Source organism: Spodoptera frugiperda, chromosome 5 (assembly GCF_023101765.2).
Source record: "Spodoptera frugiperda isolate SF20-4 chromosome 5, AGI-APGP_CSIRO_Sfru_2.0, whole genome shotgun sequence".
In the NCBI taxonomy this organism is placed as follows: domain Eukaryota; kingdom Metazoa; phylum Arthropoda; class Insecta; order Lepidoptera; family Noctuidae; genus Spodoptera; species Spodoptera frugiperda.
Window position 1 is genome coordinate 6,660,572 of NC_064216.1, and position 116,553 is coordinate 6,777,124.

Sequence of the window (116,553 nt, forward strand, 5' to 3'; positions counted from 1 at the left end):
CGGTGCTACACACTCGTAGCACATAACATTTTTAGTGCTAACCAAAGTAAGCTTTGACTTCAGCAATAAAGTAAGATAGAAATAAATTCCACTGAAATATCAAAATGTTTCTTGCAGTTTTCCAACAATTTCATATCTGTGAACAATTTTACGCAACACCAACAATAAATGGAAGAGAATAGAAAGCAGCTGAAAATGAAAAGTTAACTCGGATGCAAAGATAAGAATCTTCTATCTTTTTCCCGTTTAAGTGCTTTCGATGGAACATTAATCTTCTAAGGCTTGTTATACACGAGCCGTAAATATTAATATAGCGTCCCGAATTCACGGCGGACAATACCTAAGTGTCGTTGCTCAAGTTTGATTAATGAACACTCAATAACCCACACAAAGCCTCCGCCCAGAATAATATACACAAGACCCAATATCATCGGGGAACTTTTTGAAAATATTTTTAATGGCAATGACGAAGGAAAGGGCTGTCGTGGGTCTTTTACGATAATCGTTAAACCTTTTTTATGAGAAAACGACGAGTAACTATTAAATTTTGCAAGGTCAGAAACAATGAGGATTTTCTAGGGATTGATTAGGTACAATAGGGCCAACTGTTATGCCCTGAGAGCGGTGAAGTCAAGTGGCTTATTTTCACGAACCGCCGAACAAAATGGATTCCTATTTATTTTATCACAAAACATTTTTCATATCCGATACTGAATAGTCTACACCGTGGCGATTATCGCCTAACATATAGGAGGGAATATACAAATATTTACAAAGGTTATTTTGCGTAACATTATCCTAACAATACAGTAGGGCTAAGCTTTAAAAAGGTGAGTAGTTTATTTTTGTTTTTCAAGTTATTTGATTCTCCGGAGATGCGGACTGTCTAGCGGGTTACTGGGGCTCTGGGCCGAAAAGCAGGAGTAGGAACGGGGTGGTTTTTATAAAAGCAGTAAGAGTCTGACACTCCCTCTCGCCTCGCCCAAGGCGGGAGAATTCTTTAGATAATTTTCCCCCATTAAAAAAGAGTCTTTGATTCTACAAGGAAAAAACTGCAACTAAAGTATTTATAGTAACTTCTAGACTGTAGGTAGATATTATTATAACGCTTTCTCTAGACTCTAGAAAAAATAATATTGTAAGAATTCCTTTCCAATTCCTTTCAAGTAACATTTATAATCAACATAAAAAAAAACATATAAAAGTATTTCTTAAAATGGTATATGTATGTATGTTGACATACTTACGTTATTGAGATCGACCTTGACATTTCCATCACCATGGCAGTATATCATAATCCTATTATATTAGGTTATTTATGTTACAAGCTTATAAAAATATTTTATTATCGTGACCGTTATTATATGTTGTCTTTTTTGGGTAAATGACAACATAATATAATGTTAGTGCATAATTATTTACAAAGTAAAGCTTTCACCATATCGCCTATTCTCCTAGACTGAGTACAATTCTAGAATCTAACAAAAACTAGTAAGTAATTTCCAATAAACTCGATCCATATCCCCAAATGTAATTAAATCAAACTGTATCTAGAAATCGTTCTTAGTGAAATTCATGAAACTAAGCTCTGGCTAACCCGAACCTAAGTCAATATACAAAGCAAACACTTGTACATACATATATAAATATAGTAGGTATGTACGTTGGCACATGTATACTTAATGGTCCCAACAATTCGGTCAGGTACGTTAGGCTCGCCATCACGGGCAGGAAGCGACGACTTGAAACGGTAAAACGGCACACCCTTTCGCCAATTCCAAGATTTAACTGCAGACCTTTCCTAATTAAGTGACCTTTTAATGTGTGTGGGCAAATTGAGGGTTTAAATCCTCTTGGAAATTCCAAACTTAACCTTTACAAGTATCCAGATATGAAGGAAAAATCTGGGTCAATCTTACCTTGGTCCTACTCGTACCCAAGGGAACGCCAGTAATAAGTTCTGCTAGTGTTACAAATCGACTTCTAGTTGCCTCCTACAGAATAAATATGTACGAAGACGATAGAAATTGTAATTTCATTAGTGAGTCCTCTCTTGTAAACTTAATTGAAAGGTTCGTCTGATGCTTTAATTAAAAACAAAACTTTGTCAGTAGTAAAACAACGGGATGTTACGTAATTTCCATTTTAACGGCACCGCTATAAAATGAAGAATGCTAATTTATTTGAGTGTACCCGACTGCAGTTAGCGCAGCTCAAAAAATTACTTTAATTCTATACTTAGCTTATCACTTTGTACCGACAAAGAATGTTAGTTTCTACTTTCATTGTAACGCCTGCACACATAATGCCTATACTTTTATAATTTGTAATTAAACTTGTACTATTAAAATTAACTGCCGCACTCAGAAACATTTATGATTAAGTAACCATTAAACGACTCTGAGTACGGCAGTAAATGTCATATTTTACGAAAGATTAATTTTCAAATGCAACACAAAGACGGTAACGTACCACAAAACAATATTACTTTATATTAAAATAAGTAAGTAGGTGCGACCTACTCGTTGCAAATTGAAAATTTCCCCGCGACTCATCGCGATCACACCTCGCTGTGTGGGGGGGGAGGAGGTGGAAGCCGACCGCCGCAGTAACGCGACACTTTTCTTTTCCATTCTCATCACAAACGAGGGCCGTCCGCAAGACACTCCTTCATACTTCCAAACCCCAGCAGATAACTTTGAATTATGACACTTTGTTGTTGTTTGACAACCCTACATAAATATAAGCGAAAACTTGAATGCTAAAACTCAATTCAATTGTCCCTTCCTGCTGTTGCTTCACAAAATGTAAGTAATTCACACTCCTCGCCTCCCATTTCGTTCCGGCTAACTTAATTAGCAAAACTTTTAAGTGATATCACCAAATACAATGTTTTTGGCTGATATTGGATGCGATATTTCAGATTTGTTAAGAAAATGCTCTCCCTCTCTATACAATCTAAAGTTCGAATAGGTAAATTAAGTTTAGTTAAGTTAGAAGTGAGCGAGTTGATCGTTAAAGTACAGATCAAATAAGAGAGTTGTTCCAAGTTGTGCTCGCAGTCGCTCCCGAGACAAATCCCCAAAGCCTCGGATCGAATGTTACAACTTGCTTCGAGAAACTTCGATTGACGCTGCACCTGCATCTTGAGATTAGTTGTACATTTATTTTCTACAGGCACTTGGGAATTTAAATCAAAACAGTTTATATTGGAAATACTTTACAACACATAAGATATGCTACATAAAGTTATTTAGGATATTTTCTAGAATATTCTACGACCTTATTTCAACTTGTTTCGTTCCATGTTGAAATATATTTGATAATTGCGTAAAATAAATATAAGACAATGATATTATCGCTTACCATCAAGGTTACTCGTCGGCTCGTTTACCACCTATTCCATAAAAACAAAAAAAAAATATTTTCTGTGCTTTGACCCATTTCTTGTGTCCCATTACCAAGCCAAACAATCAGTAACTAATCAAATGAGTAGGAAAACCTTTATCGACATCACAAAGACCAAAAATATAAATAACGCGACCAAAAAGCGAAGAACGATGATCTGATAAGGTAGTGATATGACCTCAGACTAATGTTGTTGTTAGGAAAAAAGCGGTGGGGTAACAGTTTTAGACAATCATAGTAAGTTTTGTCTCGATTTTTAGTAAGAATTAGGAGACACTTTCTTATTCTATGAAACATTTTAAGTTGATTCAGCTTGTGAATACATAGAAGCCAAAAATTTATGCATAGTTACAACACATACAATGTCACGCCTTTTTATCCGAAGATCCGAAAGACCGAAAAAAGCCCAGTAATACTTTGGCCGATCCGGGAATCGAACCCGAGACCCCTTGTCCGGCAGTCGCACTTGCGACCACTTGACCAACAAGGCAGTCATAGTATCTTTACCTTTACATAAATACATCCACGCTTTTAGACCACCAAAGAAATGAATCTGCATCTCCGAAAACAATCACAAGCTAGACTATTTAAAAGGAAAATGCAACATGGAAATCAACGAGCACTTTTTGTGCTGTCAAAGGAGATTGCAAAACAAAAGCTGGTAGTTCGTTATCTCGCTTCTTTAGCAGACCACCGCAGTACTTGTGTTGTGAACCTATGCACAGGCTGTACCTACCAACCAAGCGCTCATTTTAAGACGACTCAGGATACCAAAATGTACCCTTGAAATGATATTTTATATTCAAAAGGGACGTACATGATTTTGTACTTATTATTATTGAAAGTGAATGAATAGATCGAAATTCAAAAAGTCTGTATAGAACAAGTTTTAGTAAAACTGTTATACGTATTGGATTTATAAACCAATCTATACAAGAATGATGGATTGGTATTGATAGAACGATTTAGTATAGTGTCGTTTACAGGTTATGTAAATTTTCTCGCAACTAACAATATCCGTAGCTGCACAGCGCGCCGAGAGATTGTAAACGCTTCGGTATAAAAATGAATTTTATGAAAATCAAATTTCATTGGCGAGAAAGCATCGCGAACTTAACGTTATTTAGGGGCCCGGTATAACCGGGAGGTGTGAACGACGACGTGAAAAAAAAGTTTGAAGCTAATCAACACTGAGATCCAAACCAAGTAAATCTGGCCTAAAAGCCTTACGATGTACGGTAACCTAATTTCATAAATTTATAAAGTAATAAGTGTCATGAAATGTGACATTTTCAAGTCACTAAATGTAATACTGATTTTACAATAACATTTTAACTTAAATACTATTTTCTTTGTGAATTATAATTAATAGGGTCTTAATAAATGGAATCTGAGACGAGTAGACACTCTATTGAGTCCCAAACTAAACCAAGTGACTATGTAAATGTGATTGAGAATGTGCGTCCGAGCTATGAGGAGCACATGTCGTCTGAGAGAACCTCTAGCCAGAAAGAGTCATTTAGCCAGAAAGAGTCATTTAGCCAGAAAGAATCATTCGAAGCTGCTGGAGGCTCTGAAGCAAAGGATTGGGCTTCAGAACCCTCGAAGATCAACTATGTAATCAGACCACACGGGGTTGTTCCAGCCGGATTTACGCCGTCAAGTATGCTACGTGTTACACTACTATCATTACTTTCCTATATAAATCTGAAGAGTTCGTTTATTTGAAAATGCTAATCTCTGGAACTAGGTACAGTTTGAATAATATTTTTTGTGTTGGAGCATTTATTGAAGAAAGCTTTAGGTTATTAAACATCACACTCCCATAGATCGAGTCAAGTCGAGAATCGTAACTATAGCTAAATCAAATGTATATTCTTGTTATTAGGTTCAATAGAAATTTAAATTCATCAAAGCGTATTTTGCTCAGCAAGCAAAAACATTGCGATACAAAAATTATGTAGAATACTCAAAAACAGTTTACTTGTAAATTAATAATGAATGTCGATCGACTTCCAGTGATTCAATCATGTCTTTCATTATCATTGTTTCAGTTCATAGCGTTTTGAGACATAGAACCAAGTCCTTAGGAGATGGATCCATGACAGAACTTGCAGAAGAGTCAGTCAAGAAGGATGAAGAGTTACTCAGGGAAGAGGTACACAAACATTTCCAAAATTAAATGAAACTCATAAAAACACGTTTTTATTACATACCTACTTTCTTACAAGCAAAATTCAACGTCAAATGTACGACATAAACATTTTGTTGCCATAATTAAATAACAATTTATTTTTACAAGATGTTGTACAAGTTATATTAAAATTCTTGTAACTTTACGGCCTACAAACTCTAAGTTATTCGTTAATTTTCGATGCAAATATTTATGAATTTACTGAAGGTGAGCCTTCAGTTTACAAGCACTTTTTACACACAAGTATGTACACCTACTTGTATACTGGGCAGTTATGAAAAGGTTTGTATGGGTGTCCGGTGGCAGAATTAGGATTTAAATTTCAAACTATTGTAGAACCGTTAGCGGAGGGGCGGACGAGGTGGTCTCTTTCGATTCGTCATTGTGCGGATTCCTTAGCCACGATGTCGCAGTGGACGGGTCACGTGCGTTCGCAATCAGCTTATTTTAGCAAACGATTTCTGTGCTATTGCTCGTCGAAGATTTTGTTCGCGGTACAATATCCGACGGTTACGTGATGCGTTAAGCGAAGATTTGATTCGATTGTGGGTGCGAAGGTTCAGAGCAACCAGTTCAGCAGCAAATAATCCGCGGCCGGTACCTAGTCGAAGGTCGAGGACTGATGACAACAACTTGTCGCATGAACAGTTTTCGTGATAACCCGCGACAGTCCGTGCGTAAAAGCGGCTGCTCTAGGGCTCCAAAAATGATTGTGCACGAAATAATAAAAAGGACCTTAAAACTTCACCCCTTTAAAATTCAAATTGTGCTAGCGCAAGCCTAAATTACAATTTGCGCAAGTTTCTGCGAAAAATGTGCACGATTTCGTACGATGAACACAATCTTTTGAAGTAATTAAGCCCATTTTCATTTAAATGGAATGTAAATAAACGGAATGTCATTTTTTCACCTATAGGACAGAACCCACAATTGAAACATCAAAGCCACTTCACAGTCCCAAAGTGACGGTTTGCTGTGCATTGTCAAGCAGAGGAATAATCGGTCCCTATTTTTTTGAAAATCGTCAAGGACAAGTCATTACTGTGACCGCCGTTTCTTATCGGCGAATGCTTACCGATTTTTTTCTGCCAAAATTAAGAGAACATCCTGCCTACAGTTCAAGACATAATTCCATCAAATGGCGCCACGCCTCACACTGCAAATTACCATAGCGCTTCTTCGTGATTTGTTCCCTAACAAATTAATAAGTCGTTTTGCTGACAAAGGCCACCCATGTCGCCGGATCTTACCCCCATGGACTTTTGACTGTGGGGGTACCTCAAACAGTAAAGTTTTGAAACCGCCCCAGATATCTCAAATTAAAAGAAAATATCGTCGCGAGGTTAATGACATCCCGACGGCCCTTCTACGGGTGGCGCGGAATTGAAGCCAGATTCCAAGACTGTCCGACGTGATGGTCAACATTTAGTTAACAAATAAAATCCGCAATTCCCTTCTTTGTTATAGTCATTGAAATAAAAAAAAATATTCTGCCTTTTTTTAATTATTTAATTATAAAGTCCTAATTCTGCCACCGGACAAAGATATGTATAAAGATATACATATAGTATGAGGTAAAAGTGCTTGTGAACAAGGCTGTCGGGACCGTACAATTTAATGAATGATGGTTCCCTGGAGTAGGGTCACATTTCCTCACCTCTTTAGCAGAATATTACCCACAGGTAAAGACATTTCGACTGACCTCTGTTTTATTTTTATGTTCGCCAAAATCTCGCTGTGATTTTTCGAGGGCCAGCCTTTTTTGTGTAAAAATTCGCATTTATTTTCAACTTTTTGCGTGTCGCTCTTTCGCCTTATTGAGATGAAAAATATCGCATGAATTCATTTATCTCATATCTATAAAACAAATTTTATGAAAATCCGTCCAGTTGCTAGGTAGATAAAAAACCGGCCAAGTGCGAGTCGGACCGCCCATGAAGGGTTCCGTAACAGCAAGTAGATGACATAATATAAAAGTTATAAAATAACTTGGTTTTACATAGTGTTTGTATTTATGAACGACAAAGTTATATTTCCGGTTTTTGAATGTTTTATTTCTTAAAATTTCTATTGAAATCTACAGCATATATTTTTTTTAGTTTTCTCACTCTCTTATTTTAAAAGTTAGAGGGGGGGGACACTCATTTTTCCACTTTGGAAGCGTCTAACTTTCAAACGGCTGATTTTGACGAAAAATGGTTTTAGAAACCTCAATGTCTTTTTTAAAGACCTATCCATAGACACCCATCACGGATATGTTAGCTGAAAAAAATTTTTTTTTTTAAATTTCTATAAATGGCTGTGACATACGGACGGACGGACGGACGGACAGACAGACAGACAGACAGACAGACATGACGAATCTATAAGGGTTCCGTTTTTTGCCATTTGGCTACGGAACCCTAAAAACCAATTGCGTTTGTTGTTTTATGTTTCATATTAAATTAATATTTCAGTTTCCAAAACACGTGACGAATCTAATGAACGAAGACAACTACTGGGGCTGTTTCTACATGTATCCTGATCTGTATGCCGATGTGTTTTCGCCTGTAGTGAGGATACGTGAGCTAGAAGATGTGCCGGAGCTGACTGGTGGTGTGCTGACCAGAGACATGGTCACCGCTTGTCTGACGTACCTCCACCGCACTCCTATCTTGGGAGACCTTGTTTTTATCAAATTGGATCTTTCATCGAAGGTATAACATACATAAAATTCGCATTTTTCAAATTACTTGGTACTTAATTGGTCTTAAAGTAGAAATACGACGTCTAAGTATACATTACTGCGTTCACCACAAATCAATGCGCAAATGCCTTTGCCTGTCATACAAATATCTTGACGTACAGGTTCCAAACATTGACTACAAGCTTTGACAGAGTACACCAAAGTACACACATACACGTCACGTCAAGAAGGACACTTACTGATTTAAACAGTAACACTGCACCATAGTAACTTAAAATACAGATGCCAGCAGGTCAAGCTACTCCTTTCAATCAAATTGAATTTTTAACTTTATGGTTTTAATAGAAGGTCGAAATTCCAATAAAAAATATTGACAAATTAGTTTAGTTTGATGTGCTAGTACTTGAATACGCCCCTAGGCTAGCCAACGTCTTTATTTGAATAGTCCCTGAGAATAGCCCGCATCTAGAATAACATTCTAACATGAACCTTGATCCACAATTAGAACTGACAGCCGGCTTACTTATCTCAACTCTTGTCTTGTAAACAGATTTATAGAATACGGGTCTAAGGTATCTCAAACTGTATTTAATTTTGGTGAGATATTTTTTGAAATGAGGGCTGTTGTTTTGTTGAGATGGCGCCACTGTCGAGTTTAGTCCTATCAGTTGTAATAATGTTCGTAGCAAAAAAAATATGTTCTTGGTCAGAGGAATATTGGTGAAGGGACTTTACTCTTTTCATTCGAGCCATTGTCAAAACTGTCATTCAAAATACTTAATTAATTGGGTTTAGTTGGAATATATTACTTCACGAATTCGAACATTTCATTTGGATATATACTAACTATCTCGTAGATAGAATATTACGGCTTAAAAAAAGTATTTTCTACATCATATTTCGTTGTTTCAGCATCTAATGAACATTGATGTTCTGCAGCACTATAAATTCTTAGTCTATTTGAATTTATCATCAAACTTGCTGACAGAATTGACGGTATTGTCTTTTCTCCCGTACCTGCAGTTCTTGTCAGTGGATTTCAATAGACTCGCAACAGTTTTGGAATATACCACACGTAAGTTTTATTCAATGGTATATTGCTAAAACGGATAAAGAAAGAAAATTCTATTTAGAATATGATAACCGTATTTTTTACATTCGATGGGTCATATCGTATATCGGTATTTATTTCGGTAAGTAAAACCGATCATCGTCCGATTCGGAAGGACAGGAGAAGGATTAGAGTTGATCAAATACCACTTCATTGTCTTAGTAGCAATGTATAGATTGTACACATATCCTAACTTTTCCATTGTTACGGACATTCTAAACCGACGTCTGAGGTTTAAGATCAAAAACTTCCTTCTTTCAGTCGGGTAAAAATTAAGAATTATATCATGCAACAATCAAGAATTATCAGGTGTTTTGAACCTGCTACAAAATTTTCAGTCAACCTCACCATAATTTTATTGGCAAAACCCACCTGTAGAAATAACCAAACGCAAAATATAGAAGACAAAACCATTTTACTATACGCCCGACGAAACTACTAAGCAATGAAACAATGTAGTTACCTAAGTACACAAATATACAGTATGATCGATGTTTACACTTACCCTGTTGCTATACAGGCTGTTACACATTCCGCACAAACTTGAACTGTTTGCGGAAATGTAGACGCAAGCTCTTGGCACAAGTTTCATGTTACCCTTTTCAATTTTCAGCTCAATGGTTCCTTACAGAAGTGCACTACAAATACAATTCGGTAAAACGAATTAGAGATTTGTCTGCGTTCTGGTCGATAACTGTGTTGGACTTGTCGCATAATAATATCAAGGCTATAACGGGGCTGGAGAGTTTAAAGTACGTTTGTCTATACTATAGGTTATTAATTAATCTTTTAAACTGAAATCAACAAAACCTACGAGGTAAATGTTACGTACATCAGTTATGTTATTCGACCAAGAGACCGATTGCTATCGTGCTCAACCCAGCCATTCACTTGCTTACAACTCCTCATTGGTTGTAGTCTTGTTGTTTTTTTTTTCATATATTGTCTGGAATTTAAAAGAGACAATGATCTCTCAGAGTAGTACGTTAAGAAATTCCGAACTAATCTAGATTTTTTTTTATAATAATGTTGACGCGTAAATGTACTCTTTGTGCAGCCTATTTGCTAATTAAATTAATTTCATTTTCATTTAATGACACAAACTGACCGACAAACTGACTTTCAAATACTGTTGGTCATGAAAAAAGCAATCAACCAATTTGTTAAAAGTTTTTGAAGATTCTTTTCTTCATAGCAAAAAACATCATATCCACCGCTGAAGCAGAATTATATCTTATTATCTTTAAAATAAGTATTGATCAGAAACTATGTCTTCTTCCATCCAGATACCTTCGACGGTTGGACTTATCATTCAACCACATCCAACGTCTCGAGAACTTGAACCACCTGCGCCTGCTCTGGCTGGATGTATCTTACAATAATATATCTAGTTGCGAGTTCGGACCTAACAAAGGACTTTGGACCTTATTGCACCTAGAATATCTAAACCTGAATGAAAATAATCTGACGTCAATGAAAATGTTTTCGTATTGTACTAGGTGAGTGGTATTTTTTTAGTTTATAGCTTAGCATGGTGTCAACAAGGAGTTGTTCCTTTTTCCATTCTTTAGGCCTATTTTTCCAGTTTTTTCGTAATTCAAATGAAAATTACTCTCCAACCAGGTGTGTAGTAGACATATTAAACACAATTTTACACCATAAAAATAATCTAATACCTATCTATGAAAAATTGACAAACAACCGCAAAAACACATATGACCAATATAATATGACACATCACTGTATACTACTCTCCAATACTACATGGTCTTCTTACACTGGTTCTTCATTTTGGTAATGATGTCACCCGGCTCAACCACAATGCCCAATCTGTGCTGATTCAACCTACGTGCGCTAACGAATGAAACAAAGGATGTACATTACGTTTCAATTCTGCAGGGCGTAGGCACCAACAGTAATAAATTGCGCTATTTGCGTCATTAATTGCAGGTTGAACCACGTACTACGTAAAGTCAAATTGTTTATCAATCTGTCGGTCAGTCCTATGGAAAAGATGATATAGCGAGCGATAAAATGAGAAAATCGTTAATCCTAAGGTTGGCCAGTGGACGGGGTGGTTTTTAGTCAGTAAGAGTCTGACACTCCCTCTCTCCCAAGACGGGATGGACGTCATTGGATGATTTTCCCCCCTTAAAAAAAGGGTTGGCCAGTAGAGAATAACATAAATCCTTAAGTCATATTATTTTCTTATTTTGTGCATTAATTGAAATAAATAAAAGTTGTAATGGTTGGGTCTTGTTGCCAGGAAAATATAATGAGATTATGCTTAATCATACGTGAAATCATTAAATTACAAGCTTATTCATATTTTTCGATGTATAATGTAAGTAGGTAGAGTACATATAATTTCAAAAAGAATTACGAGAAATGATTGCCTCACTGGATAAAGAATAGTACGAATGAGCAAAATAAATGAATTTACTGTTTGATCCGTTTCACTTGTTCTGTTTCAACGCTACTGTATGTGGTTTCCATTCCCTTAATGTTTTATTTATTTCACGTACACAGCGCCTCGATGTTTCATAATATACTTACTGGGTCCTCAACAGTAGAAAATAGGGGATGAGAAAAATATCGGTCTTTTAAAACGAAAAATAAAAATGGCGTGGTATCTACTGTCTTAATTTCGTTCCCATCGGTTTAACCGTTATTAGTACTCAGAATATATTGGTAACTACATAGCTAATCTATGATGGCTATGAACTACTTAAAACATCAAACAAGAATTTATTTGGAACCCCTAAAGATCCAATGACTTTCAAATTCAATGTAAAAGACTTCTCATGATGCATAACGAGCACCGTCAATTAGCAATAGAAATCAATCGAATTACAAAAGTCTTACTTAGTTGCAAGTGTATCTTCTACCTTATCTATTAATTAATAAAGTATTTTATTCTATACAGACTTCGGGAGCTTCATCTGCGCAACAACCGGTTTAGCATTTTGCTTGAACTTGCTGTGTACATGAGTCAGTTGCGACGTCTGCTCGTGCTCGATCTTCGAGCAAACCCTATTTGCTCGATACCTTGTTATAAAAGTGTTGTAATCAACACATTTTCCATGTTACTCAGCTTAGACGCTGCGGAACTCGATCCCGTCGAACAGGTAATAAGATTACACCTATTTTGTACGGAACCCTATCTAGTTTTATACTAAATTGCTTTTTAATAGGTATTGCTATTGACTTGTAGTGCCTCAAAATTGTTTCTTTCTTAAAGGTAAGTACTTTTACAAAGGAATACCATTCCGTCAATTTATTATTTTATAACTGTTGTGTTTTACATATAACTCCTGTCAGCCATGCAGGCCTTACCTACATCACTTCTACGATAGACGTACGAAATAAAATACTAACATACATTCACAATGACAGGTGAATGATAGCTGTAGGTGCGTCGTGAATACTTTACTAAAAGCCCAAGCTATACGGACAATTCTCTCACTAAAACCCCGCTCGCAAACCGTCCCGAACACAATGTAATATGAAAGTTAGATGTTGTAAATTGCGCGGTTTCCAGTCGCGCCTTGTTATAGCAAAACCCTAATATTCAGCGTCAAACCGCAGCCGAAAACCGCTGGTTCAAACTGCGCGACCTTGGTGACCGCATAGTCGCGCTATTTGTGAATAACTTCATGTCACTAAAAATACTTACATGTTAAATGTTGATAAGACAAAATCATGATTCATAATGTCCGAAACTTAACCAATATGAGTATCTTCTAGAACCAAGTTTCTAACTCCACACGCCTCAACTCTAGTATCCCAAATTAAAATGCTGAAAAAACAGCGTTATTGAACGTTACTGGACTAATAACAAAATTCCTTGAATATTTTGAACGACATCATCTATAAAACGAGTCCCAAATGAATAATGACATAATAGCTCAACCTTTGCCCAAGCAATGACATAAATTAATATCATAGTACCTACATTAAGCTCACACGAGACAAACTATTCACGATTAGAGCAACAATTAGCTAAAACTAACTGACATGAAACTGACGAGGAGTGTAGCATCATACTACAATTAAAGGATTCTTGCTCTAAACTTTGGTTTGCAGCGCACTCTGATGATGGGTTTCAACCCTGACATAACTATGCACACCACGCGAAAGTTACTGCGGCTGCTCTACATCCAACAACTCTCGAAGGCCCGCATCTCACCTTACATCCCGCCCGCGGATACGCAGGATGTACCTATCGTTGTGCTAGTAGGACACGAGGGGGTCGGCAAAGGTAAATATAAGTTTTAATTGCTTCTAAGAACAGGTAGTTAGCGAAGAAGTCTTACTTAAACTTTGTGTATACTGTTCTATCTGTAATATGTACGTTAGAATCTAGAATTACGTTATGATAGTGTCATCTACCTATATACCTATAGTTATAAACTAAAAGTAGTTATAAACTAGGGTCAGTTACTTTTCACCATTCATGTTATAGTATCATGTTATAGGGGGTGAGCCTATTGTGTATTAGGTGTACATTATACAGGGGTATTACGAGCCGTAATGTGCACCTCTGCCTACCCCTTAGGGGAAAAATAGGCGTAGCGGTACGGTAAAGTCATAAACTATGTCTATTTTCTTTTAGTTTTTTTGTGTCCATATTTATAAAAATATGTGATAATACAAAACACATTGATACCAACCATATGTACTAATGGTGTCAACCTAATCGATTATTTATTGATTACTTATGTACCTACGACTGTTCAAAAACACATAACTACTTAATTATTTACATCGAGGAAGCAGGCTTTTCGTGTGAAGGTCTAGGCTTTTTATAGGATGGTGACTTGGTAACGCAATAGTTTATAGTAAAATAGTTTGTGAGTTAGCGTAAGAACTTTTGTTATTGAAAAAGAGTATTTCCCCGTAATCAAGCAAAGTATTATTATATATTTTAATTTTATACTTTATACTATCTCATTCGGTTATCATTGTAAGTAGGTTGGGTAAAGTACTATCACCCCTTGAACTGTTTCCTAACCCAAGTTTACACTCTATCTAGAAAAAAAACTGATCTTATGTTATGTATGTAAACATAAACCATGTCAATACTCAACATGTACTATACCGATGTTTTTACACATTGCAGGCAATCTATCACGTCGCCTAGCGAAAGAATGTAGTGCCAACATACAGCTCGCGCTCCGTCACACCACCGCCTCCTTCCACTTCGTAGACCACTACATAGAAATCACTAGAAGCAAGTTTGATGACATGCTACTGGCTGGCGACTTCCTCACGTATACTGAAATGGATGGAGAGTCTTATGGATTAAGTATAACGTTTTTATTTGTATCATTAACTTTAGCGTCACTATCGCGTGATTGTAGCAAATAACACATGTGTTGTTTCTGACTATAAATTTATCTCTATCTCTTTCATATCCATTCAGTAAATTACACGTAAAAGTCTACTAAGTCTACTCATATCAACCAGGATTTATATAAAAAATAATGTCAACCAATTCATCAACATTCGCTCGAATAACGAGTTGCCTTAGCTACGCATCAGTGCTACGGAGTGCTACGGAGCGCTACGTAGTGCTACGCCTGTCACTCGTAGCACCTGTAACAGGAAATCCACCTATCATAAACACTTCAATATTAAATTACTTCGTCAAATTGACTAATGATGTTATTAAATATTTTAGAATGGGTCTGTATATGCATGTGAAATATGTGTGAAACAAAATCCGAGCGACTACATTTAAAAATACAAAGTAAAAATTCGCAACACAATTGTTTCGTAAACCCTTTCTATTTTTGTATCTATTGGTTGTACAGTGCTTAATCTACCATTTTGTATGGGCACCTTCTTTTCAAACCAAAAAATGTTAAACCTCATTTGAATCCTAACCTCTAGGTTACAAAAAGCAACCTAAAAAAGGGTCCGCGTATAACAAAAGCTATACAAGGTTACGTATGTTTTACGTAAATATTATATTACTCCGTAGGTCGAGAGGAAGCTTTCGTAACAGAAGGAAAAGTGAAGATCGTGTGTTTGGATTTACCCGCAGCTTTGATGCTGAAATTACGTGGATACAGGCCGTATATGATCCTCGCGACGTACATGGATAGGAAATCCTTATCAACTATACAAGAGCGACGGAAAACGTAAGGAAATTGTATTATGTATTATTGTATGTATTGATTTCTGACTCGACTCGGTGGATCAGGGTGATTTCGATATGTCGTTGTATATTTATATATTTTCGTTGTATTATTTTTGAGACAACAGAAATAGAAACTACATATCATATATTGTGTTCGGCTAAATCAATTTGTTTGGAAATTTAAATGCACTACTTCCATAGTATGAACTAAATCAACGACAAGTAGAGGCTACTGTAACTTAACGCTACATAGATCCCATACTCCTTTTGGAGAACAATAAAAGTACAAACACGAAAATAAATATTTCTTATCCAACTACAGTACCTACTTAATCATAATACCAAATCAGTACCTAGCAATATAGAATTTCCGGAGCTGCGGACTACCTAGCGGGTTTACCGGAGCTCCGGCTCGAAAAGCAGGAGAAGGAACGGGGTGGTTTTTAGTCAGTAAGAGTCTGACATCTCGCCTCGCCCAAGGCGGTAGAAGTAATAGGATGATTTTCACCCATCAAAAAAAGCAATATAGAATTTGCTAACAGCAATTTCATAGGAAAATACTCGACATAATTATATAATTTCCAACGTCAGGTATCGTAAGAGTACTCGAGAACGCATGTCTCTCGAGACGCCCATGGAGCGCTCCACCCTACAAGTTCTGCTATCGGGTCGGATTATAATCACCGGGATTATAAACGAGATCATACTGGTACTATATAATTAAATATTACTTCAATCAACACAATATTAACTTGGATTTACTCACGTTATCTGTCGTAAATTCCAGTTATGTTGTTCTAATCTAATCAGTTTACTAAGTAATGTACATAGTATAAGTTGCTTTTCTACCAAAGATGTGTTATGTTACGTTGCTGTGAATGCGATTGGCTTCCACCAATCATATTCATTGGTACACATAGCGTAGCATTGGTGGAAAGAGACTCAGCTAAGCTATGTTTTTTATATGGAAAGTTACGTGCTATGGATGTCTTCTTTACTATTGATACATCGCATACTCGATCTGCGCAACTTCCTTGCACAGCTTCATAGCTTAGTATCAGTGGAAACGGTCACATAGTTTCACAGCTTAGCTATTACGTCTTCGTAGCGTAGCTACATAGTACACAGTAGAAAAGCACCATAAAACAATGTCTTTTTCGCTGTCTGTACCTATGTAAAAACTGCGCAACTGATTTTGATGCGGTTTTTATACTGATTCAAGAGGAAAATTATTGTATAATTAAAGCGTGCGTGCAAAAGCTAGCAGTAAATATAATATGTATTTTATCAATTAAAATTAAACCGCATGTTCTATATGTATTTTTCATGCAAAAATTATGCTCTGCTGTTTCAGATTTACTTTACGATTAATGTTTCAGAGTCTCCCGGATGAAAAAGAGCAGAGTGAATTTATGATAGAATCGGAATGCTCCCTGATGATGGACAGTGAAGCTCGAGCAAATAAAGAATACGCCAAAGGCTACAACATACTCGCACTTTTAAATTCAGTATGTCCTTTATTTAAAAGCCTGTAATTTTAAAATTGAGGTGTATATCTCAACATGCCTCTCAATTTTAACATTAAATGAAGAGTCCCTCTGTGACTAACTAAACAAAACTAACCTCTGTGCAAACTAGTAGAGCTTTTTGGTTAATTTAGTATGTCTCACGATAGTTATTATAAAAACAAAATAGGTATATTCTCCGAAGGTGTTCTGATTTCTAATTAAGTTTATGTTCGTCTTTTTTATGTCTGTCTAATTATTTATGGCCACCAATGGCGCACTTATGACGAGACAGTTATGGCTCATGATTTTATAGCTGCACCCAAGTCCGTAGACAAGTTTAAGTAGCTCATCAAAGTTGCTAATTGCTCTGTCGTCTAGCTCTACGGAATCGGGTAAACTATACCTGAATATACAAAGTGTAACTCAATTAGCTACATAACACCTGGATCTTGTATGCATATCGTATTATTTGCCTCTTGATTGTAGATAGTACCTATTTCAAACCGTATTTATATACAAACCTACCTATACTATGTATTGTGTACTTACATGCAATTCCGTGTATGTGATTGCCTCGTCGATCGAGTGGTCATATCATATTACTCATACCTATTATTTTGCGTTAGTACTGAGTAACTATCGATTCGGTTTGATTCCCCGTGTTGCACCAACATTCTTAGTTTTAGCACAGATTTTGGAATCTATTTTTTTTTTGTGACGTTGGGAAACCTTTAAAAGGCGTCTAGCTTTTTGGGGCTAAAATACTAGGGAGTGTGAGATTTTTACCCAACCATCCCGGCCAACCTCTACACCTGTAAGGAGCACCGAGACCTACCTACATGTCCACCTACATGAGACTCATAACATAACTGGTGAAAGTGCGTATGCTTTATTGATATTTCTTTGTTTAGAGCACTTCGTCTTTAGACGAAGTAATGAAGCAAACTCAAGAAAAAGGTAGTATGGAAGAAAGGAGTCTTTATTCCTTGTTCAAAGAGTCACAGGGCACGGCTGAATATACCAGCGATGTCAACGGGCAGAACCAAGCATCTTACCAGGAACGTGTTGCGAAAAGGTAAAAATCGAAATATGGACTTTCTATGATAGCAATTTCTAAGTCTCGATAAAAGAAATACTTGCCCCACTCCTGATTTTCCTGTACATATCGTAAATGTATTTCCAAACAATTAGTATTCATTCAGTTCCTGGGCAACAGACCCTACCTACATAAGTATTGCATTCATGGAAATCATGAACATGTCCTGTCTTATGTTATAGATCAGAATGTCGGCCGTCTCGTCTAAAACCAGTAGACAAGTACTCGAAACAATCAAGCATCTCGCATTCTCATCGTAAGAACTAAGCGCAGCTATAAAACTCTAGTTCAGTACCTCTACCATTGTAGAGGTACTATTTTGCTTCAAACTCATTAGTTTGAAGCAAAATTTTTTAGTTATTATTTTAGTATAGTTCTACAGGTGACCGGTAGAGGCGTTGTAAAATATGCCATACAAAAAAATTACGTCCCTTTTTTTGGCGTCGACGTCACTCTATAAGCAGTTGGGTACTCTGTAACCTGGCGCCCTAAGCACTTGCCTAGTTTTAACATCAACAACAGCCTATTAATTAATTGTCACTACGGACAAAGCCTCTTCTCACACGGAAAAAGTTTGAGCATTAATCTCCGCCCTTACTCAATGCGGATTGGCGATTTCAAACTTATAATCAGAAATTATAAGCCCAGGTTTCCTCGCAATGCTTTCCTTCACCGTTCGGCAGTTGTGTCTAAATAATCTTAGAAAGTACGTATAACTCGGAAAAATTCACATAGGTACTTGCCGTAGGTAGGTTGCGAACCCGCAACCTCATCTATTAGGAGCGGTGCGTCTTAAACCTCCGGGCCACCACTACACTTGCCTAGTTTAGCCTTAGCGGTAATACGGCTCTGAACTAGTTTCATCTAGGTGTCTATAAAACGGGACATAAAGGAAACGTACCTATCTTAAAATTGCTTACATTTGAAATTTCATTTTCCTATAATTTCGAGCCATTGCTGACACTGAGTGTTTAATATTGGAACGAAGTGAACTTAGAACGAGTTAGAAGTAAATTTTTGTTCTTTTTATTAAAATATGCACATAGTGTATCGCAAAAGACCACATTTTATAAGTTAGGTACGTTTTATGAATCACACAATACTAAAGGCACGATTAGTTACGAGCTTTTCGATATTAGGTACTGAGTTTTTTTGGAAAAATAATACTTAGGAAATCGAACCCGAATTAGCTCGGCAATTCACTTACAAATAGCAAAACATACCTGAGTTTATTCTCTAATCATTCCAACCTCAGGTTTAGTTATACCGGACAGCTCCAAGTCTTCAAACTCGAAATCTGTGACGTTTACCTCACAAGACGAGCACGGGGAAGTTGAACAAGACGTGGCCGGACTTATGGTGGAGCCAGCAATGGAATCTAATAGTGAGTATAATCTGAAGTCTGGTCATACACAAGTATTGATTACAAAAATGCATGCAACGGCACGCCTTTTATCCCCGAAGGGGTAGACAGACGTGCACATTACAGCATGTAATGCCGCTATACAATGTTCACCCACTTTTCACCATTTGTGTTTTAACTCCCATGTGAGGGATGTGGGGATGAGGCTATTGCCATATATCGGGCACAATTCCAGACTCCGTGCTACTACTGAGAATTTTTCGAAAAACTGAAAAAAGCCCAGTTATACTTTGCCCCACCCGGGAATCGAACCCGAGACCCCTTGTCGCCGGGCAAGGGGTCTCGCACTTGCGGCCACTCGACCAACGAGGCAGTCCTTTCCTCCTTTTTTCCACTCAAAATGCTAATGAAGACTAACACGTATCAATTCGCCGCTAGAGGCGCTAGTCAGGAGTTCTCACTAGCGCACCACTAATTCTCACTAGATCTTTTGTCGAATGTAGAATTGTTTGAGAGCATTCTGGGATAGGGGCAGCATAATATATAAGCGTCCACTCACTTTCAGACAGCGACTGGACAAACAGTACCAACACACATATTAGATTAACGCCATCTAGCGAGCAAAAAAACAGTAAATGCGCATTCTGGTACTCTACACATTCAACGCCATCGAAAATTAACTAGTTTTTTTTTTCTATTTGTCAGGCAAAGAAGGGGAAAGACAAGTACGTTCCATTAGCACACGTATCCCTTGGCAAACAGCACAGTGGCAGTCACGGCGAGAGTCGCAGGTCGCCATGGATGAGTCGGATCTATGGATAGCCTTCCTGACAGAAGCTGGATACTTGCAAGCTAGCGACATGAACGCCCAGCTATGTAAAATTTCATCTTTTATTTACTTACTACTTTTTTCTCCTACATTGATCTTGTAGTCTTTCGTTGCGGGAACCAAGACAGTCGTTCACGATCCTGGGAAGTATCAAAGTCCATTGTTTCACTGCTGTTTTGATTGACCTCCAATACTGATTATTACTGATCCTGGCTTACAGGAGTTGCAATGTGGTCCTAATGCACAGATATTGGATTAAGATATTTGTCGGCCATAATTCACGTTAGCTAATGCCATACCTAAACCTACTTGGTCTAATTACTTAATGGTCCTTTCTGCTTACAGCGGACACATACACCCCTCGGTTTTCAAAGACTGAAGATGATACAATCCTACGTCAAATAACAGATACGGTATTTAGAACATTTCATATTTCTAAATCTAAACATATACCAGTAACAAACAGTTTGGCAACTTTTGAAGTGCTAGAAATTATAGTTGTGTCCTCTTAGTGTGACTACTTTAGGTTTAGAAACACTAACTATTATACTAATCCGATATGTTCCTATTTAGCTATTGCCATGTGACACTCCCATGACGGGCTTAACAGACCCCTATGAACACGTCCATCGCAAAAACCCAGGATTGTTCTGGGACACGGTACGACACATACTTATTTTTTGTAACTTTGAGCATACAAGTTTAGTACAATAGAGTTTAATATTTACAGGTGGCAATGGATGATCCTGAACAAGCTTTTATTAAAGTACGAAGAATCATTCGCGATATTGTCAACTCTCAAAAAACACTCAAACCTATGTTTGACATTGATTTTGCACATTTCCGTGCTCATACCACAGTCCAAAAGAAGCTAACGAGAATTCGTAACGAAATAGCACCCCAGCAACTGTTCTATTAATTTGAATTATAATAAAATATTACGAAAAAGTGTTTTATTTTGTTTTAGTACATTAAGTAATAAGTAAATTATAAGTATCATACAATCAATAGATAAAACTGTGAGACTGGATTTGTTTATTACCACTTTACTATAGCCTTAACTTGTAACAGTACAAAAGTCTCACATGACGATCATTTGAACACCATGGTGTCAAGCATCGCTCCTAGACCTTGCACTATGTTGTTGGACATCAGGACATCGACTTTCTCCTCTAGATGCCTCTTGGGATCCTGTTTGCCTACATTCTTAATGGCTAGCTGTTCTGGAGTCATTTTCTCTTCATCCTCTAATGCCTTATTGTAATTTTTAGCTAACTCCAACATGTCTGTGACTGTGGTCTCGTTGATTGAACAGTGTTCCTTGTAGTCTGATAAGGTAAGTCCATCCATCCAGGACTTTTTGTGGAGGTTCAGCAACATTTTCTGCTCCAATTCATTCTTCCTGTAGTTTATGCTGATGGAGTAGTAGTGGCGGTTCAGTCCATGGATGAGGGCTTGTACTGATGGTTTCTGGAGATGACCCAAATTTGATGTGGTTTGTCTTGGCTCCTGGCCGAGCACCATCATGTTAGGGTTGATGAGGCGGAAAGCATCAATCACTACTTTACCCTTCACTGACTGGATGGGGTCAACCACAACAGCAACAGCCCTCTCTGACAGAGCTTCAAATGACTGCTGGGTGTTTATATCAACACCTGATAACCAGCAGCCAAATCCAGGGTGAGAGTGGTACCTGTAAATTAATAGTAACAAATAAGTATAATCTCAAACATATATTCATCGTCTCACCTTTTATACCTGACAGGGTAAGCAGAGGTGCACATTATAGCAGACACATGTGCACATATATGGAGTTTCTTGCTCGTTCTTCTCCACTCCAGCTTCACGGACTGATGGACAATTCAATTTGATGTTTCAATAGTGCCTAATTTAGGATTAATTGAAATAAATGCTTTGACTTTGAAAATAACATGTAATGCCACTGCATAATGGACACTCACTTTTCACAATTTAAATTGTTATAATAGGAAGTGACCCTATAATCACTAACAGACCCTGTCACATAACAATTGTGATAACCACATCTAGAAGAATGCTCATTGCATTTATGCATTGTTGATATTGATTTGTGAAATGTTATGAAATATTCATGACAGGACAATTTTCACATAGAAAAATATGAAACTAATTAAATGTCCAAGATGACTCGTTAATATTTTACAAACTGACAAGGTCTCAAGTATAACTTACTGAAATATTTTAGCTTTGTGATTATGCAAATAACATCAAATGAATAGTGATAAGGTTACACCAACACCATTATTCTGTTTAGTGCCGCCATAATTATTACGAGATTTAAATGCAATAGAATGTGTAGTGTAAACACAGTTACAAATGTAAACAGTACAATAAAAATGTTGCCAAACTATTATAAATAGAGATTATACTGTCTATACTAACCATCCAACCACCATCTCAGGTCTGCCGGTCTGCTTGAGCATGTCCAACATTTTAGCTTGAAAGACAGGGTCTACAGCCTCTACTGATACCCCAGTACCAGTCTGAGGCATTGCAAACACGTCAATCACACGCACAGTATAGTCATCCACGAATTCACCTGGAAATTTAAACAGTTTCTTGTAATATTACAAAGAATAAGGAATTGAATATATAAACAAATATCCAACCATGATGCAGCAGTTTTTACTATTTCATTTGCATTTAACTTGTTCATAGGGCATTATACCAACCTAACATGAGACCCATGACCTCCATAGGTACGCCAGCACGACCGTGTTTTAACATCTTCAGCAATGCCAGAGATGAGATGTATACTTGCTCTGCAGTATCAACAGCAGGCGCATCCGTTGGCGGCGGCGCTTGGGACAAGCCAGCCATACCTCCTCCAAGACGTAGAAGACGATCCATTTTGTACTTTTTTCTTCTACACTCTAAAAAGCAAAGTCGTCAAGTAAGCATCACACATCATGAAACATCAACATCTATTTGTTAGCAGCGTCGGTGATTGATCTATTGTAACTTTATAGAATTAAATGAGTTAAAGCAAAACAAGATTGTACTTACACAAACAAATTATTATCATTTACACTATTTCCGAAAAACTCCGGCCAAAATCCAAAATGAATAGGATTTAAAACAAGGAACGAATGATTTCAATTTATGGAAACGAAAATGACAGCACACGTCGAAACTGCAACCTCATGAACGTGTGCTTGGTGTTAAAAAATGTCATTGATCTCAATAAAATACCAACCTTTTAATTTAAGTAAAATTAGACTGAAAATATAGTAGTTAAAATAAAAACCATTTTAAACAATTTTTCAGTGCTAAGTATAAAATTAATCAAAAGTTTGTTTTTATTCCCGTTATTTCAGAAAACATTCACTACATTTCTGGCAATATTGTTTTACTCGCACTGCCTTACCTGTCAACAATGTCAACTGTCAAAATAATCGGTATCAGGCGGTGCACCACGATTATTTCAATTTCATCTCTTTGAATTTCATTATTGTCTAATTGTTATTCTTACGCAAGTTACGCAGAATTAATTTAATTCGCATATAAAAACAGAATGGCTGAAAAATCTGTTTTACCGAGTAAGCTCTCGGAAGGGCCCCATGGCTTAGGTACAAATGAATGTCTGTCAGTATGTGATAAAAAAACATTGTTTATGATACCAATTTTATTATGTATGAAAATTATTTTAGGTGATCCTGAAGATAGAAGCTTGCGCAAAGTCGAGAGAGATGTATTGATTCCGAAACTTATTAGGGACAAGGCAAAGAAAGAAAAATGTATTCAGGAAGTAGCCGACTTTGAAAGTTGTTGCAAGGATTCGTCCCTTCTGATGGTCGTGAAGTGTAGGAATCAAAATTCTGCGCTAAAAGACTGCTTGAGCGCGTGGTATCAAAATGAGGATTTCAGAAAGCTATGTACTGAAGAATACTTGGCACAAAGAAGTGAATACAGAAGAACTGGCATCAGGAAACCTATCAAAAGGGCTTAGCTTGCTGTAGTACAGATATGTTGTTAAAGGTTAAAATATTGTTATTAGAATTGTATAAATATAAATAAAAATCAATTTAGTCATCTTCATTTATTGTGATTGGCAAATTCCGACTTAATAATAGTTCTCTCACACTATACAGTTTCAAATCCTTGGGCAGTTCTACTTCAGTCTTGTTAGGTTTTACAACTTCTACAGCTATGACTTCCTGTAAAAAGCAAAAATCTCTTAAAGTATTTTTTTATTACAAATGGTATTAAGAACTATTTACATGATATAATAACCAGTCCTTAATATATAAGATGAGTAGGTACTTCATATTATAAATAGTTCTGTCTAACCTAGCTGAAGATAAACAAACACCCAAAAAATAATACCTTGACTGTAGTATTTGCGACTCGAACAAGACCAAGGGTTTGGATCCAGTTTTCGTCCTTATTCTCAGACCTAATAATGACTACATAATCAGCATGGTAGGCTGCAGGACCTTCCTTATATAATACTGAAAATAAAATAACTGAATTAGAAATCCATCAAATAAATGTAAATAATTTATGGTATATGTATGGAGCTCTTACAATAATCTCCACCAAATTTGATTCCTGGTTTTACAACATATCCCTTCGATCTATAGTAGTGGTAAACAACATATTTGGACAGGAACCTTCTATCTACAGCTGTAAAGAGGTCCCAACACTTCTCTATGTTTAGTAAAACATTGTCGAGACTGACAATTTGTAAGCAACCCATGCCATAAAGCAAGAAAAATGCTTCCTCAGGAGTCAACATAAGCTTCTCTTGTATTTTAACTTTATTTAAACAGCACTTCGGTCTCATGTTTTCAAAGTAATTTTCTCCCTCAGATTCGCTATTAGGCACTATGACTACCAAATCCTCTTTATCATGATTCTGGAATCTTTCAGTACTATGATTGGAATGTTTGTCTTCTTCGTCATCTTCTTCACTGGAGACTAAATCAATAACATCTTTTTGATTCTTCTTCTCACAGTCTCCAATTATTTTAGCCGTTAGACTATCAACATCTTTCATGAAATCATCTGATTCTGCATTTGCCAATTTATCAGAACTGCCGAATTTTTTAAACCAATAATTTCGTTTTAAAAATTGTCTTTTACGTATGATGCGCGGCGTTATGTCACTTTGATCGGCTTTGGGTTCCGATCGCGATGTTGTCCCTTTGCCAAAACATCCCATGTGATACAGTAGTGCTATCTCCTCTACTGATCTTACTTCCACATTAAAGCCATTGTAATATCCCGTAAATACAATTCGCATTGAATTATCTAATGGAAAACGCAACGATTCAACAGCCATCGGAAATGAGTCATTTAGGTCATTAGTTTGACAATCTTCTGATTGCAAAGTAGTCATGACAAAAGAACTGGCCAGTTCCCAAATTTATTTACAGCCGAATGTGTCAGTTCCAAGAGAAGACTTGAAGAACGCAAATTATGTTACTGCAATATAAAAAATCATTTTTTTATCGTTTATAGTAATTTTTTGGTATGAAAGTTATATATAAATTCATTCTTATCGTTCGGTGATTAAAAAGTTTGACCACTCACTAAATATCTAGTAAATATGGAAAAAATGACTGAAGAACCCGAGAAAGAGAGATACAATCGTGAGTAGTTTTTTTTAGATATACAGTGCGATACAAAAACATACTGTTTATAAACAATCAGTAATCTTTGAATGAGCATGAAGTACCTACACTTTCAGTTGCACTTTTCAATTACGTTTGCCGCGTTATCAAATCAGTGTAATAATCATTTATTTTAATTAATGATTTTATTTTTACCTATGTTTAAAAATAAAAATAACCTCGTTTTTCTATTTCTATCAAATTAGACGTGGGTCTCACTGAGGAAGTGATGAATGGTGTCACAATAAAATAGCGAAAACGTAATTTTGTAGTGGAACCAAGCTTTAAAATTATGCGATACTATAAAGGGACGAGCGATTTTTCGGATAATTATTCAAAATCCGTTATTATCCGTTTTTACTTGTATTTATACAAAAAGTGGATCAATACCTAGTATTTATTCAATTTGAGAATTTATACGAAAAATTACCGATTTTTATGCGATACATTTACTGCGTTATTCGCAGTTAGAGTTGGGCGATATCTAATATAACGAGTAGAAAAGGTAGTACTGATGGCTGGTTATCGAGTATTTACCCAAAGAGTGGATAAATACCCACTATTTATTTATAATATATCTCTAGTTGAAATAGTGCTTGGCGTAAGACAACGGGCTTGTTTCTTAGATAGTACTACTAGCATTAGTTATAATAATACATACACCATGTTTTCTAGATAAGTCTTTTGGAAAATCATGCAAACATTCGCATTAGTATTAAATTAGCTACTGTTACGCGCCGCGCCGAGCTTACTAACATTAGGTACGGTGAATAAAAATCGACCGCTGAATAGGTACAAGAATGGGATATTTCTTATTTTATTAGATTTTAGGATATTTTTATTCTTTGGACATTTTTCCATTTATTCACCCCTCGAATTCTAGATATTCATCCCGTTTTACGGAACGTTTTCTGACGAGATTAATATCCTCGTGTTTAAATATAGGTTTAAGGAAAATTAAAAAATAAACAGTAATTTTCTGAATTTTGCCTGCTATCAAAATTCAGTGTTGACAACCGTATTTTTAATGCTTTGTCTCTTTCTTTCTAGCCAAAAAGGTGTATAACAGAGAAGGTAAGAGCATAATTATCGTTCGAAGTAAAACTAACGTCACTCTTCATAGTCACAAGACCTCTCAGCTGAGGCTGTCTTCATTTTTCTGTTTTTCCCAAATAAAAGTTTTTCGATTCTTCTTTGGCAATAACAGACGTGATTATCAATTCTTTAGCCAAAATGGCTAACATGGGTGATGAAAATGTTAGTCAGGTAATGCCGTCGCTGGGTGATGAAAAAATCGGTAAGTAATTCACTTACGCAGTATTTCCTGAAACATCAGTAGTAAGATTTCTAAAACAATGTTCATGCAATGATTTCTAGACATGATTGCGGCCACCAGCGTCTTGCAAATCCGCGCCAGTGAAATCCGCCAGACTCAGATCAACTGGCAATCTTATCTGCAGTGAGTATTGATTCTCCTCTCACAAACCACATTCTTTGTAATTCATGTTTCATGGCCAAATCTCTAACTGTATGTATGATTAGGTCTCAGATGATCACTCAGCGTGACCATGACTTCATTGTGAACCTGGACCAGCGTGGCATGAAGGAGTTGCCCGACAGGAACCCAGAAACTTGTGCTGAAGTCTTCCTGAACTTGCTCACACATATCAGCAAGGATCATACCATCCAGTACTTGCTTGTACTGATGGATGACATCCTTTCTGTAAGTGCAAAGCTATTGTCATTGAAAACAGTTACCATTGTTAAAACTTAATCAAATATCAACAATTTCAATCAATAAGAAAACTGAACAGTTCTATTATAACATAATTTTCCAATTGGCATCTTATTAGCTTGGAATTGGAAACAAAAGTTATTCTTAGTTGCTACAAAGTCCATTTACAACTTTTTCAATTTATTGCAAGAAAAAATAATCTATTTATTTGTGGTATACCATAACTAAATGAATATGATTTACATTGCAGGAGGATAAAGGCAGAGTGAAGATCTTCCGTGAAGCTAGGATGGGTAACCCGTGGCAGCCATTCCTGAACTTGCTGAATCGCCAGGATGAGTTTGTTCAGCACATGACGGCCCGTATCATCGCTAAGCTGGCCTGCTGGCATCCAAACCTGATGGAGAAGAGTGATCTCCACTTCTACCTCTCCTGGCTTAAGGACCAACTTAAGATGAACGTAAGTCACACAAACCTCACCTAATTCCTACAAATATATTTACCATGTATGCATAGGCATTATTTGCATGAATTTGAAATATTTTATGCATGCATGATTTATTACTTATTACAAAGGAATGATGATAATTTTAATAACATTAATATTTTGATTGAATTGATTGATTACAAGGAGGCATGTATCATCAAAGCTTTGCTGGTAGTTCTCACTTCATAATAAAACATCAATTATCAATACTGTAAACATTAAGCTTGTCAAATAAAAACCTGCTAAAATAATCACTAACAATCACCTCTTGGCATGCAATTCTATACGAGTCAAATATTTAAGAAGACAATGCACTCAGGAGTTAATACATTAAATATTATTATAAAGATCACTAAATATTTTGAGTGTAAAATATACAGCAATGGAATACTATACCAAAAACATGATTTGTGTCTAAATCATGAAACCAGGAAATACAGGCTGATATTGTCACTTTATGATAACAAACCTCGAGATAGAGTGGAGACAATAATGTACAAGGTATTTATGTTGGACAATCTTCTTGAATTTCTCTGACAGAACTTCATCATTACATACTCTTACTTTTGTTACTGTGTTATGTAACTAGAAAAAAAAAATTCAAAATCAGTGATACATAACTCAAACAAACATTAGACATATCATTACACATGTTTTTCTATAAGGAATCATTAGCCATATCTTGATTGTCATTAAATAATAAAAATAAAAAAGCTATATAAACCACACCCACTTTTCAACCGTTACATGTGAATTATCGTTAATTTTGGTTTTCATCTCGAAGATTATGTTTCATTCACCTGCACTTCATTAATCACAATCACCTATAGATTACAATTAGATAACAATACAATCAACACATACCGTATTCAACAACACAATCGCTTCAAAAGACAGTTGTACATATTTCAAAACAAATTCAAGTTCACAGTTCAACAGTAGTTGTGTGGCAATGCTTAGTGCCTTATACCAAGTTGGTATAGTCATCAATGTGTCTAAACAGACTGAACCGTAACACAATGTTGTGAGTATCACGTGCAAGCATCACGCATCGTTGGGGCTTTGATGACGGGGGTCAATTGTCATTGAGAGGTTTGTTTTCTGGAAAGGCGGAGAAAATGTCTGCCGAGTTAGAGCATGCCGAGCAGGTTATGTTGCTGCACGAGAAACAGCATTTCGCCGCCGATAAACTTCAGAAACACCTGAAACATCACCACAAGGAAAAAGACAATGTCGACGCTGGCCCAGAGAAGTATTCGAGCCTTTACAGCTCTTTCGATGAGCTGAAGCCACTTGAGGATTTGCCACCTGGCCTGCATAAGGTACCCTACTACGTGTACATGTCGACACCAACCTGAGTGTTAAACAATACTATTTTAGCATAACAGTGATGACTAACTAATCTTTTGTAAATATGTAGGTGTTTGCTAACAGAATGTGAGTTTCCTTTAACTGAATGTGTTTTAATCATTGATATTATATTGCATGCTTACACTAATCTTGTTCATTACACTCACAAACTAGGAGGATGTGAAGGTATGTGCAATGTGCATGCGGCTTTAAGTATTATATTCTTTATTTGTTAAATATTGTATTTATTTATTATGTAAGATTACGTTTTTATATTTTTGTTATATTTTACATTATTTTCTCCAGTCTACAAATTGTAATTTATTTTGATTACACATATAGGATCAAAAATAATGTTATTTTATTTGTTAATATCAATTGACAACCTACCTACAGTAATTTAAAGTGGACTCTTCCAACTTTCTCTTTCTATGTTATTTAACTCACTAATTTAGTGTTTTTCAGATTCTCTGTGTATAAAATGAGAACTATTCTTTCTTTTTATTTTTTGTCAATTTTTAATCTAGTCTCTGTTGTAAAATGCTGTAATTAAAAAGCTTTGGAAATATAAACTGAATCTTGGGGCGCGATATTGCTATTTATTGAGTGAAGTATGGTGTTAAAATGTATTATGTATACAGAACAATGAATACATCCAATCTGTGGCCCGCTGCCTGCAAATGATGCTGCGCGTCGACGAGTACCGCTTCGCGTTCCTGTCTGTTGACGGCATCTCCACCTTGCTGTCTATCCTGGCTTCCAGAGTCAACTTCCAGGTAATTTCGATTTTATATTTTGTTTTTTCTATAATAAATTACGAATAAGATCTTTCTGTGAAACAAGCCTAAAGTAAATGCACACTAAAATATAAATAATAGAAAGACATAAGATGGTGTAGTATCAGCTCGCCCCCTGGATCTTGCCCCTTCCGATTAAAATGTTCCACTCGCCCCGTTTTTATTAATTTGGAGTTGTGGTTCGCCCCTTACGAAAACCCTTACGGGGCGAGTGAAAAATTTAACAATTAAATAATTATTTTGATGCATCGACTCGCCCCTTGCGGCATTCCCTTTGAAATTTAACTAAAAAAGGTATATTCAGAAAAATGTACAGTTAACAAAACTGGTAAGTAATTTAACCACACCTGAAACCTACTGTAACAAAAGGGACCTTTTATGGGTGTAGTATCAGCTCGCCCCCTGGATCTTGCCCCTTCCGATTAAAATGTTCCACTCGCCCCGTTTTTATTACACATGCAGTTTTATTTCAATTTTCACTATTAAATATTCATTTAAATATTTTATAAACTTAGAGTGCTGACAGTACTTTTAACTAACCAACAATCGGGGGCGAGTTGGAGTATCTAATAATTTAAGGGGCGAGTTGATGCACTTAGGCAATCAGGGGCGAGATCCAAGGGGCGAGCTGAGCCTACACCCATAAGATATTTGAAAAAAGATAAATATCAACAATTTTTTTCCTTTAAAATTACTTCTATATAATTATTATTTTTCTTTCCAGGTGCAATACCAGCTTGTGTTCTGCTTGTGGGTGCTGACATTCAACCCCCTGTTGGCCGAGAAGATGAACAAGTTCAATGCCATCCCCATCCTCGCCGACATCCTCAGCGACTCCGTCAAGGAGAAGGTCACGCGCATCGTGCTCGCTGTGTTCAGGAACCTGATCGAAAAACCTGAAGACCATCAGGTATGGACATCTTAATGTACCAACTTATACTTAAATAAGTTTTACTTTGTTGTACCTATTATATTTACAGACTAGTTATGGAATCCAAATCATCATCAGCTCTTTTTCTGATCTTTAACTTAGCCAATTGAAAATGACAGACACTTCTGACTTTAGGCCAATTTTCAATATACCTGTATGACTAAATAATACTTGTTATACTTTTACCAGGTTGCCAAGGAGCACTGCATCGCCATGGTACAGTGCAAGGTCCTGAAGCAATTGATGATCCTGCAGCAGAAGCGCTCTGACGATGAAGACATCATGAACGATGTGGACTTCCTGAACGAACGCCTGCAGACTTCAGTACAAGACCTCAGCTCATTCGACCAGTACGCTACTGAAGTCAAGAGCGGCCGGTATGTACATTTTAATATGGGTTCTTTGGACCTTTACCCAACATGGAATATTACAAAACAGACACAAAATAATGTTATTTATTATATTTAATGTCATCATACACTTTTTTTTCTAAAAGGTTTGTTTTTACTGTGTAAGATGGTTGTGAATTTCATACTAAGAAAAGGAAAAAATATTCTATTTCTATATTTTATTTTTAGTCTGGAATGGTCGCCCGTCCACAAATCAGCTAAGTTCTGGCGCGAGAACGCTGCTCGTCTGAACGAGCGCGGCCAGGAGTTGCTCCGTACCCTGGTGCACCTGCTGGAGAGGAGTAACGACCCCGTCGTACTCGCCGTCGCCTGCTACGACATCGGTGAATACGTCCGCCACTACCCACGAGGCAAACAGTAAGTATTTGTTTTTACTATATTAACGTTGATGTCTGAAATAAATATAGGATAAAAATACAATGAAGATGTAAATCATGTTGATCAAAAATTGTTGTGAATATAAATTGAACTTGTGAAGGTGACTTTTGATGGAATGTTGTAAACACTTCACATCCTAAGAGGCTAATCATAATAATTGAAATTTATGAGTGCATAATATACACATGTTTTCCATGATAGTAAGAGAAATAGTATTCAGGATTTATGGATCTTACAAGATAGTAACATGTAATAATATGTTATTGTTCACAGCATTATCGAGCAGCTGGGCGGTAAACAACGCGTCATGTACCTGCTGAGCCACGAAGACCCCAACGTCCGATACGAAGCTCTACTCGCCGTCCAGAAATTGATGGTCCACAACTGGTATGTTCTGAATATGATACAGTCCTCATATTTAAAATATAAGGGATAAATTAATCCCTATACATAGTGATGTAACAGTTGTTCAGAAAGAAACAATGTCTTGATGCTGTTCAATCAAGCTGTAATAAAATCTTTGAATACTACAGTAAATCCACAACCTTGATCATGAGTTTGTTAGTTATGTTACATACAAGAGAAAGTATTCAATATCTCGCCTGTTAGCTGCTAGCCTTAGCTGTTTATCACAAAAGATTACACTGATAAGTGGATCATTACATAATGTGTATGTCATCGGCTTTGTGTACACAGTGTTGATGCTAATCTGTTTACATTCTCATATAGTTAAGTACATAACACCTATAGCTTGATTTATATTATTTATTTATCTTTACAGGGAATACCTTGGCAAGCAATTGGAGAAAGAACAAATCGACAAGCAGGCGGGCACTGTTGTCGGAGCTAAAGCTTAAATTAATACCTGTTATATTTATAAATGAAATATTTAATTCCTTGTTATATTGTTGTCTTGAAGGATATCAAGCTTATTGCAGATATAGTAACTGTACTACGTATACAATGGAGGCTAGCCCCCGTTCAATAATCTGTATTATCTGTTATTATAACTCACAGAAAAATGGATTTTGAGTAAATCATGCCCATGTATATTATAAAACAATAAAAAGAACACTAAATTTTGAAAATATTTAGTGTACACATTCCTTTAAGAGTTAAACATTACAGATTTAATATGAATGTTTATTGAAAAGATATTATTATGTATTCGATTATTTGAAATTAATAGAGTTTTAGTGGTTTGTGATGTGATAACTGGCTACATCAGTATTGTGAATAAAGTTCATCGTAAATATGTTAATGTGGAGTATTATTTTAAATCTAAAATAACACCTAAGAACATCAGACATGCGCCTGCAGGGCGAGCATATAAGTTATTTTTATGGAACAAGCTGCAGGTGATCCTGATGATAAGCAGTCGCCGCCGCCCATGGGAACTTGAAACACCAGAGGAGTTACAATTGCGTTGCTGGCCTTTCAGGGGTCAGGAATGTAAGGGTTGTTAGGGCATCGGGTATTGGCAACGCACGTCGGTTTTCTGTGAGGCCGTGGAATCACTCCGGTCGAGCCGGCCCGTTCGTGCCGAAGCATGGCTCTCCCACACTTAACACACATTGCTAGTAGCTGTGCCTGTGGCGCGGCGCGGGTTCGATTCCCACATGTAACAATTGCATAGTTACATTTCTCTTACTTTTCTTCAATCTTATAATTACATTTATTAGCCGCACAAGAGATTAAATGGTGATTATTCTGCAAGTGTTCAATTCACAATATAACGCCGTTAAAAAAGTTATTGCTTTGTCTATGCTGGTTTCTGTCAGACTGCCTATCACTGTCAAAAACTTATTATTGTTGTCAGTTTGTTGTATTGTGTTGTGGTTATACAAATTGTGTGAAATAATAAATTATAAATGAAATGGAGAATGTACTAGTACTTAAAGATTACAAAACTGTGCCGGACATTGTGCACGAATACAGTCCGACGCTTAAATTTGGCCATATTCCGTTAGTTATAGATAATGGTGAGTACATATTTTGATTTGAAGTAATTTAAAATTGATGCTATAAATCATGATAAATATATGTTTAATAGTTAAATAACAGCCTTCTAACTAAATTCTAATCTTATTTAAAGGTTCCTATCAATGCAGAGTTGGTTGGTCAATTAATGATGAACCTAACCTGATATTTAAGAACTTGATAGCCAGACCTAGGAAGGACCGATGCAAGAAAGATGCTGAACCTCCTGCCACTCCACCAATACAGATTGGCAACGACATCATTAATATAGAAGCAGTAAGGTTAGTATTCTTGAAGAAGTTCAGCATTTACAATTCACTTTCAAAGAGTGTACATTTTTGAGGCAAAGTTTTGCTATTTTCAATAGGAATTATTATGAAATATGTTTCTGATAAACCTTTTATGTCCAGATTCCAGCTAAAGACTCAGTTTGATAAGAATGTAGTCACACACTTTGAGGCCCAGGAGCAAGTATTTGACTACATCTTCTCACACTTAGGCATTGACAATGATGGCAGTGTTCCTCACCCTATTGCTCTGACAGAAGCCTTCGTTACACCCAATTACTCTAGACAGTGTAAGTATTATGATATTATTAACTAAACTAAAAAATCATAGTTTACTCACATACTCAGATTCATTTAACAGTTACTTAAACTAGTCCTTAACTAATTTTTTCATGATGAACAAAATCGTTACTAAAGATTAGTTTAAGTAATCATTATATGTCTCTGAATTTAGCAGTTGGTTACATACATTAATGCAGAAAAAGCTGCACGATGTTGCTGCATCTGCATATGCTGTTTATGATGAAGAGTCCCTCTGTGACTCAAGATTGTTGTAGTTACAATTACTAATAAAACTTATTTAAACTTTCCAGTGATGTCTGAGCTGCTGTTTGAAGGCTATGGTGTTCCCGGAGTGAGCTATGGTGTGGATTCATTATTCAGTATGTACAAGAATGACATTGGCGACACAGCTCTCATTGTCAACTGTGGCTACCACACCATACATATTATACCTGTAATCAGGGGGCAGGTGATTGTGGATCATGCTAGAAGGATTAATTTAGGTAAGAATAAAAACATTTATTTTTTTCCTTGATAATAAAATTTTATTTATTGACTGCCTCATTTGTCAGGAGCGACTGGGCAAGGGGTCTCGGGTTCAATTCCCGGGTTGGGCAAAGTATTACTGGGCTTTTTTGAACTGGAAAATTTCTCAGTAGTAGCACAGACTCTGGAATTGTGCCCTGTATATGGTAATAGGCTCACCTCCTATTACCTGGGACATATTACAAAAATGGTGAAAAGTGGGTGTACAATATATAGAGGCTTTACATGCTGTAATGTACAATTCTGCCAACTACTTCAGGGATAAAAACTGTGATGATATGATACGGATAAAATTTTATTAAGTTTAAAGCTACCAGATTATCTGGAATAATATAGGCGCAGAATAAAGAGCATCTATTTAAAAGCATGCACATATAAATTATATGTATGAGATTGCAGAAGAGCCACTTTTTATATAGATATTGCTTTTCTTAAAATTTTCACTCTTTTCAGGGGGCAGTGAAATGATTTACTACTTGCACAAGCTCCTTCAACTGAAATATCCAGTACATGTGAATGCTATCACCATGTCAAGAGTAGAGGAAATACTTCAGGAGCATTGCTCCATAGCTCTTGATTATCAGGAAGAAATCAGAAAATGGGCAAACCCTGATTACTATGAGGCCAATGTGAAGAGAATACAGCTACCTTATGTGCAAGCTGCTACCTCATCTGGTTTGACAGGTGAGATAATGGACCTTTTTGTATTAATTGATATTTTTATTTATCAAATAAGTAGATAGAAACAACTTTCTCTTTCTCTGACCAAGGGAAACAGAAAACAAAACTTACAACTTATAAAATTAACTTTGTGCTTGATATAGAGAAGTGGAAGGAACCCTCCTTCCTCTCGTCTAATATTAAAGAGTGGAAGGAAGCCCTTTGTCCTACAGTGGGACAATCATGGCAGAAATCTAAATCTAATCTTAATATTACATCAACTTCTGCAGTTATTATAATCAAAATGTTTGTAATTGTGTCTTTTACACAATTAAGTTTAAGTTTTAAAGATGTGTTTGTGATTATTTCGTTATATTTTCAGCTGAACAGCAAAAGGAACGAAAGAAAGAGATGGCGCGCCGATTGCTCGAAATAAATGCAAGGAAACGCGAAGAGAGACTTGCTGAGGATGAAGAACAGCTAAATCAACTTCTTGCTATAAAGGTACAACTTACAGTAACAAAACTATGGAGTTACATTACATTATTATTAATATTTAATCATATTATTATTTAAAGTTCAAATAATCATTTGAAAAATTATTTGTGCCACTGTAATTATTTTATTTACCATTGTAATAACTACTTACAATAAAAAATAACCTTTGAATCCCTAGTCGACTTTCAAAGCTTCTACAGTATAATAACATAATATCAATGATTTTATATTACAGGATATGATAGAGGATGGCGATACCGATGAATTCAATGAAGCCATAAAAGGATTTGATATCAAAAGCTATGAAGATCTTCAGGTAACCTAACATTTATTTATATTCCAGTATTTTTTTTAATGTTCTTTATTCTTTATTATTGCCAAACATCAGATACAGTTCTACTGGAGAATTTCTTAAACGTAATAATGAATTCCTTTTCCATCGCGTAAAGGGACATTCTGTGGTACATATTTGCAAATTCTATGAATTCATTTTATAGTGATATTCATTATAATTTTTGCAGAGACAAATATCGAATATACACATGCGCATAGAGAAGAACAAACAGCGGATTGTTGCGGCTGCTACTGCCGAAGAGAACTTGGAAACTCGTCCGACTGGCCGGTTGAATCCGCCTACTGAGCCAGAGGCGTTCCAAACGTGGCTCAATGAGACGCGATCTAAGGTAAAAGATGATTTTCTCTGGAATAATATTACACACTTTATACTCACTTTAAATCCTCTTTTAAATATATACTAATTCACTATCTTATTAATTTATTATTCTAGTATCGCGAACTAGTAGCACGTCGCGAAGCTCGCCGTGCCCGTCGCGCCGCGATGGTGAAGCGACGCACGGCTGCGGCCGCTGAACGTATGCGAGTCATCTCCCGCCTTGCTGCGGCCGGAGACGACTTCGGAAACCAAGACTCTGATTGGGATGCGTATAAAAGGTAAAGTTCTTATTCCAAAGTCCAATTTAAAACTCGAAATACCTAAATAGGTAAGAGTTTTTAGAAGTGAAATACTTACCAAAAAAAACTTAAAATCTTGTAAAAAAAAATGATGGTGAAAACAAAACCATTTCATTTATCAAGGCAAAACTTGATTGTCTTCCGACAGCCGTTTTGCAGTCTGCCGCACTTTTCCCTAAAGTTCACAAGTAACTTGATCGCAGACTTAGAACATCTCTTATAAAAACATCATCATCAACAACAGCCAGAGGACATCCAATGATGAACAGAGGCCTCCCTCTTAGTGCTCCATAGCTAGTCATTATTTTAACAAGCTTTTCGTATTTTATTCCAGTATAAGTCGCGAAGCTGATTCCGATTCGGAAGCTGACGGTGAACGTCTCATGGAGTTAGAGGAAGCGCTTCGTGAATATGAACCTCCTCCAGCGAATTCCAGTCAACATCATCAACTGCACTTGGCTATAGAACCGCTAAGGTTTGTATTGAAATACTCGCCCCAATTTCTTCGCGCTTCGCGTTTACTATGCGTGCTACTTCAACACTCTTTAAAAAAATACTGTACAAAGCTGAGTTACTGTTATATTAATTTTGTTTCCTGTCATTCCAGAGCTCCAGAGCTAATGTTTCAACCTTCAATGATGGGCAACTTAGAAGCAGGGTTGGCAGAAACTATGGAGTATGTGTTCAAACACTTTAGTCCTGAAGATCAGCTGCTGTTAGCAAATAATGTGTTCCTCACAGGAGGCAGTTCTCAATTCCCAGGTAAGTTAATTTTACAAATTATGGTGCGAAGCTGTTAACGTATATGGGACAATAAAAACCTAACTTTGCAAAATCTCCAACACCTAATACTATCTTTGCCTATCGCAAGATCCCTTATAACGTAAGTGGTCATATCTATATTGAAACGCCAAACGCAGAGTTAGCAACGTTAAAAAAAGTTCTCTCTATTTATACAATAATCATATAATCGCGAGGATCGGAGGAGTAATTGCAATTTTTACTTTCCAGGACTAAAAGAAAGACTCGAAAGAGAACTTCTAGAAATGAGACCGTTTCAATCTACTCACAAGGTAGTGGTGGCCAAGAACCCCAGTCTGGACGCTTGGTACGGAGCCAGGGACTTTGCTGGTAGCAATGAGTTTGAAAATTGGTGTATTTCGAAAGAAGAGTATTATGAGATGGGTGGAGAGTATTTGAAGGAACATTACGCAAGTAACAAGTATTACAAGAGCCCAGCACCGATTGTTGATAATACTCTCGCGCCGTCCATCGATGCCAACGTCGTGAAAGAAGAAATAGTTGTGGATTGCTAGATGTAAGGTTTGCTTGATTAAAGTTACTTATTCAGTACATTCTGGTTTGTTTAATATTTTTTATACAAGTCCCTGGTGTTGTTCCAATCTAAATGTTCCAAAGAAATACGCTCAACCCAGTCAGTGTTGCTTACTGCACATTTAGGTATTTACTTGGCCTGAAATACGATATCATACCTCGCACTGACTTATGTTTATCTCATTCTCATCACTATAAATATGATTTGAAACACGCGGCTGATTTGTTCAGGGAACTTCACAAATCGCAATCAACATTATTAGATAAATTTGACACCACGCAGCACTTTTCAACATACAGTGCACACAGAATTAGTAGTACAGAAGAATCCGTTTATTATGACTCCGCCTATATTGACCAACCGGTTATTATGACGTAATTGCATGACGAAGTTTGGTTTTCATATAAAATTCTTTATAAAAAAGTCGGATATAATGACTTCCCTTACAGTGACATGCCGCTTTATATGACCCATTTTTAATAAATTATGTCCGGTTATAATGACCGGCACGATTCTTTACCTTCAATAATGTTCGTTAATTCCCGATGACGTTCGGCACGTACCTAGTTTTTGTTTTGAATCTCAGTGAGTAATTGACAGTTGAAGGTTACGCATTAAAAGCTGCAGAATTATTATCACGATTTGTCCACAGCAATATTGAAAATGATAATTTGACCCTAGCTATGTCTTCTATACACAATAGTGTGAGAGTCTGTTTTTACAATAAAATGAAGAAACAAAAGCAGACAAAAATTACAGATTACTTACAATAAAAAATACACTTGTGTATGTGTTATTATAATAATCTGCTGATTACGTGCAATTTTGATTTTAATTTAATATGGTCTTACACATATGCAAATATACTATGTTTCTGTATTAAAATACTTAATACATACATATTTACATAAAAAAGATTTTCATTTATACATAACGCTTTGTATGACGTCCGCTTATTATGACGTGTTTGTCAATTCCTTTCGATGTCATTATAAACGGACTCTACTGTAATTACTTAAAAGTAAGGGGGTTAAATAAAAATAAAAGTGGGGATTGAAAATAAACAAATAAATAGCCACAAATATCATGGCACGTTTATTTTTTTCCACTACATGGCGACTTCTAAAAGAATCGTGACTTGTTATTTTGCATTCATATAGTTTCATTTTTTTATTAGAGCTCTGCAAAATGAGCACTAAACAATAATTTTACAATGTATATTTTTTCCATAAAATTAAAATATAAACTCTGTATTTTATTTGATCTCAATATAAATCACTATGAACTGAAAAAAATTAAATGTTTTGTTAGTTCGCTAATTATAATATTGATTGATGAGACTATAATAAAGAGTACATTTAAAAAATCACATTAAAGCATATATATAATGCTGACTACATAAACGCTCTAACAGCCTCTCCCTACCGTCTACCGCTACGTCACCTCACAGATTGTATACTCAAAGTATTAACAACAAACAATATGAAAGACTTCAGCTCTACTAAACAAACCAATATAATTATAATAATAAATTTATCACAATCATTTCAGACTACAAAATAACTAAATAATCACCTGTAAAGGAGGCTGTGAGAGCTATAATCACGTGCAATGTAAATGTAATACACCACAATTAACAAATCTAACTTATTTCAAATATAAACTAGCCTAAAAATTTTAACAATAAAGAAAAAACGGTAGTAGTTAAAATATTGGTCATTAAAACTCTGAAGAGCTATAACTAAATGACCGCACAAATTATCATCATGCCATGATGTTTGTATTGAATTTTAATAAAAATTGCACTCAAAGGGATGTAAAATACTCCAAAACTTGGTAAAGTGTGGCTTTTAGCCGTTTATTTTTGTTTAGCGTATAATTAGAAATTGTATAAAATCAGTGACTTAGAAATAGCTCTCAGTATATAAAAAAAGTTAAAATCCTTAGGCTGTACTCTCGTATGATTATAATGTAAGCAACGCAATATGTTGGCAAAGCGGAAGTTCACGTAAATCTAACGATACAATAGAACTAAATATTTATGTACCTTAGACATTATGATTACACAAGGCTCACTGTTATTTCATAAAACTACCACGATCAAGTTTAGTGTAACTGGTCGGCGGCGCTCGTTGGCGCTCGGCCCCCTAGACTAGTAGTCTGCCTCGACGAGGGAAGTATACGTTATACATTCACGGGAAGGATATGTACGATTTCTTTAACCAAAATTCAATAACGGCTTACAAAGACACTGGTTGGTCCATCAACCACAACCGCTCAGATGTTAACAACAAAATAACAACAACACAATCTAACACTGCCAATATATTTCACGTGAGTATTCTTTTTAACGTTGTGAATTCCTCAGTCTTTTCTACGGTTCAAAAACAAAAAAAAAGTAGTCGAAGAAAAAATCATACCACCACTTTTGTAATTACGTAAATTCAAGGGTTTCAATATGCACTTCTTAATATAGGTTAACTAACATCGGTATGTAAAATAGTTACACAATGAAGGCACACAGGTTGCAAGTTCAACGTATACTTAGCAGCTCTTAAAAATCAAGGTGCGACCTGTGGCCTTCACTGTCATTTCGTGACCCTTATTTATTACGAAATACATTCACCGAGAAAAGATTTTCCTCTTATCAATATAAATATATGAATTATACTCTGTGTGAAAGATTAAGAAGTGAGAGCATATTTCGTAATTAACAAAGCCCGCGTTCTCCCAGCGCACCTCTTCGCTCAGCGAGGGTGAAGCAACGATAGGGCAATGTAATAAAGATAAAACAATCATAAAGACAGCGAACATATAATAATAATAATAACAAAAATATATTACTAATCCTAGAATTCAAAAAGAAACAATCACCCTCGGCAAGAGATCGGGGAGCTGAGAGACATCTATGTATATATTTATTTATATATGTATTTATGTACCTAGGTCACTATGTTGGTGTTTCTATTTCCATTCATAATATCTATGGATAATATAATAATATAAGGTATACAGCATTGAAAGGCACCTAATACGCGTTGTCCCTATCAATGCTGTTACATACAAACTATTGATAACTATGGTTTTAAAATTTCAATGGTGATCATTTTATAATGGTATCTGAAAGTTTTATACTACTCTTTAAACCCAAGTTCTAGTTTGTCTAAATAATACTGTTATCAATGGCTTGGTAAGAAACTTACTAAAGACGTTAAGATTTTATTAATATACGGAAAAGTTTAGATGTTACTCTTAAAATTTGTGGGCAACTAAATGCATCCTCATATTACTTTACTTTATACCTTAACATACGGTGTACACGTTTATTTTAAAATGATAATGAGATATTGGCCTATTTTTTTCGTGTCTCTTTCAAATACAGAACTATCAAAATATAAAAAAATATTGAGGACTATCAAACAACATTCATATGTATATATTATTATTATATGTATACTTATGTACATCTACAAGAAATTTTGATCTTTATAGTACCCAAAGTATAGTTCTGCGCTAAGTCTAACATTAATTCCAATTATATTCTCAGTTCGATATTCGGTATGACTGTAGAATGAGACATTCCTACAAATCATACGCATATTATAATTTTGAATGTTTTCTCGATATACTTGAATAAATAAACACTACCAATATTTACATTTGCTGAACCAGCACATGGACACACACATGGAAATAAAATAATGTATCAAAATAACAACACGGGAAGTTGTAAAACAATAGGTATAAATGTCGGTCTAACACTATGTATTACATATTAGAGCTCTTACAATATTTTATTTCCAGTTCTACCCTGACCTGCAGACTTAACTAAACTTACACTACCACATCATTTACATAGAAATGGCACCAATCTATCTTTGATATCAATAATGGCAAACCATAAGGAACCCCCGCAGCGGACACTTTAGCTGCACAGCTCGGTGCGCAAGAACTGTCTCAAGGTATTGGAAGACTACTGCACTATACACTATTCATTATTACTATTATTCGAAAAACAGTAATGAAATAAAGTTCTGCCTCTTGCCAAAATACGTTTGTATATATGTATGTATATTGCGATATCCTAAATGGGTAAATAATTATGTAACAATGTTTATGATGACTACACTTTATATGAATATTCAATCTCATCAGGAATATAAAATGAAGTTTATCGATGGTGTTATGATTGATATTGCCTAATGTCGCTAACCGCTAGAAGGCACACAAAGTTTAGTAAGAAGCTTCACAAATTATGCTCTCTGTTATGTACGGCCAGTCGGCCACTTGACCACTAACACCCAGCACTCACTTATTCTGTAAGACACACTAAAGCGTACTCCGGCCGATGTCCCTCACATTGAACACTGAACATAACATTATTCTGAACGTAATACGTTTAAAAAATATTGCCAATTTTATGTTGCAACAGGCACTTCTCTGGATTTCTCCAATAAACATCATATTAAAAGTTATTAATTTTGTGAAGCTTTCAATATTGCCTCTCAGGACTCTGCTAGTTTATGGAATTATTATTTGTACTTCTTATTTACTATTATTATTATTTTTTATATGAAACCTGATTTTTATTTATAGTATTCTTATGGATTAATCTTGAGGAGTATTATCTAGAGTCCCTTATATTCTTCAGCGATCAAAATACTTTACCACTCACCAGTAACAGTTCTATATAAAATTACTGAACTTCCATATACACTGACACGTTCTAAGTTAAAGCATCGCAATAAGATATTGTTACATTTCACTACGACTAATGAAGGATGGGTATGACGATGACAAGCGAATGACGAACATTAAAATTTAGAATTTTTAAGTTGGAGATTTACCATTTACGATTCCAAAATTTATCACTAAGCAAATTAGAATATGAGATCAAAAATTTTAGGCCTACAATCTATCATGATGAGACTTTTAAGTATTGATTTATAAACGCCACCACGGAAATTAATATAATCATGTGATGGTATAGATAAATCACAGTTGTAGGTATAAATCACAATGCATATATTATCATAGGCGGTACCGCTACGTGACTACTCACTACATCCTCATCTCTATTGTGATGTCCACCTGGTGTTATCGAGGGATTCCACAAGCGTAACGAAACCAACTCGATTCCTCTCTGCCACCTTCCACACGCGGATACAATCCAACAGCGCAGCCTTGCTGGCGCTCACACCACGCCCGACGAAATCAACAGTGTATAAATAAATAACTCCAAATATAATAAACAAATAAAAGTGCATGAGTCCATGCTGACGATCCTAGCGAGGAGCTGCCTGTCTCCTCTGCTCTCAATTATATCATTCTGAATGATAGCTGCTCTTGTTGATGGCTGCCAAATATATATTATTGCACTCTGGCTGCTTCCTGCTCAACCAAGAGCTGTAACAACGTACACAGTTCGTTACACTTCTATATTTTAACATAAGGAACCTTTAGTTAATCAAAGTGACCATATTGACCACATACCTAAAACGGGTGATCAATCTGCAAGATGCATTTGACCTGACATCTGGGGCTGCGGCGTTGGAGTATGCGAAGGGGGAGGTGACGCTGCAAAGATTATTATATCGATAACATTAAAGTTTACAACAAATATTAAGTAAACTATAGTGGGATACTTACAAATAGATGCAATAGACTGTGGCGACATCGCAGACATTTTGCTCGTGTCTTGCATAGAGACTTGAGTTCCTTGAGATGTCATGTAGCGATTTACCATTGGTACAAAGCTGGAAAGAAATTGCCGTCTATCAATCGCTTCTATGGATCTGATCTATAAACAACAAATTCGTTCTACGTTTGCGGTATTACCTAATAACTAATGTGCTACTATGGAAGCAGAGTAAAATAAATGATAATGCGGTGCTCAACCGTACCTGGGAACTCACTCGGAATGCAAATGGACTTAATGGTGAAATATTAATAAAGCTGTCGTTTTAATTCAGCCACATTTGTGTCACGTTCTTATTTGGTGTTGTGAGAAAATGGTTGTTAGTTAAAATACACTCCCTATATATTTGATGGATTAGTTTGTAACCATTGTAGTGTTTCAGATGTCATACCTTAAGTCACAAACGCCGGGAGAATCAAAGTTGCTGTTGTTAGAGTTGTTGGTGTTGGTAGCAACACTGTTGATGGTGCCGATGCTGTTGGCCGACACGTTGCTATGATTCTCGCGATGGACACGGTTGTGGTGTCTGTGTAGAGGAAATTAATATTGTCAGATTATGGCAGATACTCGAATGATAGATGAGAAATAAATTTCAGCGAATAAACTCAGAAGGTCCAGTAAACGGAAATTAGAACTCTTGTAACACTTTAAATTAATTATGTTTTACGTCTTAACTCAAGTAATTGTTAAACGAGGTTACTCGATTAGTTACAAGTCACGCTGGGGACCTAAAGTTACGAGCTAGATTGCATCGTAACCTAAGAAGACGCCATGTCGGACAACGTTGTCCGGCACTAGTGAATAGCCTTTAACAGTTTTTAAAGGTTTGTTGCAGGCTCAGTCAGATGAATAAGCCGCTAAACATAAATTAACGTGTTTATGAAGTGACCTTATCAGATAGCTGTCGCGCACGAAGGAGCGGCCGCAAACGCTGCACTCGTAGCAGGAGCCAGTGGAGTGCGTGCGGATGTGCAGGGCGAACTGGGACTTCGACGTGAACGACATCGAGCAGCGGTCGCAGTTCAGCGGCTTGTCGGCCACGTGCGACCATCTGGCGACAATACCAACACCACTTAAATACATTACAACATACTTATCAAGGTAACAAACATGTTTTCTATGTTTCTACTACATATAACGTGTAACAAAATACCCATATACATCAAGAAGCCCTGACGAATACAGGTTGAATAGAATCTCTACATAAAGTTTCAGCTTAAAATACGTTTAAAAAAAATTGTACCAAATACTTGGTATCGCATAGTTCTTGATTTCAAATCATACAAACGTGTCACAACACTACAGGGATCACTCGCTAATATTACGAAACATTTCTTCTGTCAATCTGATCGCCTAGTACCTGTCTACCTAATTTTGATTCGCGCACCGGCGCGATTTGAAAAATTCATAACTTGGTACCATGAAAACATGAGTTTAAAAACCCTTCCCGTATCGTTTGTTATGTTATCTAGAAACCGTGCAATTGATACATATGTCTACCCCTTTTGTTACACGTTGTATATTGATAATAACTAACAAATAAGGGGATGTAACTCACCTGTGCGCGGTTACATAGCTCTTCACAGCAAAGCGTTTCTGGCAAATATCACAAGCATACGGACGTTCACCTGAAACAGAGGATTCGCTATAAAATTAACTCAACTATCTACCTGAAAATAAATGAAAGCAATGATCTTTTAATCAATGAAAGCATTATGAAGGCACATGATGTTAGAAAGACGGCAAGATGCGATTAGAGAGTGATGCAGTCTGAAATTAATGAATGGAAGCCAAGAAATTAAATAAATAATAATAAGTATTGAAACTCGAGTGATGATGTAGCGGATGATTAGAATTATTAAAACTTACGTTGTCGGTGCCACATCATTAAGTTCAGAATGACAAAATATCTGCCTGGTAAAGCAATTTGCCGTCTTCTAAACGAACCATAGCTATCCTTCAACCTTATGTAACCCACTACGCTCTATGTATAGTAAACTACCAGACGAAAAACATTATTTGATTGTGCTAAATATGAGTACATGCTTTATATTCGTAGCCATTACAAGGCACTTGAAGTACTGTGCATGCAGTATCATCTATTTAAGCTCGTGTAGGTATATATAATTATTACTGTTTGCAATATTTTGGCATTCTCCTGTCCAACATGCAGTTGTTGGTGGTTATTTAGTTACCCGTAGTATACAGCTGCTTTATACATAGTGTGATTCCTAATAAGGTTAGTATCAAAATGTTTTTTATCTGTTAGACACACTAAGCTATGAATCACTTGGTTTACATACTACCTATGATTCATGTAGTTCAGGAATATTTTAAGGTGCTTGCACACATAACCCATGGACTTTCAGCACTGCGTACTTACAGTGTTCGTTTACTTGAAGCTATGTAGTGCAGGTGACCGATGTCTGAATGTAACACAGCACTAAGGTAGTGTGGAGCCAGTTGTGTATGCAAAACACCGAAAAATAGGGAACGCGATGTGGTCGTACCGGTATGAATTCGCTTGTGAATGTTGAGCGTGGATTTCTGCGTGAAGCGTTTGTAACAGACATCGCACTCGAACGGCCTTTCCCCCGTGTGAGTACGCATGTGTATCTCCAGGTACGGCTTGCAAGTGAACGCCGCCGGGCACTCCATGCATTGGTATGGACGCCCTTGCACTGACCACCCGCGCATTATATTAGTTTATGCTCACTTATTACAATTATGATTATTATACTCACAATAAGACTTACTATTAAACTTATGTGGCACCGACAACTTTAAATTCAAACATATGAAAAATAATATTAAGAACATGGTAAATGTTAAATACTTTGCTTGTGATCATGAATTTTTGAATAAGAAAAACAATAAGTAAGAAAAAGGCGTGCGTTGAGCGTTGTCGACTGACCTGTGTGCGTTCGTTTGTGTATATTGAGTGTAGATTTTTGCGCGAATCTCTTGAGGCATACGTCACACTGGTAGGGCCGCTCGCCGGTGTGCGTGCGGTTGTGGATCTCGAGGTACTGCTTGCAGGTGAAGGCGGCGGGGCACTGCAGGCACTGGAAGGGCCGGCCCTGCACTGTGGACGAGTCACACCGTTAGCCAGCACGCGAGCGCCCGCCTCCCCGCGCCGCGCTCTCTAGTAGCCCACATACGTTACGTTCGAGTCTGCGTCGCGCCGGCTCGCTCGCCGGCCACCCACGTACCTGAGTGCGTCCGCTTGTGGATGTTGAGACTGGATTTCTGTGTGAAGCGCTTCAGGCAGATGTCGCACTGATAGGGCCGCTCGCCGGTGTGCGTGCGCGTGTGTATCTCCAGGTATTGCTTGCAGGTGAAGGCGGCGGGGCACGACAGGCACTGGAACGGTCTGCCCTGGACTGGTGCCCAACACATATATTATAGCGGCGGCGAGCCCGCAAGGACGCTAGACGCCCTCGCTCTACGGAGGTCGCGGCGCGGACCGGTCGCCGCTCGCCGCGTACTCCGCTCCAAATCTTTCGCTAGGTATTGTTACAAAGGCTCGCGATCGCTCGACTACTCGGAGACAGACAGATTCGGAGGAGAGGCGGAGTGCGAGTGGAGAGAGGCGTGGGCGGGCGGACGGCCAGTCCGGCCCGCGGGGTCACCCACCTGTGTGCGTCCTCTTATGTATATTGAGGCTGGACTTCTGCGTGAAGCGCTTCAGACACGCGTCGCACTGATAGGGCCGCTCGCCTGTATGCGTGCGCATGTGAATGTCCAGGTAGGGGCGACGGGCGAACGCCGCCGGGCATTGCCCGCACGCGAAAGGACGCCCTTGCACTGCGCCCAGTGCACACACAAAAGCGAGTAACGCACGTCGCCGACGCATCACGGTACCTCGGGTCCGGGCCGGATCCGACTCTGGCCCACCCGCCCACTGCCAATCTCGACCGCATCCCGTCGCACGCGGCGACCGATTCACCCCCAATTTTGGTAACCCAATTTTGATAACCAGCACCGCATCTAAGCTACGATGCTGGGGCGCCAAGTATGCGTCTTTGCGGCGATTGCATTACCGCTTTTGTGAATGAATTAATATCCATGAAGAAATGATAAAAATGATAAATGCTAAAACACCGAGTTGTATGCAGAATGAGAGGAATAAGAGGGCGAATGACCGGCAGTTATTATTATTAATATGATAGGCGGGAAATTATCAGTGATTGCAGAAGTACGTAAAAGCGCGCATTTGAATGAGTTAAAGAAATCGAGATGTTAGTCGAAAGCAACGAGATGGAAGCTATCAAAATAGGGAGAGTAAAACAACGGGTTAGGCGGGCAACGGAAAAATAGGAGCGAAGCATGACGCTAAATGAAATGACTGCATGACGAGTCGCAAGTTAACGCTAGTCGTACCGAAAGGAATACTGCGGATTATAATATATGTGGGCTACTAACCCGTATGTATTTTTTCGTGCAAATTGAGCGCGCACTTCTGCGTGAAGGACTTGAGGCAGACGGTGCACTGGAACGGCCGCTCCCCTGCGCCGCCAACGCACGGACACGGGGGGACAGAGAAACAAAACAAAACCACGATGGACAAATAATACTACTGAGCTCAGTAACCGATTGCCGATCGTTTCCAACTGACTACCATGAGGGAATTTTACCACGTTATTTGTCCATCAGACATTCTCTCTCCTATAACTTAACGGAAATCATCACAACGTACACATGCTTTACTTGTTTGTGAATAGTTTTTGAGCGTGTGTAACCTAATGTAAGCTGCCATACACAGACTAGAACTAATATATTATTATTTATGTTTATTTCCGTATCGCTAACCATGTCCATAGGTCATAACAATAAAAATAAAAACAATACTTAGGTCAGGGAGCCCTTAAAACTATTCACAAAACTTAGGCTTCAAAGTCACAATGTTATTGATTGAATTGTGGCAAATACATTGTGGCTCCGACACCGAACCAAAATAAAGGAAATATCAAGGGACCCACCGGTGTGTATACGTTTATGAGTGCCAAGGCTGGACTTCTGAGTGAACCGCTTGTCACAGATGTCGCATTGATAGGGGCGCACTTTGTTGATCAGCGATTGGATGTGCTCCTCTAGAAATACCAATAAAATTCAGCTAAAACAACGGCCCAGCTCGTCACGCTGCTAATGTTACTGCCTAGTAACTAGCTGAGCTAACGTATATTAACAAATTCATTGTCTACTTAAGGATTTTAGGGGAAAATGCCTACCAGTGTGTATTTTCCCATGTCGTCCCAGGCTGGACTTCTGAGTGAAGCGCATAAAACAGATGTGGCACTGGTACGGCCGCACTTTCTCTAACAGGGCTCGTCTGTGCTCCTCTATAAGTTATACGAGTTTCGATATAGCATCGCTGCACCCTCTCAAACAATATGTATTTCATTAATATTACCTAATATGTTAAACAATTGAAACCATTCACACACATTCAGGGGGAGGTAGGCTATCTCTATAACATAATACACGTTAGTACCGTTCTGCCTCAAGGAATACGTCACGCATAAGTAGGCAGGAGGTAGAGGTAGGGACCCACCGGTATGTATTTTTCCGTGCCGGCCCAAACTTGATTTCTGGGTGAATCTCACAAAGCAGATGCCGCACTGGTAGGGCCGATCCTTAGCCAGCAGCGCGCGTCTGTGTTCCTCTGAACGAAACCATCGAATGAGTCAGAATACGGCTAACATTCAACTTTGAACGGACAAAGAGAGGTGCGGGCTTTAGGAGCCAGTGAGGAGGTGGACAGTACGTATTACTGCAGCGACAGTGTCGGCACGGGGCGGCGCTAAAGATATCAACCCACCCGTGTGTATTTTCTTGTGTCGGTTGAGGCTGGAGCTCTGCGTGAACCGCATCTGACAGAGATCACACTTGTAGGGCCGGTCCTTCACCATCAACGCGCGCATGTGCTCATCTAGAACCCAGGCCACAGTCCAACAACACACGTCCCGTGCTACGGGAGCTCTGGTCTACACCACGTTATACAAGAACACACAATCGATTTGTCGCGCCCTCTTGGCACTCCGCGCGGTATCTGCATACCGCAGCGCATCCATTGTGCGTTCTTTACCTCCCCCTGTTTACCTCACATCAAACGAAGCCTTCCTCACGCCCTGATCTTTTTGCGAAAACACTATAGCTCTATTGGCACAACTCAAAAACTATTCACATGTCGTATGTTAAGCATATGTATTGTCAACTATTTCAGCGAATTGTGTGTCGCACCAGTGTCCTACTTGGCTATATGTACGTGTACTTCGTTACATTTGATATGATAAGGAAAATGGATAAACAATATTGTATAATATAAGTGTCTGAATAAAAATCGTAAAAAGCTCCGTCCAAAGGCCGCGTGCTTATAGGTAAAGTATAAATAAGCACTAAGGTATAATAAAAATAAAGGTAGTAGACACCCAATGAAGTATTGGAAAACGAAAAAGGGAGACAACATTCGTAATGAGGACAGGTGTAATAGGAATCTGCTATCGAATTTATACGAACTTGTTCAAGTCCTATAAGGAAGAATAGAATCACTAGCTACTTACATATATAATAATAGTAATAAAACGAAACATTTAAGTACTTGTGCATAGAAATTATAAATAAATGTACGGTTTCCTAGCAAGTCCAGGGTAATAGATAAATACGTAGCACATCTAGCGTAAAAATAATAGGTATGATATAGACATAAACAAGAAAAAGACAATACATATAAAATACAAAATAGCTCGTTTATCAGGGCGTCAAAACAGGAGATAAGCCATAATCAATAACAGGTAGCCAATGGAAAATTTAAAACAATAACACAAAATAATTTTAATAATTCGGTTCGCGGAAACAGGAGGAGGTCAACTTGAAAATATAATAATCCAATTTGATTTCATAATTATTTTGAACAATCCCCTCATGGTACATAGTAAAATTGGGAATTTATTGAGTTTTTCCAGTTCAGTTCAGGTAAAATGTAACTTCCATATAAATCTCCTAATACCTCCATCCTAAATTCAGTGTTAAAACATTCATCCCTATAACATATTAATTAAACATTTAAACTTTTGGGGGGGAATCTTTACAATCGTAAAATAAATGCAATAAATTACTAAAATTAAAATTTTCTCTTAGTGCAAAATGTAATAATTGACTGACGATAACAAAATAATATGGAAATTACATTAAATTGCATTCAACAACAATAATGCAATTGTAAGTATCATTTTGGGATAATACAACAATAACATCAGATAAATAAATATTTTTCAAGCGATCAGAACTTTCATTGAGTTTACTGATACCACTTTCATTAAATTAATGCGATTCAGATTCTTACTATTCGTATTAAGGTTATTGGCATTGAATATTTTAGTTTGAAAAATATTATTTATTTAGGCGGACGAAAAACAGACTTTTTTGGAGAAAGCAGTGCAAGGGCCTGATTTTTTTGGTCGTCTGTTTTTTGTATGCCTGCGAACAACACCGAGATGCTTTTAGATGCAACAACATCTTGTTAGTATGGTACACTGACCTGTGTGAACACGTTTGTGCGTGTTGAGACTGGATTTCTGCGTGAATCGTTTGAGGCAGAGATCACACTGGAAGGGGCGCTCTCCTGTATGTGTGCGCATATGCACTTCTAGGTAGGGCTTACGGCAAAAAGCAGCGTCGCATACCTACGTCACCAAAGAAAAACTCACGATCAGTAGCCGTTATTACCTTTGCAACTTTAAAAAATAGATATACTCAGCTAGAGTCCAATTTAAAGCTGAAAATGGAGTTGAATCTTTTTCAGGCCTAACTTTTAATTTAAAACCGTCCAGTTTCATCAATTAACACTAAGCTCGATAAAGTAATGCGATAGAAAAAAATATTCAAGTTGGTATTCTTTTTTTTTTTTGGACTGGGCAATACAAAGAGTTCCCCATTTTAGTATGGTAACATTCATGGTACAAAGTTTAAACTTCGCGGTCTCAATAATAGTGTTATTTAGCGAAATGCGAACTTATTTGTACTCAAATAAAGCTGAATTCATTCTTAGTATTGAAAAAATAGTTACCTGACCTACAATTAACATTTTTAGGGTGCGTAAAAACCAGACGGATCAAACAATAGTATAGAAAGCCCCTCCTTGTCCATTGACAAAACGAAACCCCTTTGGTACAAACATCTGTCCATTTTGTATTTAGGTACCTACTAGTAACGGTTAACTGACATCGCGTGCAGTTTAGCAATTTTATGCAGAAACAAGTCAAATTGTCTACTACGTTATTAAATATTGTTTTTAATTGTAAAACCTTTGTAATAACGTGCTAACATGCAGGTACGTTTTATGGGCCATTACTGTATTTAGTATTTTTTTCTTAATTTTTTAAACTTTTTTTGCGTATTCGTGTTTGATCGTGTCTTTATTGAATTGTTTAGAAATATACGTACAGTACACTGAAATGGTTTGTTTCCTGAGTGTAGTTTCATGTGAACATAATAAGATGAAGCAGACGACAGTACTTTGCCACAGACCTGAAATAAGAAACATTTTGAAGAGTTATTATTTGCGATATTTCTGGATACATTTTTTGTCGCTTCTTAACTTTTTTATAAAGGTTATGTTATTATTCCGCATAATTTGAGCAAAATTACTTTTTTTATGTATTGTGTAACAAGAACGTAGAATTTTTTGACGATAGATTGGTGCCTTGGGAAGGCAAAACTCAAGGCCAAGGAGTGATCACAGCTTCAATCTTTGTCTTTTAAAATACGAAAGTCCGTTAAAAGATTCCAAGTTAAAAAAAAACAAAAAAAAACATCGGCCAATAGTAATGAAGATCATCAACAAAATTACCGAGAACTCGAAATAACTGTAATATTGACAAACAGATAACCGAATGATACGTATAAATTGAAAACAAAAAAAAAGTGTGCCAATTTTCGGTTCTCACCTTACAGGCCTGAGGTTTAGATCGCGGTGTCGATTGACCCCCATTTGCCACTTCCATTTTAGTTTGAACTGATCCCATGTCCACCCCCATACCCTGTTTGAAAGAGTAAGAATGGTGTTTTTATCGTAAAATCCGGAAAAAAACTAAATGTACCAAAAATTTATTTGATATCAAGTATTACCTGAGGGCACTGTCGTCCGTCCATGTCCATATCAACTCCTTCGTCGTCCATGCCTTTAAAGCTCAACTGAAACGAACAAAAATAGACGTAATGTATTTAGATTATCATCATGATGATAATGAAACATGTTTAGAACAAGTATGGGATCATTCGGATCACTGTTTTATTTAGGTACTAGTGTTTTCGCTTTGACGATGAACAAGAACATCTATTTCCAAACATCTAAAGTTTATATTCCTTTCTCCTTTCCGTAACTCACCTCATCATCTTGTTGCATTTCTTGTTGTTGTTGGTGTTGTTCCATGAGATCTTGCTGGTGTTGTACTTGCTGTTGTACTATGAGGCTGTCTTTAGAATCCTCTTGGTGTGCTTGGTGATGTTGGTTCATTGAAATAATGGATGCATGGCTTGAATCTGAACGTATTATTGTTGGGGGACCGGTATGTACGTGTGGATGAGATGTGTAGAAACTGGAACACAACAAGATTCATTATTTAACCTTTCTTGGAAACTATTGCTGTAAGAAGTTTCAACAGGGTCTGTCATTTAGTCAATTGGTTATCATGTCCTGTAGATGCTGTCATGGATGCTATCTTACCTCATAGGTTCAGCTTTGATTTGCTGTTCGAACATGGAGATAGTGGCGAGTAGGTCGCCAGGGGGTGGCACGGGGACCCCCACGCCCCGTGCCACACCCCCGACGCCTACGCCCCAGTGTGCTGGGAAACTAATGGCGACCTCTTTGCTCCCCCATTTTCAACTTCTGCCACCTGTAAAGAACTTCATGTCAAGTACCGATCGATCAAAACTACACTTAGTCTACCTGTATAAGTACCTAGACTGAAGTAATGGCTTATTTTATGTAACTACTTCGGTAAACTTTCAACAGAATGCAAGTATAATTAATAAGCTAGAAATTTATGTTAAGTACATACAATTATTAAAATTTCCATTTTCAATTTGCTGCTATTTATTTATAACTTAAGTATCGAAAATCGTTTTATTAATCCAACCAAAATATTATCGGCGTAAAATTATGAAAACTTGATCATACCTGGAGTTATGAGACTATACTGAAGGTAAAGTGTAAAGATTTGAATTCATCACACAATGAGAACAAAACTCAATAAAATAATTGAACACTCCAATTTTTAGAACGGACAGATTATTAATTTTGTGCTGCAAAACGAGTGTAGATGGAAAATGATTAAATTTTACCTGTGCATGACAAAAATATAAAATTTTTTATATTTATCAGCTCTTTCGGCATTTCTAAATACCTACCTGTTCTATTATCATTATTTCTCCGTATTTTATTAATAAGGTAAGGAGTGAGACAAAAAAGTAAATAAAATGTAGGTACTAGCCTTAGTTTTACCCCCAATTTTATTAGCGGTTTAGTAAATATTATTATTATATTTAAATGTATAAGATCGATCGTGTTAAGCCACATTATGTCTTAATCTATAATTTTTATGATGCAAATATAGTTAGATACAGGGAACAACACTACAAGCTGTGATGAGTAACAGAACAAGGTTATTTCAATGATGGCTGGAATAGGGAATGATGGGTTGGTTCTGGTTAGTAAAATAAAGAGGTACGCTGCACGCACCATGTTATTGGGTAGGCATTGCTGCGTGATATGGAGCTGAATGTTTTTTGCTTTTAATAAATATTTATACAGCCTATATTTTCGGCTGATCAACATTGGTCATTTCTGTACCCTCTGTCTTTCAGTTTCAGGTCCAATATGAGGCATTAAAAAACATTTGCGAAATAAGTTTAAGATTCGAAATAAAAAGCTCGGTTTTGCGTAAAACAAAATATAATTAAAACAAAAACATAATTACAAAAAAAAAATGATTACAAATCAAAAGATACAGGGCAACAAAACAAAAAAGGTACAAAATGGTAAAGTAACAAATACATAAACGCATAGAAATAATATTAGGCAAACAACGTAATATACCAAACAAAAATTAGGTAGGTAGATATTTTTGGGTTATACAGATAAACCAAACAATAACATAACAAATTAGATTAGACGTTAAAGTACATTGCTGTTTTATTTATATTGTTAGGCCGTTGACTGAGCACAGTAGATAGGTGCATAAAAAGCCGGAGATATGTATGCGAATCGCAATAGATAGATAAGTATAGGCATGTATATGAATAAAATGATAGCATACACTCACACAAGGGCGCTTATCTTTAGCATATTTGTGTAGCATATGCAGATACATATGTATGTAAACTTGTTCACATATACAGCGGCAACTCTAATCGGTAGATATACGAAAGTGTAAACAAGAAAACATAATGAAAACAGCTAAAATGTCTAACAAATTATTAAATGGCGGAAGCTCACCGACCGACTGTCTCCACCCAGCCTCCCCCCCGGCCATCAATAAAATGGCCAATTCGTTATTGAATTTTGTCCCCAACTTTCAAGCCGAGGCTGCGCGACGCCGGTTGTCATACGACAAGTAATTTAGTAACCAATACAAGTCTAATGTAAACAAAACGGGTTTATAACACACTATCTATTCAACGTTTCGGTGAAAGTTATGTCATATTATCCTGAGCTAAATCTACAGAAACGACTTTGTGAAATTCTTATTAGTTACTAACTGTAAACATAAACATCACTTGGAAACGAAAGACTTGTAGCTATTGGAAATACAACGACCTTTCATAATGTACGGAGGGAATGAGATACAAATTTATTATTATTTCTTTTTTATGCAAAATGTTAGGTTTCATCGCGCTTATGTTATTATATCATTATAAATGTATAGCAAAAGTTATATTCTACTCACATAAGTAAAGAAACACCTAAGTATAGTAGTGTATACAGAATCACATAAATTATATCACTAATTACACAATTTCGTTAAGATTGGCCATTCGAATTATGTTTTTCTTAGACACCGACATAAAATGGCTGCTACCTCATTGTTCTGCGCGTTCGTTCGTGCGCATAGAAGCCGTGAACGCTTGGGGACGACTTCTCCGCCAATTAAAATTATGGCGCGAAATTTAAGGCGTCGTTAACTACAATTTAATGTTTTATTTATGATAATCATTAGCGCCAGTTGTCAATTCCAATACACAGCAATTGTATAACAAAAAACAAATGATGTTATGGACAGAATAATGAAAGCCGGAATATACACGAGGTTATTACAGTCATATTTATCTACTTTATCGGTACCCAACGGAGGAGAAAATGTTTTCCTTTGTTGATGGCGAATACCATCTAAATGTTGATTTAATTGGTTTTCGGAGTTTGTGAATATGTGACAAATAGGACAATAATATTTTTTATATTTTTTATTAGCAATCAGTTTGGACTTCCGCATTTCTTCCGCCATGTTACCTACCACCTTGCTTATCTATAGATGTTTACATATAATTGGTTGTTATCTATCTAAGATTGCAATTTATTGATTAAAAATTCTATTTGAAAACTAGGCCAGGTCCCTGTCAGCCAATGACACTTTAGTACAGTGAGTAGGCAGGTAGATCTCAAATTGTTATTAAGAAATACCTGCTTATGTTTAGGGTTCGATTTATATTGTAACTACTATTGTGCGTGCCTACTTTCAGAAAAGCTTGATAATAGGTATGTTTGTATGCATGCTATAGAGATTAGGTAGGTTTATTTATTTTCTTTTTATGGAGCGAAAATACGTAATTCTTGGTAGGTATAAAAGCTCAAATAAGTACAAAAATAATTAGATCATAGTAACATAAACCTTTAAATTTGCTGATTTAACAAATCAACCGCTATATAATATTACATTAATCGATATTTAGTATTTAGGTAATACATTTTCATGAATAAACATTAAAAAACATGGTAAAGCTACAAGAAATATGCTTGTAATGTGTAACGGTTATTATTATACTACTACAATACCATCGAAGTAAGTCGTGAAGTTAGTTTCGATTCGGAACTAGTTGTAAAACATGCTAATAAATAGAAATTAATAAATTTGCCGCAGCTGCTCCTGCAAAAAACCGGTCTTTAACACGCTTTTATTAGCTTTGCCTTTATGTTTGCTTGTGTAATTATTATTATTCGGTAAACTCTGCTGAATATGTTCAAGAAATTGTTATGTTAAAACAATTTTCTCAGTTATTAATAAAGTAGGTGCGACTGGAGGATAAATGATGGATAATTATAAAATAAAAAGATATTTAAGGCAGTGAAGAAATTTTTTCGCTCTTTTTACAAAGTAATAATTTTATGCACCATTTTTTAGGAAAATAAATTAGTTATTGATATTTGTTACCGTGAATAAATGTTATTGCAATTACATAGACAATATCTTAAAAGACCATTACTCAATTGCTGCACTCTACGTTTGTTTATGTTTCAGTTTTGACACTGACGTTTCCTCCTAGATTGTTTATGGTTCTTTTTGATAAATCGTAACCATGGCGGTGGGTGTTTTATATTTTTGTATTAAATTATCTATTTGAATCGGTTATATTTACTTATATTATGCGTGGAAATATGTTTCAATGCAATATCTATTTATTATGGTGTCCTATCATTACTGTATTTTCTAAATTATTGTTATATTTTGGTCTTAGAATCGGCATAACCTAGACTTGTATGTTAACACGAAGATATAGTTTAAAATAAGTGTGATTATGAGTGCAAAACGTAAATGAAGTATATACATTTCAGCGTGTACCACCGCCCGCGTTGAAGAAAGACAAGAAGGAGAAGAAGCCTCCTAAGGATAACTCCAAAAATGTTATGAGAAACCTTCACATCAGGAAACTCTGCCTGAACATCTGTGTCGGAGAGTCTGGTGACAGGCTGACTCGTGCTGCTAAGGTTAGTTTCAATATCCAAACTCAATGTGCTTATTGATTTTTGTAATTGTTTGAGGTAACCCCCAAAACATGACTTCTGTTCACGCTATAACCACACTGTTTGAAATACTTAGTCAACAACTATTCTTAATACCTAATCAATGTAAAGCAGTCTAGCCATGAACTTACTTATTTCTATTGTTGTTGTATTCTACCTCTTGTAACTGTTACCTCAAATTGCAGTAGGTAATAACATGTCCCATGTGATTGATTTATTTTCATATTTCTCTATGGAACTGAGTGTAGCATGAACTTGTTCAAGAGTGACATAAACTTGTGTTACTGTTTGTAAATTCATGCAAAATCAAATATTTCCAATTTGCAACTTCTGAGCACTATTATTTTACTGTTCAGAATACTTACGGAAATTACATTTACACAACAAAAACCTTGCCTTTCATCACTAAAGCATTATCATGGTGTCTGTGAGAGCTATGTGGAATAATAATACTTTCGTCTTCACCACTCAATGCTGGCAAAATGGTCAACAAAATTGATGTCTAGAATTTGTTGAAAAATAAAAAGTAAAACTGCATTGATTAATATTTTCTTTTGTATAATTTCAGGTGTTGGAACAGCTTACCGGCCAACAGCCAGTGTTCTCAAAGGCCAGGTACACTGTCAGGTCTTTCGGTATCCGTCGTAACGAAAAGATCGCAGTCCACTGCACTGTCCGTGGTGCTAAGGCTGAGGAGATCCTCGAGAGGGGTCTTAAAGTGAGTTATCAGTGCATTTTATGATTGTTCCAGTGTTTTTCATTAGTATTTAGTTGTATTTGACAAGATAATACTACCACTAAATTAACTATGAAGAGATGAGCCTTTTATTGATTGTCTTGTTTATTGAAACTTATTCTTTGTTAATTTTCTTTGTGTTTATTGTGAAATAGTACCAAAGAAATAAATGGATATTGTGACTTAAGGTTATTTCCTTCAGTCCTCCATCTACCAGTACATTGATCTAAATTAGACCCAATCTACTTTCTATAGTCTGATGTAGAGATTCCAAGAGATTAACCAGTACATTTTCTTCCAGGTCAGAGAATACGAGTTGAGACGTGACAACTTCTCAGCCACTGGCAACTTCGGTTTTGGTATTCAAGAACACATTGACTTGGGTATCAAATACGATCCCTCCATTGGTATCTATGGTCTCGACTTCTACGTCGTACTTGGCCGACCAGGTAAGAATAAAACCTATTTTTTTTTTTTTTAAATAATTAGATGATGTTAGTTTTTATTAAGCCAGTAAAAAATGTGCATTAAATTATCATTTTTGAGATTAATTCCTAACATTTTTACAATACTTTCTGATATTACTTTGTTTGATATGCAATTTGGTTGCACATCTGTTCAAGGGTGATGACAATAACATAACTTCACTCTGTAAATAATGTGCCATATTATTTACCATGTTTTTAAATGATATTACGGTTTAAACCTAGTGTTAATAAAAATATGGTGCACATTTTGATAAAATAAATTCTCCAAGGTGCAACTTCCCTAAAGTCTTCTTTGTAACACATTTTTAAATATTGTTATTTCTTTTTTCTAGGATTCAATGTAGCACACAGAAGACGCAAGACTGGCAAGGTTGGATTCCCCCATCGTTTGACAAAGGAGGATGCCATGAAGTGGTTCCAACAGAAATACGATGGTATCATCCTTAACAGCAAAAAGTAAACTTAAGTAAACAAAATTTATAAAGGTTATAGTGTTTTATTTATCTTTTCCTTTTTACAATTCAAATGAAACAGTATTGAAAGATTATTTTCATAACATTCTTGTCAATGAAAAGGACCATACTTCCTCCATTTGTTGTCTTGCTTGAGTTAGATAAAATAGCACTGAATGTGTTAATGTTACACTGTATTATTTTCATCTCTAACCTTTTCGAATAATTAGAGAAAACGAACGATTTCGAAATAATGCAATTGACATCAACACCATCAAATTCTCGAAAGAGTACCTAAGCAGAAGTGCACACAATAGAACATGCACCACCACACATCGTTATTCACTGATGTTGAAAATCGCATAAAAATCGTGTAGATGAATGGGAGATTCGCTTGTTTATGAATTTATTGTTATGTGAGGCTATGACGGATTTCAGAGTGTTGGATTCAATTTCTGAGGTCGAACAAAGCTTTTACCAAGATAGAAGGTGTTTGGTGCATATTATGGCATTATTTGCTAATTTTTACACAGGATTCAACAATCGACAATGAGTAGGCCATAGTGCACCTCTAGTTGCTTTCTCCTTGGTGAAAAACAACCTTGAGATAGTAATTTGCATTACCTATCTTTTATGTTCTGTAAGCTCGTCTTTTTTTTGAGGTTGCAATATCATCCAATGATTTCTCCCGCGCCTGGGGTGAGGCGACAGGGAGTGTTAGACTCAAACTCAAAATATTTATGTTAAGGTATTACACAGATTTTTATTTAAATATTATGTACGTAACGGCCTTTTAGACTTACTGACTATAAACCACTCCGTTCCTTCTTCTGGTTTGAACCGGAGCAGCCGGTAACCTGTTAGCCTGTTACGTTGTCTGCAGCTCCAGATTTCTACCAACCCTGCCAAAATGTTTGTATACAATACACCTTGAAAGTAGGGGAAGATGAATGCAGTGTTATTACAGTTGACATGGTAACATTCCCAATGTTTGGTTGTTTAGCAACGATAATCTGATTACAAGTGTCAATTTTCATTATGATTATGAAGGATTTTTTATAGCGTGTATTACTTATTTGTTATTTAAAAAATCTGTTAAATATGGCTTCGAGATTCGCTGACGACGAAGACGATGTTTTGGCACCAAAAGAACCACAGGTTACTTCTTTAGAACCTGAAGAACGTAAAGCAGCTCGGGCGCTCCGTATAAAAAGAAGACAGGATGCACTCAAAAGGTAGGTAGTAGTAGGTAATGAGGTAATCTAGCTACTTACACTGATAAATTCAGCTTTAATAGATATACGCAGGTCTGTCTAGTTACTTAGATTGGCAAATCCAATAATTAATTCTTACCTGACCATAGCTAGGAGTTCTAAGGCTAGGACAACAAGCTGAGTGGAAACGCCAGTTTTAGAAATCAATATTTAGTAGTTCCTTTAAGAATAGTTACACACTGTAACTTCATTGTGTTCATTAAAAAAATGTAACTACACATGTGTGAACAGGAGACCTGAGAGCTATGAATATTAGACTACTATAACTTCAACAAGTTATAAAAATATTTATACTTACTAAAACTTAACAGAGCTGACCAGCCTGCCGAGGAAGCTGCAGCGGAAGAAGAACCGAGTCCCATAGAGCAGGCAACATCCACCGCTGCTGAGGAACTACAACGACTGTCGCTAGATGGCGCTGCTAAAGTTACCAATGTCAAGGTCACCACAGATGAGCGCGAAGTCATCAGGCGCACACTTTTCTTTGAGAAAATGTCAAGTAATAATATAATATTTTATTTTCTTTGTTACAATACAATAAGAAATGTATGTATAAAAAATCCTTCATGACTAGTAGTTTTTTTTTTGAAATGACGTTGCCCCACATTAGGATTTTCTCCTGTGTCGTGGGTGCGTTTACAAACATACAAGTTCACATACACATGACACCCAGACCCGAAACAACAATTTGTGGATCACACAAAGAATTGCTCCGTGCGGGAATCAAACCCGCTACCCGTTGCGCGGCAGCCAGTTGCCCAGCCACCGCACCAACCGTGCAGTCAAAAAGTATTGAAATGAACGTCAATATAATTCATTCTTGTAGTTAGTCTAGGTCAGTCTATTAGGTAGATAGAACATATTAATTTAGTCATAAGTTATAAGCACCTATTATCACCTATCAATTTTTTTTAATGCGTAGATTCATTAAAAAAGATCGAGGAGGAGGCGGCTGAAGCACAAACACAATATGAGGCAATATCGGAAAATTGGGACAAAATGTTGGAAATCAAAGATCCTTTGGATATCGACGCTGAGATGAAAGAACAGAAGAAAAAATGCGATGCATTGCTTACGCAAAAAGACGCCCTTATTGCCGAACTTAAAAGTGATCTGAAAAGGATGGATGAAGCTTATTATGAAGATTTAGAGAAACAGGTAAATGGTGTACCTACATATGTACCTACCTTTTGTTAAGGCGCTTAGTAGGTAGGTAGGTAGGTAGGTAGGTATATAGGAAGATATTTCTTGTTGGTGATATCCTTTTTTAAAATCTTTAGCCACCAGTGTAGATATACCTAGGTAGGTAAGGTACCTACCTAATCTCATACCCAAATGCAACTAACTGCATTCAACTAATGTTGAATTGTGATTGATGATGATGATTCTGAACAACGGATTTTCACATTTGTGAACTCTGATAATTATAATTATCCAATCAATTACGTATGTAGGTACATTTTAGTTTAATGATGACAATTTTTCCAGGATCACGACATCAAAGAATTATCAGACAGAATCGAGAAACAAATAACAATAATGCAAAGAGCTTATGCAAAGCAGCTGACGCTCATAGAAGCAGCAGTTAACATCGAAAGGGATGCAATGACGGAACATAACAACAAGAGATGGGAGGCACTCCATAAACAATGTGATAAAGAAGAAGTTGCTCATATGGAGTACCGATTCTTACAGGTAATTTCACATCATTTAGCAGTGGCGTAACGTGCTTTGACGGAACCCCGTATAAAAATTTGTTTGCGGGCCCTTATTTAGAGGGAAAAATCATCCAATGACTTCTCCTGCCTTGGATGAGGCGAGAGTGACTGTAAGACTCTTATTGACTAAAAAACACCGAGTTCAGAAGTCCGCAGCTTCGGGTCGGGCATTAGTCTTAGTTGGTCCCATCTGTGGTGTTCTGATGAAAGAAAAAATTGGGTAAACATCGTATAATTGATACGGCGCTACGCCCCTGCCATCTGTAGGTACTTAAGATCATCTGGCAGTATTATTTCATGGATACTAGATGAACACAGTTTCGATACTTTATCATACTTAATACCTTATTCTCAGCTAGATGAGCACAAACTGGAAATGGAAGCAATAATGTGGGACCACCACGAAAAATATCGAGAAGCCAAGATAGAACTGGAATCATTAATGCAAGAACTGCAACAAGAGTTAGAAAAATTAAAAGCTACATGTATAATTAACACTGAGAAAATTGGTTATACGTATCAGGTAAGTCTCAAGATTTCTAGATACGTAATAACGTAACGTATGTTAGTAGGTAATGCCTATATCAAACAACAACATTTTCAGGTATTAAAAAAACGTGAAGAAGAAAATGTGTTTGTCAGATCGCAACAGAAGCGGAAACTCAATAAAATGTCCGACATGGCTAACGCGTTGAGATCGAAAATCCGCAAAGCGGCTGAAGATGGTGCCATAGAGGAAATAAAGGCAGACGCTGAAATTAACAAGTTGATGCAAACAATGGACGATTTAGAGAAGAAATCTGATCATTTTTCCCATGTCAACCATTATAAGTTCACCCAAGTGTGGCGCATGTGCGCTTCGAAATGCTTGGAGTTGAGCAAACAGTTGCGACATGGGGAGGTAGCTTTGCACGCTCATATCCTAGCAGAGCCACCACCACCACCGCCGCAGAAACCGCCTAAAAGTCCATTGAATAAACCTGGTAAGTATGTATAACACGTCACTTTAAATATCTACATTGAATTCCCAACGCAACGACTGCCTCGTTGGTCGCAAGTGCGACTGCCGGACAAGGGATCTCGGGTTTTTCGAAAATTTCTCAGTAGTAGCACGGAGTCTGGAATTGTGCCCTGTATATGGCAATAGGCTCATTCCCTATTACATGGGACTTATAATACAAATGGTGAAAATGGGTAATGTGCACCATTGCCTACCCCTTCGGGGATGAAAGGCGTGACGTTGCTTTTTAATTCCCAACGCATTATTGTAGCAATTGACTGTTTATGATTAATTCATACTTTTTTATTTCTAGAGGAGGTCAAAAAAGTGCAACCCGGTAAAAAAAATATTGAATCTACCGTGGGGACTAAAGACGCGAAAGATAAACTGGTAATTTACATAATCTCTACGAACGTAAATATAACGTTACTGTGACTAAGGTTAATTGATGTAAGGTACTAAAACATTAGTTGGTTCCAGGTTCGGCATATACTACAATTAGTAGCGGACAACACGGGGTTTTTAGTCGAAGACCGTTTACTGAAACTTATAGAAAAGTATCAGTTGAAATCCAGAAATTTGTGTACGTTAGATGCAATATTTATGGTGAGATCTTAATAGCTGGTAGAAAATCTAATGCCCGAATACTCGAACGCTACTCAATTTTAAGACGCTCTCAAATGTAGTTCTGTCACTATCAATTCTTTATAAAATGACAGAGATAGCACGATATTTAAGTACAACCTTAAATTGAGTAGCGTTTGAGTATTCGGACGTAAGTTACATTGTGCAGTGGTAATGTTCGCTTATTAAATGTTTTTTTCACACATGTAGGCACTGGAAATACAAGCGGAAGAAGATATAGAACTCTTGTGTGGAACGTTCTTGAACTATGCGTTTTGTCCTATTTGCGTCGGTTTGGAAGTGGCGTCAGAATTTGCTCCCGGTGCTTCAGCGGGCTCGCAGGATCAGCTGTCTAAAACAGAGTCTCAAGCTGCTGTTACTGCTAACCGGCCAAGAGGTACGCAATGCACTAAAACGTAATTGAATTACGTGATTTATGTCCAAATACTCAAACGTTAAGTACTCAATTTTAAGACGTTCTCAAGACTAGTTCTGTCGCTACCAATTCTTTATAAAATGACAGAGATAGCACGATATTTACGTACAATTAAAAATTGAGTAGCAATTCAGTATTCGGGTCTTAAGTATAGAGACGTACTTTAGTAGGTTGTGGACTTATGTTTACAGCATTAATACTAGTTATGTTCAAAATGTTCAGTTGATAATAAATTACAATTGTTTTGTATTGATGGGGGCTTTTTCGGTTTATCGAACATTTCTCAATAGTAGCGCGGAGTCTGGAATTATACCCAGTATATGGTTATAGGATCACCTCCTATTACATGGGACTTATAACATAAATGGTGAAAAGTGGATGTACATTGTACAGTGGCATTACGTACCGTAATGTGCACTTCTGCCTACCTCTTCTGGGATGAATAAATTAATGTTCGTTGTTTTATAGGTGACAGAATGTCGACGGCCCGAGGTCGTACAAGCGTCGGCGCTCGAAGTGTGTCTGCCAGCACGTCACGATCCGGTCACCTTACCTTTAGGTTCGATATCTCAAGCAAACTTTTTTTCCTATTGAAATGACATTCTTACCCTTCGTAGGTAGGTATGTATGTTTGGAACACGTTTTATACGGCATACGAGAGGTTAATTTTGAAATGTTTAAGAAAGGACCTTTAAGAAATAGGTACCCGGCAATACCCTTGTGACTTCTCTGGTATTACGCATGTCCACAGGCGGCGCTGATCGCTTATCACCAAGATCATTTGGTGAACGAGTACATAAATCACCGGCTACTCGTTTGCCCTATTCAAAAAATAATATTTTCTTAAACTATTGCGTCTCAGGACTCATGAGCTGTCGGCGGTGGAACAATTGTTAATGGCAGAGGCTGATGAAATTATGCAAAAGTATGGAGATTACAAAGGTAAGTATGTCATCTACCTACTCCATTGTATATTTTTTGCCAATATCTTCAACATTCAACACTTTTGTCGTGGGTTTTTTTTCGTAAGATACTGTTATGGTGACTGCGGGTGCCCTCGATGGAGGTTCCACCGCTGGCCGGAGGCAGGGAGGGCGCGGCGTCACAGTAGCAACTCAACGAAAAGATGTGAAGACCCCTCCTAAAGATGAAGTCAATCCTTTTTTGTGTCCACGTAAGTATCTATTTATTACGATGATACGATGTATGTAGTGTAGTGCAGACTTGTTTCTTTATGTAGGTACTATGTACCTGCTCTTGTAAGTCCTATAGCTTTAATTACGCATTTAAGAAGGTTGTATCGTGGTAATTAAATAAAGAGGTCGTTAATTTAGTTCAATCGGTATGGACCTACGGTTTAGCTATTTTGTTCGACTGTACAGTTAAAACTACACAGTTAAATGTAAGGTAAGACACATAAAAAATTTAAAACAGTTTGAATCGTAGACAGAGAGGAATTTCAGTCTACATTTTAAATAGATGATGAAAACAGATCAAAATACTAGCGCCACATGTGGCCAATTAAGGAACTAAAATTACGTTTAGTAACTACTACACTTTCTATTTCATAATATTTAAACAAGTTCTTATGAACATGCTACTGACATTTCAAGCGTATTTCGTTATCTTTCAGTGGGGCATGCCCTGGAAATCGAATCAATGCAAGTCCTAACAGCTTTGAGTGAATTCATATCGGTCTTCGTTCCACCTGAGAAGCAAAAGCTACATAACATTTTGTAAGTATTTCAATGACTAAAGTTATTTTACATAATTTGTATTAAAAAGGCCTGTTTCTAGAATATTTGTAGTGTTTTTTGGCTTTTAATAAGTCATCTCGTGGTCTAATCATTCAATACAATCTTTGTTACTATAGACACAACCTAAAACCACCGAATTTTGACACACCATCTCGCAAACTCACATCAGAAGAGATCATCAACTACTGGACGCAGTGGAAAAACATGTTTCCCCCAGAAAAGGAGAAATTTTGGGATGGTTTGTTGACCGGACTCAACAATTATTTGGAAATTTTGCAAGGTTTGTTAAATACCTATCTTTTTAGAAACTGTTGGGCAATGTAACAGTTAGTTTAGTAGATTTAACACATGACTAAGTACCTAAATACCTACTTGAGTTATTGTTTTTAGAACGGGAACGAGTGCACGAGGAGGTTGTGGAATTGCGTCGTCGTAACATAGCGCTTCGTCAGTTAGTGCGAGGCGCGCTTCCCGAATTACCAACACCGTTGCCCAAGTACGCGCAACCCATGTCCAAGGCATTTGTCGCACCAGTTCCGGAAACAGCACCTACAGCATATGCTAGGCTACCACCTATCTCCAATAGGAATTACTAAAAATAACCACACACCCCGTCTTGGGAACCGCTTTGTTCGCTAAGTCAAGATGTTGAAGAAACCTGAACTTATTCAACATAACAACCTTATATTTTATAAATATCCTACTACTTTGTCTGCCGTCATATTATCATTGGCGTCGTTCTAGATGTTGGTATACCCTTGAGTGACTTATTTATCTACCTATTTAATTTTATTTTTATTAACTAAATTAGTGAAAGAATAAATATTAAAATCATTAGCTTTCGTTTTAATTATGTATTTTAATCTAATGCAGAGCTAGCTGACTGAGCAAAAAATACCGGAATTGAGAAGATAGAATAATATTTGAAGAATCTGACACTGTTTTACTCCATATGATTGGATTAAAATGCTCTTCAGTTTTTTTTTATGGAACACACCGGTGCACGACCAGACGTATCACCTGATGGTAAGCAATCTCCACCGCCCATGAACCTTGAAACACCAGAGTCGTTACAAGTGCATTGCCGGCCTTTTGGGGGTTAGGAATTTAAGGGTTGTTGGGGCATCGGGGATTGGGAAGGGGGCAATTGGACGATCAGTTGGGGGCAAAGAGTAAAATCTATACTAATATTTAAAGTTAAAGAGTTTGTTTACTTGAGCGCGCTAATCTCTGAGTATTTTTTATGTTGGATAGTTCATTTATTGGTTTAGTGCTATAGGAGAAGTTAGAGACATGTAGGCATCGAAATTCGAATGAACGATCAACAATAAGGAAATAAGCAGTTGTATAATGTCTTGTATTGTATTTGAAATGGAAGAAAGAGGGTCGGAATGGTTCGATCTATATTATTTATTAAAACAAAATATATGTGCTAACTAAACGTAGATATTATTTTATGGCAACCCGAAGGCTGACTGACATGTCATGTCAAAGTGACGGTGACTTGTCTTATCCGACACACTGTCATGTCATTGTGTCATTGTCAGATCGCCTGTCGGTGGGGAAGCTTTCTTATTCGGGAGTTGGTTAGTATAGTAAGGCAACGTCACGATAAAAACGCCGTTGCAGATAAATAAAATAGTGGAATTATTATACTTTTAATCTAAGAAGTCTCTCTTTTGATTCCCACATAACAAGCTACAAGGAGGCGCGCAGGTTTGTACCACAAAATTATAACATTATTTTATGTTTCTTGCAATTTTCTGTAATTTAAAGACTTATTAAAAATAAATTAAATAACTGTCGTAAACGAAATGTTAATTAGAACTGAAATGTGAATAAATTCTTCTAAGTAAATATTATTTTATTTGCAGCCACAGTGATCATGATGAAGAAACTGTTTCATCTAGTTGGAGCCATTCAATTTTTCTATGGATGTTACTATGACTACGTGTATGTCAATATACCAGCAACTCCAACATCATTTACACCTTATGGAGGCAAATTCAAATATTTAACATATCTAGATGCGGTAAGTCTTATGTAACTATTTGTATTATTGTTGTGATAAACGAACCATAACATAATCACTGGCTTCGTGTTTTATCATGTTATTATGATATTTAACAATATTATTTGATTTACAGATGATACAAACTGCATACTTCACTCTGGCATTCCTCAATGATATTGTTGGAAATAATGAGCCATCACCGTCTGAGAAGCCCCTCATAAGGAGATTGAAGGACAGAGTGTTCAGTGCTCTAGCTTTCCCATTAGCAATATTTGTTGGAGTATCATTCTGGGCCATATATGCCATTGATAGAGAGTTAATTTTGCCCAGAAGCATGGATGCATACTTCCCACTGTGGCTTAACCATGTGATGCATACAAATATAGTTGTGTTCATATTGATAGAGCTCCTCACATCGTTCAGGATGTATCCTAAGAGAAAAGCTGGCCTTACTATTCTATCTACTTTCATGATTTGCTACTTAATTTGGGTACATGTGATTTACTTCAACACTGGCATTTGGGTGTACCCTATTTTGAGTGTTCTAAACTGGCCCTTGAGAGTAGGTTTCTACTTATTCTGTCTTGCATTCGCTTGTGGTGCTTACTGTTTAGGAGAAAATATCAACAAAACAGTTTGGTCTACGGAGGTTGAAAAAACTGTAAGATCTGGAAAGAAAAAGGCTAAATAATAATTTAGTAACTACTTAGCTAGAATAGGCTGGTGGTAATCTCACCACTTGTGAGGTTTGTAATTTGTCTAAGATATTCTTATTGGTGGATGGTTTATGAAGTAGGATGCATTTTAACTATGGCTTTGGAAGGAAATTTAGATTGTAGAATTGAGGAAGAGTAATATTATAAGTAAACCATTTGCATTTCTTTTTATCTTATTATTTGATTTTGAAGGAAGTGATAATAAAAACCCCATAATATTTTTATTTGTGTAGAATGAGATGCCTATTGATGCATCTGTATCCAGTCCAAACATATACCTACATTAGTAATGTTTATAATAATGTGTGGAATGATATTATTTTATACACACACTATTGATTGTTACCTATACATATAGGTGATTGTGTGTAGATATTAAGTATTTCTTACTAGAAGTGTTCTTGAGTACTCATAATTTATGCCTACATTTTAAAATGTGGTGTGATTTCTTTTACTGTCTGATTTATTCTAGAAGTATATGACCGATTACAATTTTTTATAATTTCTAATATTATATTAATTATTTTAAAACCATTTAAATTCATTAACAAAACCTATTACCGCGATCTTTTTGCGGAAGGACAAGACAATGAATACTGTTTTAAAAAAAATAGTAAAATCACGTGACTTTGCGCTATTTTTTAAATGCCGTGTTAACATGTCGTGATAAAATAGACGTTTCATTGTAATAAACCGTAACAACCAGTTTTACCCACCTGCCAATGTACAGTTATTCATCTCTGTAATATTCAAATACTAGTTATTTTAAGAACAAGGCTATGTTTTATCTACTGAATGGTTCTCAATGCGACTTGTTTCTTGATTACGTAATTATAATTGAGATAACCACTTATATTATAATGATAACATGAAACAGACATTGGTTGTGAATGAATTCAGCAATAAATATACTATGTATTAATTCAGAAATTAATACTCGTTGTCAGCAGTAATCGATTTCGCTGCTAAATTAAATGAAGGTTTTGTGAGTACCTACCAATTTTAACGTACAAATAAAGAGTTAATCGTTTAAATAGTTAATTATATAAATAGGTACTTATGTATATCGTACTGTAGTTAAATCTAATCGTACTCGCTAGCATGACTTGATTCTTTATTATTGATAATAATAATAACTTACGTGTCTCTTGAAATATTACGTCAGCATTAAAAATATGTAATTGTGAAGCTTTAATATATTAACGAAAAACAAATTAATCGCTTATTGGCCTGAATATTGTGAGTGTGAACGATAGATAACGTAATACTTACTTAGGTATTTTACTTAAAAAACCGCAAGAACATTCGTATTTCTCAAGTGTTGATTGATATTAAGCTTTATTAGTATCGTAAATAATATTCATATTCATATACTCTTGCTGAAGAGTCACAAATTGTTGAAATATTTTTAAGAAGAAAATAAAACAAACTTTGTATCTATGTAATTATAAAGATAACTCTTTGATATAGGTAGAGAATATCATTCCAAACAGTACGATAGGAGCTAATTAGAAGCGTTACTCATTGGTCTATTATCTGATATGTAATTGTTATTATTTATTTTGTTATTTTTTTATTGTAACCTTGACGTAGAAATTGTTAATTGCCGCTAGAGATTGATAGAAACCAGTGTTAAATTAAATTCAATATTGTTAAATAAAGATTTTATATTTTATTTAATATTTATTTTAATTTATTACAAATACCAAATAGTGTCCAATAGATTAACGTTGTTGGAATAGATTGGTAGACTTAGGTATATTTATAAAGAGCTCTCTATAGAAATGGCTAGCAAGAGAAAATAAAAATAAGGCTTATTCATTGGATGCGTTGTTTTTGATCAAGGACCGGCTTATGATGTGGTTATGCACTAATTCTCTCTAGAATTTACTAAACGGTTTGATAACAATGATTTCGATGGACTTTGGACTCCATGACTAATATAAACCGAAGGTCGACGAGTCATGGTACAAAATAATCAATTTCTAGAGAGAATGATACGATACGATCAAAGGTCTACTCTAGGAACAAGTTTGTTAATTGAGTCAGATAATTTTAAGAAGTTTTTGATCGTCGTATCGTGTGCGTATTGTTTGCCCTTTGGTGCCTACCTATTTTGGTCCAGTGCCTATTCTGCCTAAATAGACAATGAAGTGTTCAATCACTGTACGAATGAACTTTAAGCATCCGATCATTATTGTAAGAAAGCAATAAATTTTATATAAGAAATAAATTGTTTATAACAGCGCAGTGCGTTTTATTGTGACCTTCATTCTAATTCCTTGGTATCGTGTTTTGACTGATTGCTTCTATACAATAGACAGGTTGTAGACAATTAAAAGATTTTCTTCGATAACTTGTTGCTGATAATTATTTATTATTAGTGTCTGGCTGGTTATACTACTACCGTTTTGCAATAAAATTATAAACAACTTTTTAAGCATAAATACGAATTTATTTTCGAACAAATTAAGTACATGCACGTAATAAAATACTCGTCAAAATCACAATAAAATAATATACTTACATAAACATTTATGATTAAACCCAATAGTGTGCTATAATCTAAAATATTATCACTTAACAGGACTAGAATATTCAATTATGCAATATTAACTAAAAATTCACTTTCAACGCCATTATATTATGTAACCTTAATTAATACAATACATTGAATTCAATACCTATAACAACACTTCAATAGAATACTTAAAATAAGGCAAACATTATTATGGCGAGATTGTGAACACAAGCAAGAACAATTCATGTTATGTAAATGCCTTATAGAGTTCTACAATTCTTATATTTATATTTGTTTCTCTTATTATGCAACACAATTATAAATAGTCATACAAGTAAAATAAAATAAAATAAAATTTTTTCTTCGAGTTTTTCGTAATATTCTTTATCTGTGGACCTTGAAATTCGCGCCAATATTTTGTAAATAAAATTATCCTTATTACTACGTCTACAGAATATTTTTACATAAATTACTATATAATATTTATATAACCTACATTTCAGATTTACACATGATTTTCGTACCTATGATTTAGGTAACACTAATAACGATTTCATTAATTTTGTGTCTGATCAAATTTTAATACAAAAAATATATAATATCTACATCAATAGGGTTGCTATCTGGTCAATGTAAAATATTCTTTATTTTATTTTTGTGCTAGCAATGTGCTCATATCTCTCTAAATCCCTATTACTGGGAATAAACATGCAAATAAATAAAAAGAATTCCTTGGCATACAGCAACCCTATCCATGTACTGTCTATAAGTAAAAAACTTAATCTAATCTATCTAGAAACTACAATCTACCTATATTATTTCATAGCCATTTTATTATTGGAGTGTTATTTTAATACAAGTCCTATTTAATCGAGCGTAAAGTTGATCCTTCTTAATTTTATGATTGGCATGATAGCAATAGACAAATGCGTCCTAAAAGTATTAGGATGATAAAAACAAAATTTTGTTTCCATAAATTAGTGTATGGTTTATTACTATGAATAAACTCATTCGAGATCAAACCAGACATGAATAGTGTTGGTTTTATGATTTTATTTATGAAATAAATATGCACTTACAAAAGTATATTAAAATAAAATTATAGTGGTTAGATTTGAATGCATTGTATTCATGTATGTAAATAACGTGATAAATAAAAACGATCACTGTAATAGTTGCAAAATTGTTACTGTTGCTAGTTCGCTTATTAAGTGCTATTTAATATTGCTTTTTAATGTGCCACATATAAAATTCAATACTTATAGTAAGTTATCGATATGAAGAACTGTTATTTTATAATCACTAATGTAAGAATAGCTGTATTATCGTGAGCTGAAATGGTGTTATAATGGTCATATCTTAGTAATATTTTGTCCTACTGGTCTAAATCTAGCATTGGTTTGCTCTAGGCATTCAGGCACAGACTGTAATAAAATTGTGCGCGATGTTCTTACAATTGTTCTTACATACAAATAAATAACTTACAGTTTCATAAATACACTGCACACTTATACAAATCGTTGGCTTACTAGCTTATTCTAAACATGAACGGTTTAGGCGATTACAATTTATTCTAGCATTTGTTCTATACTATTTGCAATCACATTTATACACAATTTGGAATGGCAACGTGTCTTTATGTAATGTCCGTGTGAATGTGGAAGAATATTGTAAGTTGTTACTTACAGTGACCAATGGCTGACTTTATTCGAAGGCAGCTTAGTCGCATTGCGATGAGCTACGTCTTCACTTTACGGGAGTTCTTGTAATGGCCGTTTTTCTTCCAACCGTTGCCCTGCGACGCCTCGCCGTTCATGACGCGGGTGCCAAACGATGTCGTCTTGCTTTTAGTTTCGAACAACACGTCCGAGTCTGTCTCACTCTCTGATACATCTTTGCTCGTAACTGCAAAAGAATGGAGATTTGTTAATTGCTTTTATTGAAAACTACAGTATTCGGTGATATAGTTGCTTTGATAAGAACATTATGTTATTGAAGTACTTTTACCTATCTTAGTTTTGGTGATTGCATTCAGCACCGTACTCTCAAAATTTTAAGCAAGTGCATTTAGATGACATTTATAGCAAAGAACATAAAGAGGAACATAAAATCTGACTAAATGTGTAGTTGTATCGGTATTGTTTACATTTCTTGATTGAATTTGCTGAAATAACATGAGCCGGCAGAATATGGTAATAAGCTTGTCATAGTGACACAGCGATAAGATATCATACCTACCTATTTGTTAAGAGATGTTGTTTTCAATTGAATATTATAAATATTGTAACTTTATACAAATATCAAGGCTAAGTAGATCTACCCTAATCTAAACTTTTTTATTTTAGATTTTACACACACACACACACAACGTCACGCCTTTTATCCCCGAAGGGGTAGGCAGAGATGCACATTACGGCACGTAATGCCGCTATACAATGTACACCCACTTTTCACCATTTTGTGTTAAAGTCCCATGTAATAGGGGGTGAGCCTATTGCCATATCCTGGACACAATTCCAGACTCCGTGCTACCACTGAGAATTTTTTCGAAAATCCGAAAAAAGCCCAGTAATACTTTGCCCGACCCGGGAATCGAACCCGAGACCCCTTGTTCGGCAGTCGCACTTGCGACCACTCGACCAACGAGGCAGTATTTTAGATTTTAATTTATTTTAAGTCGATTTTGCATCATCATGATCTGAATAATCTTCACTGCTGTACAAAGCCTCTTAAGTTTTTTTAATTATTTACATTAACACCAGAATAGACAGACGTGGTGATCTGTTAGATCTTCAAAATATTTATTTCCAGTTTAAATAATAGAACCTATTAGTCAGAGACAGAAATTGGATACATTTTATGATCTTCACCATTAGCCCTTCTGATGATGAGGAAAAGCCTTTTTCTTATACATAGTTAATGTCAAAATTGTATCTTTAATAGCCAAGATTGGACCTTAGGCCCTCTATAAATGTATGTAAAGTAATGGTAGCATATAACAAAGCAGGCGGTCGTACAATATTTACATGGTTTCTCCTCGTGGTCTGCGAGCGGCAGCAGCCTGTACTTGGGTCTGGCGCGCGGCTTGCGGGGCGCGCACAGACGGCGCAGCGCGCGCGCGCCCGCCCAGCTCCCGGCACCCACCGCGCACAGCGCCGCCACGCCGCCCAGGCTCGCGTACACCACCGACCATTCTGCACACACCAGGGAACATTATATTCATAACTAGCTTCTGCCCGCCACTTCGTCCGCGGAAAATTTAAAAAAAAATAGGGTTGTACTACCCCTAACATTTAGGGGGATGAAAAATAGATGTTGGCCGATTCTCATAGATACCGTATAAGCACAATTTTTTTTTTATCAACATCGGTCAAGCCGTCGTTTTGTTTTAGATTACTTCTGACAGAACTTGGGGTTTTTTCTCTTTCATATATCAGATACCTGCCAATAAAACTCCCATCAAAATCGGTACCGCCATTTCAGAGAATAGCCGAAACAAACAGACCGACAGAAAAAATAAATATGAAAATGAGCGTTACCACAATCAGGTTGCGCATCAGGATCCAGCTGCGCCAGCAGGCTCTGCATCCAGAAGGCGTCGCAGCGACAGGTCCTGGTGGCGTGGTCGCAGACGCCGCGGCCCGAGCACGCGCTGAGACAGCGCAGCGAGCGCACGCGGCCCCCGCCCCACGCGCCCCACGCGCCCGACGTGCCGCGGACCAGGGACAGCGCACGGATACCTTCTACTGCTTTACCCTGTAGAATATTACATTATGATATTAGAGCAATATTAGAAATAGGATATTAGAAAAGATTATTAGAGGAAAAGAGGCTTTAAAAACGCATTTGACTACACTAACAAATGGCAGATCTACAGCTTGTTTATGAAGCAAACTTGGTAACTAACAAATGGTAAAAAGTAGTGACCGATCTGGATATCTAATAATAATATCGGCCATAAGACAGTAAGTACAACCAAGATATTAGCGGTTTTCCATACGATAGGATGCCATATTACATAATGGAGACTAAGCTACTTTTGCATTAAGTCACCTGAGCCTTCGAGAGTCACTTCGAGAGTAAGTACTTTTATTTAATGAGACTATAACTAAAAGTAAGTAGGAATTAATTAAATTTACCTGTTCGGATAGGAAGAAGATCAGCTGCGCATTGCCTGAATCAATTTGTCCATGAACCTCGGTAACGTTGACTCTAATATCGTCTTTAAGGAGTAAAGTCATCTTTTGTACTAGTGAGTCTAATTGACTCTGGGTGAAGGCCGATATTGGAATGTTTAGTGTCAACTCCATAAGGTTCATTTCTAAAGGATCAGGCTTCACTTGGACGCTCACTGTGTCTTTGTCTGATTCGCCTTGGTCATCCGTTACTGTTAGTTCGTATACGTATCTTCCTGCCTCTATGTTTGTAAGCTGTAATTTAGATTAAAATTAATTTTTATCTATAGTTTACGTTGGTAGATTTGAATCTACTGTAGCTTTTGTGTAAGCTGTTAATTTATGATAACAAAATAATCCAAACTATTTAAAAAACTTTGCGCATTGCGTTAAAAACAACATCAAACTGCGCAAAAAGCAATATAAAGCCACGTCTCCACTAGGAACATTTGTCGAGCGACATGTGTCCCCAGAGGCATTGGGCGACGTCCGACGACATCGCCGCGACATTGTTGACCATGCGACAAGGAGCAGTTTATGTCTGTCGCTTGACAAATAATCCTAGTGGGGACGAAGCTTAATGTGTCTTCAAAACTTACCATTAACACGGGTTGTGTATCAGAATTCAGGATAACGGTGCCGGCAGCGAGGCCAGACGGTGAACGACTCCACTTCCACGATACTATGCGGAAATCATCCGAAGATTTTGATCCATTGAGTATCAACACCGATACCGGCAAGTTTAGCACTAAGTCGCCGCCCGCGTCTGCTTTTGGAGGACTGTTTTTGTCTGTAATTTGAAAAGAATTTATTTATAATAGAGCGGATATAATAAAATGTCAGAGGAACAAATATGAGTTGTCTACTATTAATACTTAAGGTCGATTTTTCAATAATAGATAACTGTTGTAAATACCGTATAAAAACAGTATGGAATTGGTTTCGTATGGAAAAACTGACAAAAATTCAAAATAATTCCTCCGTTAAAGTAATCTGGGGTTGGAAAAATCGGCTCGTAGATGAGTATTTGTAATCACATGATGCCTACACACCTTGTTACCTTATTTATATACGTTAAGTAACTAACAAACACATTGACATATCTACTAGTAAATAAATATCCAGAGTTCCACTCTACTTGCACAGTAATTAATAATACTAACCCGTGGAAACATGTACCAAACGCATGCAATAACTTACAAACTGCTTAATACCATGTATTATTAAATACTAAAACCCATTGTACAATATAGTGAAACTATACAAAGTACCAGGCAGATGTAACAGTGTAAAAAGTGCTCTAGTGCGATGAATTTAGGAGTGAAATTACAAAATTATGTACAACTTACTTTGCGTGACGGTGACGGTGACATTATCAGATGCAGAATTCCCGTTATCGTCGAGTACGGTCAGGGAGAAGACGTATTGTCCTTTAGTGAGTGCTGTGGCATTCGCGACTGACTCATTAAAGTTGATAATGTTAGAGTTAGTAGGACCGGAGAGACAACGCCAGGTGTACGCGACTATCCTATGGTCATCGTGCGATGTCGAACCGTTCAGGATGATCCAAGTTTGAGGCAGTGATATGAACTGTAAGTATACACCATTATATCTATGATAAAGTTGATTAGTTGATGGTAGACATGGGTAAACATAGAGCTATACAAAACCAGTTTATCGTGGTCTCGCTTTGTATTACCTTTCCGCACATTCGACAGTCAGTTTATACTGGTTGTAGCTTGATGTGTAACCTTGTGTACTGTGATACGAGCCAAAACCATAGTTTCCAAAGGATAGATCAATGTTAACATTAAAGAAATCACACAACTCATAATATGTATGCAAGTTGCAATTAACAATGGATTAAATTGATCAGATCAACTTTCTGGCATATTAAACCGATTCTCTTGTATGTAGAGTGAATAAAAAATATTAATTTTGTAATATTAGATTCATGACATTCAATTTAAAGATATTGGTAAGAATCAGTACTCTTAGTACGAGTTTGCTTTACGTTTAATAAAATCGAAACGAGAGCGCGTTCGGCGCTTTGATTGGCCGGCTCGAATGAACCAACCAATCAGAGCGCCAAACGCGCTCTCGTTTCGTTTTCGTTCAACGTAATGCAAACTCGTACTAAGGGTACAGATACAAAAGAATCGGCGTATCAGAATTCTACCGAAATATTATTTATATCAACTACATAATTATATTTAGCTCTGAACAGTGTGTAACAACAAACGATTGTTTAGGATATCCGTTACGATAACTTGCATAGATCGACGGTAACATGCAGTGATTATACTTTATCATATTAATACTGATAGCCACCCTCCATTATTTTACCAGCTATGCACATGTATGTTTTAGTTAAGTAAACACCTCAGGCAGCATGCATGTAGGTAAAAGAAATAAGTCAGGTTATGACGTTAATCGTTAGTTCGAGTATAGATACAATTTATGTTGACTTAAGGAAGGGACTTGTTAGGTTCAATATTAAAGAAATATTCTACTCAATCGATTTAAGCTAAATACATTATAATAATTTCCGATCTACAAGTGTAATGTTATGTAGGAAGGTAGAATAATAACGGCGCCGTCAACTGTCTTGTAGCTCCAGACTGCATTAATTTTGTTGTCCTCAAGGTTATTTTCTTTTTCTATCTCTTAGACTAAATATTAGTGTTACATTGTTCTCACATAGTTGAAGTAATCGAAAGAATGTAACCAAGAATTGTACTGTGAATCTGATTGAAAAAAAGTAACCTATGGAGTTTCTTGCTCATCCTTCTCTATAGTATTCTACACTTTGGAACGAGCAAATAACTTCACTAGACTGACCGACAGACAGACATTTTTAATATTATATTATATTTACTTTGACGTTCAAATGTGCCTTCCTGGTCTATTTGAAATAAAAAAAAAATTACAATACGATGTAAAGCAGTTATGTACTTAACATACTTTATTTACAAGTACATATGTATATTCATATTTATTACTAGTACAAACCATTAGGTTATTGGACATTTTTTCAACAGCTAATCAGCGTCTATCTGTCACCTAGATCTTGAACAAGTTTAATTTATTTTTATCTAACTAACGTGTAGTTCTACTATTTCGTTTTTGTAACACGTATTTCCTGCCCTACTAACTATGATTTGCTCTCATAATTACTTCACGCTTCGATAGAGCGATAGGAAAACAAGCTGATGAAATATTTCCTTTATTTTCATAACTTAATGGGAACATAACATCACGCTTTTTAATCCATTGCATATTATACCCTTTTACATAGGCAAAAGGTTACATATAAAATGTAACATCCATTTTCATTTAATTTGAGTCCTATGTATTGGTGAGTCTATTGTGATACAAAAACATGTAATTTAAATATAGGCCAAGGTTTTGCTTATCGAATTTAGTCCTTATTTCCAAAAACTTTAATTATAAAATTCATCAAATGCCTGTGCGGTATCGTTGTGCCCCTATCGATTTATTATTATCAGTAAAGGTATGAGTAGGTAAATGACCCGCCAACTGCACTTGTAAATAAAGGCGATATTTTGAATAAAGCCTATTTATTAGTCTTATATTTATATTTTTGTTAGATTTATACTGAGATACCAGTATCTGTTAGTAGGTAAAAGTACTAGATAGAAGATACTCATAACTAACTAACTAACTTAAATTACAGTAGAAGTCCAATAAAGGTCTTTAAATTTAATATTGTTGGACAACAGCAGATCGATTTTCAACCTTGTTCCTTTGCACTAAAGTTTAAAATCTAAAATAAATATTCTATTGATGTACAACTTACGGATTCTGCTTTTGCTTCAGCTACTGGTGGCGTGTTGGTCGGAGGCTTCACGAAGACATGAACATCGGCAGTGGAGGACTGGCCCGAAGAGTCAGTCACTTTCAACACGAACGTGTATACGCCTTCTGATAGATTTGACAGCTGAAATTATATGAAAATATGGTTTTAAACTTTTAATTACAGGTGCTAATGCACCAGTAGCGTAGCTAAGTAAGATTTGGCTCTAGGCTAGCTGCGCTAGCTTTATGATTCAAATTATTTTTGCTTAAACTTTCATATTTTGCTTTGGTCTCTGCTCAAGATTGAATTCGAAGCCCCCCTAAGGTTGAGAGCACTGCCCTGCCTAGCCCCTTAGTAACTACGAAAACGGGTTAAACACTCTCCTTCAAACGCATTATATGATGGATTCGATAAAACCGCTATGAATATAGCTTCGAACGAAGTAATACCTAATAATCAAAGGTTAGCACTTGTGACAAATTGATTTTGTAATGGAGAGAATAGTAAACATAAAATGGATCTAAGTATGTTGCCCACAAGACGGTCGGGAGAATGTTAAAGGAAGCCCAGCAGCCTAGTAATGACACGGTAGTTGAAAACGTTAATTATATTATGAATATTTTGGGAGGTAAACTAATAATCTCTTTCACATTATTCTCATTAAGGCAATGATAAGCAAAAGTCATTTCATTAATTATGTTGGATCAAATACCTATCATGGAAAATCTCATTAAAACCGAAGGCGATGTCCGATAAAAAATCTAACGCTCGACTCTATTTGTGGTAAAACTGTAACAACCTACTTGTTACAAAAAGAGGATACATGTTGTACATGAAACACCATGGCATGTGCCAGATTGATAAGTAGCGATAACAACATAAGGATATCATTATAAACCACGTTTTTTCATTATATGTTATCTAGAATATTTATTGTATATTTATGTTAATGACGGGTAGAGCTACATGGAAATATAACATAGAATAATGTCATGTCCTTTTCTTTGTTTAACCGACATCCCAAAAAGGAGGAGGTTGTCAATTCGGCCGGTGTGTATTTTTCCTATGTATTTTATCATAGAAAAGAAATCGTTGCCCCTCTCCTATGCTTCACACAGACTCAAAACAATAATCTGTGGGTCACAGAGATATTATTTGGTGTGAATACACGTTGACAAATATGTCACGATCTGCTAAGCAACCGCTCAGCAGCATATTTGCCAGCTTGTATCATATTAGATCATTCTCTTTTTGTAACTTAGTTTTCGTAGGGCAGGTTCTCGCGCATACAAATATTAGAAACTTCATATGAGGAAAAAATGAAACCTGTAGAGCGTGTTAGTTAAACATTATATTATCTATCTAATAAAACTACTTACTTGTAAATAAGGTGAGTGTGTATTTTGCATATCAACCGCTTTGTTTTCATCTTCAGCAGATTTGGTCCACTCCCAGGAAGTGATCTCGTGGTCGTCAGTAGAAAGGCTCCCGTTTAACGTCAAGTTATTGTTCGGCAAGTATATTATTACGTCTTGACCTGTAATAAAAGCAATAAATGAAGTCATTGTAAATCTTCAAATAAGTAAATTTCGCGAAATTAGTGCGTTAATAGCATTTATCACGAAAGTAATGATAGAAATGCCTTATCACTGTGAGAATTTTGTTAAATGTGTTACGTTTCGCCATTATTAATTAATATAAAGACACCACGTAAAGTTAATAGAGTAAGTCCCTGCCTTTCGACAGTTAAACTTAAGATGTCTAGTTCACCAATCGGATAACGTGGTAGTTAGATATTAATTTTCAAAGTTGTGTTTCGGCGTTCGCGTCCGGGTGACGTTAGGTACCTGAGGTTCAATTACCACCCCCTCCCAATCTCAGATGCCCTTAAATTTCCTAACGTGAAAGGCCGGCAACGCACTATCGCCCCTGTGTCTCGGGTGTCCGTGGCCGGTGGCAATTGCTTACCATCAGGCGACCCGTATCGGCGCGTTTACCAGCTTACACCATAAAAAAATAAATATTAACTAACTCACCAGCATTAGCTTCAGGCGGATAATCAGTATGATTCAACACAGTAATGTTAGCTGTCGTAGAATTCTTCACATGATCAGAATCTTCAACGGTCAGTTTAAACGTATAGTTCCCAGGCTGCTTCAAATCGTTCAGGACTAATGTAGGTCCATCTTGCAAAGGAGGTTGGTAGCCAATAGGCCCAGATGTCAAGTCCCAATGCCAGGAAATTATTGCGTCGTCATCCTGTTGGTAGGGAAAGAAAAATATTGTTGTACTATCGGTAATTTATTTAACTACATAATTATTACCTATATATATACATAAGGTTGTAATAAGTGGTGAGCGTATTGCCATAAATCATGTACAAATACGAGATTTCTGAACATGAAAAACTTAACTGAAAACTGAGCAGATTACTTATTAATTATGTATTATAAAAAAAAAATTGATAGAAATCTAACATTTTAATTTCCTAATTAGTAGTTCCTTAATCAACTGTTAATCTGTTCATTTTATCAATTTCCGAAAATCTTTTAGTTCTATCTGTTGTCGAATCTAATTTTTAATGTTATTGGCTGAACAAAGTCATGACATTGTTGTTTTTTTCTGCTTACATTGAAGCTACGAGTTACGTTTTATTACTTTTTGTTTGTGTGTTAAGTATTTTTTAGTCGCAAAGTTACATACAATATTATATTGAATAATAAATTACAATATGCAAGAATTAAATAAGTTTAGTGTTTTAAACGTGTTCTATAGTGGAGACCGCGTCTAGGCGATGGTAGTGTAGCCCCACACTACGCTCGCTTCTAGCTTGGTGGAGTGACGATATCCGCAAGGTCGTGGTAGTGGTCGGATGCGTAGAGCTGAAGATCGACCTCAGAGGCGTAACATTAGAGAGGCCTATGTTCAGCAGTGTACGAGAACGGGTTGATGATGATGAGTGGTAGATGCGATTGGAAAGGTCTTAGTATGTCTAGTAGAAGGAAACCAGCTGGGGCCTTAGTCTGCTATTACAATTGTGTCAGGATGGTCGATCACTGAGCAGTGCGAGAGGGACGGAGCTAGTAGCAGTAGGTTGTATAGCTCCGCTATTGGAAAGGTCTCAGTGATTAACCAGCTGATTATGATGATGATAACAAAATATTTTTCTTACCTTACTAGCGCTTCCATCAAGCACAGCAACAGTGTTAGGAAGTTTCACAGTCTGAGTTTGTGGTGTTATAACAACTTGGGGCGGAGTGTTGACGCGATGGGGTGGCAACACTGTTACATTTGCAAAGCCTTCCCCATACGAATTAGTTCCGTTAACCGTCACTTTAAATCGATATTGCCCTTCTGTTAGATCCGTTAACGTCACCTTTGCACCGTTTTGATTCATGTTACCTAAAAAAACAAATGATAATACGTCTTAAATCTATTTCCTGCTCCTTTTTTCACATTAACGAAATAAAAACATAAATAACTTTATTCCAAAGCGTTAAAGTTGGATTTTGAATAACATCAATATGTATTGTAAAACAGTTTGTATCTATTCACTATATGGTACAGAATGTTCTATATTTATGTAAGAAATATCAATCTATTTTTTTATTGTAATGTGAGACATACTAAATTAATTATTATGTTAGCTTTAATAATAATCAATCTATTTTATGTGCATTTTATTGCTTCATTGTAAGATTTAGTTACTACCTGTAAAACCTCCTTTTGGTTGATCTACAAGTGTCCATACATAGTTGTAATGGCTCATTGTTGCTTTCTCATCTGGAATAGTGTATGCTGCCAAGGTTACTTCATTGTCTGGTAGTTGTACCTAGTGAAAATAAATAGTAAATATTTTTTATAGTAAGGCTAGTAGACCAGTCAAAACTGAAGGTCATTGTGTAATTAATTTGATTACAGTTAAGTAGTCTAGTTGAGTATAGTAAGTAGTATAGTTAAGTTAAAGGTAATTGATAACAAAATAACTATAAAAAAAATTAATTACATACCTGTTTGGACAAGATAGAAACAGTCAATGTTTGAATACTTTTCTGAGAAGTAGTTTCAGTTTTAAGAATATCACTTTTTGGATCAACATCGTCGTTTTTCTTCATAGAATCAACTGGTATTGTGGGGCCTTTGGAGAATGGTCTAATTATTTGTACGCATGAACCCTGTGCATTCTCCTCTGTACCAGGTACACATTTACAAATGCCATTGCGTAGTTTCAAACCCAGTGGTATGCACTCCGAGTTGAAGGGGCAATCGCCGGCATCTACTTCACATGGTATCTTTTCTAGAAAACTATTTGTATCCATAATCATATCATTATCATTGTTATCTCGGTACTTGTCAAAGTTCCGTGGTTCATCCTCATCCATCGTAGGCAAGTTGTTGAGGAATCGCGATAAAAATGTTGAGGCTTCATCGCCGTTGAGTAAGTCATTTCTGTTTATTGAGTATGGAGAGTACACTGACTCTTCCTCGGGAGAAAAGTTATTGTTGACTTGTCTGTAGCTAGACTGATCTAATATATCTGACCAATTCTCTGCAACAATTATTTTTAATGAAGTTAGTAAAAGGTACAATGTTACTGATAAGGTGGTGAGTGAAATACTATCATAAAATTGTTAGGACTTATCTATGCCTACATCTAAACAAAAATGATATGAAACTGAATTAGGTGCTTGGGTTAAACATACAAAATAATTGTATTGTCATGCTTTTTATCCCTGAATGAAAAGGCCGAGGTGCATGTTATGGAGCTTAATGCCACTGAACATTGCACACCCATTTTTCACCATTTGTGTTATCAGTCCCATTTAATAGGGGATGAGCCTATTGCCATTTATTTGGCACAATGACAGGCTCTTTGCTACTACTAAGTACTAAGTAATTAGCCCAGCAATACTGTGTTTGACCCGGGAACTCAACTCACTCAACCAAAAAGGCAGTCTTACATAATAAATATGTTTTTATCTGAAATAACAACTATACATTACCATTAGGCAGTACTGGTTTTACAAGTATCATGGAGACATGTGAGGCCTCCCATTTTCGGCTGCCAGTCCTCTGTAGCGGTAGACACAGTTCATCACTGACACACTCCACGTGGAAACACCTCTGGTCATATATGAACACTATATTGCAGGACTCGGAGATACAGCACTCCATCACACATTGCTTCAAACCCTTTAGACCTGGTTTCTCTGTGTAATTCCCAGCTGTTAGATTACCTGAATAAAAAGAAGAATATATAAATAACAACAAATTAAAAGTACTCTTAACCGATGAGCATGTATGAAAAGACTATTGATAAAGCTAAAGAGGTATGTAAGATTTGTAGCAATTGTTGGTCCAATGTCTCTGCCTACCCCCATGGGAGTATGGGAGACAGGGGTGAAGTTATGTATGTAATAATAATAACAGTGTCTTTGCCTTATATACTTCTTTATTGTCAGTTTAGACATGTGTGATATCAATAAATTATGTTTTTCAGTGCTTATTAATTAATAGAGTGAAATGAATAATAATATAATGAGTACAATTTAATTTGTTGACTAGTCAATACATTATTTGTTCTAGTTATGAAAGTAATGTGAAAGATGAGAAAGCTCTAGCAATTTCTAGATAGCACACTGCTTGTAATTGAAAGTATACTGTTGCTTTATTAACAGCTGTTCCTTCTATAACATGTTTATTATGCGAAAATTATCCTGCTGTCGTTTTATATGACCTTATACGCAAGCAAATATTGAATGCAAGTATTACAGCTGCATAAACTTACCAACTGGCATGTAATTCAAAAAATTCTTCGGATATAATTTGGGGCACTTATTATTTTCGTATATGTCTCTCCATGGTTTACTATACTGCGATAAACACACTTTAACATTAAACAAAACCACTACAATAAATAAACTCATACATACACTACTAATACTGTTCATTGTGGATTTTTTAACACGATATAATAATTATTATTTAGTCGCACAATGTTTTACTTCGTCGACAATTACGGTTTTAGTTATCTAAGTCACAGGAACCTAAATGTAATATTATGAGATATGCAATGTTTGCGTGGGAGCACCGATAAAATGGTTTTATATTATTGTTTTTTACAATTTTGATATCCCAACAATAACATAATCGAATAATCGAAATCCCTCATTCTGAATGATAAAACGTCAAGCAACTACCGAAGTGCTGAAGTTCAGGCAGTTCGAATGATCAATGTATTACATTGTTTTGATCTGAATGTTAGCTGTGTCACTGTTGCTACTGCGAAAATATTTCGGTTTTCTCTTTCATGATTTTTTTTATATGCTAAAGATTCATAATAATGTTTCATGAAGTACGAAACGCAATAAATTCCCAATGAAAATGAATTTTGTGTGACGTTTTGACATTTTGTTTTTGATGTTGTCAAATGACAGTGGTGACGTGACCGTAGAAACTAAAATCGACTAAAATCAAGCTAGCAGTCGTTCAATATTTGTTTCATAAAAACACTTTTGGCGTGTATTCGTTGCAATGTTGCAATAAAATTAACGTTGGTTGCAATATTATTATGATTATCTGGAAATAGGTAGGTCAAAAATATAATGTTGACATAAATTTTTATTACTCAAGCACATTCAAGCATGACGAACCTCATTCGCTTAATCAAAACTGTAATGCCCGGCTAACTTTTGTTTTGATTACTTTCAAGTAATAAAGTATTATATAAAATAAACATAATATTAATTAAAAAATCTTTTCCATTCCAGCAATGTTGACGGTTAGGGGATTTTTATGAATTAATTTTTATATATTCCCTATTTAATTGCCTAAAAATGGGTGCGGGTCAAATTGGAGGAATTGCCACTTTAGGTAATATAATTTATGTTTTATGATGAATTGACTATTGAAACCTGAGGTTCCAGATTAGACGACAATTAGATTCCCTGAAGACGGTTAAAGAAGGAGAAAGTATCTAGTATTTCTAGGGTTCAATTTAATATTATCATTATCCCAATATGACTTAGGTGTCCAAAAATTTAACCAATAGCTAAAAAATCTTTATGAACATAATCACAATGATGCTTTATTACAGTGGATATGGATTTTGAAAATGCCGCCGGATTCCATGGTGAACCGGCGGAATCAACAGAAGCTCAATATGTTGTAAGTGTTTACTTTATTTATTTGTTAGGTACCTAACTACTTACTTTAATTATGGGAAATGTTTTATGTGGCATAGGGCGGAGCAAACAAGCACATGGATCACTTATCGAATAATAACCTAGCAGTGTCCTCTGTGGAAAGGAGTCACAAGTGCATTGCCTGCCTCTTTTCTAGCACAGTTTCCTTTGTTTTCGGTTTTCCGCCAAGTATAACTCTCCAGTTATCAAAAGGTAGATTCTGTTGGTTTTTGAAAGGACAGTTGGTTTTTGGTGTAGCGCTGAAGTCATGTATTACTTTGCCAAGCACAGAACCTGTGTCCCAATTTGTGAGAGAGAAAAGTTACAAACTTTTTAATTTACCTGTTTCCAGCTCTGTCTAATCTAGGATTTCCTCCGGGGAACGGAAGGGCCAATGTTGTATAACTTATAACTACTTAAGATAAAATTGTATTACATTGTGACAACAATGTATTTTCTCAGATACATTATTTATCACACGCGATGATGTTCTGCCTGGGAGTGCTGATAGAAGCTCACGTAGTACTAACAACAGCCAATTGTGTCCACGGGGAAAAATACAAATTCTCTGTAGTTGGTGGAACTCATAAATTTTTAGAACATGCGGGCATAACAAGATCAGTGCATCATCTCTGTATTCATAAAGGTAAATAGTATTTCAATTCCTATTATGTTATCGATCGGCTTACTCATGTAACTGTTTGACGAGGAACTCGACCGACTCGACAAGTTTCAAGCATTGCTAGTTACTAGTCGACAATACCTACCCGCGCCGTGTGTCGCGGAATGCTGCTCATAAATATGAGCTTCTAGTATGGCTTGAAACTAGTTCCTCGTCAAACAGTTACATAAGTCAAACAGTAAGCCGATAACATAATAGTTAATTTAGTATGTCTCAAGAAAGTTATAATAAAATTATTTAAATTCCGATAAGGGCTCCCACACAAAACTGCGATGCGATGCGATGCGAATTCGCATCGCAGGAACTTGCGATGCGAATTTCTGCGATGCGATTTAGTGCGGCGTAGTTTTGTATGGGAGCCCTAAGGTTTAATATCAAGGAAAGTAAATGCAATCTAATTACAATTGACAGGTTACAATACTTCGCAACGATGGACTGACTGTTTGACGGATAATTTGGCGCTACTGGTTCTAAATACCCAGTTTTCATTCAACATGCGAGAGCCCGGCTCTGATTTCTTGTTGAATCGCGTCCGATATGGCGTGAGTGCTCCAAGGGATGAGAGCCTATTTTCAGACACATCTTGCAGGTATTACGGCTGGGGCAGCAGGAGAAATGTAAGTTCATAATCATAGCTTAAATTAAAAAAAAAACCTTGCCCCACACTAGGTTTTTCTCCTGTATCGTGGGTGCGTTTACAGACATACAATTTCACATGCACATGACACCCAGACCCGAAACAACAATTTGTGGATCACACAAAGAGTTGTTCGGTGCGGGAATCGAACCCGCTACACGTTGCGGCAGCTAGTTGCCCAGCCACCGCGCCAACCGTGCAGTCGATTCCTGTCATCATATAATTTACCAGATTATTGTCAGTACTTTTGTAATCGTAAGAACTGAATGCGTAAGACTGACGTTACGCTAAAACAGTGGATTGTCCTACGAACTAGCCAACAAATTTTTGGGTACCTTCTATTGTGAAGTCTATAACAAAAATATTGACTTAAAGACAAAGATAGACTTGACTTCCCTAATTTATAGCATTTTTTTTATTGGAAATATATCGCTTTCCATCAAGTATTTATTAATCATTAAGATCCCTTCTACATACGTAAGTCTGCCATTAGGCTATATCGATTAAGTCCACATAAAAGTGTTTGGCATAATCTACATGTTTATCAAATATTTATTAACTTATCTTCAGGGATATTTGATTCCATTGCTGATTAATCTTCAAAGGATGAATGTTATTTTATTGCCAAGGAGAAAATGTTTGGCAATGTTCAACTATGACGAGAAGTTCCTGTGCATCCAGCAAGGACAGTGTAGGGTAATGTATCAATAAGATTTATATGACATCAAATAACATGTAGGTATTTAGGTATAGAATACTCCGTATAATAACCTAATAAAACTATGCCCCTACATAATTATTAAAAGAAGTCCTGTCACGTCTATATGAACGCGATAAACTCAATCTGTGCAATTTGCATCAATCGATTTAAAGTACCTATAGTGCAGGGGTGGCCAACTTGATTAGACATAAGATCTACTGTTTACTAACGAAACCCTGTGCGATCTACCACTTAGTGTAGTAGTTAGTAATTACGTTGCGCAATATGGACTCTTTATTTATATTTTTTGCCTTGCCACGATTGACTGGACTAATGGTCGCGATCGACGATCGACGATTAGCCACCCCTGCTATAGTGTATATAACCTGAGTATATAACTATCACACTGTGAATGTCACTAGACTACTCAGGTGAAGAAATGACTGAAAAGCTAATTATTATTATTATAAATAACTAAATTCCAATATATTATCGATCTACTACAATACGTAATACCACGCCTTAAAGGCGGTTTTTTGGCGGTAATGTTTTAATAAAATTTGCATTTATTTCAGTCTTCGAAATTCGGAGCACTATGTCCTGTAAGTATAAGTATTCAGAATGTACATTTATATCTGACCCTGAGCTGCGAACTACCTAGCGGGTTACCGGGGCTTCGACTCGAAGAGCAGGATGTTGGGAATGGGGTGATTTTTAGTCAGTAAGTGATTTTGACCCCCCCAAAAAAGTGTTTACCGGTTATGTTATTCTTATAACTTCTCTTAAGTAATGCGTTGAGACATAGAGCCTTATTTTTAAACGGGATAACCATCCTATGACTTCTTCCGCGTTAGGCGATGCGGGAGGGGTTGTCAGATTTTACTGACTAAAAACCACACCGTTCCTACTCCTGCTTTTCGAGCCGGAGCCCCGGAAAACCCGCTAGGTAGTCCGCAGCAACTTGTGAATATTGAATTTTACTACGAGTAGGTACCTATATCTTCGGAATTAAAAGGTGTCACGCAATAACAACTTTAAATACACAACACATGCATAAGTGTACCTACTTAAGTAACTTCGTTTCACCTTCGCACTCTCGTGTTTATCAGTTGGACATAAATGGCTTATTGTCCTATGTACCTAGTACATTGTAAATAATGCAATAAGAGTACATGGCCTAGCTATGCGCGGACGCAAAGACGTGGCCGTGAAAAAGGAGTATTTATTATAATTGCGGTACTTGAACCACAAGTATTATTTGTGTTTGGGTAACGAAACATTGACCTGACATGGTCAAAATGGTTTCCAAATCTGTTTGGAATAAAAAGAAAGTAAAAATTAACGGCAAAGATTAATGTTCAATTTGATTAGATTCTATTTTATTTTGTGTGTATTTTGAAACTTCATGGTTGATTTTAGGATGACGTAGGATCCGTGATAGTCTGTTCCGGCTTTGCACAAGGGATAATGACTTCTCGTCTAGTGGACCGACCCTGTGGCGTGGGCTTTTTGGACCTGAGCAAATACACCAAATTCCTGACCTGTGGAGTAGATGACTCTCGAGATGTGCTTGACCATGACACTCATATGGAATACGATTTCACTACCGTTGCTCTACCTTCTACCCCTACCGTCCTGACCATTCCACCAACCAACTCCAGTTCCGAGGACGACCAACCACAATATTAGAAAGTATAGTCATAGGTAACAGTCGAACATGTATGCACGACAGCATATCAAACTACACTTCCATCATAAATTGAACTCTCACTGCACTGGTGGTATATATTTCACGGGCTTAAAGTACGATTTGCCATTGTGGATACATAGTGGTGTTTCTATCATACATATTGCATGTTTGTGATTTTTTTAACAAATAAAATATTAGTTGGTATATTGTTTTATTGTTAGTTAACGAGTCCTAAGTATGTACAATGAGTTTTACATTCAGTTTACGCTAGAATACCTAAGATACAATATCTTATTTTATTTTATTAAAGTTCTCCGTTTGATTTTGATTTGATGTCCGTTGATTGGGAAGAGCAACATCTCTACTTTTAGTGGTCCAATTTCGTCCGCTTCTATCTTGTATGACCGCACCACGGTGGAGATTATACTCTTCATTATAAGCATGCCGAAATTTCGTCCTGAAAATATTTAAATTATAAAAATGCTTGTAACACAAGAACGGTCCGACTGACAAACTAAAATTCCTAAGTATATGGTTTAATTGGAATAAATGCTTTGGCTTTCAACCACAACATATGAGGGTTGTCATGACTTGAATCAAAGAAGATTTTGGCTAAATATAACTAGGGTTTAGGTGAGCATTTCAAAAAGAATAGAACCTGAAATGATGCTTGATGAGTAATGATTTTAAAATATAACTTTAAAAACTAGTACCGATGCAGTTTCTGGAGCCATAGCTGAATGGCAGGAAGGCAGCAGGATGTCTGTTTTTAGACCTTTCAGGTAAAAATCTGTCTGGGTCAAAGACTTCAGGTTTGGGTCCCCACGCCGCCGACTGGTGGATTGCGAAAGCTCCTATTACGGCACCAGCCCCCGCTGGCACTGTTACTCCACATGTAGCTGCAATGAGAAAAAATGTTACTACCTACGTTGTTAAAACTACTCCGCGCCATTTTTGGGGAAAGTATTGGGTAAAGCTAAGTTTATCACTTCTTCTTACTAAACTTATTCTTACTAACTTCACGATTCATTCGATTCGTATCCACTTAATACATATTTTGAAAGCGGATGTGGATCATGAGCTACCAAATACTTAAACTTCATTTTCTGTGGAATAGGAGGCAAACGAGCTTTCGGATCACTTGATGGTAAGCAATTCCCACCACCTATGGACACCCGCATCACCAGCAGAATACGCTCTTTTCTTGAAGGTTTGAAGGTCGTATCGGTTCGGAAATACAGTCGACGACTGCTTATTCCATGATTTTACGAAAATTTCTGTGTGTATAACACTATGATACTTTATAACTTACGTAGATAAATATCCTTGTCTATATTCCTCGCGATGATTGGAACTACAGTGTATAGTCTCATGCTCTCCTTGATCACTCTTTCGAGATAATGCATCTGCTGCAAATCTTCTTTTGTCGAGCCTCGAGTTGACGCGCCAAATATTGATTCTTGTCTAAAATGTTGTAAAAAGACTTTTAAAATATAATAAGTACTCTATTTTAATTACTACTATATAATTGGATTAATTAATAAGAACGATGAAAAAAAACTGACAATTAAGCAATTGATTAGTCTAGTTATGGATAATTGGTGTTTATTGCACTGCACAGTTAGCGCGGTGACTGGGCAACTGGCTGCCGTGCAACGTGTCGCGGGTTAGATTCCCGCACGGAACAACTCTTTGTGTGATCCACAGATGGTTGTTCCGGGTCTGGGTGTCATGTGTATGTGAAATTGTATATTTGTAAACGCACCCATGACACAGGAGAAAATCCTAACGTGTGGCAACGTTTTTACATAAAAAAATGCTAATGTACTCTACCCAGGACTAGGGTGGTTATCCACGTAGTTTTTAATCCACATTTAGAACGATTTGAAATATTACTTATAGGAAAATAGTGTCAAAGTACTACCGTACGGTACTTAAACCGTCATCATTTCTTGATATAGAAGATGAGTAAACTTACTCCAGTAACACCCTTTCCTGTGCATCCTGGTGTATCCCAAGTAGGACAAGCGTGTATGCGATGACAAGCGCCGTGGTGTCGTTACCAGCGATGGTGATCGAGTCAATGTGCTCCCGCAGTTGTTCGTCCGTGAACTCGATCTCTCTACCAAACAATAAGTCAAGGACTGCGCGAAGTTTGCCATCTAAAACAAATAAAATAACATTCTTTGAAATATTGTGTGGAGGCGTCTGTCTGTTTGTTCGCTGTTGCTTTTAAACTGCTTCGCGGTTTTTGATGTGGTTTGAATGTGAATGATAAAGTGTAGTTATCGTAGTTATGGGAATTACGTTTATCGGATTTTGTTTGTTCATAATACGTAACTGTCCATTTTTTGTGGTTACTCCGGATATAACTCACACGGGCAGAAATATTCGGAAATTATTATACATACTTAGTGGGTAAGTGCTCTTTGAATAGCAAAAACTGACTAAATAATTACGATGACATCATAAGTCATAGGCGCAAACATTTATTGTAGGGGAAAGTGGGGGAAACACGAACACCTAAGGGAAAATATAAATAAAACAGTGGAATCAAATCACAGAGTTTCTTTTATTATTAAATTACAAACTTTACTTATCTAGCTAACGTATTACTAATCAACATCATTATTTTTTTTAATAAAATATAACAAAATGACCGAAAAACAAAACCCTTAGTGTTCGGTTTTACCCAACTGATGTCGGGTAAAGCCGAACACCAAGTGGGGTAATCACGTACTAACATTACTAAGGTAAATTGTAGTTTTTGGAACACAAGTATTTGCTGCTCTGCCAATGTTGAGTTTCGTGGTTTGAACATCGACTATAGCCTTTTTGAGATCCTCTAAACTGTATTTAGTTTAGTTTTTCTTTTATGATTACGGGGCATCTGAAACAATTTATTTTAATGTTTACCATTATCAAAATCACCCGACAACATAATTTAGTGCCACAAAGAAATCAACATAGACTGGAAAACACTATACCCTATTTGCCAGTGGCTAGTTGGAAAAAAAATATTAACAGGGAACTAACAAAAAAAGGAGAGAAGAGTAATGCCGAACGTTCGAGATTACCCGACATGCAGAGTTCGCCTTTACCCCACCGGGTCGAAAAAAATAAAATGGAAAAATATTTTAAGTTATAAAACTTTTACCAAATGCGTCACTGTCATTTGAATGGTTTAGTATGTAAGTTTCCCACTACGTAAAGGTTAAATAACTATTCTCAATAGAAATAAAGCTACACCAAGTTCAATTTATCAAAAACTTACATCGAAAACATTGAAAATATTAAAATTGACATACCTTGAAAAGTACGTGCGTCCGCGTCTCTCGTTTCGTTGACTGACACTGGTGGTGGCGTGATCTTTGATTTACCGGCGAGTGATATACGACTATATCTTTCTAACATATTAAAACTATTGGGTTCGGGTTTACCCCGCGTTCGCGTTTACCCCACTTTCCCCTATTGTTTAAAACTTTTGATCAATGATTAATACTTGGCTACCGACAGAAAACCGTTGAAGGTAAATCCTCCGCTAACGTATCCGTAATGTTGTATATGTAATCTGTATATCTGTTATGTCGCATATGTTAATTTGTAAATAAATAAATCACAGGTTACTGGTAACTTACATGTAAGTTAACGTGTTAATAACCTGTTTCACAAGATCTGATTAAATTTCCATTACTATAACGGACGGATGATTTAGAGGTAGGTTACGCTAGATTTATAAATAAGGTAATTTTATACCGAGTGAAAATTTTACATAATAGTTTTCTCCCCATATTTGAGAACTGTGTCAGGTCTCCACTATGGAGTCAGGAGTTAGGACATGAAGGAAAGTCACCGACTCCATCGCGATTGCGGCGATTGGTAACAAATAAAATGTATTCAGTGCAAAATGCCTAGAAAATATAATGCTACCTCTACAATTAAGCAACGTCACGCCTTTGATCCCCGTAGGGGTAGGCAGAGGTGCACATTACGGCATGTAATGCCGATATGCAATGTACACCCACTTTTCACCATTTGTGTTATAAGTCCCATGTAATAGAGGGTGATCCTATTGCTACATATATATACTAGGGACAATTCAAACTCCGTGCTACTACTGAGAAATTTTCGAAAAACCGAAAAAAGCCGAATAATACTTTACTCGACTCGGGAATCGAACCCGAGACTCTTGACCGCTAGTCGCACTTGCGACTACTCGACCAACGAGGTAGTCCTCTACAATTATTACACCTACATTTGATACGAAAAGTGTAAAAACATGTGTCAATTTAGCAGTTACCTAATACATAGTCAAATATTGAAGAATGGGCCCTTGAACTAACATACCTACTTACTAGTTACGCATTAGTGTATTAATAAAACCATCATAGGTCTATGATCGGTAATATATTAATTGAAAGAACAAATGTAAATGTTTGGACACGTATTAATTCTAACTAGTGGTCGCCTAGTGGTCGAAATTCGACCATATACGATTTAATTTACAATACCACTTAACATACGTTCAAGGATAATTTTTATTTTACTCAAACTCAAACAAACTCTTTTATAAAACTCTATTCATATGAGACGTCAGAATATCATCGCAATGTCTATTGATTTTGACGTTTTGTCAAATACGATCAGATACTATGCATGTGTGTGTAATGTTTTATTTATTGATTTAATGTACTTTATAAGCATTATTTTTGAAAAATATTAGCATTCTCCACTTCTCCTACACGTAAACTATAAGTGTACCAAATTTTATGCTCCTACGTCCGCGCAATTTTCGTAAAAAGCGGTCCAAAGTTTTTGCATCACGTATTAATATATAGATTATGTTTACTAAGTTTTGACGAAGTAGTGCGATCGCAAAAACGTGTGTGAATTAATTAAAATTGACGAGCCTCTTATCAATTGTTGAATGATAATAAACATTACTCTTAGTACAAGTTTGCTTTACGTACGAAAACGAAACGATAGCGCGTTCGACGTTCTGATTGGCCAGCACGAATGAACTAACCAATCAGAGCGCCGAACGCGCTCTCATTTCGTTTTCGTTCAACGTAAAGCAAACTTGTACTAAGTGTACATATCACTATACGATACATCGAAAGCGTAAGCGTAAACATTTGTTATTCTTACCATTTTGCTCTTTCAGATCACCTTTCTTCCTTTCGTATTCCAAACGTTTTTTCTGGACAACCTGAAGGGACAAAAATATCACTGTTAGTTTGAAGAAAATAATAACAAATACTTTACTTACAATACATTTTAGTAATTAATAGAAATAGTAAAAAAAGCCGCCGCGTCTGTGCACGCTGTTCATTCATCGAAACTAGTAGAGCTTACCATTTTTATAAACTTTAGTAGGTATGTCTTACGATAGTTATTATAAAAATGTTCTAGGCTCATGTGAATTTGCCTACATACGTTACTTTCCGTATTCCTAACTCAGAATGTGTATACAAAATTTTACAAAAATTGGTTCAGTAGATCAAGGGTAAAGAGGTAACAAACAAACTTACTAAAAAGTAAATTTTCAAATACCAACCTCATCAGTGAATTTGTGAGTGAGATCAATGTTGTCTCTCTGCTGTTTAGCGTACGGAGTGAGGTTGAAGATGCAGTCTGGTTGCAGCCAGACCTTGAATAGACGCATGTTCAGGATCTCCATGACAGTGTGCCGAGCCCGAAGGTAGGGGGTGTCTGGGGAGTGCTGGACGTCCATACGCTCACCCATTGCCGTTTCTGGGGAAGGAAGATTAAAATAGTGAGATTTATCATCACTATTAGCCTCTTTTCTACCAATTAGGCTATGTTCGTTGGTAGAATGTGATGAAAGCTACGATCTTGTTAAAGATACAATGTTGTTTGCATGTTGATCAAATGCTATTCAGTCATAAGAGTACTTTGTTTGATAGATAGAAATCCCAACAAACAACAGTTGGGCAGAAAGCCCACAGGCATTATCACTTTATCATTAGGGAACTTTACCTCTGTTCCCTAAAATCTCTTACTCTTACTATTTTATCTTTTCGTTTTTTTTTATTAAGTAAATGGTTTTTTTGTCGAACATTAGAAGAATTGCTGGTCGATAAATAGTATGTATTTTTTAAGATAAGGTCACCTTAAGACTAAGTTATTAATTGAATATGCGTCCGTTTATTATCCGTAAACTCACCAAAAACGATGTCCAAGGTGCAAGCAGTGATGTACTTGAGAACATCGAACTGCTTTCCATCGACGCGTTCACTCAACCGCTCGATGAGCACATCAGCCTGCTCAGCAATCACGCCCAAATATTCTTCCACTATCTTATTATGGAAAACTGGAAGTAGCACTTTTCTATGCGCTTTCCATAGACTTACTGAAAAAAAGTGCAAAAAGATATAACTAGGTAGGTAAATGAAGTACTTAAAATCTCAATGTGTCGTGACGTATAAAATTTGGGAAAATTGCTATATATCTGCATTTTTATAGTGGCTTTTCATGTGCAGAAATTAAATTGCGTAGTAGTTCTTAATCACTATAGGTAATTAAGTAAGTAGATAAACTTTCTTCAAGGAGTTAAATTAACTTACAAATGCAAATAGGGACGACAATCTAAGTGATAGAGGTACACATCAGAAATTAGTACCTAAATACTCTCATCACTCGTGTAACACAAACGTCGTTAAGACGCAATATCAAAAGAAATATTGTATCAGACAATATTTGTAGAGAGACAGATTACGAATTCAAAGTTTGTACATTTGTTCGCGCTTATATCACAAACTGATTTAGAACGATTACTTGATTAGCGTGTTTACTTACCCGGAGCTACGAAAAGCCCGTGGCCAAGCCAAGGTCGTAGGAAACGATACACTACGTCCTTGTCTAAACAGTTTTCTAGAACAACTTGAGCGTCTTCGGGATCCCCGATTGCTGAAAAAAATAGTAACAAAACATTAGATTTCATAGTCACCTTTTTTTCTTTAGGGTTGGTTCACACTGACGGAACATGCGTCGCGTAACGCCAGAACAGACAAATGTATAGGAAAACACTTGACCATTCACACTCGGTCGATGATACGTCAGTCCGTTGAATGTGAACGGTCAGATAAGAAACCACCCTTAGTATGTGGAAATTGTAGTCGTCAAACGTCGACTCATTATTGACCTAAAGGTTACAACGTAAATAAAATAGGGGGCAGATACGCTTTTAATTCGAACAGGGTGGATTGACTATCGGTCAACTTTCGGAGTATGTATGAAGAAAAACATTCGACAAATCTTGGAGTATAATAGATATTTTCTAACGATAAAAAAGACGTGAATTAGCAGTGTGTGCTATTTCAAATAGTCTACTCAAAGACCTGCAAAGGGACCCTGGAGGTTTACCCTTCCAGTTACGTTATTTTCCACTGTCTTATAATCTTTAAGTACACGTATTTTAAACAGTAGGTACATTATTGTCATTGACTTTGCATTCAGTATTGTACTTACGTAGAATATTTCACACATTATCAGGACGTTTTACGCATTACCTGTATAATAAATATACGACCTATCTAGGCATACAGAATAATGGAGTCTACTAAGTAGCACATACATGTAAATGAGAAAAATAAATGGTACTCTTTTATTTAGTAATCTAAGCAAAAAATCTTAGATCTTGGTTCCGTTTAGTATTCCAGCCTACGATGTTTGGCGAGTAAATCTCGTTTGTTTGTTGGTGACGCAAAGACGTACGGTGTGAATGTATTAAACTATGTACAGTAAGTACATTCCACTTACTATTTAAACACGTGATAACTTACCCACGTATAATTTAGGGCCGAGCCATAGTTTCGCAGAGTTCTTATGTTTGAACGCCAAATCTGCGAGTGTCCATAGATTTTTTAAGATCTCTGTAACAAAGTATTTAGTACTTAAATAATTGCATAAACTAAGTATTGATTGAATGATTTGGTACATGCATACATTGATATAAATAAACAAAATAGTTTTTAACACCTCAACAATGGTCGCGCGAAAGCTCTTGAAGGTAACTAGTCTATTAAAAAAACTTCGACAGATAGATCAAGGCATATCCTGAAAGGCATCGAAATTTTTTTTTGAGGCATATACATTTACATTCTATGACTTCTCCCCGCCTTAAGCGAGACGAAAGAGAGTGTCTCTTGCTGCCTAAACCTACTCCTGCTTTTCGAGCCTGAGCCCTGGTAATCCGCAGCTCCGGTTCAAGAATTGATCCTTAAATCCTTAGATTACAATCAATGGATACAAACCTTCTTATCATACACATGCGATCTTTACTAAGACAAGATGCTATGAAACAAACCTGTATTCAAACATGCATCTATTTAAAGAACTCAAGTGTTTTCAATGACGGCACAGTAAACACATTGAAGGCGCATCCACAATAGTAAATATGGCGTATTCAATGGCCAGTGTGTGCCATAAGCCCTGTTAATAAGAACCTTCGTCAATAGATGCAATGTGGGGTAAACAGAACAAGTGTCACTTTAAACAATTGTACATATGACTTCATTTTCAAGAGCAAATCCAATAAGTATGATGTACAAGTGACGCAGATACACCACAATATCATGGAATTTACTTTGGCTCGTTAATTTTTTTTTAATACTACTTATTTGGCCAAGTGTGTATTGTTTAGGTTGAACTTTGAAGACATTGTATTAAGTAAATATAATATTATAGTGTGTTTTGATAAGAACAAAAAAAAATAGTTTCCACGGAAAATTGGTATTTTTTTAACTTTGCCCCACACTGGGGTTTTCTCCTGTATCGTGGTGCGTTATACAAGTTCACATACACATGATACCCAGCCCCGAAACATCGATTTGTGGATCACACAAAGAGTTGCTCCGTGCGGGACACGAACCCGCTACACGTTGCGCAGCAGCCGGTTGCCGTGCCACCGCGCCAACCGTGCAGTCAGTTCAGTTATTCAAAGATAATCAGTATGCTTGTAGATATAAATGTAGATATAAATCACTTGGTCAACACAAAAATATTATTTTAACGTTCCACCCTTATAAATATGTCTCTCTCATTTAGATGTATAAAATCTTAAAATAATGCTATTATACATACTAGTGGTCGCCTAGCGGTCGAAAATCGACCATATACGATTTAATTTACAATACCATTTAACATACGTTCAAGGATAATTCGTTTATTTAACTCAAACTCTTTTATAAAACTCTATTCATATAAGACGTGAGAAAATCATCGCAACGCAATGTCTGTCAATTTTACTTTGGCCCGTTCTTTTTTTAAAAGTACTTATTTGGAAGTTTTGTCAAATACGATCAGATACTATGCATGTGTGTGTAATGTTTTATTTATTAATTTAATGTACTTTATAAGCATTATTTTTGAAAAATAATAGCATTCTGGACTTCTCCTACACATAAACTATAAGTGTACCAAATTTTATGCTCCTACGTCCGCGCAATTTTCGTAAAAAGGCTTACAAAGTTTTTGCATCACGTATTAATATATAGATGTCTATGTACACATGTATCATTAACTGGGAGATCAACTACTCCACATGATCTACGCTTTGTCTTAAAAACCAAAATATATAGTGAACAAGAACTCACGTTGCGTGTCTCCTAGGAATAGGGATCCGTTTCCAATAAGCGGTAGTGTTGGTAGCGCTGGAAGAGACGCCGTCATTTTGTCCATGCGCCTGGCTTTAGCCGCCCAGTACAACCACAAGACGCATGTCGCCAAGAATATTGTCGCTAGGATTATCATCGTGTCTTAATAACCTGGAAAAAGTATTTATGTGAATTTGATCGTATGAAGGTTGAAGGAAAACACCTGTAAACTAACAATCACAGTTTACTCACAATAATATCTGGAGGAAAAGCGCTACAAGTTTCGAGTCATAAAGGGACTCTGTGACTTGAAACTTGTAGTTAGTCCTTCTAATTGTAAAATTAGTAGATCCTTATAATTGTCTCATATGTCTCGTTTCGATAAATCAATAAATTTTCGATAAATACTCAAATTAGGGTAAAATGTCGTAAATTTTTTTCCTAGAGGTTTGTACGGAATTAGGAGCCACTTATAAAATTTCGATATTCTAAAGACACTTTATTTGTAAAATGATAAATGGTTAAAAATATAAGGAAGATGAGTATACATACCGGCCAAAACAAATAACCCTTTTTGCCTTCCCATGGTCGGGTTGTTCAGACGTTTAGTTGAAAGTAAAATCTATCTGAACGTAGCGTTGAATTTATATAAATTGAGTTTAAAAAAAACAATATAATTGAGGCTGGTCCGGGCCCAACGATTAGGACCGGTTTAGTTATTATATATATCTATAACTAGTTTTAATATCAACGGTAAAAAAGGTTGATTAATCGCTCTACGATTATAAAATACAAGATTTCGTAAAATATTATATTCTTGCATATTTTATTTTCAAAATACAATAGCAATTAATTTTTTATACGATATTTTTTATATGGTTTTCATTTTAAGGATTTATTCTATGATAGATTTGTTTTGTAATATTGTAACGCTAATCACGATATATGTTATGGTTTGATTAATAATTTTTATCTTAATCTGGCATTAACTGTCCCATACAAAAAATGTAGGTACTGACTCATGTGCGATAAAGTTATTTATTGTTATTGTCAACAGGCTTTGTATAAGTAAGTACCCATTCATTCAACTACAAAACTATTGACCAGCAACAAAATATGTTTATGGCTCGTAGATAATTTCCTTCTACCAAACAAATAAAAAAGAAAATTCGCAATTTAAATTGCGAACACAAATTAAAAATGGCATCGAACAATAATTTAAAAAAGCACTCACGTATTATTCCCGCTAAAAATTTGACACAATAGTGATGTTACAATTCCATAGGGAGTTGTAAACGAGTAGTCTCGATCACCACGACAATTCAACTTATGGTATAATCGTAGCAACTAGGCAGTACGCGACATAGGTCTTGTTTACTCACGACACATGTAAACATCGTTATTTAGGTAACTGGTTGGACGTAAATTCGACAACTTCATTGTTGAAACTGCTTTGATGGTCGAGTTGTCGAAACTGACAAGTTAGAGTTTGTTTCCCAGACTGTAAAAATGCAAAATTGAGATAATAGAATGACATTTTAATCCAGCCCTTAGTTAAATCTCATATCATAATTAATTATAGTTACTTAATTCGGGAAGGTATGCAAGATGCTTGGCTATGCCGTGGGTGCGTTTACAAAAATGCAAGTTCACGTACACATAACACCCAGACTCGAAACAATAATTTGTGAATCACACAAAGAGTTGTTTCGTGCGGCAATCAAATCCGCGACACGATGCGCGACAGGTTTCTCAGCCACCGTACCAACCGCAACCGTGTAGTCACATTTTTACTAAGAGGTTAGAAAAATATCCTTATTTTTCTTGTTTTAGAAATATATCCTTATTTTTTGGTTTGTGTGACCATGTCATGAAACTGCAGGCATGCATTTAATAAAAGCGTTAGCTTATTCAGTGCTAAGTAAACATTTGTGATGTCACATATACGTATATTAGTATTAAAATACTATAAATATGTCTAACATTTAAATATTTCGAGATACATATACTAATATTCATTCATGCTGCAAATCATGAATCACTGGACAGGCACAGGCTGCGCAGCGTTGACATATTAGGTGACGTCACACATCTATGACATCAAAGTAATAATGAGTTTCTCAAATTGAATTCGAGTGATGCGAGAAAGATATGATGGCTCAACTGGGAAGAGCAATACCACTGTTTGAGTCCCTGCACGTTTTTTACATTAGTTGTATGGAGTTTCTGTCAGCTGTTAATTTATTTATTTAAATTGAAAAAGTATCCAGTATATTCACTAAACTATAGCAATATACATATAGCTTGAATGGTATAACAATCGTACCTATTAAGTAGCGATCTGTGGATTATGCCCACCTCCACCCATGGCACCTAGGCCAATCCTGTTAGCTAGAATTGATTGAAAACACAAAGGACCTTTTAAAAATTCCGGAGCTGCGGACTACCTAGCGGGTTTACCGGGGCTCCGGTTCGAAAGCAGGAGTAGGAACGGGGTGGTTTTTAGTCAGTAAGAGTCTGACACTCTCTCCCGCCTTGGGCGAGGCGGTTTCATTGGATGATTTTCCCCACTAAAAAAATAAAATAAAAAAAATTACTTGTACAATGGGCGGTATTATCAATAAAAAGCTCTCTTACAGACAACCTTTGGATGGATAAACAGTAAGGGAAACATGGAGAAGGGTAGTCCGCGGATCTACAGTAGATACAACCTTGAAAACACCGAAACATTGAAGTCTGGCGCGTCCCATGGAACAGACAAAGGCGTGTTTCTGTGTACCTATACCTATTAGCACTTAGCCTCATGTTTTACCCAGATAGTATGGAATACATGAAATCTCGTGTGACCTCTGTGAATTTTTCGCATATCGATGCTAAAATTTGTCATTCGCAAATTCTACATTGATTGATTACACTTCTATATAAGGCTTATTATCATATAGGATATACACTACTTAGGATACCTAGAATTGCCTAGTTTTATTGTACTGGTACCTTAGGTATTGGGATTTAAGTGAATGAGTAGCGAATATCACGAAGGTACTTGTATTAAGTTACACCTTAGAAAACGAAATAAATACTATATAGGTATTATACATTTGTTACGTTTTTAAAAGCGATATTGACGATTATAAATAGATAAAAATAAAAATATATGCTGAACAAAAAAAATGCTACAGTATATTTTGGTATAACACTGCCTGTGACCCCACATAATGATCCTGTATGAGGCTGAAACCCCGGCTTTTTTAGTCCAAACTAGTAAACCCGGCGAACTTCGTTTGGCCACCAATGATTTTCCTTGTTTCCCCGCTTTTCTCTTGGGTATTTTCCTGTTTTTATAAACCTGACGGAGCCCGAGACCTTTCCAAGGAATGCAAAACCATGGAAATCAGTTCTTGCGTTCTGGAGTTATAGCGTAAGGAAGAAAAACCCGACTTATTAACACGCTTTTATTATATTTATAGCTTTTGCCCGCGACTTCGTTCGCGTGGAATAGTGACTTCCGGCAATTTTTTGGTTTTAACCACATAGTTCCCAATCTCGCGGAATCTCTTCAAAAATGAGACGTAGAAGATATTCCAGGGAACTCTTCAAAAATCAACATAATGAGCTCTGCGTTTGAATTTAATAGATGTATACTCACTTAGGGCATTGAAAAAATTGTTTAAAAACGGACTTAAACTAAAGAAATATTATAATCTTTCCGAACTTAAGATGAAAACTAACTTAAAACTAAAGAAAGCTACGAATTACGAATTTATAACATTTAAAAAAGAAATTAAATTACAACCTATCCTCTATGCTATAATAACCAAGCTTAAACTAAATAATTTAAAAGAAACGACTTAAATCTAATCTATCTAATTAATTAATAAATTAGACTTACAATTTTATTAAAAAACTAACTACAGTAACTACTAATAATCGATATCAAACTAAACCTACGTTAAATAATTTAACCAGAAAATCAGAAAAACCCAACAAATAAACTTATTAATTGACAAATACAACGAAACCAATTTATTTAGAATATACGAAACAGCAGGACCACTACAGACAAATAATCATACGACTGATAATACACTTTTTCTACGATAGTACCGAAGCGCTCGGCCGATACCCAACCAAATGAATGTAACGAAACCATAGCGCGATCTATTTCTATTTTTATTTTTTGATTTTTGAAATAAAACTATCCTATGTCCTTTCTAAGGTTCTAAACTATATCTGTACCAAATTTCAACCAAATCCGTCAAATAGTGGCGGAGATTAATGGTATAAGCATAGAATAGTGTTCGACGTGATTCTTTAATTTGACATAACTTTTTTATTTATGAACCGATTGACATGAAACAAACACTAAATGTAAATTGAAGCATACCACAATATATTCGTAAAAACCGCATCCAACTCGGATCAGCCGTTTCTGAGATTAGCGCGCATAGACACACAGACAAACAGACAAACAGACAAACAAACAGACAAACAGACAAACAGACAAAAAAAAAGTTAATTACATTTTTGGGTTCGACATCGACATAACAATAACCCCTGCTATTTTTTTTATTTTTATTTCAATGTACAGACAGCACTTTTCTACGATTTTATTATATGTATAGATAACATACTCGTATAACAGAGTAACGAACGGGAATAAAATAAGAAAAATAATAAAAGTTTAAATTAACAACTTGTAGCAAAAGATACCAAGTTATAGCCAGATCGCCAACTTGGATAAAGATCTAAATGTAACGACAAACACACCTATTTGTATGTATGTATTGTTCGTAACGTGTGCAATAGTTTCCACCAATAATATTTGCCGGATATAGGTACTAATAGGAAAACCTAAGCTGGACTTTATAGTCTAGCTACTTTCAATACTTTGTTCAGTGCTACTTTAAACGCTATACTAGTCAGTTCGATATAGTGCCTATAACTTATAACAGTTATAACTTTAAATATTATAATTAAAATACGTAATTAAAACATGTTGGTCGTTATATTAATAAGTTTACTAGCAATTGCGCTTTACATAAAATTCAGATATTCACGTATTCCTTTATATAAGTTTGCCGAATCGTGTCCCACTGCGGGTGATCTGCCCATTTTAGGACATACACACTGGTTCATTGGAGGACCTGAAAGTAAGTAAAAGTGTTTTGTGATAACATCACGTGTTCATTTAATCCCCGAATGGGTAGATAGAGGTGCTTATCAACTTACATAACCAGTTAAGTACGCTACACAGGAGTGCTATACAATAGGGCAGGGTTACTTAAAGTGGAATATGGGAACCCCGTAGGGGTTTGCTCTTCGTTCGACAAGATTTAGTTAGTAAGTGAATAAAGGGTTCGCTGTCACTTGGAAATTTTAACAGCTTTTGTTTTAACTGTGGTTTTAACAATGGTTCGTGGAGCCGAAAGTTTGAAAATAATGATAAATATTTTCTTCCCGCATTTCTGACAGACAGAATTAGGCCTAAGACCCATTGCTCGGAAGTTACGCTAGCAATTAATAGTATTTACATTACTTTTTCAGGTCTAACTGCCGCACTCAGAGACATTTAATGATTACTTAAACTGTTCCTTAAACGATCTTGTATATAACCATTAAATTACTCTGAGTATGGCGGTTAGAAATTAATATTTAATTATACGTTTTTAAACTGACATGGTCAGTAATACTATCATTTGAACTTGAAATAGGATATTTACCACATTTATTAATTTCTATCATGGCGCTTGCAACAGTGCTGAAATATCGGAAACTTTCAAGTTCTAATAATATAATATTTAATTGGTTTTACGAATATAGATCAAACATTATATTTTACGTGTTTTTTTTAGAAATATTCAACAACATATGCACTTTGGTGGATACAATTGAGGCCAAAGGGGACACTGTAAGCTCCGTGTGGATTGGTCCATCTTTGTATATGGGTTAGTATAATTATATGTATTTATGAACCACATCAGATGACTATTAACCTTATTACTTAAGTTTTAAGAGCAATTAATGATAAACACTACCTTGACGTGGGATTATACGTGGTGATATAATTATTTCTGTAAAATTAATGATGGTACGTGTATGGTCATTTTGACTAACTTCTAATTTAATTTTGGACTTAATTTGAAAAACGGTGTAAAAAAGATTATTGGGTTCATGGTGAAACGGGTCCTTAGTATCAATATCAATGATTTATCCAACCGTACAATTTATTACGCGCAATAAGCGCGTTCGGCACTCTGATTGGTTGGTTTATTCGAGCCGGCCAATCAGAGCGCCGAACGCGCTCTCGTTCCGATTACTTTAAACGTAAAACTCGTACTAAAGGTACTGGGACTGACCTTAAAAGGTATTAAAATCAATTTTAAATTGCAGTGTCGTTGAACCCAGAGGATGTGCAGAAGATTCTGGAGACTTGCCTAGAAAAGGATTACAGTTACAAATTCCTTCAAACATGGCTTGGAAATGGATTATTTGTGGCACCAAGTAAGGGCAATTTCATAGAACAACATAATTTTATACCTTAAGAGGGGTTGGATCCGGGTTATTTTTAGTCAATAAGAGCAGACTCTTGGAGTGTCAGAACACTCCTTCTCGCCTCACCTAAGTCAGGAGAAGTAATGGTGAAGTAAGGAGTAAGGGTAAGAAGTAAGGACGATTTTCCTTCCTCAAAAAAAAGAAGAGTTAAGTGTATGTTTACAAGATGACCTTGTATTTGTCCCATATGTAATAAAGTAATCTATGAAATTCTAAATTTCTGGTGATGACGTACTTGTAAAAGTTAATTATTATGTTATCGGCTTACTCACGTATCGTTTTGACGAGGAACTCGACTGTCGCACTGCTACTGTGCGACAATCGCCGCGTCGTGTGTTGCGTAATGCTGCTCATGAATATGAGCCTCTAGCATGGCTTGAAACTAGTCGAGTTCCTCGTCAAAACGATACGTGAGTAAGCCGATAACATAATAATTAATTTAGTATGTCTCACGAAAGTTACAATAAAATCATACTTGTAAAAGTGTTAACGCGCTAACGACACAGCAAATAATATAAAGTGTTAATGTTCAAATACTCGTAATATTCGTAAATATTTTGAATATGTATGTACTTCTATAAAGAAAAATTAACAAAACTACAATCGAAGAAAATGAAATGTAGTTTACTCGACCTTAAGTCCTATTAACATTCTCGCTTTTAAACTAGCCATTCAATAATAAAATTGTGACAGAATTTACTAACAATGATGAAAATATTTGCTCTTTGACGATATAGCCATACCAACATCACTAACATGCAATTACCAAGTAATGTGTATACATACGAGTACAAAGTAACAAAACAAAGACAAGTCAGTTGTTAAGTTCAACATGTTTACATTTCCTATAATGGTCATTATATTGCTATATTTCGTAGCGTTGTATCAATGCTGCGGGATATCTTAGCAGATCACAGTGATCACGCCCCGTAGCATACTACGCCGTGCTACGCTTCCTTGCGTAGCGTTCCACTTGTAACCGAATCGTAGCGGATAATACTCGTAGTAGGTCCACGTAGCGTACTACGCCGGGCTACGCTCCCGTGCGTCGCGTTCATTAACCGTAGTACAACTTAGAATGCAATTATTTTTTCTTGTCCCATACTGGCTTAGTTGGGATTTTGTCTAGGGTATAATTACAAATACACAATCTCTACTACACATCTCTGCCGGACTCGAAGCAACATTTTGTGGGACACCTAAAATATGGTTCCGTACAGTCGAACACACGACACATTTATATGCCAATTACTGAGAACTTTATTATTTGTTCCAGTTGATTTATGGAAGGTTCATAGAAGACTAATGCTACCGATATTCCACAACCGTATCATTGAGGAGTACATAGAAGTGTTCGGGGAACAGGGAAATATCCTTGTGGAGAGATTACAGGAACAAGTCGGGAAGCCATCCTTCGACGTCTATGAATACATTACGTCGTGTATGCTGGACATTGTATTCGGTAAGATGGCGTATAGCGTATAGTCCCCAATACGTAACTTGGCAAGATTTTTTCGTAGTGGGGGTCCACGTATTTCACGTCTAGGTATTTGAGAAAATTTTAATCAGTACATAGTAAAAAAACAAAGTCGCTTTCTCTGTCTCTATGTCTCTTTGTATGCTTAAATCTTTAAAACTGCGTAGTTCGACGTTCAGTTTAACTGATTTTGATGCGGTTTTTTTGATAGATAGAGTGATTCAAGAGGAAGGTTTATAATAGAGGCGCGTTGCTAGTTACAAATAAGAAAAGTATTGTAACTTAAAGTGAAAAATGATGAGAACGTACGTCCATTAAGATATATAATCTTGCCAAATTACGTATCGGATATCGTAATGTGATATCACACTTTACTCGTGTTTGCACTATTGATATTCATTGATGTGTTATGCACGTCACATTATAAAACGTGCTAACATTTTCTGTTTACAAGAACAATGTGAAAAATGACAGTTAGTACTTACTTTTGTAATGCCTTTGACACTAACTAAAATGACTATCGACTAATTCACACATCCTGGAATATTAATTAGCAGACACTATTAATCACGTGGTTTTGCAAAATAGGCCGGTGAAGTGTTTTTACGGCTTCACAGAAAATTGGCGTGAAACAACGCTTGCGTTAAGTTCCACGTGTGAATAAAATTGCTAAAACTAACTAATTTATTTTAATAATAGAAACGTCAATGGGCAAGAAAATGGACGTGCAACACAACCCTGATACGCCATACCTGCGCGCGCGCAAGACAGTGATGTCGATCATCAACATGCGACTGTTCAAGGCGTGGTTGCAACCTGACGTACTCTTCAATTTGACGTCTCACGCTACTGTGCAGAAAAAGAATATTGATGCCACTCACAAGTTTACTGATGAGGTAAATAAGCCAATCCAACACAACTCTAGGTAACCTTAAATTCCTAACCCCCAAAAGGCCGACAACGCACTTGTAATGCCTCTGGCGTTTCTGCATTTTTCCTCCAAAAAGCTAAACGCCTTTTGAAGGTTTCCCCTCGTTAACAAAAAAAGTAGATTTAATTCTAGAACATGAACGGCTTTTTACACGTTTCTATAATGTTTATTCAAAGAATTATCACATGTACTTTATGTAATGGCGTAGATCACAGTACATGCTGAGCACATACATAATCTTGTATGATAATAATCATTATGTCACATCATATCAATAAATAGCCTATAAGTAGCCACTACTGACCAAAGGCCTCTTCCTACACGAAGAAGGTTTGATCATTAATCACCACGCTTGCTCAATGCGGGTTGGCGATTTCAAACTTATTATTAGTAATTATAAGTCCAGATTTCCTCACGATGTTTTCCTTCGCCGTTTGTCAATGGTGTCTAAATAATCTTAGGAAGTACATATAAATTGGAAAACGTTGTTGGTATGTTTCGAAACCTCCGAGCTACTACATGAATATATGATTGCAGGTTATACGGGACAAGATTGCTGACTTTGATGAAGAGAATTCCAAAGAAGGTAAAGGATACGATGTATTTATTCTAATGATAGTTTGGTCGAAATTGGGTATGGCGTATAACATAACATTAACTTAACGTCACATTCTGAAGCGGGAGGTAAACAATATAACATATAACACCTAATAAGTATGAGTCCCAAGTAATGGGGGGGGGTACCCTTTTACGGCTTTGTCATTCTAAAAGCCTCACCAACTTGTCTATTCTGTAATGTTACTTTTAATTCAAATGATTAGAAGAACTCGATCGCGGTCCACCATGTCATTGTAGTTGTGAAAATAATCTTGACCAATGACGGGCGAGAACACGATCGAGGTCACTTCAAAAATTCAAATTGACAGTTACAAAAAAGACAAGCAAAAATGTAGTATAGCATCTACCTTCTACTTTTTTTTTTTGTGGGGTAAAATCGTCCTATGACTTCTCCCGCCTTGGGCGAGGCGAGAGGGAGTGTCAGACTCTTACTGACTAAAAACCACCCCGTTCTTTCTCCTGCTTTTCGAGCCGGAGCCCCGGTAAACCCGCTAGGTAGTCCGTAGCTCCGGACCTTCTACTCTTATGAGGATATAACAACAGATATAATAATAAGCCTATTTATTTACTTCCCTGTTGTATTTACAGGTCGAAAAGACATATTACAATTGCTACTGGAGAAAAAGTTAGCATTCAGTAACATAGAGCTGCGGGAACACATAGACTCGATCACCATAGCTGGAAACGACACTACGGCGCTGGTGATTTCATATGTCCTACTGTTATTGGGAGAACATCAGGATGTACAGGAGGAGGTGTATAAAGAGTAAGTCGATTTAATTTTGAAAAGTATTTTAAATAATTGTTTTATAGTTTGTAATTCATAAGTCTATGTCATATTTGACTGCACGGTTGGCGCGGTGGCTGGGGAATTGGCTGCCGCGCAAAGAGTAGCTCGTTCGATTCCCACACGGAGCAACTTTTTGTGTGATCCATAAATTATTGTTTCGGGTCTGCATTGGAATGTTCATATACCAAGCACAATCGTTAATTTAGAAAAACCTATTCAAGATGCTTAGAAAGCGATGAAATAATACCTGCATAGATAACCAGAATGAAACAACGCCTGCGTTTTTGTTTCGCCGTATGCGTGTGGTTATTACTAATGCTCCAATGTCAAAGACCCACAACGCACTAATAATTCTCTAGTATCACGCCCAATACTGCCTTCCCCTTTGGAGATTAAAAACATGTTTATTTCTTCTTTCAGATTGAAAATGATTTTTGGTGATTCTCAAAGAAAGCCAACCAAAGAGGACATAACGAAGATGGATTATTTAGACAGGGTTATCAAGGAAACGATGCGATTGTACACAGTCGTGCCTATAATTGGACGAACAACGCAGAAAGAATTAAAACTTTGTGAGTATCTGAATATTTTAAGCATATTGTATATTTTTATAAACTTGTAATCGCACTTGAATTAGAAATAATTTTATGTAATAATTTTATTATATTCGTCATTCCATACGAACTGTAATTGGCATGAATATATTATATGCACTTGGCTAAATTATTTGGTATTAGATATAAATAAAAAGGCATAAGAAAATAAAGATTGATTCTGCATACAGAATTTAGGTAACCAAAAGATATATCTTCGATAAAAAGCTTCGACAAATAATAATATACTAGGTAACTGCACTAGCATAGTCTTTAGTAATTGTTTTCGGAACAAAATCGTTACTAAGGAATAGTTTAAGTAATAATTAAATCTCTCTAAGTACGGCAGTTAATGTTGTTTAACCTGCTGATTACCTAACTAATTTATGAATTATGCATTTCAGCAACGTGCACAGTCCCAGCTGGCGTTGGCTGCGTCGTAATACCCATGGTGTTGCATCGTTCAAAGAAACTATGGGGTCCTGACGCCCACAGTTTTAATCCAGACCGATTTCTTCCAGAAAACTGCGCGTCCAGACATCCGTGTGCCTTTATACCGTTTAGTTACGGTACTAGGAACTGTATAGGTGAGATTACACTTTAATATTACACAATTAATCTCCGTCTTGTAGATTATGTTACAATATTAGACACGTATTTTTTATTTTTTTACGGATATAAATACTTCCGAAGATACATAGATCGATTTCGAATATAGCATGACGTCATTTCTGAGTACGTTTTATATGTAGAAATGACGTATTTTCTCCCGTTCCTGAACTTTGATTCGATTTATTTAACAAGCCAAAACTACTAAATCAATTTTTGACATAGGTACATTTGAATACTGTTCAGTGTTTACACAAGTGTAAAAATTATAAAACAATTGAAATATTGCTCATCTTGGAAATTCTATTACAGGTCGATACTTCGGAATGCTGGCAATGAAGAGTATTCTCGCCAATATATTAAGAAGTTACAAAGTATCATCACAATCGTTCGATCGGCTCAAGATTGAAATCCTACTCTTCCCAGTCAATGGTCATCAAATTACTTTAGAAAAACGACTGTAAATGTAACTGATTAATAAATAACATTCATGACGTACCTATATACCTATTATAGTAATACCTTTAAGGATAGATGTAATGTTTAAGATAAATATATAAATTATAACTAAGACTTTCGGTGTTTTATTTCTGGGCACAGGGTATGTCCCTCCAAGTTTTACAAACACTACCATTTATTTTAAAAAAAGGAACGCCTATTGTCGTAAGAAAGTATGTAATCGAGATATCTAGTATTAACTTGTCAAGCAAACTTCTACTTTGAATATAGGTACTCTTAAAATGTGCGTACTAAAATACGTTATTATTATTTCATATACTAGCTGACCCGCGCAACTTCGTTTGCGTGTATCCCGCTACTTCGACAAATACAGTCAACGCACCAACACATATCTATACTTATAATAAATCTGTAGAGAGGTCAATTCTGTACATGAAATATATTTCCAAAATAACTATCAGTGGGTGATTAGTAATCGATACTGACGCCAAAAATGCAATCAGAAAAATTTTTGTCTGTCTGTCTGTCTGTCTGTCTGTCTGTCTGTCTGTCTGTCTGTCTGTCTGTATGTTCTTTATAGAAACAAAAACTACTCGACAGATTTCAACGAAACTTGGTACAATTGTTTTTCATACTCCTGGGCAGGTTATAGTATACTTTTCATCACGCTACGGTCAATAGGAGCAGAGCAGTGAAGGGAAATGTTGGGAAAACCGGAGAACTTACTCCATTTTTGAAGCTTCCGTCGCGTGTGCAGCCTTAATGGTTAAAGCTACACAGAAATCGTGTATGACGGAAATGTTCTCCTTAAAATTGTTTAAAAAATATTCCACGACAGCAAATGTCTATCTTTTATGGTTGACTCACAATAACACGTATAACTCCCGATAGCTTAGCAGTTCGAAGCTTTCTGATTATATTTGTCTACCTATTCTTACGTTTATGACACTCATTCATCCCTAATTAAAAAATGTTAACATTATTACCTATTAAATAAAAAAAATAATCATAGAAATCGGTACAGAAACACCAAATATATACATGAATTACGCTTAGTTTCTATTAAGTAGGTAAAGGCGTAGGTACTTTTATTAATTATAGATCGATACTAAACCGGAATATGTGATTAATTTTTTTTTTGTCTTTCTGTCTATCTCTATGTTCAGGCATCACGTGAAAACTAACGGTTCGATTTCGATTAAACTTGGTATAATACCTTATTATCCTGGGCATAAAATAAGCTCCTTTTTATCCTGGAAAAATATGTAGAAAAAAATCTTAATTTTTCACTTTTATACTACAGAACGCAAGCTTAACAGCAGTAGAGGGATATCCTTAATTATTATGGGCCTAGCCGTATTTGGCTTCAATAGATATTTATAAAATATCATTGTTAGAGTTACTCAAAATGGAGAAATAAAACATCCACGCGAAGACCGACATCCACGCGGACGGAGTCGCGGGCGGAAGCTAGTTGGATACTAATTTTCAATTCACAATAACTTCTCTTTCCCTTAACCGCGTTTAAAATATTAAAATGTTTTTTGGTTTCTGTGACTCTTCTTTGATCGCCCCCCCTATCAGTTTTTGATAGCGAAATTAACTGAATTATGAAACAAAAGAAAGATACCTATTCTATTAAGTTCTTTTTCTGAACTTATCTTACCTTAAATTACGATTTTTTTTTAATTATTTCCCTAATATTAAATTGACCTAACTTTAAATTTTAACCAAAATCTTAATAGAAAATATCAAAAATAAATGCGATTTAATACTAACCTTAGAATACAATACCTATTATTATCATACAATTATTGTTGTCGCGCTGAAAAGCACGTTTTATTTTTCTCAAAGAGCTGCGATAAATAAACGCGTCCGATCGCTTCCAATTTCAAAGTGCTAATGGCAACGAATACTATACTCCTCTAGCTAATGGGGAGCCGCTGCCGCCGGCGCGCTATTTATAGGGACGCTGCCCCCACCGCCGCGGCCGGCCCGTACCGTGCCGCAATACTAATATCGTGATATCTCCTAAACTATATGTCTAAATAACACACTGTAAACTGCAAAAATAATCTAAATTAAATGCTCGTGATGATGAACTTACTTATTATGATAAGGATATATGTATTATTGGTTATATCACCAGTTAAACATCACCCAACGAATTAAATGTTTTTTTAATACAGAAAAGTAGTTTTTGTGACTTAAATAAAAAAGCTGGATATATGTCATCGCGGACTTTTTTGTAGAACTAATAAAGACCAATGTTTTTGCTATACATTGTTCTTACTTGTATCCAACGGTATAAGCGGCACACGCACAAATGCAATCTTCAATTAGATTTTTTTCTGACTTCTTAGACATAAATCGCTATAACTCAGCTAATATAGTTTCAATGTATTTCAATTATATATAAAAACCTGTCGGAGAAAATACTCTTTCTATTAGTGAAAACCGCATCAAAATCCGTTGCGTAGTTTTAAAGTTTTATGCATACGAAGGGACTACAGACAAAATGGGCGACTTTGTTTTATACTATGTATAGATTAATGTGGCCGATGCGACTATTGGCACAATGATAATCAAATCCACATTCTATATGTCGACAACCTCGTGAGCTAAGTCAAGATATTTTAAATATGTTTGTTTCTCAGCTTTCACACATATTTTTTTTTTACTTTGTACTCTAAATCTACACTAGCGACTTTCTGGACAATTATTGAACTACTACTTAAGTCTTTTCTCATACATCTGTGTTTAGCATAGCAGGCGCTGGAAAGATCATATTATCTTCCGAATACAGATATAGGAAATTATAGTAAAAATGTATTTTGAAATTTAGTCTTCTTCTCGTCTGTTACTCTTTCTATAATAATTTTATTGTAAAACTGTGAAATCTGTCATTCAATAAATTTCTTATTGTTAGAGGAGTAGTGACAGATCTCGTGATAATGGCGGGAACACGAGTGGGCGGAGCCTGCTGTCTATATAAGCGCTTGCAAGCGCAGTTCGCGCCCTTTTCTTGTCGAGCTCACTTGGCAAGGGGAACCTCTGCCCGTTTGAATGGTCGAACTGCCTTTTTGTTGAATATTAATTTCGCGTGTAATTAAATTTTAATGTGATTTGTTTTGTTATTAAAAAGTTGGTAATTTTGTTTTAGTTTCCGTTAAGTTTGAATTTTTGTAACAATTAATAAATAAGTGTGGTTTGTATTTTTTTTTATTTAGTTCCATTTTTGATTTCTTAAAATCAGAAGTGGGATACGACACGTATCCAGACCCGCTCTGACCACAGATAACTATTAACACTTGGCAGTTTGGCACTTCAAATATATTTTTAAATTTTTTTTTTATTTTTTTTTCTTCTTCTTGGGTTAGTTTCGAATTGGCTACTTGGGTTTAAAGCAAACGGCTTTGCTATACGAAGTACGTAAGTGATTAAGTGTGAGTGTATCGGTAAGTTCTGGTGAGTACGTTCCAATTTACTTATTATCCTGATAGTGAATCATCTGCTTTACATATTGCAATTTACATTTCGTATCTCAGTTGGCTTTTACTATTACCTTGCCTTACTGAGTTGCTATTTGCACGTTTTGATTAATTTAATAAGTTCATTGCTTGTATTGCTGACAGTGAAGCAGCGAATATGCCTAATAATAATCGTAAAAGTAGAAGCCGTTCTGGAAGCCGCGAATTGCGCCACTACCGTCATGATTCTCGTGCGAGAGAATCTGAATCTCACACAGGGCGCCGCGATGTGCGCAGCCGACATCGTGGTTCGCAGGCAAGCAGCTCCCCAAGGCGACATACTACTCCTAATAATTTATTAACCCAACAAATGCAACAGATACTAGATCGGTTGACAACGCTCGAGGAACAACAGCGTGCGTTGCCGCAAGCCCCTTGCGAGCTGATTGCCG

At 36.2% G+C, this 116,553-nt stretch overlaps 14 protein-coding genes across 50 annotated transcripts; 9 read left to right on the forward strand and 5 right to left on the reverse strand.

The window, feature by feature from the left end:
• Positions 1-4,697: 4,697 nt before the first annotated feature.
• Positions 4,698-21,291, forward strand: LOC118272157 (uncharacterized). The gene is made up of 19 exons (XM_050693765.1): positions 4,698-5,071; positions 5,463-5,566; positions 8,059-8,298; positions 9,201-9,363; positions 10,013-10,151; positions 10,686-10,898; positions 12,326-12,527; positions 13,486-13,660; positions 14,522-14,707; positions 15,386-15,545; positions 16,136-16,253; positions 16,924-17,052; positions 17,964-18,127; positions 18,331-18,404; positions 19,404-19,532; positions 20,217-20,387; positions 20,686-20,753; positions 20,914-21,000; positions 21,071-21,291. The coding sequence occupies exons 1-19, from the start codon at positions 4,792-4,794 to the stop codon at positions 21,257-21,259; spliced, it is 2,991 nt and encodes a 996-aa protein (XP_050549722.1). The 5' UTR covers positions 4,698-4,791; the 3' UTR covers positions 21,260-21,291.
• On the reverse strand, positions 21,279-23,554 carry LOC118281829 (26S proteasome non-ATPase regulatory subunit 14). The gene is made up of 4 exons (XM_035602568.2): positions 23,386-23,554; positions 23,052-23,252; positions 22,762-22,918; positions 21,279-22,033 (listed from the first exon to the last, which is right to left on the reverse strand). Exons 2-4 carry the CDS (start codon positions 23,227-23,229, stop codon positions 21,433-21,435), a joined length of 936 nt encoding a protein of 311 aa, XP_035458461.1. The 5' UTR covers positions 23,230-23,252; positions 23,386-23,554; the 3' UTR covers positions 21,279-21,432.
• A 203-nt stretch (positions 23,555-23,757) lies between these two features.
• LOC118281831 (COX assembly mitochondrial protein homolog) lies at positions 23,758-24,417 on the forward strand. The gene is made up of 2 exons (XM_035602570.2): positions 23,758-23,948; positions 24,030-24,417. The coding sequence occupies exons 1-2, from the start codon at positions 23,894-23,896 to the stop codon at positions 24,326-24,328; spliced, it is 354 nt and encodes a 117-aa protein (XP_035458463.1). The 5' UTR covers positions 23,758-23,893; the 3' UTR covers positions 24,329-24,417.
• Positions 24,404-26,291, reverse strand: LOC118281828 (tRNA-splicing endonuclease subunit Sen2). Of its 4 annotated transcripts, none has more exons than XM_035602567.2 (4): positions 26,174-26,291; positions 24,907-25,806; positions 24,706-24,830; positions 24,404-24,536 (listed from the first exon to the last, which is right to left on the reverse strand). In XM_035602567.2, the coding sequence occupies exons 2-4, from the start codon at positions 25,718-25,720 to the stop codon at positions 24,405-24,407; spliced, it is 1,071 nt and encodes a 356-aa protein (XP_035458460.1). In that variant the 5' UTR covers positions 25,721-25,806; positions 26,174-26,291; the 3' UTR covers position 24,404. The 4 variants fall into 4 exon arrangements, with proteins under 4 accessions (XP_035458460.1, XP_035458457.1, XP_035458456.1 ...); XM_035602564.2 differs by having other exon boundaries at positions 26,151-26,280; XM_035602563.2 differs by having other exon boundaries at positions 26,064-26,232.
• On the forward strand, positions 25,824-33,343 carry LOC118271665 (V-type proton ATPase subunit H). 4 transcript variants are annotated; one of them, XM_035587790.2, is made up of 12 exons: positions 25,824-25,973; positions 27,045-27,068; positions 27,372-27,453; positions 27,537-27,717; positions 27,980-28,189; positions 29,326-29,538; positions 30,208-30,342; positions 31,088-31,273; positions 31,484-31,671; positions 31,873-32,061; positions 32,356-32,469; positions 32,864-33,343. In XM_035587790.2, the coding sequence occupies exons 1-12, from the start codon at positions 25,931-25,933 to the stop codon at positions 32,937-32,939; spliced, it is 1,641 nt and encodes a 546-aa protein (XP_035443683.1). In that variant the 5' UTR covers positions 25,824-25,930; the 3' UTR covers positions 32,940-33,343. The 4 variants fall into 4 exon arrangements, with proteins under 4 accessions (XP_035443683.1, XP_035458454.1, XP_035443684.1 ...); XM_035602561.2 differs by lacking the exon at positions 29,326-29,538; XM_035587791.2 differs by lacking the exons at positions 25,824-25,973; positions 27,045-27,068 and adding an exon at positions 27,102-27,291.
• A 541-nt stretch (positions 33,344-33,884) lies between these two features.
• Positions 33,885-38,662, forward strand: LOC118281838 (actin-related protein 5). Its single transcript, XM_050693766.1, has 12 exons — positions 33,885-34,064; positions 34,178-34,343; positions 34,473-34,639; positions 34,943-35,134; positions 35,631-35,861; positions 36,220-36,341; positions 36,571-36,651; positions 36,857-37,018; positions 37,123-37,286; positions 37,642-37,782; positions 37,915-38,069; positions 38,319-38,662. The coding sequence occupies exons 1-12, from the start codon at positions 33,959-33,961 to the stop codon at positions 38,621-38,623; spliced, it is 1,992 nt and encodes a 663-aa protein (XP_050549723.1). The 5' UTR covers positions 33,885-33,958; the 3' UTR covers positions 38,624-38,662.
• Positions 38,663-39,715: 1,053 nt separating this feature from the next.
• Positions 39,716-56,506, reverse strand: LOC118272256 (zinc finger protein ZFP2). 29 transcript variants are annotated; one of them, XM_050693768.1, is made up of 22 exons: positions 56,293-56,506; positions 54,069-54,240; positions 53,730-53,940; positions 53,471-53,536; positions 53,290-53,382; positions 52,787-52,870; positions 51,882-52,026; positions 50,163-50,273; positions 49,896-50,006; positions 49,573-49,683; positions 49,324-49,434; positions 48,767-48,850; positions 47,978-48,148; positions 47,554-47,724; positions 47,256-47,426; positions 46,852-47,022; positions 45,900-45,969; positions 45,231-45,392; positions 44,733-44,867; positions 44,293-44,417; positions 44,137-44,220; positions 39,716-44,049 (listed from the first exon to the last, which is right to left on the reverse strand). In XM_050693768.1, exons 2-21 carry the CDS (start codon positions 54,101-54,103, stop codon positions 44,150-44,152), a joined length of 2,409 nt encoding a protein of 802 aa, XP_050549725.1. In that variant the 5' UTR covers positions 54,104-54,240; positions 56,293-56,506; the 3' UTR covers positions 39,716-44,049; positions 44,137-44,149. The 29 variants fall into 29 exon arrangements, with proteins under 29 accessions (XP_050549725.1, XP_050549728.1, XP_050549727.1 ...); XM_050693771.1 differs by having other exon boundaries at positions 47,978-48,061; positions 56,293-56,505; XM_050693770.1 differs by having other exon boundaries at positions 44,293-44,399; positions 56,293-56,502.
• A 1,265-nt stretch (positions 56,507-57,771) lies between these two features.
• On the forward strand, positions 57,772-60,072 carry LOC118272042 (60S ribosomal protein L11). Its single transcript, XM_035588345.2, has 5 exons — positions 57,772-57,922; positions 58,173-58,325; positions 58,930-59,079; positions 59,399-59,546; positions 59,918-60,072. Exons 1-5 carry the CDS (start codon positions 57,917-57,919, stop codon positions 60,043-60,045), a joined length of 585 nt encoding a protein of 194 aa, XP_035444238.1. The 5' UTR covers positions 57,772-57,916; the 3' UTR covers positions 60,046-60,072.
• A 1,006-nt stretch (positions 60,073-61,078) lies between these two features.
• LOC118281835 (dynein regulatory complex protein 1) lies at positions 61,079-67,683 on the forward strand. The gene is made up of 15 exons (XM_035602579.2): positions 61,079-61,272; positions 61,623-61,810; positions 62,234-62,469; positions 62,800-63,006; positions 63,385-63,552; positions 63,634-64,012; positions 64,343-64,419; positions 64,510-64,635; positions 64,864-65,050; positions 65,558-65,648; positions 65,952-66,031; positions 66,120-66,263; positions 66,723-66,825; positions 66,963-67,126; positions 67,237-67,683. The coding sequence occupies exons 1-15, from the start codon at positions 61,139-61,141 to the stop codon at positions 67,440-67,442; spliced, it is 2,490 nt and encodes an 829-aa protein (XP_035458472.2). The 5' UTR covers positions 61,079-61,138; the 3' UTR covers positions 67,443-67,683.
• Positions 67,684-68,373: 690 nt separating this feature from the next.
• Positions 68,374-71,823, forward strand: LOC118271682 (androgen-induced gene 1 protein). Its single transcript, XM_035587824.2, has 3 exons — positions 68,374-68,562; positions 68,721-68,878; positions 68,994-71,823. The coding sequence occupies exons 2-3, from the start codon at positions 68,732-68,734 to the stop codon at positions 69,549-69,551; spliced, it is 705 nt and encodes a 234-aa protein (XP_035443717.2). The 5' UTR covers positions 68,374-68,562; positions 68,721-68,731; the 3' UTR covers positions 69,552-71,823.
• A 186-nt stretch (positions 71,824-72,009) lies between these two features.
• LOC118281822 (dyslexia-associated protein KIAA0319) lies at positions 72,010-86,535 on the reverse strand. Of its 2 annotated transcripts, none has more exons than XM_050693956.1 (14): positions 85,881-86,535; positions 85,096-85,329; positions 84,103-84,641; positions 83,804-83,924; positions 83,265-83,494; positions 82,129-82,351; positions 81,472-81,629; positions 80,093-80,233; positions 77,622-77,862; positions 76,872-77,062; positions 76,237-76,527; positions 75,637-75,853; positions 75,124-75,291; positions 72,010-74,002 (listed from the first exon to the last, which is right to left on the reverse strand). In XM_050693956.1, exons 1-14 carry the CDS (start codon positions 86,041-86,043, stop codon positions 73,836-73,838), a joined length of 3,084 nt encoding a protein of 1,027 aa, XP_050549913.1. In that variant the 5' UTR covers positions 86,044-86,535; the 3' UTR covers positions 72,010-73,835. The 2 variants fall into 2 exon arrangements, with proteins under 2 accessions (XP_050549913.1, XP_050549912.1); XM_050693955.1 differs by having other exon boundaries at positions 75,115-75,291.
• A 122-nt stretch (positions 86,536-86,657) lies between these two features.
• Positions 86,658-91,189, forward strand: LOC118271684 (azurocidin). Its single transcript, XM_050693959.1, has 8 exons — positions 86,658-86,681; positions 86,863-86,965; positions 87,189-87,259; positions 87,739-87,922; positions 88,370-88,575; positions 89,166-89,291; positions 89,871-89,897; positions 90,715-91,189. Exons 2-8 carry the CDS (start codon positions 86,929-86,931, stop codon positions 90,982-90,984), a joined length of 921 nt encoding a protein of 306 aa, XP_050549916.1. The 5' UTR covers positions 86,658-86,681; positions 86,863-86,928; the 3' UTR covers positions 90,985-91,189.
• On the reverse strand, positions 91,180-101,998 carry LOC118281824 (cytochrome P450 4C1). Of its 2 annotated transcripts, none has more exons than XM_050693958.1 (11): positions 101,837-101,998; positions 100,603-100,773; positions 98,791-98,880; positions 97,805-97,915; positions 97,173-97,358; positions 96,543-96,739; positions 96,134-96,194; positions 92,964-93,147; positions 92,298-92,449; positions 91,699-91,884; positions 91,180-91,442 (listed from the first exon to the last, which is right to left on the reverse strand). In XM_050693958.1, exons 2-11 carry the CDS (start codon positions 100,757-100,759, stop codon positions 91,282-91,284), a joined length of 1,485 nt encoding a protein of 494 aa, XP_050549915.1. In that variant the 5' UTR covers positions 100,760-100,773; positions 101,837-101,998; the 3' UTR covers positions 91,180-91,281. The 2 variants fall into 2 exon arrangements, with proteins under 2 accessions (XP_050549915.1, XP_050549914.1); XM_050693957.1 differs by lacking the exon at positions 101,837-101,998 and adding an exon at positions 101,155-101,317.
• A 3,515-nt stretch (positions 101,999-105,513) lies between these two features.
• Positions 105,514-112,745, forward strand: LOC118281843 (cytochrome P450 4c3-like). The gene is made up of 10 exons (XM_050693691.1): positions 105,514-105,752; positions 106,455-106,547; positions 106,993-107,103; positions 108,431-108,616; positions 109,331-109,527; positions 110,100-110,148; positions 110,769-110,946; positions 111,391-111,542; positions 111,968-112,150; positions 112,485-112,745. Exons 1-10 carry the CDS (start codon positions 105,596-105,598, stop codon positions 112,634-112,636), a joined length of 1,458 nt encoding a protein of 485 aa, XP_050549648.1. The 5' UTR covers positions 105,514-105,595; the 3' UTR covers positions 112,637-112,745.
• Positions 112,746-116,553: the final 3,808 nt, after the last annotated feature.

Excerpts from the sequence above, each read along its gene's own strand:
- LOC118272157 (XM_050693765.1), top strand. The coding sequence starts at position 4,792 with ATGGAATCTGAGACGAGTAGACACTCTATTGAGTCCCAAACTAAACCA. Across the intron at positions 8,299-9,200 it reads AATTGGATCTTTCATCGAAG|CATCTAATGAACATTGATGT; the intron begins GTATAACATACA and ends TCGTTGTTTCAG. Across the intron at positions 10,899-12,325 it reads ATGTTTTCGTATTGTACTAG|ACTTCGGGAGCTTCATCTGC; the intron begins GTGAGTGGTATT and ends TATTCTATACAG.
- LOC118281829 (XM_035602568.2), bottom strand. The coding sequence starts at position 23,229 with ATGGATCGTCTTCTACGTCTTGGAGGAGGTATGGCTGGCTTGTCCCAA. Across the intron at positions 22,919-23,051 it reads GGTCATGGGTCTCATGTTAG|GTGAATTCGTGGATGACTAT; the intron begins GTTGGTATAATG and ends TTAAATTTCCAG. Across the intron at positions 22,034-22,761 it reads CCTGAGATGGTGGTTGGATG|GTACCACTCTCACCCTGGAT; the intron begins GTTAGTATAGAC and ends ATTAATTTACAG.
- LOC118281831 (XM_035602570.2), top strand. The coding sequence starts at position 23,894 with ATGGCTGAAAAATCTGTTTTACCGAGTAAGCTCTCGGAAGGGCCCCAT. Across the intron at positions 23,949-24,029 it reads GGAAGGGCCCCATGGCTTAG|GTGATCCTGAAGATAGAAGC; the intron begins GTACAAATGAAT and ends AAATTATTTTAG.
- LOC118281828 (XM_035602567.2), bottom strand. The coding sequence starts at position 25,720 with ATGACTACTTTGCAATCAGAAGATTGTCAAACTAATGACCTAAATGAC. Across the intron at positions 24,831-24,906 it reads CAAATTTGGTGGAGATTATT|TATTATATAAGGAAGGTCCT; the intron begins GTAAGAGCTCCA and ends TTTTATTTTCAG. Across the intron at positions 24,537-24,705 it reads TCGCAAATACTACAGTCAAG|GAAGTCATAGCTGTAGAAGT; the intron begins GTATTATTTTTT and ends TGCTTTTTACAG.
- LOC118271665 (XM_035587790.2), top strand. The coding sequence starts at position 25,931 with ATGGAAAAAATGACTGAAGAACCCGAGAAAGAGAGATACAATC. Across the intron at positions 29,539-30,207 it reads TGCCACCTGGCCTGCATAAG|AACAATGAATACATCCAATC; the intron begins GTACCCTACTAC and ends TTATGTATACAG. Across the intron at positions 32,470-32,863 it reads AAATTGATGGTCCACAACTG|GGAATACCTTGGCAAGCAAT; the intron begins GTATGTTCTGAA and ends TTATCTTTACAG.
- LOC118281838 (XM_050693766.1), top strand. The coding sequence starts at position 33,959 with ATGGAGAATGTACTAGTACTTAAAGATTACAAAACTGTGCCGGACATT. Across the intron at positions 34,344-34,472 it reads ATTAATATAGAAGCAGTAAG|ATTCCAGCTAAAGACTCAGT; the intron begins GTTAGTATTCTT and ends TTTTATGTCCAG. Across the intron at positions 38,070-38,318 it reads AGGCAGTTCTCAATTCCCAG|GACTAAAAGAAAGACTCGAA; the intron begins GTAAGTTAATTT and ends TTTACTTTCCAG.
- LOC118272256 (XM_050693768.1), bottom strand. The coding sequence starts at position 54,103 with ATGTTCGAACAGCAAATCAAAGCTGAACCTATGAG. Across the intron at positions 49,435-49,572 it reads ACATGGGAAAATACACACTG|AGGAGCACATCCAATCGCTG; the intron begins GTAGGCATTTTC and ends TGGTATTTCTAG. Across the intron at positions 44,868-45,230 it reads CGCGACAGCTATCTGATAAG|ACACCACAACCGTGTCCATC; the intron begins GTCACTTCATAA and ends TCCTCTACACAG.
- LOC118272042 (XM_035588345.2), top strand. Across the intron at positions 59,080-59,398 it reads TCCTCGAGAGGGGTCTTAAA|GTCAGAGAATACGAGTTGAG; the intron begins GTGAGTTATCAG and ends ATTTTCTTCCAG. Across the intron at positions 59,547-59,917 it reads CGTCGTACTTGGCCGACCAG|GATTCAATGTAGCACACAGA; the intron begins GTAAGAATAAAA and ends TCTTTTTTCTAG.
- LOC118281835 (XM_035602579.2), top strand. The coding sequence starts at position 61,139 with ATGGCTTCGAGATTCGCTGACGACGAAGACGATGTTTTGGCACCAAAA. Across the intron at positions 64,420-64,509 it reads AAGACGCGAAAGATAAACTG|GTTCGGCATATACTACAATT; the intron begins GTAATTTACATA and ends AGTTGGTTCCAG. Across the intron at positions 65,649-65,951 it reads TCCGGTCACCTTACCTTTAG|GACTCATGAGCTGTCGGCGG; the intron begins GTTCGATATCTC and ends ATTGCGTCTCAG.
- LOC118271682 (XM_035587824.2), top strand. The coding sequence starts at position 68,732 with ATGATGAAGAAACTGTTTCATCTAGTTGGAGCCATTCAATTTTTCTAT. Across the intron at positions 68,879-68,993 it reads ATTTAACATATCTAGATGCG|ATGATACAAACTGCATACTT; the intron begins GTAAGTCTTATG and ends TTTGATTTACAG.
- LOC118281822 (XM_050693955.1), bottom strand. The coding sequence starts at position 86,043 with ATGAACAGTATTAGTAGTGTATGTATGAGTTTATTTATTGTAGTGGTT. Across the intron at positions 81,630-82,128 it reads TCCGCCTGAAGCTAATGCTG|GTCAAGACGTAATAATATAC; the intron begins GTGAGTTAGTTA and ends CTTTTATTACAG. Across the intron at positions 75,292-75,636 it reads TGATGCGCAACCTGATTGTG|AATGGTCGGTGGTGTACGCG; the intron begins GTAACGCTCATT and ends TGGTGTGTGCAG.
- LOC118271684 (XM_050693959.1), top strand. The coding sequence starts at position 86,929 with ATGGGTGCGGGTCAAATTGGAGGAATTGCCACTTTAG. Across the intron at positions 86,966-87,188 it reads TGGAGGAATTGCCACTTTAG|TGGATATGGATTTTGAAAAT; the intron begins GTAATATAATTT and ends GCTTTATTACAG. Across the intron at positions 89,292-89,870 it reads TCCAGCAAGGACAGTGTAGG|TCTTCGAAATTCGGAGCACT; the intron begins GTAATGTATCAA and ends CATTTATTTCAG.
- LOC118281824 (XM_050693958.1), bottom strand. The coding sequence starts at position 100,759 with ATGATAATCCTAGCGACAATATTCTTGGCGACATGCGTCTTGTGGTTG. Across the intron at positions 93,148-96,133 it reads TGATCTGAAAGAGCAAAATG|ATGGCAAACTTCGCGCAGTC; the intron begins GTAAGAATAACA and ends TATTTGTTTTAG. Across the intron at positions 92,450-92,963 it reads CAGGAAAGGGTGTTACTGGA|ACAAGAATCAATATTTGGCG; the intron begins GTAAGTTTACTC and ends ACAACATTTTAG.
- LOC118281843 (XM_050693691.1), top strand. The coding sequence starts at position 105,596 with ATGTTGGTCGTTATATTAATAAGTTTACTAGCAATTGCGCTTTACATA. Across the intron at positions 105,753-106,454 it reads GTTCATTGGAGGACCTGAAA|AAATATTCAACAACATATGC; the intron begins GTAAGTAAAAGT and ends TGTTTTTTTTAG. Across the intron at positions 106,548-106,992 it reads TGGTCCATCTTTGTATATGG|TGTCGTTGAACCCAGAGGAT; the intron begins GTTAGTATAATT and ends TTTAAATTGCAG.